This window comes from Peromyscus maniculatus, chromosome 7 (assembly GCF_049852395.1).
Source record: "Peromyscus maniculatus bairdii isolate BWxNUB_F1_BW_parent chromosome 7, HU_Pman_BW_mat_3.1, whole genome shotgun sequence".
Taxonomy (NCBI): Eukaryota; Metazoa; Chordata; class Mammalia; order Rodentia; family Cricetidae; genus Peromyscus; species Peromyscus maniculatus.
Genome location: NC_134858.1, coordinates 70,441,870 through 70,586,048, shown reverse-complemented (window position 1 = coordinate 70,586,048; position 144,179 = coordinate 70,441,870). Strand labels below are relative to the sequence as shown.

Sequence of the window (144,179 nt, the reverse complement as noted above, 5' to 3'; positions counted from 1 at the left end):
ACCAGGCTGGCCTCAAATTTGCAGAGATCCGCCTTCCTGTTTCCCAGTGTTGAGATAAAAGGTTTGTGCCATCACGCCCGGCCCTGAACACTTTATTAATTCATAGTAGTACTTCATTAAAACTCTGATTTAAATAGAAATAGAAAAAGACTATTTGTCAAATGTTAGACCAAAATAAACTAAGATGTGGTACTAAACTTTTTAACACACAAAAAATAGACCTATGAAAATATGGACACTCACATGAGATAGAATGGAATCCTGGCACCGTGTAGTGTCTTTGAGACTGGATAAGTTATTGCTGTACAATAAAAAATACAGGATATACCATGACCAGCATACCAAGCTCTGATGCAGCCTCAGAAGCATGAACACAACCTGGGTACACACTCACTTGGAAAAATATTCACTGGTATAGGAAATTCTTTCTCCATCAGAGCAGTTCTGATTGATAAAGTCTAAACATGAAATTTTAGAAAGATATATAACTTAAGCACACATCAGCATTTGTTTTTACTTTAAGCATATAATTTAAAATATGCAAATTTGCAATGTCCAAATATTACTTACTACAACCTCTTTGGGTACTAATTTTAATGTTAAAGACTTTAAAATGTTTATTTATTTATGTTGTGTCTCTTTGTGTGTGTGCAGATGTCTGCAGAGGGCGGAAGGGGTTTGGATCCCTGGAACTGGAATTACAGGAGCTTGGGAGCTGCCTGACTTGGGTGCTGGGAACGGAACTTGAGTTCCCTGCAAAGAGCAGCAAGCGTTCTCAAGGACTGAGCCATCACTCCAGTCCCAGCCAAGAATGTTTCGAAACTAGTGTTCTTAAATAAGCACCTTGAAAATAAAAAGTGAAAACGTGCTTTCCTGGTTAAATATTTTTAAAATCATGATTATGCCTTTCATTATCAAATTCTATCATCAGACAGTTACAAACTAAGTAACATCCATGTTCTTGAACATGGTCACAAAGTCTAAGCAAATGTGAGGAGTTTTGCTATCTTAATAATTGTCTTAATTGCCTCAGTAAGTTTTTAATTAATAAAGATTGGTGCCATTGATTTGATTTTAGTACAGTTGTGAGTCATCAGTGGATGTCAGCTAAGAGAATTCCTCAGACGTCCTCCCTGCAGGTAGATGGACTCTTTCTTCTTGACACAGTCTTGCTACCTAGCTGGGAGTGGTCTCTAACTCCAGAGTCTCCAGCCTCAGGTTCTAAGCACTGGGGTTATGAGTTTACACTACCACGCTGAACAGGTCCAAACTTTAAGATGTATTTATTGTATTATAAATGCCATGAGCTGCTACCACCAAACTTCACTCCTCCCACACCTCAAAGACTGCAGAGCCTTTACTAACTAAACCATAAACACTGATGTTTCACTTACCTCATACAGTAGCTTAAAACATACCAGCATTTGGCATAATTAGAATTACATAGTAATTTTCTTTGCCATAGAAATAAAGGTTGGACAAAGTCTGAAAACCTTTTATTTTCCAATTTGAATTACAGTAATTTTGCCACAGACCACAGCACTGGTGTATGTATGACTTAAGACACACACTAAGAACAAAAGGACAACCTACTGCCAGAACACATGTCACCAATGTGGAACACACTTGAGTTTGTATAAAAGTACTGAACTGATATCCCCAAAAGAGGCACATGTCAACAGTACACAGGGAAGAGAGAGTTTTAATATGAAACAATTGTTCAAGTCACGTACATCATGATAAGAAGCAGGACTCTTTTATAAAAGATAACATTTTAACTAACAGGCAATACCACCTACCACGGAACAAGAAAGGTACAGGTACTCAGAGACGTGTTGTGAAAACTGCAAGTAACGTGTTGGTGGGAAAGAGGACACGGGTGAGGTCTCCCACCCACAGTTTGTATTGAGTTTTGAATTACACACAGGCCAATGCCCCACGTCTCGAGGCTTTGGCTTCTACGTGGCCACCTTCTGTCCGCCTTGACCATTTGACCTGGAGATGGAGGGCTCTCCCCAGCCTCCGTGCTCCAGTGCCTCCCGACTCCCATCCCAGAATTTACCAAGAATCGGTAAATGCAGACATGATTTTGTACTGTTCTCCCGAGTAAGTGGAGAAGACAGGAAGAGGAGATTGTTGAAATTTGAGGATGAGAAGGGAACCTCTGAGCTCAGCAAAGCTGCGAAAGTCCAGACTTTCCGAAGGAAGTAGTCCAAAGACACGGGCAGCTGATTTGCAAAAAGCACTGCTTCCTGGGATTCGGCCAGTCGGAAATGTCAGAGGTCCTTCTGTTCTGAAGATGCTTCACAAAAGCCAATGCCATGTCACATTCTCCACTCCCTCCATCTAGCTCAGGAAGAAATGATCTTCTCTTAAAATCGGGCCACCCAACACCACACAACCAAGTCATTTCTGTTTCTTTTGAGATAGTCTTATGTGCCCCAGGCTGGTTGCTAGTGCTGAGGATGACCTTGAGTCTCTGATCCTCTTGCCTCCACCTCCCAGTGCTGGGATTTCAGGTGGGTACTACCATGTCCTGTTTTTGTGTGGTCCTGGGAAGGGAACCTGGATTTCATGAATGCTAGACAAGCACACTACTAACTGCGCCATATCTCCAGCTAAAAGAGCAACTTCTGGTCAAGGAAAGATGGGCAAATTGGAGCCTCCTGGAGGTAAAAAGACAAACCTGCTCTACAACAGGTGCTAAGACGGCAACTGAGAACCAGCCACTCCGGTGAACTTAGCCTTCCCTAACCACGTGAGAAGGACGGAAGGCCACTGCTTCTCCCTCTCTCCCGGACGTGATCACAAGCTTCCCTAGGAATCAAACTATCTTCTACTGACTTCCCAACTATTATTTACAAATGAGCTCTGTGATTCTGGTTGATTTTCAATTTTTTGAATTAGTAAAGCCTAAGACAACACAAATGTCCATGCACACAAAACCTCTCTACATTACAAAAAAGAAGTTCTACACACTTTAGCAGCCCCCTTTAAAAAAAACGGCTGCTTGCACATCCGCTTAGAGTTCTAACAGCCCAAGTGTGGGAGAAATGCTGGCATGCTAATTTGCTCAAGTAAGTTTGAAAGAGTATTAGATGAAGATGCTTGGTACTGTTTTAGGATGATGTCATCAGATTGCATGGTAACCAATATTATTAGGAGTTTTTCCTATCACTAGGCACAGTTGGATGTCTGAAAAACAAAAGAAGGCAAAACTCAAAACCGGACTGTCACTGTATTCTGCTTACTTCCATAGACTAGACACCCGTGCAGGAAAGGCTCGTTTCCTGTCTGTATGCCGCCTTCCAGCTGGGGTAACAAGGACCACAAGAGCAGTACTGTGCCACCCCAGAGGCATACACTGGCCACAGATCTTATGCTAAGCACTCTATTTGAAGCCAAGTTTATTTTCTTTGATAAGCTAAGTTGCTTCAGTTTTTGTGTACCCTGGGATATCTGAAGCATGTGGACCAGAAATAATCTAGTGGACAAGCAAGGAAACCTGTCAGAAAAGAGCTAACGCCTTTTTTTTTAAAGGTTTATCATTATTATTTGTGTGTGTGTATGCTCCATGTTTCAAAATTCACACACAGGGCTGGAGAGATGGCTTAAGAGCACTGGCTGCTCTTCCAGAGGACCCGGGTTCAAGTCCCATAATCCATATGGTGGCTCAAAAGTCTCACACACACATGCACTACCTGGCGGTGGCCAGAAGAGGGTATCAGATCCCCCATGACTGGAGTTACAGATGCTTGAGAGCTAACGTGGGTGCTGGGAACAGAAGGGGGGGTCCTCTAGAGCAGTAAGTGCTCTTGACCGCTGAGTCATACCTCCAGCCCCAGAACTGATGCTTTAAAACCTCATCCGTAACCTGGCCTTGTTGAGCGAGCCACAGTGTTAACAATGAGCTTGAAGATGTGGAACTGAGTGGTGTGTGCAGGAGAGGAAGCCTTTCAGTGAAGAAAAAGGATTATACTAGAAAACACAATTCTACCTGTACTTCTTCACTTCAGGTATATTGGGAACTCTGTATCACTTTCCTAAGAAAGCCATGTCAATCTGTGTAAGAGACATCTGTGGGTAAAATGAGACAAAATTTCTGGGTCATGTTCATAGTTCATCATTTTCTTTTTCTTTTTCTTTTCTTTTCTTTTTTTTTTTTTTTTTTTTTTTTGCTTTTTGAGACAATGTTTCTCTGTGCAGCATTTTGACTGACTATCCTGGAATTTGCTCTGAAGACCAGGCTGGCCACAAATTCAGAGATCCTCCTGCTTCTGCCTCCCCAGTACTGGGATTAAAGGTGTGCTCTACCACTCTGGGCCTAATTCATCACCAAAAGCATCTATATAAATTTTATAAATTTTGACTTAGTATTTTGTACAAATATGGAACTAGCGTAAAAATTAATTCAAATCTGTGAAGATATTCATCAGCTATGATTACAGCTTGTCCACCACTCATGGCTGAAACAATGTAGGGCTTTTCTTTTCTTTTTCTTCTCTTTTAAAATAGGATCTCAATATGTAGCACTGGCTGTCCCGGAACTCACAGAGATCCTCCTGTCTCTGCCTCTAGTTGTTTTTCTTTCCATTCTTGTTTTTCCAGACAGGGTTTCTTTGTGTAGTCCTGGCTGCCCTGGAACTCACTCTTTGGACCAGGCTGGCCTCAAACATAGAGAGATCCATCTGCCTCTGCCTCCCAAGTGTTGGAGTTATAGGCGTGCACCAGCTGGTTTTTCCTGTATTTACAGATTCTCACTATGGTGTTTGGTAAATGCAAAGCACTTGCAAGTCATCTGTGTTTTTTAAAAAGCAACAACTTAGAAATAAAGTGAAATAATCACCTTATAAATCACACGTCCCTAGACTTGATTTAGAGAGGTCATTTCATCTTCTCAAAGACAGCTAACCACTGAAACCATCAGCACTAAAGGGCCTGTAGACCTACATAAGCCATTTTTAACAATAACCAAATCAATATTACCACAATGAAGTGTGAAGTCTTAGAGCACCAGCCATCTTGTTCCATTCAGTCGTAGTCAGGACCTAATGCTAGGGATGAGCATCCAGCATGGAGTATACAATTTCTCAAAAGCCAGGCCTCAAGAGGCTAGAGGCGGCTCAGAGGTTAAGCGTGTGTACTGCTCTTGCAGAGGACCAGTTTGGTTTCCAGTACCGACCACAGGCTGCTCACAACTGCCTGTAACTCCAGAAGGGGATCTGATGCCTTCTTCTGGCCTCCATGGGTACTGCATGTATGTGCACACGTATGTGTGTGTGTGTGTGTGTGTGTGTGTGTACAGAAATATAATTAAAAAACAAGATAAATTGTTAAAAAGTCAGCACTCAAAATAACTTAAAAAAAAAACAGATCTTTAAACACTGAGAAACTTAGCTCTAACGAAAATAACAGTCTGAGAACATGGGGTCACACTGTTCTGAACACCAGCAAATGGCAGGCAGCTTCCACCCAGAACTTAGCCTCCTGGAGCTGTTCAAATTTGCACAAGAAGAGACGTTAATTACAAAACTCATTGCTATTTCATTTCCCAAGACTGTGAAGGTATACATTATAAGATCCCCCAGGGCAGAGGAGAAAACCTTGCATTGCCTTGTCCTGGACGAAACTGTCTTGTATGTCAAAATTAAAGCATTGTTTTTTTTTTTGTTTTTTTTTTTTTTTTTTTTTTTTTGGTTTTTCGAGACAGGGTTTCTTTGTGTAGCTTTGCGCCTTTCCTGGGACTCACTTGGTAGTCCAGGCTGGCCTCGAACTCACAGAGATCCGCCCGCCTCTGCCTCCCGAGTGCTGGGATTAAAGGCGTGCGCCACCACCGCCCGGCGCATTGTTTTTTTTTTAATGCATTTTTCATTTTCCCCACCCCAAAGCACTGTATGTTTAGAAAAGTTTAAGTCACTGACAATCTACATCAGAAACATCATTTTCTACCAACAGGATATTAAATGTCTAATGTTCACAAAATTCATCGTTTTGTCATCTACATAAATTATTCAAATACTATAGTCACTACTTCTTAATTGGGGAATTCTGTTTCTTAGGAAATGGGCCCAAATGATGAAAAGCTAGCCTTCCAGTAATTAGTGGTCTAGGGACGTGGATGCGTGACCAAGTTCACAGCCAACGTCAGTTAGCTGTGCTTCAATGCTTTGAGACGTGGGAGGTGCAGTCCTACTGTGTCGAGATGTGGTCTCCAGCCATTAACGCAGGATTTTTTAAAGTCAAAACATCTCTTTAATTTATTCACTCTTTATATATATGGGTGCTGCGCCTGCATGTATGTCTGTACCACATGCGTGCTTGGTGTAGAGATCAGAAAAGGGTGTGGAATGCTCTGGAACTGACTGGTGCTATAGATGGTTGTGAGCTGCTACATGGGTGCTGGGAATCCACCTTAGGTCCTTCGGAAAGGCAGCCAGTTCTCCTAACTGCTGAGCCATCTCTCCGGCCCGACGTCACAAGTCTTCACACACTTGTAAGTTTCTTGATAACATGTGGCGGCTGTCGTTGTAATTACTGCAGTAATTATCTCCTTTGAGATCAATCACCACAGTATTCCAAGTTCTGCATTTTTAAATGTTTTTATTGTATTTTTAAGATGCTTTTATTCTATGTGTATCTGTGCATGTGCATGCCTGAGTTATGGATGTGCACCCTGTGTGCAGTGCCCAGAAAGGCCAGGAGAGGGCATCAGATCCCCTGGAACTGGAGATACATGCGGTTGTGAGCTGACTAATGTGGGTTCCTGAACCTAGGTCCTCTGCAAGGACAGCAAGGGCACCTGTCTGCAGAGCCAGGCCGCCAGGCCCACATTCAGAACTTTGTGTGGTCACACTGGTTATGAATGAACGGCACAGCATTCCTGAGGATGGTTATCAATACCCCGCCATTGTCTACGCTGCTATCTACTGTCATACAGGCCATTCGCTTATTCTGGTCCCAGGTTATGATCTGCTCCTAAACTACGCGTGTGTCGTTTCAGATCTCAGAGCATCGCTCTAGAGGGAAGGTCCTCTCGGGTGCATTTTCACCTGTCCAGAGTTACAGCAGACACCACAAAGCCTGAAGTACAGCCCCAAGTAAGTTCTGGCCTTAGCTCTTCACAGGCCTTTACTTAAAATGGATTTTCAACTTCCCTTAGGTTCATTTTGCAAGGTCAGATCTCCAGAACATTCCTCCAGCCTCCACTGCTTGGCTCTCCGCCAGCAGAGCACAGAGCACTGTCGGACCACACTGGTGCCTTCTCTCTGTGCCGTCTGTCCCAGCTAAAAACACGTGGAAGAGAGAGTTCGCAAGTCCAGAGACACCGCACTATCATACGGAGAACACTAACAGAAAACCAAGGAAGTTAGAAACTGAGCGCGCAATGCCAGCATTAATTCTGAACGACACACTTGGAAACACGTTACGCCAACTTCACTAAAGTCAGTAAGCGGATGTTAGCAATGTCACGAGGCACAACCCACCAGTTAATTAGCAAGTACTACTGGGAATCGACTCTATGCTATGATCCACGTCTGTCCTGTACCTACACAGATATCCCGGAAAGACTGATTTGAACAATGAAGTTCACAGATTTCAAAGACCCTAGCAGAGGACGGATCAGGTGTCAATTCTAACATTAAAATTAAAAAAAAAACAAAAACATTAAAATCCATTATACATACACATTCCCCACCCCCAATTATCACTACACAGGTTGTATTCAGGTAACATATTAAATCAATCTACTCTTGAACTAAATGTGTACTGTCTTATGGTCAAAATTTAGCAGTGAAATAGACATTTTTTTAAATGACTGACTTTTAAAAGTTAAAACTTGCCTACCTTTGTCATATATTATTTTGAAGCTTCAAGAGGCTTTTATGTTTCTGATAAATAACAATGAACATTTATTTATAAGTGTCTCTACAGCACCCCTCCACACACACACATCCATCTCATTTAAGACAACAAACTCGACAAGATGAATCGCCATGTTAGTAAGAACTAAAATGTAATATTTTTGTATGTGCCATTTCCAAAAAAAAAATGTCAAACATGAAACTCCTATGTCACCAAATCTCTGTTCTGCACGGAGGAGGAAAGGAAGCCAGGCTGGGTGACGGCCGTGGTTAGGCATCACCGGCCACGGCGGGCGGACCAAAGGCCTCTCGGGTGCGCATCAGCTGGACATCCTTGTCGGCCATGCACGAGTCACAGCCCCACACCGCAGAGGCCTCGGCCGTCAGGAGCCCATAGGCCGTCTCCGTCATGCCGGTGCAGATGCGATGAAACCACTTCTGGCAGGAGGCCTCACACAGGATGGCGTCCTGATCGTCATTCACTTCGTTGGTACAGATCCCGCACGGGTACACGGGGTCAGAGGACGAGTGGCCGTGGCGGCCGGGGTGCAGGGCGAACTTGCGGCTTTTGTCGGGCGTGCACAGCTCGGCTGCGCCCCGGGGCTGCCGCGGCTTGTTCTGGGTCCCGTTGGCATGGCTGTTGGCGGCCTCTGCACTGCCCGAACGGCTGTTCTCTTGGACGGCATTGTTTCTGTTGACATTTTTCAATTCCACGTTACTCGGGTTGACCGTGTCCTCCATGTTTAAGTGAGGCGGGTGGGCAGAGGAATTCTGATTCGTGTTTTTGGTTGTCCCTTGAGGAAAGTCTTGTTTGGGAGGTGGCGCTTTTGCTGGACCAAACGCGTTTGGGGGCGGAATAAAAGAATGATTAGATTCTAACGGTGAGGTAAAATTTGAATTGTTTCCAGGGACAAAATTAGGTGGCAGGTCAGGGTTAGGTACCTGGCCAGCGTTCTGCGGGGGAATCGGACTGAAGTTCTCAGCAGAACTTTGTCTGAAAGGCTGACCGGGCATGTTAATGTCCTGCGTCAGCACGTTATTGTACGGTGGGTTTCCAAAACTCGGATTCTCGTGCGGCCCAAAGTTAAAAGCATGCGGCCGATTAAAGCCCATGCCCAAGGGATGCTGAGGAAATGGATGGGGTTGATTCCTGAGTGAGTAAGGACCACAGTACGGGGAAGACATTCTTGGGGGGACGTGGGGTGGCATTCTGAATGTGCTGTAGCCTCCAAAGCCAGGATAACCAGGGCTGAGATAGGGATTGGACGAAGGCAGAGGTTTGTAGGAAAGAGTGTTGTAATTGTCATCGAAGGGATTGGCAGCCACTAGATGGTCGGAGTTTGGATTTGGTGGTGGTGCATACTCAGACAACGGAGGAAAGGAAGGTCCCTGCAAAGAGAATGTAAAGGAAAAAGAGTCTTGATGCAAGAGGCCAGGGTAACAGTTGGGCTCAGCACCCAGAATCTGGTGTTGTTCAAATTTCTCTTACAGTACTAAGAAAATTCAGTATTTTCAATTGTCCTTCTAGAGGACCCAAATTTGGTGCCCAGGATGTGGTTCACAAGCATCTGTAACTCCAGCTTCAGGGGATCTGATGCCCTCTTCAGGCCTCAACCGGCACCTGAACTCAGGTGCACATACCCACAATAGTCACATGTATATATACAAAATTTAAAATCATTTTTAAAATATATGTTTCTCTCATTTAGGAATGGAAATAAGGCATACTTTTATAGCTCAAATCCATTGCTATTTCAAACTCCATTTAACTCTTAAAAAAAAAAAAACCAGCCTATCATTGGGCTGGAGAGATGGTTCATTAGTTAAGAGCCCTGGCTCTTCTTCCAGAGGACCTGGGTTCTGTTCCTAACACTCACATGGTGGCTCACAACTGTCTGTAACTCCAGATCCAGGGGATCTGACACCCTCTTCTTGTCTCAAAGGCACCAGACACACAGACATATATGCACACCATTCACTCACACATAAAATAAAAATAAACACATCATTTTTAAAAAGCCTACCACAACTTTCATGTGTATGCTTGCCTATAGCTAAAATCTCTCTTAAAACACTAAAGTATTCTAATCACAACACTTCTTATACCCCAAATAGCCATAAAGCTAGCTAATGATAAACAGATCCCAAGCTTTTTTTTTAATGTCCAGAGAGCCAGAGCTAAAGCATTCTCAAAGATCTAATCTCTACATCTCTTAATAGAAAAATAATGGTTACACTTCAGATTTAACAGACACTGACCAAATGGAAACAAACTATAACTTAGATTCTTATCAGAGTAAGTCATTATCACCAGAAGAGTGCTTCAGTGTATAGCAAATGAAACCATAAGGCAGGGCTGGAGAGACAGCTCCGTGGTAACAACACTTGCTGCTCTGGCAGAGGACTGGGGTTCAGTTCCCAGCACCCACATGGCACTCACAACCCTCCGTAACTCCAGTTCCAGGTGATCCAGTGCCCTCTTCTGGCCTCCAGGGGCACTGCATGCACATGGTGCACAGACCTACAGACAGGCAAACACTCATACACACATAAATAAAAACATGAATAAACAAATAAATCGAAAACCATAAAATTCTATGTGTATAATTTTTTATTACAATCACAAGTTACAGCAAAGGGCACTCCCACCATGATACCACACAACACTGATTGCTATAATAACAGAGCAATTACTTCAAGTTTAATTGTTGGAAAATCCTTAAATAGAACTACAGGCTAGCCTAACACATAAGCACATTGAGTTCACACCCCTGTTAGGCTCTGAAGCAGGCAGGAAGCAAAGCACAGGGCTAAATGTAACAATTCACTTAGACACGTGATCACACCAATAAGTGAAAATTGTTACTAAAAACATGGGGGCTGGAGAGGTGGCTCCTGTTGAAGAGCACTGGCTGCTCTGCCAGAGGACCTGGGTTCAGTTCCCAGCACACATTTCGGGCGGCTCACAGCTGCCTGCCACTCCACCTCTGGGAGATAGGATGCCCTCTTCTGGCCTCCCTGGGAACCTGCCCTCACATGCACATAGACGCACAATTAAAAACAAACAAAACAGATCTTAAAGAATAAATAAATAAAAATAATTTTAAAAGAAAAAAAAAGTTAATTTACCTGTGTGCTGGCCTTGCGTTTCTTCTTATCTGGGCTTCCTAGTTGTATATTTGGTCCTCCTAACCCATCCAGTCCGCTATCACCACCTAAAAAAAAAAAAATCCTGATAATATTCCTACTTGGAAGTGAAACTGTTTCATATATCTCATAGCTGTAGTGGGCAGCCATTCCAGCTTTGGTCTGGAAGTTTCAACCCCCATTGAGGCTTCGGTAACTGTCATGCCTACAAGGCGGGGACAAGAGAGGACACTGAAGACCCGAGATCCAGATGTGCCGGCTCTCTTGGTTCCTGGACCCTTGACACCGAGCAGAGTTCTCCAGAGAACACTGCCAGACTGCGCCACGCCTTTCCCAGACTCTGTAAACTATCCATTCACTTGTAAGTTACGCCACAAAATAAACCTCCCTTTTAACTATGTGGAGTGGACTTAATAATTTCACCAATACATAGTAATTTGTTTTGCTTCCTCCCCCCGCACCCTCCCCCAGACAGGGTTTCTCTGTGTAGCCTTGGCTGCCCTGGAACTTGCTTTGTAGACCAGGCTGGCCTTGAACTCATAGAGATCGGCCTGGCTCTGCCTCCCTGTGCTGTGATTAAAGGCGTGCACCACCACCGTCGGCCTATCTCATAGTAATATTATTAAGGCAGGATACAAAGACGGAAAATTAGGGGGACAGGAAGCTGGGAAGGAGCCCCTTCCCCAGCATCAACTGCTGCAGGCCGTAATCGCTCTAAACTGTAAACCTACAGCTCTCAAGCCCTTTGCTACTCTCTCGGCTCCGGGTTTCCCCTCAGCAGAGTATAATTTCATCCAAGGCAGCTCTGGAGCGTCCTGTAATTCCACTTAGAACAGAAAAGGGAGAGGGATGGCCAAAAGGGCTGCGGACAAGCCGCTAAGATGGCTCATGAAACTAGAGCAAAGCTGATGAACTGCGCTCTCTCCTGACGTGCCCACACTACCCTTGGGCTGTCATCAGTTTTTCTCCTAACTCCCACACTTCACGTCTACATTCAGGTAGCGTGAATAAAAATCTCCAACTCTAGCCAGGTGTGGTGGCGCACACCTTTGATCCCTGTCCCCCTGAAGGCAGAGGCAGGCGGATCTCTGTGCGTTTGCGGCCAGCCTTGGCTACAGAACAAGTTCCATAATAGCCTGGTCTACGTAGAGAAACCCTGTCTCAAAAAACAAACAAACAAAACAAGAACAGAGAAACAACGAAAGAGAAATCCAACTCTTCTCCATGCTGACTAACCCTGACATTCTTTTCAGCATCAAAGCCACCAATCCCAGTTTGGCCTAAGTTGAGGTCCCTGAAAGATTAAAGAGAAGGAAATGTCACTGAGACTACTGACAAGCTCTATTTTACTGATCACTTTGGTTTTGTCCTTATTACTACTTCATGTGTGTACAGGATACATTATGTCTGGAGGGTCTGAAGGCATGCCACAGGATGTGTGAGGGTCAAATGACAAGGTGAGAGAGTTGGTTCTCTCCACTGTGGAATCAGGGGACCAACCTCAGGTTGTCCGGCTGTGGCAAGCGCCTTTACCCACTGAACCATCCCACCAACAGCCAGAATCTATTACATGTAACCTGCCGTGTTATTCTCTTGTTGTGAGAAAGCACTTGCTATAACTCAGCTCACAGTTTCAGAGGCTCAGTCACAGCTGCTTGCCCAGGCACTCGGTCACCATGGTGGGCAGGGGGAGGAAATGTCAGACCTCACGGTAAACAAGATGCGGAGAGCGATTCAGAAACAGAGGCTCAGATACAGCTCTCAGAGGAGCAGCCCCTCTATGCCCCACCCCCTAACACAGCACTCCCAGCCAGGGACAAAGTTCAACACATGAGCCTAGCCGTAGAGCTCTAACTCTGAGGGTTCAACTCTACAGGGTGGTTCCCCCAACCCTCTAAGTTCCAGTGGCCCCAGCTTTTCTTTTTTTGTTCACTAAATCCTGAATGTGGATGTTGTTTCCTGCAGTTATGTCTTTATGGTCTCCACAGCTGGCTTTTTGGTTAGCACCTTTGTCTGTCTGTCTGTTTTTAATTTTAGACAGTGTCTCAGGCTGCCCTTGAACTTACAATCCTCAACCTTCCATGCGCCACCACACCTGGAGTTTCAGATCAACACTGGTTTAATCAATTCCTTACATAAAATCATATTGTAAATTAAATTATGGGTCAGGAAGGTGATACAACAGGTCAAGGATTCCCAGGACCTACATTATGGAACAAGAGAATCAGCTCCCTCCTGCAAGTTGTCCTCTGGCCTTCCCACAGGTGCCTTCATTCACACACCCCACACACATATACATCACACACATCACACACACACACACACACACACACACACACACACACACACACACACACACACCACACACACCACACACACATATACACCACACACACACACACACACACACACACACACCACACATACACACACATATACCCCTCAGATACATCACACACACACAAAACACACACACACACACACACACACACACATAAATACATGTAATAAACTAAATTATAGGTATAATGAATGTTTCCTGCCTGGAAGGTGTGAGGTGCCTGGATTTCACAACCTTTGTTCCCTTGCCATAACTAACACGTTTTTGTTTGTTTCCTGTGAATTGGAAGACAAGATGCTTATTCATATTAAGTTCCTGTTTCCACAAGTTTGTCAAACACATTGTGATCTAGTCGTCCACCGGCAGGCAAGGCATTTGTTGTTGTTGTTGTTGTTTTTTTTTTTTTTTGGTTTTTTGAGGCAGGGTTTCTCTGTGTAGCTTTGTGCCTTTCCTGGAACTCACTTGGTAGCCCAGGCTGGCCTCGAGCTCACAGAGATCCGCCTGCCTCTGCCTCCCGAGTGCTGGGATTAAATGCGTGCGCCACCACCGCCCGGCCATTTGTTGTTTTTTAAACAGCGGTGGCTGCTACCTATAGTTACCACCTCCATGAAAATGTAATATAATACTGTGGCACTTCCATTTGCCTCTGTTAAGGACTTGGTTTAAGTGAGTGGTTTCTGTCCCCAGATCAGATACCAATTGCAAAACATCTCACGTCCCACCGGCCAGACACAGCCATGAAGTTCACGTGCCTCGGATGTCTGGCTTGCTGTCAGTGGATCTGTTCCCTCCTGAGTATACACTGACACTTCAATCGAGACACTATTTTTTTAACCTTAAAAATATTCTTTTAATGATTTAGGGGGCTGGAGAGATGGCTCAGTGGTTAAGAGCACTGGCTGTTCTTCCAGAGGACCTGGGTCCAATTCCCAGCACCCACAAGGCAGCTCACAACTGTCTGTAACCTCAGTTCCAAGGGACCCGACACCCTCACTCAGACATTAATGCAGGGAAAACACCAATGCACATAAAACTATTAAAATTTTTTTTTAAATTGTGTAAGTCTTTTGCTCACATAGATGTCTGTATACCACATGTATGCAGTGCAAACAGAGGCCAAAAAAGGCATCAGATCCTTTGGAAATGGAGTCACAGGCGGCTGGAAGCCCTGATGTGGGTGCCTGGAATCCAACCCAGGTCCTTGAGAAGAGCGGCCAGTGCTCCAACTCCTCAGCATCTCTCCAGCCCACAAGGCAGGACTTTTGAAGGAACAGCATTACCATTTGAGATTTACTAGCATTTCACAAAACTAAAAGAAAGCGCCGGGCGGTGGTGGCGCACGCCTTTAATCCCAGCACTCGGGAGGCAGAGGCAGGCGGATCTCTGTGAGTTCGAGGCCAGCCTGGGCTACCAAGTGAGTTCCAGGAAAGGCGCAAAGCTACACAGAGAAACCCTGTCTCGAAAAACCAAAAAAAAAAAAAAAAAAAAAAAAAAACTAAAAGAAAGCAACCTGAAGAGTCGTGTTTTCTTCTTTAAGGGAACCTTTTTCTTTTCCCTTTTGTTTTTTACTTTCTTGTTCTTTCTTTCTGGAACATGGTTTTGTGTAGCCCAGGCTGGCCACTAACTCACATGTAGATGAGGATGACTTTGAACTCTGATCCTCTTGCCTCCACCTCCCCAGTGCCGGGCTACAGGCACCTATCACCACTCGGAAATAACGCAACACTGGGGCTGGGATCCAGGACCCCTGCGTGCTCAGCAGGGTCAACCTTTGTTAACTGAGCCACATTCCAGCACAAGAGAGTTCCTAGAAGATCCTCTAGGGCTTAAGAAAAGACACTTTAATAAACACTAAGTTGGAAAAGTTATATTTTACTTAGTTCTATTTATTTAAGTGGAGCTGGGGATTGAACTCAGGGCCTTACTGAGTTATTCCCAGTATTTTTTTTTTCATTTTTAGAAATCTGCTTTGGAAGTTGAGAATATGATTTCATAGCCCTTTCAACTTGGTCTATTTTTTTAAATTTTCATTACATTTATTTATTTATGTGCTATGTGTTGTTATTGTGTGTGTGTGTATGTGTGTGAAAGAGAGAGAGAGAGAGAGAGAGAGAGAGAGAGAGAGAGAGAGAGAGAGAGAGAGAGAGAGAGAGCGCACAAGAGCATATACAGGTGAACCATGGCAGATCTCTGTGAGTTCGAGACCAGCCTGGTCTTCATAGTGAATTCCAGGCTAATCAGGACTACATAGTGAGACCCTGTCTTAAAAGAGGATGTGGGCTGGAGAGATGGCTAAATGGTTTAGAGCACTTGTTCTTGCAGAGGACTCAGGTTCAATTACTAGCACCCACATGTTGGGTCACACCCTTGGATTTGTAATCCAAGATCTGATGCCATCTTCTGATTCTGTGGGCACGACACATCCATGTAGTTACATACATCCAGGCAAAACATTCATACCCATAAAAGTTTTAAGAGCCCCCATCAGTAATCTGCCCATTTTGCACTGAGTATATTAAGAGACACCAAGCCATGGAACGTGCCAGGCACACAGCAGGAGTCCACACGGTATTCCTCACTTTGCTGTCCTCCAGACTAAACAACACCAGAAGCCATCCCATTTTTGTGTGTATTGTATGACACATACCAAAGCCCTAGCATGGGGGACACACACCTATAACCTCAATACTTTTGAGAAGCAGAGGTAGGAAGATCATGAATTGGAGGCCAATCTAGGCTACACAGTGCTGGGAACTGAACCTGGGTCCTCTGAAAGAGCAGTAGGTGCTCTTAACCACTGAGCCATCTCTCCATCCCAGCATCAGTTTCATAAATGTAAACCGTACTGAAATCACAACTAACTGACAGACAGGGTGACTGAGGGACACAGGAGCATCCATTTAGACCGGCTGGCAGAGCACTTGGTCCTCCGTCATGGCAGGTGGCACTTTAAGAAGTGGCTGTGATACGGATGAATACGGGCAGAAAGGGAAGCCAGGGCTTTGCAACAACCAGAGAGGGAAGCGAATCTGCAGCAAGGAGTCCGTTTGGGAAGGCAAGGAAGGCAGAGGGCCCAAAGAAGGAGACTGCGACCGTACTGTGTGGGAACAGGGAGAGATTTCAGCTACCCGGAAAAAGATCACCCTGTATGGCTCGCAGATGGACACTGCTACTGTCTGAATCAGAAATAAGCCCTTTCTGGTTTTGTTTTGAGACAGGATCTCCCTATGTAGCTGAGGCTAGCCTGGGACTCAAGATTCTCCTGCCTCAGTCTTCAGATTCCAGGTCTGTGCCACTACACCCAGCTTGTGTGCTACGCTGAAGGAGGGGAGTTTGCTGGCACAAGTAGGTCACACACACACACACACACACACACACACACACACACGACTTCGTTTCTCCGTGTAGCCCTGGCTGTCCTGGAACTTGCTTTGTGGACCAGGCTGGCCTTGAACTGGGACATCCACCTGCCTCTGCCTCCCGAGTGCTGAGATTTTTGGCGTATGCCCGGGTTCATTCTTGACCCTGGTCCAGCTCTCTCTCTGTCTGCACCGGGTGACGGAGCCTCCCCCACATCTGACCACTGCTGTCCGTTCCTCACTAGGAGACCTTCCAAACCCTTGGCCGAAACGAACCTTTCATCCCATGAGGGTTCTGTCGGACACCTTGGCAACCAAGAATAAAACAGGTAACTTCCATCCAACATGTTAAAGACACAGCCCAGGGGGCTGCAGAGAGAGCTCCACAGTTGAGAGCACTAACTGCTGTCAGCACAGGAGTTCGTGAGCAATCCTCATGCCAGGGGGCTGGCAAGGCCTGGAGCTCTACCTCCAAGGCAGACAACGCTCCTTCTGGCAATGGAGGGTCCTGTGTGCACACACAGGACATGGGCAGCGGCATGGGGGGTGGGTCAGGGGGGACGACATGGACACAGAGAGAAAGAAATCTTTAAAAAATGAATGCCCCAGCTGAGCAAAATGGCACAGACATTGAATCCCAGCACTAGAGGCAGAAGGGAGGTAGATCTCCATGAGTTCCAGGCCAGCCTGATCTACATAGTGGATTCCAGGCTGGCCAAGGTTATATAGTAAGACTCTACTAGCTGGGTCACCTTTATCCCAGTACTCTGGGAGGCAGAGGCAGATGGATCTCTGTGAGTTCGAGGCCAGCCTAGTCTACAGAGTGAGTTCCAGGACAGCCAGGATTTCACAGAGAAACCCTGTCTCAAAGAACAAAACAAAACAAAGAAAGGGCATTGGCTGCTTTTCCACAGGACTTGGTTTCAGGTCCCAGCACCCACATGGTGGCTCACACCTGCCTATAACCCCAGTTCCAGGGATCCAATGTCGCCTTCTTGCCTCTACACACATGTACTGCATATAAATTTGTGCAGGTGTGCACACCTGCACATAATAATAAATAAATCTTTTGAAAACACCAAAATTCATCTATGTATCCCTCATATATCCACTCTTCTTTCTACGCATGTGACATATTCTCTTAGAGTTCCTCCTCCTCCTCCTCCTCCTCTTTCTCTCTCTCTCTCTCTCTCTCTCTCTCTCTCTCTCTCTCTCTCTCTCCCTCTCTCCCTCCCTCCCTCCCTCCCTCTCCCCCATCTATCTATCTCCCTCCCTCTGCCTTTCTGAGTCTTCCCCCATCTGTCTCCCAAATGTTAGTGTTTTTCAAGTTCGTGACCTCAAGGCTCTTCTCACTGTTCTCTCGGGTAAGCTTGTGTGTTCCCAAGACATTAATTAGCATTCACCTGTTTACCTACGACTTCCAAATTTCTATTTCTGGCTTAAATGATTGGCTTCAGTTACAAGCCACGTCAGGCACATTCACTGCACACACTGGAATACCCTGGGGGGCGGGGTACAGTCAGTAGACTTAGAGCCAAGCTCAGATTCCCGATGGTGTACTGAGCCGTACACGGTCCAATGTTAAACCTGGAAACCTTGACCTGTTCTTCCATTAGCCTTTCTACCCCTACTTCTCCAACCTCAATCCTAACCCTCCGCACATTCCTCCAGATACTGTCTATCAGTAACGTCGACAGTTAGTACATTGATGGCACTTCTTTGTTATTGTCTCCTTAACATCACCCTTGTCTCTTACATTACTGCCGAACTGCATGAATGCTCACTGTTCCTTCTTCAGTTCTGAATGTCTGTTTCTCTTCTATTCTCTTAGGGTTCCCCCCAAGATGAATCCTCCATGAGAATTGGTTTCCATGTTCTTGTTTTTGTAGAGACAGTGTCTCAAGTACTACAGGCTGACATCTAACTCACTGCGTAGCCATGGATGAGCTTGAACTTGTCCCCCACCATGGTGTTGGTTGTTGTTGTTTTTATTCTGTTTTGTTTTGGAGACAGGGTCTCTCAATTAATAGCACTGGCAAATATTGACTGTGTGTTTTTAAAAGTCATTCTTGTAGTTTGGGATTTAACTCTTAGAATATTCTGGAACTGAAAACTGAGCCAACTCCCCACTGCTTGCGGGACTGAATGCTGCTACTGTAACAATATGCAGGATTACCTGTGTTCTTACCCTCACCGTCAGATGCTGACAAATGTCACTTAGCATTACATCTGGCTAGGACAGACAGCTAAGATCAAAGGCATAAACCTGAGGGCTCTTTCCTTTCCTTTAACTCACTCTGTAGCCCAGGCTGGCCTTGAACTCACAGAGATCTGTCTGCTTCTGCCTCCTGAGTGCTGGGATAAAGACGCACACCACCACACTAGGCTTATTATGGTGCTGTGGCTCTACAGAGCATGGTGTAGTGAAGTCCTCAGTCAATAACATTTCACTTTTATCAAATATAAGTTCTACCTATATTAGTTTCTCATTCATTCATTCATTAATTCATTCATTCACTGTGTATGTAGGTGTAGACATGCCACAGCATACATGTGTCAGTCAAAGGATACATTTTTAAATCAGTTTTCTTCCTTCTACCTATTCATGGGTTCCATGAACCCAACTCAGGTCATTAGGCTTACAAAGCAATTGCCTCCACCTGCTCAGCCATCTTGGGTTTTTTTAAGATTTATTTTTAAGTATGTGTGTATGTGTAAGTGTGTTTGAATGTGAGTGCAGGTGCCCTTGGGAAGCAAGAGGCATTGGATCCCCTGGAGCTAGAATTTCAGGCCCTTGTAAGCCATCCAACGTGAGTGCTGAGAACTCAACGTGGGTCTTCTGTGAGAGCAGTGAGCACTTGAAACCACTGAGCCACCTCTCTAGCCCCTATCCTATATTCCTATATTTTATATTCCTTTCTCTCTCTCTCTCTCTCTCTCTCTCTCTCTCTCTCTCTCTCTCTCTCTCTCTCCTCATTTACAGCTGAAATCAATCATTGTTTAGAAAAAAAAAAGTGAAGGCTTCTTTAGAAACAAGGGTCTTTCTGCACAGCCCTGGCTGTCCTGGCACTCACTCTGTAGACCAGGCTGGCCTCAAACTCACAGAGATCCACCTGCCTCTGTCTCCTGAGTGATGGGATTAAAGGTGTGCACCACCAGACCCAGCATTCTATTGCTTTCTCAACAATTCACTTAAGGTTCTGGAGAGAGAGCTCAGTGGTTTAGAGCACATACTGCTCTGGCAGAGGACGAGACTCGGTTATCACCCATTATCAGGTTGCTCATAACTGTAACTCCAGCTCCAGGGCATCCATGCCCTTCTGCTTTCAAGATCACTGGTACTCATGTGCACACACACACATTCCTATATATACACATAATTTGAAATAAATCTCTTTTAAAAAAGTTCATTTTAATTGAAGTATGTGTCTATGTATGGCAGATACATACATATATGTATGCAAATCTTACTTAAGCCAGAAATTCAATGAAATCTTTGTAATACACATGAAATAAACACATGATCATTACAAAGGTCTAACAGTAAAGGACAAGTGGGCGGGACATTCTGAGAAGCCCTGCTCAAGCGTCTATGCCCTACAAAAGCCACACTTTCGAAGTCTCAGACAACTATATAATTACAACTATATAACTACAGACGTCCCAGGGCAGCTAATTTCAATAGAATTGTGCTTCAGACAAGCTCAGATAGTAGCTGGCTGTGCTCATGCATGCCTGCAGTCCTCACATTCAGGAGGCTGAGGCAGGAGGACTGCCTGGAGTTTGAACCAGCTTGAACCACATAACATGAACCTGTTTTTTTTAAACAAACAAACAAACAAAAACAACAGCAAACGAATACAAAGCATTAATGGATTATGAACCAATCCCAAAATGTCTGTTAAATTAATGTATTTGGAAATAAGTTATTATAAAAACATTCTCCACGAAGTGAAAATATTGACTGTGTGTTTTTAAAAGTCATTCCTGTAGTTTGGGATTTAACTCTTAGAATATTCTGGAGCTGAAAACTGAGCCAACTCCCTGCTGCTTGCTTGCGGGACTGAATGCTGCTACTGTAACAATATGCAGGATTACCTGTGTTCTTACCCTCACGGTCAGATGCTGACGAATGTCACTTAGCATTACATCTGGCTAGGACAGACAGCTAAGAGCAAAGGCATAAACCTGAGGGCTCTTTCCTTTCCTTTAGCCCCAAAGCAATTTATAATAATAGGCAAAATTGTACTGCAAAAATCTCAGGGGGAAAGTGCATCTCAGAAAGGTCTCAGCCTTAAAGGCTTTGGCAACTCCTAATCACAAACAAAACAGGGCTATGGTATTTCACCAGTCGGGGTACCGTGGTACACACCTTTAATCCCAGAGCTCCCTGCAAAGGCAGGAAAATCTCTGTGAGTCCCAAGCCAGTCTGATCTACATAGTCAGTTCCAGGATAGCCAGGGCTACATAGTAAGACTCTGTCTCAAAAAACAAAAAAACAAAAACAAAAACAAAACAAAACAAAACAAAAAAAACCCAAAACCAAAAAACAAACAAACAAAACCCCACAACAACAACAACAAAGTCCACCAAATGGAAGGCTGTCTGGACATCAAGCCTTTAAAAGCAATGCTCTGCTCTAAGTTAAAACTTTTCCTTAAGTGTCTAAAAAAATCCATTTCTCTTTTTCTGCATGCTTCTGTGCACATGGAGGACAGGGGCTGATTTTTTTATTTCCTGTATTTCAAGATAGCGTTTCTCTGTCTAACAGTCCTGGCTATCCTAGAACTCGCTTTGTAGACCAGGCTGGCCTCGAACTCACAGAGATCTGCCTGCCTGCCTCTGCCTCCGGAGTGCTGGGATTAAAGACCTGTGCCACCATGCCCGGCCAGGGGGGGATTCTTGATTGCTTTTCAACATATGTATTTCGGCAGGCTCTCTCACCTGAAACCAAAGCTCACCGAGTCAGCTGGTCTAGCTTGCTCTGGGGATCGCCTGTCTCCCCTTCCACCTGCCAGAATGACAGGGGAGCTGCCACACCCTCCTGGGCTTTACCTAGGTGCTGGGGACCTGGATTCAGGTCTCTGCACTTGTTGGGCATGTGCTTTGCCCACTGAGCCATGCCCCAAGCTCCAGAAAGGGGAACTCTACCCAAATATTTGAGAGACCATCTTTCGGATCCCACACATTGGTGTCACGAGGCAGTTAGGTTGTGTTCCCTCTGGAGTCACAGTAACCCGAGACACCAAAGGATGCCTTTAGTCCGTGAAGTCAAGTGGAAATTTATCTTACTAGTTATTGATTTATGTGCACGTTACCTTTGTTTGGGTGAATGGCTTATTGCAGTAGCTTCCCTGCTTCAGCCCTTCCCCTCAGGCTTACACCGAGATAAACCCTATGAGAAACTCATTCACTGTTTTGTTCGCAAAACTGTCCAGTCCTGTCTCAGAGTCAACGCTGAAGTCTTCCTTTCTTTCATCTCATTTCTTTCTTTCTTTTTTTGGACAGGGTCTCAGTATGTATCCCTAACTGGCCTGGAACTCACTATGTAGACCAGGCTAGCCTCAAACTCACATGCCTCTCCCTCCAGAGTGTTGGAAATAACAGCCTACCGACCACAGCTGACAAAAGTCAAGGTCTTCATGACTCTCAAGACACACTCCCCTACCCTTGGCCCACCACACCTGGAAGTTCTGGCTGCCCTGGCTCACCCTGCCACAGTTACCACAGCTTCCTTGACATTGCTTGGATACACAGGCTAGCCAGACTTCAGTCCGCTGCACCTTTGGTGCCTTGGAGTGCCCTTCCCCCAGGAACGACAGGGCTTGTGCTATCTTCCTGTCAGCCCATCTTCCAGGCGAACCTTTGGTCACCTTCTACATACTCCCTGCCTCCCCTCCCCAAGTAGTCTCTTCTACCCCCATCCTGGGGTTTCATATTCTGCACGGTACTTTACCGTGTGTGCTGTTTGCCGAGTGTGTGCACTCCTGCGTGAAGAACATCTACATTCTTTACTCGCTCTTTCAACCTGTGCCAAGAACAGTACCTAGCACATAGTACATGGTCAATAAATAATTGCACAATGAACAAACTTTGAGACTCTCAGACTTAGAAACCCATCCAGAGCTGGAAATAAGAGCTGGCGGACATCCACACATTCCCAGATGGCATTTGGTGGTGTGTATGTGCTTTAAACTTCCGTGCAGTGCCTTTTGTTCAGTGCATCCTTCTCTCTGATTTTTCCGAGGCAGTAAGAGGCATTAGAATTCCTCACTAGTTCCCAAGGAAGAAAACCAATGATGCAGAAAGCTGATTTTTGGATGATTTGATTCTTAATCTTATTGGTTAATAAAGAAAACGCCTTCTGAATGTATCTAGTTTCTCTCCCTAAACTAAAGGAAAATATAGTGAATATGTGTTGCCTTTTGGAGGGAGGTGCTTCCTCCAAGCGCCTCAACTCTCTAGCAGTGCAACTTAGTTTTCTTGGGGGGGTGGGTATTGTTCGCGGGTGTCTCTTTTTCACCCCGAGGTGTCTATTGTGCTGTGTGGTGGGCAGCAGGAGAGGAGCGGGGTAGGAAGGGATGCTGAACGCTGCACGTCTGCACACAAAGTGGGGACCCCGCGCGCCTGGGGCCGCGCACTTAGGCCCGGGCCGCCCCGGTGGCTTCCCGGTGGGCCCGCGCTCCCCTATTCCTCCCGACCCGGCTCGGTTACCTCGAACTCTCTTCAGCGCGATGGGCTCCTTGTCCTGTTCCGCTGACATTACCGACCGCCGCGCATGGCTCGCCCCCGGGCCGCGGGAAGCCGGCGTCTTTGATGCGGTGGCCCCTCCTCCTCCGGGTCCTCCTTCTGGTCCTCCGGGTCCTCCTCCTGGTCCCCGGGGTCCTCCCGGCCGAGCTCGGAGCCCAGGCCTGCCGGGCCGCGGGCCGACTTTGAAAAGTTTGGGAGGCGGCCGAGGCCTCGGGGCTCCGCACACTCGCGGGGCTCAGCCGGGCTCAGGGCCGCGGCCTGGGGGCGGCGCCCGCGCCCGGCCCGCAGAATACGCGCGCCCTGGGCCGCGCTGCGCTGCGTTCCGCCCGCGCGCGGGGGAGACGCGGCCTCCGCGGACACAAAAGCCCCCGGCCTGCAGCGGCCGCTCGGGGGACGTGGCGCGGCCCCGCGGCCTCCCCGCCCCGCCTGTGCTCCACAACCCAGCACGGGGCCGGGCTTCGGGGGCGGGGACCCAGGGCGCGCGGAGCCCCGCACCCTCACTCGCACCCGCACGGAGCTCCGGGGCCGCGGCCTCCCTCGCTGGCAGGCTGCGCTGCGCTCCGGGACTGTGCGCGCCAGGCCCTGCGCTCACCCCGAGCCCCTATGCGCCGGGGTCCCCGCGCCCTCCAAGGCCCATTACCCCCGGCTCTGCGACTCCCGTCCGCGCCCCGCAGCTCGGGCTCCACGTTCTCCGCTGCCCTCCAAGGCCCAAGACTCCCTGGCTCCGCGCACCCTATGAAGGGCGCAAGGGCGCAACGTCCTGCTCTGCGCTCCCCGCCGCCCTCCAAGGCCCCAAGCCCCCCAATTCTGCGTCCAGATCCTCTGCGCCCGGGGCTGCTCTCTGCCCTTCAGGCCCAAAGACCCCCGGCTCCACGCCTCTCTGCACACCCAGCCCGGCCCCAGACTCCCCGAGGAAACAGCAGCTTGCAACTTCATCCCAGCCCCAGCAGGCATCTTAGCCTCGCAGTCAGATGTCAGGAAAACTTTGTTTGAGAAAGCGGCACAGTTCTGGGTGGGTGTATGGACGCCCCACATTCTCCGTGCCCATGGTTCGAACTCGCGTTTCTGCAACGCCCCCTGCCTTGGAGATGTAATAACTGGGCTCTTCAGCACAAAGCGTATGGAATTAACACCCGAAGAGCATCGGGAAAGGGGAACTCACATAGACTAGTTGTAGGGGATTCCCCCACGCCAACCCAAGGAGACTGCGAATCAGATTCGACTAGAAGTCCACATTCTACAACTGAGGCACACGCTTTTGAGGTTCGGTTTCTGATTCACCAAGTGAGCGGGACTTCTTCTCTAAGGTGTCTTCTAGCTCTGACATTCTTTGATGAACTTTTATGAGTTTTCCCGGTTTGTTGTTAGGTTTTCTAGTTACTGTACTAAGAGAAACTAGCTGCAGACTACTCTTCCATCAGGTAGAGCACGGTTTGTTTCTACATCTCATCTTAGACAAGTACTTCTTAAGCACAGGAGGACCTGTAGCTAACCAAACGGGAGGCTCATCTTTCTGTACACAAGACTTACAGAACTCTTCCAAGTGTGCGGGCAATGACCAAGGTAAAACCCTACATTAGTGGAATCTGCTTTAGAAACAGAATAGCCTGGCCCTAGCCTGTGGTGGCACATGCCGATAATCCTAGCACTCTGAAGGCAGAGGCAGTTGGATGTCTGTGCTAGAAGCCAGCCAAAGCTACATTTTGAGACCTTGTTTCCAAAAAACAAACAAGCAAACAACCAAGAATACTGAAGATTGCCTGTCAGACAAGCTTGAGAAACTGCGTTAGGTTCCCCAGCACTCATATAAAAACTGGGCATTGATACATATCCATAATCGGGACTGGGAAGTTGGAGGATAGATCCCTGGAGGTTATTGGCTGGCCAGTCTACCCAACGCAATAACAAGGCTCACTGAGAAACCTTGTCAAAACACAAGGCCGAGGGGCTGGAGAAGTGGATCATCAGTTAAGAGCTTGCTAGCTGAGCAGTGAGTGGTGCACACCTCAGGAGGCAGAGGCAGGTGGATCTCTGTGAGTTCAAGGCCAACCTGGTCGACAGAGCTAATTTTAGGACAGCCAGGGATACCCAGAGAAACCCTGTCTTGAAAAACATCAAGACCTTGTTCCCAGTACCCACATATTGGCTCACAATCATCCATTATTCCAGGACCACGGATTCAATGTTCTCTTCTGGCCTCCCCAGGTACCAGGCACCTGGTAACCTCACACCAGAGATGGTTCACATATATACATACATACATACACTCATACATATATACATACATACACTCATACATATAAAAATAAATAAATATTTTTTAAAAAATGGCATGGTAGCCCACCATTCAGTAGCCAGAGGTAGGCAGATCTCTGAATTCAAGGCTAGCCTGGTCTACATAGTGAGTTCAGCAAAACCCTGTCTCAAAATCTAAACTAAAATAAAATGGAGAAAGAGCTAAGTTCTAAGAGGCATCCACGACTCTGTTTCCTGATTGTGGATATGATGTAACCTGCTGCTTCAAGCTCCTGATGCTTTGAACTCCCCATCATGGTGGACTGTGCCTTTCTTCCTTCCTTCCTTCCTTCCTTCCTTCCTTCCTTCCTTCCTTCCTTCCTTCCTTCCTTCCTTCCTCCCTCCCTCCCTCCCTCCCTCCCTCCCTCCCTCCCTCTCTCTCTTTCTTTCTTTCTTTCTTTTGTTTTTGCTTTTTGTGACAAAAACCTTTTCTGTGTAGTTTTGGTGCCTGTTCTGGAACTCACTTTGGAGACCAGGCTGGCCTCAAACTCACAGAGATCCACCTGGCTCTGCCTCCCGAGTGCTGGGATTAAAGGCGTGCGCCACCACCGCCCGGCCCCTTCCTTTCTTAAATTGCTTCTATCGGGGCCTTTTATCCCAGCCATAGCACTAGGACACCTAATTCGAGTTGTGCAGGAGGAATCTTTATGGTCTGATGAGCTCTTCAAGGCCTCCGATTGCTACCACAAGGGAACCTGAATTGTGAAGGAGACGCTTTCTAAACAATACCAGTTATGAAATGTTATCCAAGAAGTGAGTGAGCGCCTCGTACACGGAGATGGGGCAAAGGAGTTCAGGGGATCGTGCCAGTCGACAACTACATTGCATGAGGCTCCAGTCGTGAGTTTGCTTCCAGCCTTGTCCTTGTGAGACTGGGTGTGGGGAGAGAAGCCTGTGGTGGTGACGTGGGGTGAAGGTGAGCCCGGTTTTGGATGGCCAGGGTCTGAGGTTGGGTGACAGGGAGATCCACTTACTGAATTCATAATACCTCAGGTCATTCGCGTACCACTGCTTGGGGGTCACATCCGCATTGATGGCATGTATAAGTTAGTGTGCACCAGTGCTTGTATAATGACCCCAAACTCAGTGGTTTAAATTACCGTTTAGTTGTTTATAATTCTGTGGACAGGCCATCTGTGATGGACTCTGATAGAATGGCTTTTTGTAGTACCACAGAGGGAACCAGGAATTTGTGGTCAGTTGGTGGCCAAAGCCTCCTGCTGGTAAGGAGATGGCTTTGAGCAGGAGCAATAAGCAAGCATCATAACCCGGCTGTGGGTAGCCTCCAGCCGGCTCGTCTGTCCGAACTCTTTCAGATGATAATGCTTACAAGATTTGCAAGAGTACCAAGGGAAGGCAAACCACACTATGTGAGCAGTTTCCAAGTCTGGGCTTGTGTCTCATTGGTTAAAGAAATGTATTTGGTCAATCCTAGAATCACGGTAGGAGTGGGTTACTATATGGACACACAAAAGGCAGAGCAAACTGGGACTGTCACTCAAAGCATACATGTGTCCTCATCCTTGAGGCTCGTGGGGGTAGGAAGACAGGAAGGAATGGTGCTTTTACACAGTTATACACATACTCTTCACACTTGCATGTCTGGCATATCCTTCCGCTTTCGTTCATCTGGGAAATGCCAGACCCCAAGGAAAAGCTGTCACAATGCCTCAGCACGCCAATCCAACATTATGGATACAAACCTTTAAATGTCAAAGGAAGGCTGACATAGCATCATATTGACACAGCCATGCAGACATGGAGAAAACTGTCAGTTTGGCAGGATCTAGGATCGGCTAGGAGACACTGGTCAGGGCACATCTGTGAAGAATTAGATTACATTAACTAAGATGGAAGACCCTCCTCAACCAAGGGCAGCAGCATCCTATTTCCTGGGGTCTGGGACTGAATAAAGAGAAAGGGAGCTGAACACTAGCTTGTCTTTCTGCTTCCTGACTCAGGATGTGATGTGACTGGGTGCCTCATGCTCCAGCTTTGTGACAGGTGCACCATGATGGACTGTACTTTCAGACTGTACTTTTGCTTTGGTTAGGCATTTTGTTACAGCATAGACAAGTCCCTAATACAGGCTTTTCCCACCCAACCCTATGACTCTCATGTTCCCAATACGATAGACTTCCTCCCAAAAATGTCCCTCCACCTCGCTGTGGTCAAATCCATGAGACTCGGCTCTGAGTTCCAGAGCTGATCTTCATCGCACCTCTCACTCAGAGATGTGCAAAAAGGAAGCAGATGCCGCTGTTCAGAGCCACGATCTCAGCGCTTTGGACGGACCCAGGCTACAGACCCAAATGAAGAGTCACCCAGAACCCAGGAGGACAGCCAGGAATAGAATTCAGGCCAACACACATTTTCAAGGTTAGACGGAGAGAGAGAAAAGCTATGGAAATGAAGAGGAAATGGAAAATTGCAATCAGACTGTGAAGGGGACCAAGAGGAGATGTCAGCCCCGGTACCACCCCGTCACAGGGCACGTTGAAGTTGGGTGGCTGGGGAGATTGGGAAGTCCTGGGAGGGACTTGGGGAGAGGGGAAAGAACATACTCAAGATATATTACATGTAATGTAATATAAATGGCCGGGCGGTGGTGGCGCACGCCTTTCATCTCAGCACTCGGGAGGCAGAGGCAGGTGGATCTCTTGTGAGTTTGAGGCCAGCAAGTTCCAGGACAGGCACCAAAATTACACAGAGAAACCTTGTCTAGAAAAACCAAAAAGAAATATAACATAAATGCAAAAAGAAAAAAGAAAAGAAAAGACACCCTATAAGTGACGACATCAATATGGCAGTCAAACAGGGTTCTTGCCTTGCTTTGCTCTGGGTTGTTTTTTGTTTGTTTGTTTGTTTTTGTTTTTTTTTGAGACAGGGTTTCCCTGGAACTCACAGAGATCCTCCTGGCTCTGCCTCCCGAGTGCTGGGATTAAAGGCGTGCGCCACCACCGCCCGGCTTGCTCTGGGTTTTACAGCAATAGGAAAAGGAAGAATTTTTTTTTTTCCAGGGCATAAATACTGCCAGCATAGTCAGATTGCAGCTTGAGAAAATGTTTTAAGAATGAGTAAGCAAGATGTATGAATATTTGTGAATGAAGCACGGCAAGGCAGAACTAGGTAAGAAACGGGGCAAGTCTTGATGTAAAAACAATACTCTAAATATGGAATGACTGGCATTTTATGAAATCTTTGTTGTTTGTTTGTTAGTTTGTTTGTTTGAGAAAGGGTTTCTCTGTGTATCCCTGACTGTCCTGTAACTAGCTCTGCAGACCACGCTGGCCTCGCACTCACAGAGATCCACCTGCCTCTACCTCCCGATTACTGGGATTAAAGGCATGCGCCATCACTGTCCAGCTTATGAAATCTCTTTTAAAAGACAGGAAATGTGTCTATTTTAAGCCTTTAAAAGCCTGCTTTCATGATTTATCCATGTCATGTTGTTAAGGGGTCTTCCTGGAGCCAACACAATTCACACAAGTCAATGCAGAAAAGAAAAATTTTCTATGATCAAGCCGCTGCAGGGCCTGAGTAGGGCCACAGAACAGACTTGGGAGCTGAACTGTGACCCAGAACCAGAATGTGCGAGAGCTTTGAAGCCTGAAAATCACAAACATCTGTGTCAAGTTCAGTTACATTTTCCACCAATTGGGATTTGAAGATTAGGACTTTCCTAGGAACATCCACTAAGCCATCTCTCCAGCCCCTGTATTTCTTCCTAAGTATCTGAGTTATGTGCTAGTTTACTGTACCCACCAGTTCTTGTTCTTTCGGTTCATTTTTCCACATGCCCGGTCACTGCTCTGCTGCTATATCCCCTGGTGTTTTAGTTTCATTGAGTTCTATGTTATTCTCATCTCGATGTTTAAACTCATAGATTATTTAGAAGTGTTTAAAAACTTCAAGACATCTAGCATCTTTCTTTTCAGAATGAATGTTTCATCTCATTACCATGGGGTTAGAGAACATGGCCTGTAGGATTTTCACTCTGATACTTGCTCAGACTTCTAGCAAGGGCGATCCTGTATATTGAAAAGTGTGTGTTTGGACTGAAGAGATGACTCTGTGGTTAAGGGTGACCCAACTTTTGTTCCTTACAGAGGACCCAACTTTTGTTCCCAGCACCTACATTGGGCAGCCCACGACTTTTAACTTTAACTCTAGGCGATGATCCAACGCCTCTGACCTACGTGGGCACCTGCACATAAGAGCACATGCATGTGCGTACGTACACGTACAAACACACGCGCGCGCGTGCACACACACACACACACACACACACACACACACACACACACACACTTAAAAATAAATCGGAGCTGGAGAGACTGCTCAGTGGTTAAGAGCACTTGCTGCTTGTGCAGAGGACCCAGGTTCAGTTCCCAGCACCCACATGGTAGCTCACTACTGTCTGTATCTCAAGTTACAGATGAGGCTCTCTCTTCAGTGGACAGTAGGCACATACACACGTGCAGGCAAAATACTCATACACATAAAAATATGTATCCTTAAAAATTAAAGTAATAGCCGGGCGGTGGTGGCGCACGCCTTTAATCCCAGCACTCGGGAGGCAGAGCCAGGCGGATCTCTGTGAGTTCGAGGCCAGCCTGGGCTACCAAGTGAGTCCCAGGAAAGGCGCAAAGCTACACAGAGAAACCCTGTCTCGAAAAACCAAAAAAAAAAAAAAAAAAAAAAAAAAAAAAAAAAAAAAAAAAAATTAAAGTAATAAAGGTTATATTTTCTTTTTACTTCAGGGCTTTGTGTTAATTAATTCAAGCTTGTTAAATTTCTATATACTTAGATTTAAAAAATCAAAAATTTGCTGGGCAGTTGGTGGTGCATGCCTTTAATTCCACTTGGGAGGCAAAGGCCGGTGTATCTCTGAGTTCAAGGTCAGCCTAGTCTATAGAGAGAGTTCCAGGACAGCCAGGGCTACAAAGAAAAGCCCTGTCTTAAAAAACAATAAAAAATTATTATTGTGTGTGTAAGACGTGTGAGTATAGTGCCGTCACACCCGTGGAGGTGAGAGAAGAATTTTGTACAGTCACCTCTCCCCTTTCATCTTTACACGGGTTCCAGTATGAAACTCAGGTCACCTGGCTGGCATACTTTGAACCACTGAGCATCCCTGCAGCTCCATCTCTAGATGACCTTCCTGAGAAGATGCTCAGGCTTTTTTGCCATTCCAAACTCTCACAGTAGCATCTTCTTCATCTGGAGTCAAAGCTTTGTGTGTCTGAAGGTGCCCACAGCCTTGGGTCACATAATCTTCACTTCTTCAATGTGCATCAATCATCAAGAATGGGAAAGGTGTGTGTTCTTGCTGTTATTCAGTAAATGCCACGTGGCTACAATTCTTAGAGGAAGGCCTTAAGCAGGAGTACACCTAAAAAATCATTCCATACAACCATTCTATAAACCACAGATATCTAGTCTCTAGTCCCCAAAGAAGGAAAACACGTGCCTCTGTTGTTTTTTTTTAACCAAGGAAAATTTTTATTTAAACTGTGCAATCAATCAGTATGTAGACAGCAGTTTTCATAAACATTTTGGCATTTAAACTTTTATTCATTTTTTGGCATGACCTGTGGGGTAGAATATAAACTACCCGGGGTGGGGTAGGGATACTAAGAAATATTTGCTATCATGCTAGGAAAAGAAAACAAACCCACATCATTAAACAAAAAAATATGTTTTAAGAAGACATCTTAAGAAGTACATTCAAAAATCAAGGCAGACATTCACTTTCTTCATACGATGGAGTCTGCAGAGCTGGTCCCCTGAGTCAAGTAGAAATCGAATGTACTCAGCTCCACAGTCCACGAGGAAGCCAGCAAATGCTGCCCTTATAAGGAAGCAGAGAGTGGCAGGACCCAGAACACCCACGACATAAAATAACTTAACTGGCTCCCACACTTCATTAAATTCACATCTTTGAAATAGAAAAAAAAATTCCTACACATACAGACATAAACTTTTGTCCAACGACAGTAACAGACAGACAGATTTTCTTAATACCTGTCCTAAACTCTACCAAGTGGCTAAGGCAATGTCTGTGTTCAGGCTTCCCACCAGGAAAGGGTTTTAGTTTGGGAATGGAATGGAGGATGTAGAATGTGGCAAATAAGAAACTCTGTAACACCGGGCAACCAAGAGTGGCTTTTGGTTTTTGAAGGGAGTTCAATAGGAAAAGTAATTAACACTCTTTCTAAAGGTTTAAGTCAAGATGTGTTTCTCAATTATAAAATATGGCTGAAATAGAAACATAAGGGAATCTGTATAACCTTGCAGATAATCGAAGGAGCGAAGCTGGCCGACGCAAGAAAAGAGTTCCTTTGTTAAAAATGAAAGATGAGGCTGGGGGCAGGGGGATGTAACCCCTTTAATCTCACACTCAGAGGCTGAGTTCAAGGACAGTTAACTTCCCCATATTCCACATCTCACCCTGGCTATCATCCTATGATCGGAAACTGCTTTCCCTCTGCTGAAGAAATGCTGAACGTTAGGGTGGAATTAGAAGTCGTTCTTCAAAATTGAAACAAGGCCAGTCTTGATCCAGAAATCAGAACAAACTAGAGCTTTGGGGTCTAAACCATCGAGGAAAAGAATTAGAAGATGAAGCAGGCAAAAAGGTTGGAGTATTCTAGGAGATACCCAGGCTGATGAAGAGAGGCAAGGTCGACGGGAAGCTTCCGAGTTGTCCAATCAGAAGGCTGCATATCCATCACTGCTTAAGTGAAGGCAGAAACCAGGCGGCAAGGCTGTATATGCCAATGTGCTCTGGAAAGAAAACTAAGGATGAGTCTGCTCGGTCTTGTTCATCTATCCAGGATCCCTCATGTGTGGAGACCCTTCCCTCAACCCTTCTCCAGCAGCATGATCAACGAGGAGAGAAAAATGGTTTTCAAAACTTTCTGATGAGGTCCAACACAGTTGGAGGCAAACATTTAAGATACTTTCCCTTTGAAAACATAGAGAAGCCTGGAGTTAGGAGCCAGGCAGTGGTGGCGCACGCCTTAAATCCCAGCACTTGGGAGGCAACGGCAGGTGGATCTCTGCGTTAAGGCCAGCCTGGTCTACAGACTGAGTTCCAGGATGGTCAGGGCTACACTAAGAAACCCTGTCTCAACAACCCTCCACCCCCGGAAAAAAAGACAGGAGTTAGTAAGTGCATGAAGCTCACTTCCAAAAATGCTTCAAGTTGAATTGTTTTTGAAGGGTTTTGGAGACAGATTTTAACGTGCTTTCAACAAACTACAGGGTCTATTTTTTTCCAGTCTTTGGAATTTTAAAGGTCTCCCAGCGGCAAGGGAACATGAGATTTGCTATCTCTAGAAGACCTAGTACCATGCTACTGAGATGAATTCCACAGAAGTCTACAGAGAAATCTCCAGAACCTGTGAGAATCTTACAATACATGACGAGAGAAACTTAGCAGACATGGTTGTCAAGGACATCATCTTGGATGGTGAAGGCCAAAACAGTCTAACCAAATGAATACTTAGAACTGAAGAACCTTTCTTTTTGGGGGTCGGAAAAAGGGGAGAAGAGGGGCTATGTTGCTGGTTCTGAAGAAAAGGGGGTTCACAGCCATTAGAAGCTGAAGAAGGTAAGGGAACAGCTTCTTCCCTGGACCTCAGAGGGATGCAGCCTCATCAGCAACTTCACTTTATCCTAGAGCTGGGGTGGTGGCCCACACCTTTCATCTCAGGAGTGTGCGGCAGGGGGATTGACACCAGTTCAAAGTCAGCTGGGTTTACACAGCAAGTTCCAGGATGGCAGAATTTCCAGGCAAAAAAAATTTCCTCAAAAAGAAAAAAAAAAAAAAAAAAGAGTTTGGACCTACAGAATTCTAAAATAGTTACATGTTGCTGTTTACAGACACCAGATTAGGGATAGTTTGTTAGAGGTAATTGCAAGAAAATCAACATGGTACCTGCCTGCTAGGAAAGCCTGCAACACACACATTACATTAGCCTGTGAACCTATATCCTGAGCATAAACAACCCAGCACAGACCCTACGGTTGGCTGCCTTCGACATCGACACATCACTAAAACTCACAATCGGAGGAGCGGCTGGGCACGGCAGTCTCCAGAACCCACTGCTCTGTGCGCACAGATCACGGGAGTGATTTTTGACTTCTACCAAAGCAATGTTATCAGAGACACACGCAGTCCATTTTCAGGCAGAAAAATCTGCAAAACACATGGTTGGCCCCCAAAATAGTGACAGCTCTTTACAATACAGTTCCAACTTTTTTTTTCCACATCTGGCATGCAAAATGGACATCTGATGATGTGCAAATGTACAGAAGCGAATCATGAATCACAACAGTCCCTGACCCACCCATGTATGGTAACATTTCCTAAAATAACAACCCCTCCTTATTTTGCTATGTAGAGCAGGCAGGCCTGGAACTCACCGCGATCTGCCTATCCTTCCTGACTGTTGATTAAAGGAGTGTTCCATGTCAGCTTTTGATGACATGAAGAACTGCTTCCAACGGTGTCTTACTGAGGACTTGAACAGTGCTCCTGAGTCATCGTCGGAGCCTTTTTAATTTTTTTGCAGAAGCCCTCCAGAAAGCACAGACGTGATCTCACCCCAGTCACTGCCGCATTGCTGGTGTGCTTATGTTTGAGGTAATGGTAAGAAAGCCTGTAGCATGTCAGCAGCGTCTAATTCCCTTGCTACTTTCCAAAAAAATCATTTAATGGATAAATCTGTCTTTTTTTAAAATCTCCAGGCTCTGTAAAAAAAGCCCTTCTTCTCAAACCCAGGTTTCCATTTGAGATGGAAAGCCCAGCTTCTCTGATGTAATGAAAACCTTACAATTTAGGGACCACATTTTAACTCAGAGCACTGCCCACCCAAACAGTGGCTTGTTTCATTGCCTTCCTCAGCTTCCTGAATAACCAGAGAATGACTTTACACAGGAATGCACACTATACAGGCAGATTTAGGGGTTCCCATAGTACCCAGTAACGGAGGAGCCTGATGCTATTGAATCTGTTGACTCATCACACTCACGGCGCCTTATGGAAGTATCACATCATTTAGCAAAAATATCCCTGTGGTTGAACCAGCAGATTTCACTGAAAATCCTTGGGATGCCCTGTGGACACAGAGGTGAGGTTCTGGAGAGACGTTTCATTAACATAAAAACAACAAACAACAGTTCAATGTACAGCTAAATTTCCCTATATTCGGAGGTAACCTTAAATATCTTTGGCTTTTAATTTCTTTTTAATTTGCTGATATAAAGTACTCGAATAAAAACACTGATAAATACCACTCTAACTGTATTGCCTTTAACTATGTAAACTTAGCCTTTCGGTCTTTTCTTTTTGCCACTAAGGCTAGATATCCTATCTGCTTCTTCTAAATAAATTTATTTTAAATCTGCTCATCTTTACTTACAGGCTAAATTATATATTTTAATGGTCTTTGGTATGAAAATAATGATGAGCAGTATATTGTAATATTTGACATTAAAAATGACAGCCAGGTTATCAGTACTTCTAACAAGTATGTCTTTGGAAAATGAAACAGTTACCAATTTGCATATCAGCTTATTTGGAGTTGAAATATGATGAAGAAATAATACCATGAGAAAGAAATGATAACCTTCACACTTTAGTTAGAATTTCATACTTCAGACTTCAAAGAAGCTTGCTTTCGCCAAGCTGAGAGCCTCTGTTGAACATTAAATATCTTATTCCATGAGATCAAAATATTTATTTTTAGTGATAAGATTTGTTTTTTTTCCTCTCCAACAAGTAATTTCAAAAATTTGAAATACATTAATACTATAGAGTTAAAGATTTTTTTACTTGCTGAAGAAAAAAAAAAGCCCTACAGTTGAAATACTTTGTAACATCTGCTGGTGAGGAAATTATAATGTATTTTAAACATTCTGGTGACAGCAAGGTAGTTAATGTCACTAGTCTAATTAATTAACTGTAACTATCAATATTAACCCTACAGTTTAGGGTTAGAAATTACTTGTAATTGAGTCTATTCATAGCTGTTATTAGTGAACTCAATTTAGGGTAATTATAATAGACATTTCATTTTCTACTAGAAATTCTTTGGTAAGAGAATTATGAATTATGACTGCATAAGAATAGAATGGGAGGTTAAAATAATGAACTAGCAAATACTTATAAGCTAAAGGTCTACTGTAACTAAGGGCCTATTCATCAACAAACAGCACTTTCTTAGGGACAGTGTCCCCTCACACCCTTTTGGACGACCCAGGCAGGGAACACACAGTTCACGTGTGTGTGGCCCTAAGCCTGAAGTCTCACCTTTCTGTTCTGTTTGCTTTTGAAGATTGAGAACAGCCGATCCCCTTGGACCTCTCCGTTTCAGATACTGATAGAAGTTGGCCCACAGACTTCTACTGAACCAAACAACACCATACCCTGTCAATGCACCCGCCCATGCGTCATGAGCTCAAGAGAAACAAAACAAACAACAACAAAACAAAACAAAACAAAAAAACAACAACAGAAAAATTCCCTGAGTACAGGAAAGAACAATAACACTCGAATAACTTTTAAGAGGAGGTAGTATAAACAGGAGCACGCAGGCAGGGGAAGCCGGTTTTCTTGCCTCCCATTGTTCACCTAAAGCTCTGTTTTTTCTTTTCTTTTCTTTTCTTTCTTTCTTTCCCCCCAAGTTGCCAAAAAGCCCACCACACAAGGAGAGGGACAGAACTGTGCTCAGAAGCGGCAGTTGGCACATCCTGTGGGTCAGGTTCTAAGCGCGTCCAATTTGGCACAAAACTTAGAATCACAATGGAAAAAGCGTGGCAGGGTCATCCAGACAGAAGACCCCAGGATGATTATCCAGCCGCTCCCTTGACTTTAGGACCCCATTGGGCAGGACCTGTCCCATCTACAGAGGGGAGGTTTCAAGGGAAAAACCCACAGAGGGCAACTCAAAAGCCATTTCCAAAAAAACTGGGGGGAGGGCCAAACCCACGGTTTTGAAAGGCTGAGGACGGGCCTCTTCCTCGGCTCTCATTTTCTGTCTCTCCCATGCCACTCGGCCCCCAGGCTGTTGCCTCGGGACTGAGAAGGCCCTGCTCTAAGGGGCTGAGTCGACAACTTGCTGATTTCAAACCAGGCAGAGGATGAACTCACTCCTGGAGTTAGTGGGACAGGAAGCCACAGTAAGCTCAGCCGCTGGGGTGGTGGGGTACACCGTCCCCAGGGCAATCCTGCGCGCTTCGAAAAGAGAACATCACCAACAAGGTGCCAGGTAGCAAAAGAGCTATCTATCGGTAAGACCCAAGCTTTGTTAAGGCAAATTTTTGGTACCCTTTTTCCTAAACATCTTCATGAATATTAAAAAGGTATAAGGCAAAAATTTTCACAATATATACTGGAAGGCACTGCTGTTATGAAACCCGCAAGTTCATCTTATAGTCTACCGCTTCGTGGATCTTCGTTCTTGAGACTTCATGACACGTCTTCACCATTTGAAGCCAAACTGGGATTTTAAAATCTGAACCATTTAAAAAAAAAAAAAAAATCCACTTTTCTACATTGTGTTTCGCAGCTAGCTCGGAAACTCTGAAGATGTTCCACCAAAGAGACAGCGCAGCCCTTGGCGGACTGTGGGGCCACGCGGAGGTGGCTTTTGTAGGCTGAAGGCAGGCCGGTTTGGGCTGGGGCACAGTACTCCTGCCCTGGTGCGCCAATCCCAAGAGCCTGGCAAGGCTGTGTTCCCCTATATGCTATGGAATGGTTCTCTTTCTCCAAAGAGACCTATTTGTTTCATCCATTCAAATAAATATAGTCCCGTATTTTCTCCTCACAGCCAGAGGTCTTAACATTATCCAAATCACGCAGATGTCACAGTTGGGGGAAAAAAAAAAAAAAAAAACAGAGCTTCAGATCAACCATCTTCCTCATCTACCCATCGGGCTCCTCAGGCACACACATCACACACACAATGGACACACGGCGGCGTCACCAGGAAGTCCTGCTGGCTAAGCCGCCCAGAGAAACCAGCACTGAAGGAGGCTCAGAGCTCTTCAGAGTCCGCCCACAGCAAACTGAGGTAGCTATTCGGCAGAGGGCTCGGGCAGTCTCCCCTCCGCTCCAGTGATGTATCTTAGAACACAGTCAAGCATCCTGACTGCCCTTTTTCACATTGTTGACAGTTGAAACATTCAAAATTCGTGCGCTTAAAAATAATTAAAAAAAAAAATTTTTTTTTAAAGATTAAAAAAAAAAACAAAAACCAATAAACAGTTAAGACATCAAGATTTTCACAGGCTTTGGCTCCCCGTTCATTGTCCTTCGAACAGATGCTTGTGAATCCCTGAGCATGGCTGTCTAGATGGGAAACCCCTCGGCCGCACAGCGCAGCCCCGCAGACGGTGCCTCTGGGGCTGAGGAGGACGTCTGCTCATCTGGCGAGGGCCCCGCAGGGTCTCCGTGCCTCTTGAGCACACCATCTCCATCAGCATCACCACCGGCGGCGGCGGCGGCGAGGGGATTCGAGGTGGGGGGTGTGCCGCTGATGACCGAGGACAGGTGTATCTCATCATTGGACTCGTGGGAGAACCGTCCAGAATCCCCTGTCTCGTGGCTGCCTTCACTGTTTGCTGAATGCTCAGTGTCGAGGGTAGCCCCAAAGGGTCTTGGGAAGCTGGCGGTCTGGCCTGGGGGGCTGGGGGAGTCCTCATCGCTGATGAGCACGGTGGTACCTGGCTGGTAAAAGCAGACGGGCTGAGCAAATCTTCTTTGAGTCTAGGCAGAAACAGACAAGGGAGCCATGAAACACCAGGCCACGGGCATGGACCAGAGGACTCCACTGTGAATGGACTGTTGGGGTCAGTGGTTCCCACGGGCAGCTGGGAGCGTTTCTGAGCTGCTCCACCAACCGGAATGCCAAAGCCTTCCTTGGTGGGCCTGGAGGACGGCTAAGGGGTTTAGACCACATACTGCCCTGGCAAAGAACCTGAGGTTAGCCCCTACCACCCACATCAGGTGACTCACAGTCATCTCTAACTCCAGTTCCAGGTGATCCAACACCCTCTCCTGGCCTCCAAGGGTGGGACTCATGTACATATATCCACTCAGGCACACACACATAATTAAAAGTTAAAAATCTTTAAAACCAAATACCCAGAACTTATGGTTATTTTGATATGAGCTCACGCCCCCCTCTTATTTTACGGTCCTCACGGCCCACTGAAAACCACATCTCTGAGTACTGTCCCCGGGTCTTCCTGGCTGTCGTTCACTGCTGCTCGTCACAGGCTAGAATCAGGACAACCTCAACTGACCCTCTGGCAGTCATTTAACACAGCTCTCCACTGCCGGAACGGAACCTGGCCGGCCCAAGACTATTCACTTACATTCTCCCACGTTCCTATTCTTTCCAATCATCATTTCTTATGTCACGGACAGAAAAGGATTCTACCATGGGTGGATTACCTGTTCAACTTTCATCTTCTTGGTGTCTTGGAAAAAAAGCCACTTTTTCTTGGTGTTGTTTTTAATTATAGGGCCATAGCTATTGATGATCAGATCAGTCCCTCCCTGAGGAGATACAAAGGGAAAACACCCCAGAATTAGAGATCTGAGTTCATCGCAAGAAGTACACAAAGGTTTTTAATGTCTAAAGAAGACAAAGGTCTCCGGGCGGTGGTGGCGCACGCCTTTCATCTCAGGACTCAGGAGACAGAGGCAGGTGGATCTCTCTGTGAGTTTGAGACAGTCTGGTCTACAGATTGAGTTCTAGGACAGTCAGGGCTACACAAAGAAGCCACAAGCCTTGACAAAGACACGAAGTAGCACCCTCTGGAGACGCTTCCTTGTAATATTCTGCTTCCTCAGACCATTAAGAGAAGGCTCTTTAGGTATCTACGTGGATATTTATTTATTTGTTTGTTGTTTATATTTTATGTGTACAAGTGTTTTGCCTGTGTGTACTATATACACCATGTGCCTGAGGAGGTCAGAAGAGGGGGTCAGATCCCTAGGAAGTGGAATTACAGGTGGTCGTGAGTCACCACGTGGGTGCTGGGAATGGAACCTGGGTCCTCTAGAAGAACAGAAAATGCTTTTAACTTCTGAGTCATATCTCCAGCCCATATTTTTCTTATTTAAAAAAAAATGTTCTTTGGAGGCAACAGAGATGGCTCAATGCTTAAGAGCACAGGCTGTTCTTTCAGAGAACCAGGGACAAGTTCCCAGGACCCACGTGTCAGCTCACAACATCTGTAACTCCAGTTCCAGAGGATCTCATGCTCTCTTCTGCCCTTCTTGGACACCGGGCACACACATGATGCGGAGATATTATATGCAGGCAAAACACTCGTACATATAAAAGATTTCTATAAAAGTGAATCTTAAAAAAATCTCCTTTGTATGTGGTGTCCTCTCAGGGTCAATTCAGGCAACCATGAGACTCAATGTAAAATAATTTAATAAGAGTGTTGATGCCATCAGTGCAGGGAAGCCCAAATTATACTAAACAACAGCTAATGATGGTGTATCCCAGCTCCCCATAATCCTGTCTAATGTCTGTCTGTCCCCACCTCTTCCTGTACCTTCTATCCTTTGTTCTTTCACGTGTCCTCAACTTCTCCCCCAAACCGTGGGTGGATGGATCATATAATTTTAATTGACAGGGGTATGTATACAACACATTCAACACACTTTCCTGGCTAGTTAATGTCACACAAGGAGAGCAGCATCATGGAACGAACCTTCGCATCGATGAAGCTGCTGGGCATCATGGGTACCAAGGACTCTTCATTCTCTGTCGCCCTCTCCAGGTTCTTCCCCATGTCACTCCCCACGGCCACAGAAGCACTGGCTCGGGATAACGGCTGGGTTCCGTTCGGTGCCGTCTTGGAGGCAGACGACTTCCTGAAATATTGGTAAGAAAAGAAAGCCTGCTCACCTGATAGAAGATATGGGCAAATGTACCAAATTTGCCATTTAATCAGAACTTTTTTTTTTGACGCAGTAACTTGTGTATCCCAGACTGGCCTCAAGCTTATAGAAGAGAATGACTTTGAATTTACTTTTTTGCTTTCAAAATTTTTACATTGATTTATTTACTGAGTGTGTGTGTGTGTGTGTGTGTGTGTGTGTGTGTGTACACATGCATAAGTACATGTGGAGGTAAGGGATCAACTTGCAAGACTCAGTTCGCTCCTACCACGTGGGTTTTCAGGACTGAACTCTGGTAGTCAGGCCTGTGAGCAAGCACCTGTATCCACTGAGCCACCCAGAACCATCCTGAAGGCCCCTTGACCTTGAACTTGGTCCTTCTGTGCTACCCTGAGAGGTGTGTCACCACACCCGGCTTTCTGTAGTGCTGGGGAAGGAACCCGGGGCTTGAGGACACAGCTGAGCACTCACGAACTGAGCTAGCTCCTCGGCCCACAGCTTTCCAAACATGGACTTCTGTGATGCCTATGTCTCAGATATCTTTGGCATATAAATACCAGATCTTTAGCTTTATTCACTTATGTGGTGTTTGTCATTTGCCTGACAGCTGAGGGTAACACATCTATATTTACTTCATTAACCTGTGGTTCCGGCCACTTGTCCTATACCTCTCCTGGTGACTAATGCATGTCTGGTGTCACTACTTCGACATGAGATCACAAGGAATCCTCTGGGGAAGGGACGCGCTGGATCAAGTGTGCCATTAAAATAGACACAAAAGCAAAAGCCAGTCTCTCAAATATACTTCTCATTTTCTCAAAATGATATAGCAATGTAGAAACCAAATCCTCATTTAGGGATTTTTATTGGCACAGCAGTTTTTTTGTTGTTTTTTTTTCCCCCCCAAATGGCAGGAAAATGATCTTGGTATGAATTCAGCACATTCCGGGCTGTGAAAACCCCATAACATAACACTCCTTTTAAGGAGGAAAACAAGCCAGTTGATTCTACAAGGCACTTGATTTCAATTCATTTCCCTGCAGCTGCTGTCAGTGAACTGTTCTAAGCATTACAGCATCTCTCTCTTTGCATACATACAGACGTACATTTTACATGTGTGTGCATGTGGAGAGCTGCGGTGGACCCAGGCGTCAATCACCTCCCACCTTACATTTGAGGCTGAATCTCTCACTGAACCTGGAGCTCGCCATTTCCCCTAGACTGGCTGTAGGGTTTTTCCTGCCTTTGCCTCTCCAAGGCTGGGGTGATAGGCAGGTACCACCTCCGTCTGGCATCTCTGTGAGTCCTGGGATCTTTGGTTCTCACACTTGGCACCTTACCTGTGAGGCATTCACTCCACGCCCTACACCAGCATCTCTAGCAAGAGAAACACACGCACCTGGCTTTGCCTCGGTATATCAAGATGAGAACACAGATGAGGATGCACGTCAAGGCTATGCCAACGCCTACGGCGATACCGGTCATTGACTTCTGGTCCAGATGGTAATAGCCTGAATAAACTAGAGAGGGGAGCACGTTTACACAATCAGAAACAACCACATCCCACACATCACAGTTCAGACAGCCGCTTTTCTGTAATTTGCCTTTATCTCATAGGGAAGCTGTTGACATTACATCTAAGCAGAAAAGTCATGAATTGATTTTTGCCAGTGATTACAGAAGTCAATTTACCTTCTAGTATTGAAGATCAAGACCATATTTAGACAGCATACTATTATATCAAACAATGAACGCCAATCTCGAATTTTATTTATTTGGGTTTTTTTTTGGGGGGGGGGGAGGGGGACAGGGTTTCTCTATGTAATAGTCCTGGCTGTTTAGGAACTAGATTTGTGGACCACGCTGGGCCTTGAACTCACATAGATCCGCCTGCCTCCGCCTCTGGAGCTCTGGGACTAAAGGTGGGCGCCACCACACCTGGCCCCTTTCTGTTCTTAATTCTGACTGTCTGCTCTTCTGACCTTCTCCCGCACCAACCACCGAGTGACTGCCCTGTAGCTCCAGAGTTCCTAATGTGTATCCAGTAGGTAGCTTCTCTATTTAAAGCTGCTCTCTTATTTCTCCACAGAAAAGCAGAGTGAGGTGTCCAGTCCTGGACCCCAGGGGGCACTGGCTCCCTTTAGACAGGTGGACATTGAGAGTCCTGTGTGGGGGTGGCTGCCGAGTCACATTCCCCCCCCCACCCCCCCCACCCCCCGCCCCAACTGTTTTTCTGGGTAAAAACTGTCTGGGAGAGCTGTTTTCCTTAACGAAAGCCAGGTTCCTCCCAGCCTTGCCTCCACAACCACCTCTGCTGTGGTTTCCTTAGGACGCTCACACCCACCAGCATGCGGCTCATCCAGCCCAGCACAGCTGGGGCCACAACTGGGAGCTGAAAGTTCATTCTGAGGTGATTTTCCCTCTGCCTTCTAGGACCACAGAAGAGAGCCAGGCAGCCCAGAAAACCCGGAACCCCACCGGCAACAATTCAGCAAACCAAGCCTGGAGTCCGGGGTGTGGCAACTGTGAGAGCTGAAGTATTAGGGGGTGAAAACCCGTGACTGTGGCAGCACCCAGACCTTTGGCATCAGAAGAATCCAAACGCTTGGGTCTCTGATTTGACTCCGAAGTGTCCTTGGGCAGGACAACCAGCTCCACGGAATTGGAAAAGGGCCCTTCTCCCACCTCGTTGGATGCAGATATCTTGACGATGTACACGTTCCCCGCCACCAGGTTTTCCAGGAGAGCCATGGTGATTGCCCCTAAAACATACAAATTAAGTAAACTTTTACAGCCATACAAACATGGACCTGCGTTTAAAAAGTATTTTTCTGAGGATAAATTTTTAAAACAATGTTCTTTTTCCCCCCTAGGGGTCTGGAGAGATGATGGCTCAGCCATTAAGAATGTTTGCTGCTCTTGCAGAAGACCTGAGTTCAATTCCCAGCATCCACCTCATGCAGCTTACAACCACCTGTAACTCCAGCTCCAAGGGGTCTAACGCCCTCTTCTAGACTCCACAGTCACCCACAGACACGTGGCAGGCACACAAACATAAATAAAAGAAGTAATTCTTTAAAAATACATCTTTTTACTAATTGGAAAACAGATTTAAATATGGATACATCGATAATTCCACTGTTGACATTTTAATTATGTGTACATGTGTACAAATGTATGAACACAGATTTTTCTGTTTGTTTGCTTTTTCAAAAACACTGTTTTTTTTTTTTTTTTGTTTTTTTGGTTTGGTATGGTGCTGGGATTGAACCAAGGTCCTTGTGCATGCTAGGCAAGCACCCTACTACTGAGCTACATCCGAACCCCAAATACATATTCACCTCATGCACTTTCATAGCTTAATATTTTCACCTAACATTGTACTATGCATATATAGACACCTCATAAAGACCTCTGGAATGGTATTTTATGTGGAGGTTTTTGTTTGTTTGCTTTTTTAATTTGTTCTATCTATCTATCTATCTATCTATCTATCTATCTATCTATCTATCTATCTATCTATCTATCATTCTATCCATCCATCCATCCATCCATCCATCCATCCATCCATCCATCCATCCATCCATCCATCCATCCCAAGACAGGGTTTCTTCTTGTGTAGCTTTGGAGCCTGTCCTAGAACTCACTATGTAGACCATGCTGGCCTGGAACTCACAGAGATCCACTTGCCTTTGCCTCCCAAGTGCTGGGATTAAAGGATTGTTTTATTTTTAATGATGTGTAAGTGCATTTGAATGTGGTACCCACAGATGCCAGAAGGGTCATCAGATTACATCTCGCTAGAGTTGTGAGGAGCCCTAATTCAGGTTCTGGACACAGAACTTGGGTCTTCTGAAGAGCAGTGTATTTTCTTAACCACTCTCTAGCTTCTTATAAGGAATTCTTTAAACACAGCATATAGTTTTGTTTGAGTTAATATGAATATTTAAAATGTAGGTAAGTTTATTTTATACTGTTTATTTATATTATATATGCCTATATGATGCTTTACTCCTTATATACACATGACATTTAGAACATTCAATTATGGCCATTTCAACGCATACAGAAAGAACAGTACAAGTAATGAGCCGGGGTCATCAGTTATAATTAGACTTTAAACCAGCCAGTGTAAGAAAGAAATTCCAATGTAAGACCAATCTTTCTTTCTTAATTGTATTTGTTTAACTACCTAGGGGTAACGGCTGTTTTAGACGACCCTGTTCTTCCTTCTTAAACAAGAACAGGGGCTGGAGAAACAGCTCAGCAGTTAAGAGTGTGTACTGCTCCTGCAGAGGATGCAAGTTCAATCCCCAGCACCCACGTTAAGTGGCTCATAACCGCTTAGAACTCCAGCTCCGCGGGACCAGGGCCTCGTCTCTGCAGGCACCTGCACTCATAAGCACATATCCCACAAAGACACATGTATACACACATAATTAAAAATAATTTTAGCTAGGCAGAGTGGTGCAGGCCTCTAGTCCCAGCACCCTGGAGGCAGAGGCAGGCAGACCTATGTGAGTTCGAGGCCAGCCTGATCTATAATACCAGTGCTGGGACAGCCAGGGTTACACAGAGAAACCATCTCAAAAACCAAAAGCAAACAAACAAAACTTAAAAAAAAAAAATGGAGCTGGAGAGATGGCTCAGTGATTAAGAGCACTGGCTGCTCTGCCAGAGGATTTGGGTTCAATTCCCAGCACCCACATGGCAGCTCACAACTGTCTGTAACTCCAATTCCAAGGGATCCAATGCCTTTTTGGCCTCTACAGACAGGCACCAGGCATGCAAGTGGTGTTCAAACATACGTGCAGGCAAAATACCCACACACATAAAAACAAAATTAAAAGTAAAAAAAAAAATTAAATAATAAAAAATAAATATTTAAATGAGAAAGAACACAAATATCTTCCAAATGTTGAATGAATCTTTCAGCAGCTGATTATCATATTTCTTTTCTTTCTTTTTTTTTTTTTTTTTGGTTTTTCGAGACAGGGTTTCTCTGTGTAGCTTTGCGCCTTTCCTGGAACTCACTCTGTAGACCGGGCTGGCCTCGAACTCACAGAGATCCGCCTGCCTCCACCTCCCGAGTGCTGGGATTAAAGGCGTGTGCCACCACCGCCTAGTCGATCATCATATTTCTAAAACAAAAAACCCCACAGGTTTCCATGGGAACCACAGAGGCTGACGACCCCTCACAGGTTAACTCTTCTTGGAACATTTTATCACATTTCTGCTGCGTGTGCGCTGGTGTATGTGGTTGTGTGCGCACTGGCATGCACGCGGAGCTCTGAGGGCAGCTAGCGGCCGTCAGTTCACTTTTCCACCAGGTGGGTCCCAGGGACTGAACTCAGGTCTTCCAGCTGCTGGCAAGGGCTTTTACCCACTGAGCCACCTCCTCAAACCCATGTTAACTTGCAAGGTGACCAGGCCATGGCCGGCAAGATGGCTCAGTGGTTAGAAACGCTTGCCACGGAGGCTGAGAGGCTGACTTTGATTCCTGGGACCCACAGGATAGAAGAACTGACTCCCTACAGGTTGTCCCCCTGATATCCACTGCGGCAAGGACACACCCCACCCCTACCCCATGCACACACACAAAATAAATAAAAATGCTTTAAAAAGATGCCCATGCTTATCTGTCTGAGATCTGCTTCTCTCCAAAGGCAATCATCACTGGAATTCACAGATGTTTAGCATCTCTAGGTATTTTTTTCCTGTGATGGCCACTGAGGACTCCTGTTTGAACCTTTCTGTTTATCTCTGCATGTAGAGCATTTCTCTTTAGGAAAGTCAGGCACAAAGCTGTCACCACACCACCCAGGACCAGGGACACCTAGCTTTCCTGGTGTGGGGAGGGAGCGTTCTCCTTTTTCCCTGGTATAAAGGGACCTACAAGAGCTTCAGAAAGCTCACAAGGGCTTACTACAGTCAATTGCAAAGCCAGGGCCGGCTTTTCCGGAGGGAGCATGTACTAGGGAGCACGTACCTCCTAAGGGAGGGAAGTGTGGGCAATCCTATAACTGAAGCCCTGATACAGCGGCCACTCTGCAGGTCACACACTGTGAGGTGGCCCGGCCATTAGCAGCAGTGTCAGGAGCCCAGCAGGACTTGTTTTCATGTTCTCTGGTTTCAACTTGGCCTGAAGAGAGTGTGAGTTACTTGAATAACCCAACTGCTAAGTAAACACAAGAAACCCTATTTAGAAGCAGGAAGAGTCTGTACTGTGTACCTTGGATGCAGGCAGAGGCACTACAAAACAAAGATGTACCCTCACAAGTTAAAATTAGCTGGAGGGCCATTCCAATTTCTTCGCAAGTCGAGATGAAAGTTATGCTCCTGCTCTATCATTAAATACGTTTAATTTTTCAAAATGCTTGGCAAAAACTTACCACTAGCAAAGCAAATTTTTCATTTAATTTAAAAAAAAAATGTTTTGGCCAGGCGGTGGTGGCGCACGCCTTTAATCCCAACACTCAGGAGGCAGAGAAAGGTGGTTCTCTGTGAGTTCAAATCCAGCCTAGTCTATAGAGCAAATTCCAGGATAACCAGGGCTATGCACAGATAAACCCTGTCCCAAAAAAGTTTTATTTTATGAGACAAAGTCTCATGTACCCCAGGTTAGCTTCAAACTCACTATGTAGGCAAGGATGACCTTCAGCTGATCCTCCTGCCGCCCCATCCCAAGTCCTGAGATACAGGCATGCACTATCACGACCAGTTTTATCCAGGCTGGGGATTAAACCCAGGGCTCCATACATGCTAGGCAAGCAACCTAGAGGCTGAGCTATACCCCCAGCCCAATTAATTTAAGTTTTGTAAGTGAATCAGCACTATATGTAAACACATTCTTTCCGTTCATCAAAAATGATTTTAGTTAAAAAAATAATAATAAAATGGTATAACATTCTGTTTCCCTATGAGCACATGAGACTTGTGTATGGAGGTCAGAGGTCAATTTGCAGGTATCTGTTCTCTCTTTCCACCACATGGGGTCCAGGAATCAAACCCAGGAGGTCAGCCTTAATGATAAGCACCTTCACCTGATGGTCCCTCCTGCCAGCCCACTACCACAAATATTTTGATTCTCAAAAAAAAAAAAATTAAATTCTTGATCTATTTGGTATTAAATATGAACATAAATATGTATAAATTTACACATATTAAAGATCATCACAAGCCGGGCAGTGGTGGCGCACGCTTTTTTTTTTTGTTTTTTTTTTTGTTTTTTTTTTTTTGTTTTTCGAGACAGGGTTTCTCTGTGTAGCTTTGCGCCTTTCCTGGGGCTCACTTGGTAGCCCAGGCTGGCCTCGAACTCACAGAGATCCGCCTGCCTCTGCCTCCCGAGTGCTGGGATTAAAGGCGTGCGCCACCAACGCCCGGCTTGGCGCACGCTTTTAATCCCAGCACTCGGGAGGCAGAGCCAGGCAGATCTCTGTGAGTTCGAGGTCAGCCTGGTGTACAGAGCAAGATCCAGGACAGGCTCCAAAGCTACACAGAGAAACTCTATTTCGAAAGATCAGAAAAAGAAAAAAAGAAAGATCATCAGCTAGGCAGTGGTGGTGCACACCAATACCAGGGAGGAGAGGAGGCAGGCAGATCTCCAATTTTAAGGCCAGCTCGGTCTACAGAGCAAGTTCCAGGACAGCCATGGCTACACAGAGAAACCCTGTTTCAAAAAATGGAGAGAAAAAAAACAGCCTCTCAGATATGACAAAATGCTTACTTCCCCATCTTTTCCTACATTCTTACTTTTCTAAGACTGTTGTGTTCAGATACAAAAGAGTTTTCCATTTTAACTTTTCCTCTATTCCGAGCTGAGCTCCTTGCTTCTTAAGACTTTTTCTATTTTCTCTCTCAAAACCAGGACTCCATTGCTTTCTCTTGTACTATTTACTTGTTCTTTCTGAGCCGCAGCATTAACTATAAAGAAAGCTCTCTACATTTAACAAGCGACAAAAGCTTTTCACAAGACTGTTCCTGAAGATCTCACCAAACGGAGCGCGGATCATGTTTTCCTGCACACAATTATGTAGTTAGGAAGGGTGGTGGAGATGTAAAAGCCTGCAATTATTGCCCGCGTCTCCACGGAGCCAGAAATGAGGTAAGATATTCATGTCTGAGCTCTTTCCAGAACTCCCAAATGGGTCAATTTGAAAACAGGCAGAGGAAATGATCGTTTCCTTTTAGGAAGGTAAGAACGAAGTAGTCAAAGCTTCGTGCTTATTAATATTTATGGCGCCTTATTAAATCAGATTTGTCATTTGGTCAAGTGTTGTGTCAATAAACCATCTTGGAAATGAGGGACGGAGACTGAACCGCGGTAGGGGGTGGGGAGAGGGTTAAAAACGCTGCTCTTCCGGAGACCCAAGCCGAGCTCCCAGCACCCACATCCGGCAGCTCACAACCGCCTGTCACTCCGGGGACTCAGCATTCTCCTCCGGCCTCTGCAGGCACCGCACACATGTGGTGCAGACCAATAAAGGCAAAAATAAATCTAAAACAAGACACATGTGGGGCCCCAAAAAGGGCAAAGAGGTTAAAGGCGCTTGCCGCCAAGTATGACGAACCAAGTCCAATCCCCAATACCCCACCTAGTGGAGAGAACCAAGCCCTCCACGTTGTCCTCTGGCCTCCCTAACCACCCCTGCTGCCACCCCCCACCCCACAAATGTTTATTTTTATTTTCAAAGAACATAAGCTTGACTGCTGATACTAAAGAGCCCTCTGGGTTTCCACCTATTCACACCCCCAGGCAGCCCTAAATGTCGCATGCTCCAGGCTTGGCCATGTCATTAACTGTTATCTAATGGGACATCAGTAAATGTGACTCGGCCAAGGTTGGTGTCCCATTGTTTCCAAAGGTTTATCTTTCCCTCCAGACTTTAAACGGCCCTCCCCACTGTTCCTAGACTCCTCACCCCTCTCAGAATTGAGATGCATGGAATCAATAAGAAAATACAACAAATGCTTGAAGTTCTAGAAGGGTCTGTGAAACTGCCAGACATGGACAATCATAATGACACCTAACTGCCAAGTGTGCGGTACCGTCAATGCTCCTCAGAAGCCGGTCACCACTTTGTGGGCTTGTGAGAACAGACAACATGATCTACAACTTCAGCTTACAGGGCCGGAGAAAGGGCTCCGCAGTTAAGAGCACAAGCTGCCCGCCCTTGCAGAGGACCCAGGTTCACTTCCCGCCCCTACATGGCGGCTCACAAGGCCTATCCTGAGAAACGTGATGCCCTCTTCTGGCCTATGTGAGGAATTGCATTCATATGCACAAACTCACAGTCACACATAATTAAAAACAAATTTTAAATCTTTAAAAAGGAAAATTCTCCAGCCGGTGGTGATGCATAACTTTAATCCCAGCACTCAGGAGGCAGAGGCAGGTGGACCTCTGTGAGTTCGAGGCCAGCCTGGGCTACAGAGTTACTTCCAGGACAGCCAGGGCTACACAGAGAAACCCTGTCTTGAAAAACCAAAACCCAAAAACCAAAACAAACAAACAAACAAAACACAAAAAAGGGAAAAAAATGTATTACAATCCTTAAGTTTTTTGTTTTTTCTTTTTCTTCCAGGAGATAGGCTCGGGCTTGCTATAAGATTGGAATTTTTTTTTTTTTTTTTTTTTTTTTTTTTCGAGACAGGGTTTCTCTGTGTAGCTTTGCGCCTTTCCTGGAACTCACTTGGTAGCCCAGGCTGGCCTCGAACTCACAGAGATCCGCCTGGCTCTGCCTCCCGAGTGCTGGGATTAAAGGCGTGCGCCACCAACGCCCGGCAAGATTGGAATTTTTTTCATCTCAAAAGTGCCAGGATTACAGATGTGGACCACCACTCCGGACTCCTTAAACTTGTAATTGCTCAACAAAGCCACCTTTTCCCAGCATGTGTGGATTAAAGACATACCAGAATAACACTTCAGATTCCCCACCTAAACTCTGCCACATGGAACATGTCCAAATGGGAGCCGGAAGATTTTAAAAAGAACGTTAATGTTAAACGCACACAGTGAGAATATTAAGAATCTGGTAATTTAGTATTCCTCAGCTAAAAACAGACTAACGTTTAAGAATTTTATTTTTTTTTAATTTATTTATTTATTATGTATACAGTGCACGTATCCCTGCAGGCCAGAAGAGGGCACCAGATCTCATTACAGATGGTAGTGAGCCACCATGTGGGTGTTGGGAATTGAACTCAGGACCTTTGGAAGAGCAAGCAGTGCTCTCAACCTCTGAGCCATCTCTCCAGCCCCCTGTTTAAGATTCTTAAACAGGGGGCTGGAGAGATGGCTTGCAGTCATAAATGCTGTATACATAATAAATAAATAAATCTTTTAAAAAATCTTAAAAGAAAAAGAATCTTAAACAGTGTTCTCAAGTCCTAATCAGGTTTTCTCTGTACTTTAAAAAAAAAACAAAATGAAACAAAAACAAAAAAACCAACCAAACAAACAAACAAAACCCGGGGCCAGCAGGCTCAGAAGGCAAAGGGCTTACTGAGAACCCCTGACAACCCAAGTCCGATCCCTGGAACCTATGCCAAAGGCTGGACTTGGCAGCACACATCTGTAACCCCAGCACTCCTATGGTGAGATGCGGGGGAGAGAAGTGACCAGAAGCTCTTGGGTCAGCGATCCGGGAGCACGCAGACGCAGACAAGTGAGAGAGATCCTACCTGAACAAGGCGGAAGGCAAGGACCAAGCCTGAACGCTGTTCTCTGACCGCCCCATGTGCACTGAGACACGCGCATGCTCACATATATCAATTAATTAATTAATTGATTGATGGATTGCCAATGCTCTTTGAACAAAACCCAAAAGCTTCAGTAATTTGCTACTTTCTACGTAAGAACGTGAACTCAAGGCGAGCTCCGTATCGCTTCCCTTGGTGTCCGTCCCTGTGACACTGGTAACTTCCTGTCACCATCCTTGACCATCCGCTCCTCACACTCACCTTCTCGGTGGAGGACCTGCCACTCGCCCGCAATCCAGGCCTTCCTGGAAGCGTATAAGATGGTGTAGCGGGTCACAACTGTCTCTGGGCCGTCTGGGGGTTTCCAGGAAACAAGGGCAGTGTCGTCCTCGATCAGGGTCACCTTCACGCCCACCGGGGGGCCTGTGGGTGCTGTGGGGACATGAGAGTGACACTGTATGAGCGGATCAGAGGGGTTATGAGCACGCCTGTGCTGGCTGACAGACGGAGAACCAAGGATGAGTCCGCACAACCAGGGATGCCTGTAAGAAATCTGAACATTGGGGCTGGAGAGATGGCTCAGCGGTTAAGAGCATTGGCTGTTCTTCCAGAGGTCCTGAGTTCAATTCCCAGCAACCACATGGTGGCTCAGAACCATCCATAATGAGATATGGTGACCTCTTCTGACCCGTAAGCATAAATGTAGGCAGAATACTGTATACATAATAAATAAATAAATCTTTAAAAAAAAAAAAAAAAGAAATCTGAACATCATCGCTTTTGAGGTTCTTTGTAATAACAGGAAATAGCTGAGGCTGGCCTTCAACACCTGTTTCCACCTCCCGAGAGCTGGAACAGGAAGACACCACCATGTCTGGTTTGCGTGGTGCTGGTTTACCTGAGGGCTTTGTGTATGCAAGGTGATTCACCCAGCGCTCTACCCACTGAGCTCCTTCCCCAATCTTAATTTCACTTTCCCGTTTAAACCAGTTTTGAAAAACCATAAAGAAGAGGGTAGGGCTGGAGAGATGGCTCAGAGGTTAAGAGCACTGGCTGCTTGTCCAGAGGTCCTGAGTTCAATTCCCAACACCCACATGGTGGCTCAACACCCACATGGTGGCTCACAACCATCTGTAATGAGATCTGGTGCCCTCTTCTGGCATGCAGGCAGAACACTGTGTAAATAAATAAATATTTAAAAAAAAAAAAAAGGGGGTAGACTCTAGATGGAAATGTCTGACATCTAAAGGACAGGATTTTCAGGACTTGTGAAATATTATTGTTAAAGTACCAGTTAGAATGGCTATGGCAGTAGGTACTTGCCGAGCGTGAGGCCACAGCAACACTTCCTACCTAGCACAGGGAGGGGAGGGGCGGGGGAGTACAGTGTATTATGTCATCTGTTCAGAAAGTCGGTACTGACTCCAAATTGTAGCTCCTTCTGAAGTGTTTAGAACAGTAACCAGATCCAGAAGGCTTGAAGCAAAGGCTCCCGAGATCAAAGCGTTCAGCTGTTTCCCAAGACACCAAGAACCAGCGTGTTTACAGAGCAGACTCAAATACGAATTTCTGTGTGTGAACGTCAGTGAAATCATGGAACATCAGCTGACTCCATGTTTAACAAGAGCTCAGAGTATGAAGAGGTGGGCTTTGGTGCTGTTTTTATGGGATAGCATCAAAACCAGCAGGGACACAAAACACTGGCTAGAGCCACAGGTGTCACAGCTGGAGCACAGCCAGCTAGTCACATGACCAGCTAGTCACATGACCAGCTATTCACAGGACCAGCTATTCACAGGGCACCGGGAACAGCACCAGGCTGCCACTGATAGGAAAATGGGGTCTGAGGCGGGCTCCTAAGAGCATTAATAAGCTTCTTCTGTTTTCAGCAAGCTGAGACTAAGGTTTGAACATCATGACTGACTGGGAAAAAAAAATTAAAGAGGAGTCCTCAAAGGAACAGAAATTAAAGCTCACTGGCTTGTAATTTTTCATAGAAGAAAAAAAAAACCCTCTTAAATATAATAGAGAAAAATTCAAAAGGTAAGAAAATGAAGAAGCACATTTCAACTGGTAGGTGTTAGAGGTCATTTTGCTCTCACAGTGGCATACATACTTCCGTTCTTCTAATCTCGGCTTGCCCTGAACTCACTGTGTAGATGAGGATAACCTTCAATGTCTAAGCCCCCCGACTCTACTGTCTTAGTGGTGGTGCTCGCCTTTAATCCCAGCACTCGGGAGGCAGAGGCTGCCTAGGCAATCTCTGTAAGATCGAAGTCAGCCTGGTCTACAGAGTGAGTCCCAGGACAGCCAGGCCTACACAGAGAAACCCTGCCTCAAAAAACCAAAAACCAAAAACCAAAAAAAAAAAAAAAGTCCTAATAATTTTGTTTTGTTTTTTAAAGAGAGGCATGATGGTATATGCCTTTAATCCCAGCACTTAGGATCAGAGGCAGGCAGATCTCTCTGAATTCGAGGTCAGTCTCGTCTACAGACTGAGTTCTATAACAGCCATTTGACCCTGTCTCAAAAAAACAAACAACAACAATAAAAAACATTTCAAAACAAAACAAAAAACATATATAGGCAGAGGCAGGCGGATCTCTGTGAGTTCCAGGCCAGCCTGGGCTACAAAGCGAGTTCCAGGGCATCTAGGACTGTTACACAGAGAAACCTTGCCTTGAAAAACAAACAAACAAACAAAACCCCTATATATAAAAATCCATGGTGGGACTAGACAGATGGCTCAGTGATTAAGAGCACCAGCTGCTATTCTAGAGGACCAGAGTTCGAGTCCCAGCACCTATATGGTGGTTCACAACTCTCTGTACTCCAGTCCCAGAGGATCTAATGCTCTCTTCTGGCTTCTGCAGACACTGTATGTATGTGCCGCACAGACACAATGCAGCCAAAAGACCCAATCACATAATAAAGAAAGAATGAATGAACGTGAATACATAAAATTTGAGAGATCAACTCCACAAGGAAGCTGCAGTTTCTACCTTCTGGGAGTGTGGAATGGTAGACCACGGGGCTCCAGGGACTGGAGAGCTGATCCACATGCAGCCGGACGGCAAATTCATACTTGGTGTTTGGTTCTAGTCCTTGAACCAACATGTGGGTCTCCGACCTGTATTAAAGAGGAAGGGGTTTGTTAGTGCCAGGAACAATTTCCGATAGTCAGTGTATCAATTCATGTCAAGGAAGTATAGTTTTCAGAACTGAATGAACAGCGGGAACCGAAACTTCCAGCCGATTTAGATTACCAGCTCTGAGATGAGTGTGGTCTCAGACGAAGCCCAAGCTGAGCCCCAGGCCGTAGCAGGAAGCGTGAGCAGCCAGGAAGACAAAGGAAACAACCAGGAAGACGACAAGCTACATACGTTTGCAGGTAGAGAACCAGAGAGGCGTTCTGCAGGCCGACAGGGTTACAGCGGATGGTGTAGTTAATGACTTGGGCCGTGGTAAATGCAGGCCTCCTCCAGTGCAGGAAGATGGAAGAGGAGGTGTTAGCCTTCGCATAGAGATGGTGGGGCGGCGGTGGCGGAGGGACCATGCGATCGCGAACAGCTATTGAGAAATGCGACAGGACTTTACCGCAAAGCGCTGGTGCTGTAGGAGCAGTACAATGAAAAATGAGCTAACTCCCCTGTCGGTGGATCTGAGGTCTTTCCTCCACCAGTCTCATGGTCTACCCCTGACTCACTCGGCTACCAAACTCTTCTGTGAGTGAGATACGGAGTCAAAGGCTTAACTGTTTGAAAAGCAACAGCTCCAGACAGTTGTAGTAGCGCACGCTTTTAACCCCAGCATTCGGAGGCAGGAGGTTCTCTGTGAGTGAGCTCGAGGCCAGCCTGGTCTACAGAGTGAGTTCCAGAAAAGCCAGAGCTACATAGTGAGGGCCTGTCTTGGAAAAAAAAAAAAAAAAAAAAAAACTAAACAAACAACCACCCCCTCAAAAAAAAAAAAAAAAAAAAGAGCAAAGAAAGAAACAGAGAAAAAATACTTCAGTGTGGTAGCAGATGCCTTTATTGTTAGGCGGAAAAGGCAGATTCTCTGTGAGTTTGAGGCCAGCCTGGTCTACATAAGCAAGTTCGAGGACAGCCAGGGCTACACAGTGAGACCTTGTCTCAAAAAAAAAAAAAAAAAAAAAAAAATCCCCAATAACAACAAACCAGATGTTAAAGCAAGATACTAAGGTACTAGTCAAAGGCAGAGCAAGCCAGAGCTGGAAGAACACCACACAGAAGCAATTACAGAAACAACCGGCCTCTAGGCAAAAGCAGACACAAGGAATTCAGTGTGTAGGTAACCGTGCGGTTTCCCCGGTTAATGCCTAGTGGTTTCCTGCTTGCAAAATTAAAATAGGTACTTTGAATTTAAACACCCACTTTTCCTGAGTATCCACTTATTCAAGATGTGCCCTGCAGCTTGGAGAATATAAAGAAATTACCCCCCCCCCCAGTCTTCCAAGTAGTAGTGAAACTGGATTTCAAACAAGGGGTGGGGTGGGGGGTATGTCTGAGGCACAACACAGAGCTGTGTGTCTGTCACTCACACACGCATCCCGGAGTACTGACGGTTTGGTCAGCCTGGTAGCCGTCTTCCATGTGGTTGTACGCCAGCAGCCTCACGTGGTATTTTCTTCTGGGGTCTAGAAAGGAAACCAGCAACGCTTACTCAGACCAGCTTCCCCTCCGGCCATGGGCAGAAGCTATGGGCAGAAGCCGGGACATGGGCAGGCTTGGTGTGAGCCTTTCCATACATACGACAGTTCTCAGAACAGTGAACCTTTCTTTTCCCTATCCTCTCTCTTCCTGTGACACCACCACCCCGACTACTAGTTATCCTTAAGTTAGCGCATTTAACCCAATTTCAAACCGCCACAGGCGCTCCTCTTCAAATGACCAAATTTTCATTAAAAAGTTTTGTCTTTACTTTTATTATAAATTACATTTTATTCCTTCCTTTTGCGTGTTCGTGTGTCCATGCCACCATCCCCAGGTGGCGGCGAGAGGACCACTTTGAGTCAGGTTTTCTCTTCCCACTCTGAGTTCTGGAAATCGGTTTCATCAGGCTTGGTGGGAAGCAACTTCACCCGCTGAGGCATCTCACTGGCTTTAGTTATTCACGTTTTTAAGGATAGGGTCTTGCCCAGGCTGTCTTCAAATTCATTATGTACCAACCCCCCCCCCCCATACACACACACACATAGTCCAGGCTGGCTTGGAATTCTACCCCCTCCTGACTCAGCCTCCCCGCCATGATGGGTCCCCAAAGGTTATTTTATACAGATGCGTTTTGCTAAGGCAATTAAACTCAAGAGTAGTGTTTTCTCCCTCTGAGGTAGGGAGAATGAGGACAAACACCTTCCAGTAGAATCTCTGAGTATTCGAAGTGGGTCTCTTACAAGAAAACTCCATTTTCAAGCCCTTACATAAATCAAGAGAGGTGAGCTGGAGCGCCCTCTACTGGTGTCCGTTAACTATCACAACAGTAAAATGAAACCCATCCCATACAGTTTTTTTCAATGTACATGAGTATTTATCTAAGTCATTTTTCCTTAATCAAATAAAACACATTCTCATTCATAGCACAGTTGAGGAATTCATAGTTGTCCTAAGGGCACATACACATATTAAAGAATAATAAAACAACTCTTAAAAATAACTCCACAGTGAATTCATTTAAAACTTGAAAAATAAACACATTTGTGAAATTCTCCAAAGTAATTTTTAAGATTTTTACATATCTACTTTAGAAATTTATAAATAAATTTATTTTTTATTTTACATGCATTGGTGTTTTGCCATGAGTGTCCAGTCCCCTGGAACCGCAGTTACAGACAGTTGTGAGCTGCCATGTGGGTGCTGGGAATTGAACCCAGGTCCTCTGGGAGAGCAGTCTTAACCACTGAGCCACTGAGCCATCTCTCCAGCCCAATAAATTTTAATATAAAGTATTAAATATATTTTAAAAGATGTCCTGGGCAGGCAAAAAGGCCCAGTGGGTGAGGGTACCTGCTGCCATGTCGGACTACCTGACTTCAATGCCCAGGACCCACACAGTAGGACAGAAAACACCGTCTCAAAAAACAAAATGTCTCTGTGAGATTGAGGCCAGTCTGATCTACACAGGGAGTTCCAGGACAGCCAGGGCTACATAGAAAGACCTTGTCTCAAGAAATCAGGCCAGCCGGGCGGCGGCGGCGGCGGCGGCGGCGGCGGCGGCGGCGGCGCACGCCTTTAATCCCAGGACTCGGGAGGCAGAGTCAGGCGGATCTCTGTGAGTTAGAGGCCAGCCTGGTCTACAGAGTGAGATCCAGGACAGGCACCAAAACTACACATAGAAACCCTGTCTCAAAAAACCAAACAAAAAGTTTTCATTTTTCTTTCCAATCCTTCCACTGGATCTACCAGCCGAGTGAACTCCAGGCTCCGGCCTGCAGATACGCTGTGTTGCTACTCGTGGAATGCGGTGCTAGGTCCCCATGAATTCAGAGTGCAATGTTGGCACATTTTTCTGTCTTCAGTTAGAGGCTGGGTCTTTGGGAACGTCTGCTGATGGTAAAATGCCGTGCCAGGGAGGGGGAGACACAGAAAAGAGAAGACGAGACGAGACAGGCCTGCCCCAGAGCGCAACATGGTACAGCCCTCCTCAGAGAACACTGACTGAGGAGGGCTGTTAGAACGAGTGGAGAGCTCATTTCTCTGTTCTCTGGGGTGGTGTGTGTGTGTGTGTGTGTGTGTGTGTGTGTGTACACATTCAAGTGTGCAGGTGATGTGCACAAACGTGTGTCTGCATGCAGTCATGTGGCCAGTGGTTGACACTGGGGGTCTTCCTGAGTTACCTCTCCATGTGGTTCTTTGAGGCAGGGTCTCTCACAGAACCTAGAGCTTACTGATTCAGCTAGGATGGCTGGCCAGCAAGCTTCAGGGATCCACTTGAATTAGTCCACTCCTGGCTTCTGTGTGGGTGTTGGGGTCTCAACTCAGGTCATCGTGCTTGCATGGTAAACATTTTACCAACTGAGCTTCGTGGCACATTCCTGTAATCCCAGCACCAAGAAGGCAGACACAGGATCCCTGAGGTTTGCTGGTCAGCCAGTCTACCCACACAGTGAGTTCTAGGTTCAGCAAGAGACCCTGTCTCAAAACACAAAGTGGAAAGCAATAGAGGAACAGCCTCTGCGCGCGCACACACACACACACACACACACACACACACACACACACACACACACACCCCTGAGAGTTACTAGGCAATGAGATTTATCAGTTGAAAGAGGGAAACATAAAGCTTCATCATTAACAGAAGGAAGGGTACAAACTAATCAATTGAGCACAGAGAACTAACATTCGAAACAAGACACAAAATCACAGAGACTAAACTGGACAGACCAGTGCAAGTTCTAAACCTGAGTTCTGCAGTCTCCCTGCTCAGGTGGCAAGGCAGAGAATGGGGTCCGCACTAGAACGCTGCTTGGAAAGGGTCCTCAGGGTGTCCCAGCCACGCTGGAGTTAAGTATTGCCATACGCGCAGTGTGTGGTCTCATGACGCTCAGTAAACTTAGGCGATGTGGTCTGAGGGAAAACAGCAGAGCAAGGGAAGCAGCCCCAGAGCGCAGTGTGGGCCTCCTCAGGAAGGGAGGAGAAGAGGAGGCAGGTCAGAAAGAATAATGCCAGCTCCCCAAACCCAGTGCAAGGGGCAGACATTCACCACTCAGGTCTCTTTATTTTTTTTAATTTTATTTTGCGATGGGTCTCCTTATGTGGGTCAGGCCGACCTCGCCATTCTTCTACCTCAGTCTCCCAAGTAGCTGCAATTACAGGCATGAGTCACCACAACGGTGCAAAGAGGTAACATTTGAACTTTGGGTTAAATGTGCTTTAAAGGGGTCTGGAGAGATGGCTCCCTGGTTAAGCAAGCTTCCTGCTCTTGCAGAGAAGTTCAGTTCCTAGCACCCACATCAGGTGGCTCATACCCACCTTTCTAGAACTTCAGCCCCGATGGGGTGATGCACACCTTCAGTCCCAGCACTAGGGAGGCAGAGGATCTCTTGAGTTTGAAGCCATCCCTGTACAAAGCAAGTTTCAGGACAGCCAAGGCTACACAGAGAAACCCTGTCTCAGAAAGAAAACAAACAAACACAAACAAATAAACCTTCCATGGGATCTGACACCCTCTTCTGGCTTCCATAGGTACCTGCACACATACACATGGCATACACTCACACAGACACACACAAAAGGAAAAATAAAATTAAATACCCTTTAAAAAATGCTTTAAGTGCCGGGCGGTGGTGGCGCATGCCTTTAATCCCAGCACTCGGGAGGCAGAGGCAGGTGGATCTTTGTGAGTTCGAGGCCAGCCTGGTCTACAGAGCGAGATCCAGGAAAGGCGCAAAGCTACACAGAGAAACCCTGTCTCGAAAAATAAAAAAAAAAATAAATAAATTAAAAAAAATGCTTTAAAAGTCAGAAATGGCCAGGCGGTGGTGGCGCACGCCTTTAATCCCAGCACTCGGGAGGCAGAGCCAGGCGGATCTCTGTGAGTTCAAGGCCAGCCTGGGCTACCAAGTGAGCTCCAGGAAAGGCGCAAAGCTACACAGAGAAACCCTGTCTCGAAAAAAGAAAAAAGAAAAAAAAAAAAAAGTCAGAAATGTATAAAAATATTGGGTCAAGGGTGAAAAGCTCAAAAAAATTCCATTTAATATAAATTTAATCTTAAATGGTTTTAATTAAAAAATAAAGGTGTGTGTGCCCTAGCATGCTTTCATATGGGCATGCACATGTGCACCACAAAACCACAAAATGCACGTGGAGGCCAGAGAACCTCTGTGGGATTAGTGCTATCCATCTCTGTGGGATTCTGGAGCTCGAACTCTGGTCTCCAGAGCTGGACAGCAAGCACCTTTGAGCCATGTTGCTGGCCCCCTAAATGTTTTGGTTAGTAACAATTCAGGGCTGGAGTACCAGCTTGCATGAAGGTGACTGTGGTCTGCAGCCAAATGAATGTGCCTCATCTTCTCTAAGGAGTCCACTTCTAGTCCAAAAGGTAGGTCCTGGCACACGGCTGAGGTGGAGCCAGTGTCTTCCCTCTGCTGGCTCTGGGACTGGCTGGCCTTCCTTCCTGATTCACTCTCTCCCACAAGCTCATCCAGTAGGACTACTAGTCACAAGAGGCCCAGTGATGACCACGAATCTGGCCAAGAAAAGACTCCCAGGTGTCAGGTGAACATTTACAGTGTCTATCCAAGGTCAGGGGCTGTCTGAGACTCAAGGATTAAAAAGACACAATTCTTGCTTTTATTTTGATTTTGTTTTTTTAATCATGTGTACGTGTGTATCTCTGTGTGTGTATGTCAGGTGCCCTTGGCGGCCTGAAGGGGTATCAGTTCTCCCAGAACTAGAGTTACAGGCATTTGTGAGCCTCCTGACGTGGTTGTCTGGAACCAAACTTGAGTTCTCTGGAAGCACAGTAAGCACTTTTTCAAGCCCTAAGTATTTTTCCAGCCCCTGCTTTTCTTTAAAACACATGTGTTACATCTTACTTTTTATTTTGTGTGCACCTGTGTGTATGTATGCGGGTGCACACATGCCGTGGAGAGCAGGCGACAAAGAGCAGCGGTTCTCTTCTACCACGTGTGTCCCGGGGATCAGACTCAGGTTGTTAGCTTTCCCATCGGGTGCCTTTAACCACTGAGCCATCCTGCTAGCCTCTGCTTTTACTCCGAATGCACCAAAGGAAATACAATAAAAACGCTCTGCTGGGTGTGGTGGTGCACGCTTTCAATCTTAGCGCTCGGGAGACAGAGGCAGGTGGATCTCTGTGAGCTGGAGAGCCTGGTCTACACAGCACGGTCCAGGCCAGCCAGGGCCATATAGTGAGACCTTGTCTCAAAACAAAACAGAACATCCATTCTTAGTGTCACCTTCTAACTATATCGATCTAAGCAAGCTCCTCTTCTTCTAAGCCTTGTTTGCACATGGAAGCCGGAGACGCAAGGGGACCTTGTCAATAGAGGTTTTAAGAGTGTTAAGTAAATTAGCCTAACAGGCATTCTGCACTGTCCCAGGGCTGGTAAAACACCCAGGCCTGCCGGCGGTGGTGGCGCACGCCTTTAATCCCAGCACTCGGGAGGCAGAGTCAGGCGGATCTCTGTGAGTTAGAGGCCAGCCTGGGCTACAGAGCGAGATCCAGGAAAGGCGCAAAGCTACACAGAGAAACCCTGTCTCGAAAAACAAAAACAAAACAAAACAAAAACAAAACACCCAAGCCTGCTGCGGCAGCTAGGCAACCTGAGAGAGAGAAGGCGGTCCCTGAACTGTAGACTCAACAGTGAAGGCACGAAAACCCCTACTCAGTGTAATAAATTCACACGTCATCTTGGGGAGGTGTTTATAGACGAAAGACATCTGCTTATACAAAGCAGGTCTAGAGCCCAGGAGGCCGGGAAATTAGCAACCAGCAAATCCTCAAGCTGAGCTCAATTCACGGTCCTCATTAGCATTCCCTGGCGTGCAGGGAAGGTAAGGGTTCCCAGGTGTGTGTCTGACATGCATATGACACTGAAGGGTCGTCAGGAAGGTTCGCTGCCCTCCCAGGCATGGCATCGAATCCTCTCAAAGGGGCAAACCCACCTTCGCCCGAGTCTCCCATATGAATCTAGGAAGCGCTCCTCGAACACCCCTAGAGACAATAAATGCTTTGGAAAAGAAGTCAATAAATGTCCTGCCTGACTACAAAACAGTAAAGCGTTCCATGCATGAAATATGGAAGCGCTTGAGGGCCAGCACTAGAAACAGGCAGCAGATGGGCCCTGAGATTAACCCAATCTGTGGGCTGTATCCGGGTCTGAGAATGAGTTACTACCCTTAATAATAGCTTCAAGTCACAACAAGAAAAGCAGAGGCCAAAAAAGTGACAGTCTCTGCAACGCCAAAATCTTTATAAGGCACGCTCAGCGGAAATCATTCCTATTCCACTGGAGCGGTATATGGCTTAACAATAATGGATTGCCAACCGCATCTTTTTTTCCCTTAATTTTTATTTTACTTTTATCCATGTGTCCAAATATAAGTAAAATAACTACAACTAAAATCCTGGCCTTTCCTGTTTTTTTACTAGAAAAACCTGCATTTTCCCTTTTTGCCACTAGATGGCATCTGTGTATGAGTAGGCAAGGAGTGTTATGACCCCGTAGAGGGCGGGAGTGACTCAAGACTCCCAACACAGGAACAGGCCCATGAAAGAAGGTCCAAACGGAATTCGGCTACTGAGTAAGTTCCATCAAACCATAGCCAGGATTAATTCTCAAGCAATAAAAGGAAAGGCTGGGGGCTCAGTGGTCATGAGTGCTCGCCGCTCTCTCAGAGGACCCGAGTTTTGTACCCAACACCCACACTGGCAGCCCACAATCACCGGTAACTTCAGCTCCAGGGGATCGAATCCCATTTTTTTTTTTTTTTTTGAGAGGGAGGGGTTTCTGCAGGCATCTGTGCATTCATGTATGTACACACACACACACACACACACACACACACACACACACACACGAGTCCAGTAGACTCTGGGATAAGACCATTGAAGTTTGTATTAGGGTTCCTCGCCTGTAAGGTAGGGATTAAAGGAGTTTATACTTGTAAAGTGTTCGGAAGAACACTTGGTACTTACGTTTACTGCTAGACAACAAAATAACATGCAGGGAAGAAAAACAGTTTGGGCACTGGGGGATGATTCAGGTTTGAGATTATCAGTCTGACCTTGGTTTAGATACCAGATATTAAGGAATCATGACGACGGTATAAATAGGTAGGCAGGATAGGAGTAACTGGCACACAGTAATCTGTCAAAGCTCTAACAGTATTCACAAGTGGGAACAGTTAGCTCTAATTCAGCGTGACACAGCACCAGAGGCAGCAGCATTTGAGAAGCCAGGGGAAGCTGAGATGCAGCCCAGGAGATGAGCGCAGGCCAAAGGACCAGGGAGGGAGGCGGGAGCCCAGGGCTGCAGCCGTGAAGTGACATGAGAGGTAGTCACATGCAACAGTCAGGCTGGGAGAGCGGAAAGCGGCCAGGCGGGGCCCTGCAAACTGTACTGGAAATACACATGTGGTGGGTGAGTAAATGGGGTTGTGGAGAAGAGGCACTGGAAAGCAGCAAGAACGCTCCCCATCTCACCCCGGGGTGACCAAGTGCAAGAGGCCCCACGTGGCCAAGGGCTGCTGGCCTTCAGCTCTCACGCTCTGGCCCATTTTATAAACCCAGTGGCGAAGGGCTGCGCACGTCTGAAAGGTCGGATGGTAAAATGGCTGGGAGTGTGCAGGTAAGGGAAATGCAGGAGTCCCGAGAATGAACCCCCTTCTCTCTCTTTCCGGGTTTTAGATTAGGTTATCTCTGAAAAGGGCCATCTGCTCTGCCTAAGTCATGTTAGTGTGAGTCTTTGGGACAAGCCAGTATGTACTGGAAAAGCAGGACAAGTCAGAAACGGGACTAGCGCCGAGTCCGCTTTCCGTCGCTGGGATAAAACTGGTCAGAAGCAACCTGGAGAGGAAAGGGTTTTTAACAGTTTCCAGTCCGTCATGAAGGGAACTCAAGGCAGGAACTGACAGAGGCCACGGAGGAGTGCTGCTTACGGGCTTGTTCCCAATGGCTTGCCCGGTCTGCTTCCTCATACTATCCAGGACCGCCAGCCCAGGGGTGGTACTGCCCACAGTGGGCCGTGCCCTCCCGTATCAACCATCAAAGAGTGCCCCAGAGCCCTGCCTACAGGCCAATCTGGTGGGCATTTTCTCAGCTGAGGGTTTCTCTTCCCTGATGACTCTGGCTTGGTCAAGTTAAAAAACAAACAGCTGGGTGGGGGCGCACACCTTTAATCCCAGGCAGAGGCAGCCGGATCTCTGTGAGTTCGAGGCCAGCCTGGTCTACAGAGCAAGATCCAGGACACCAAAGCGACACAGAGAAACCCTGTCTTGAACCACCCCCCTAAAAAAAAAAACAAACAAAAAACCCAAACAACAACAACAAACAAACAAAACCCAAAAAACTAAAAACTAACTAGCACAAATAGTAAGGAATAAATTACGTTAAGGAGAAAACATCTGAGTCGGGTATGCACAAGACTGTATTTCCAGCACTTAGGAGGTACAGGCAGGGGATGGTGGTTCCAGGCCCCTCTGGATACACAACTGATACCTCCTTGTCTCAAAAGTAAAACAAAAAACAGTTTTTTTTTTTTTTAAAGCAATTCCAGTTCTCTAGCATTCTGATCATTGTTCTGTTTTTACACTTTTTTTAAACCTATAAAACACAAAGTGTAAAAGGCTCACTTAGTAGGGAATTTCCATACTTCTCCCACACGCCGTCAACTGCTCCCGAGGGATGGACTGAGGCTGTAACACTGACGGGCACGGAGCTCAGACCATATGAACAATGCTGCCCTACGAACCCTTTGGCCCGAGTCCTGGAAATCCCACACCAGAAAACAATTATTTACAAAGCCTGGGCTGTGGACCAACGGTACAGATAAGGCAGGGTTATGAAGACCAGCCTTTGTTTCCCTCGGTTGCTGCTTGTTCATGAGGCCCCGGGATCCTCCAGGAGAGCCAGGCCAGAGCCAGAGGTCAGGGTTTGATAAAATTAGGAGAAAACCTGAGGTCAAGACCATGAGAAAACTTCACAGGAGCAGAGTAATCCACCCTTCCAGCCATTTCTCCAATTCAGCTCTAAAGTGCGGAGAGTTTTAATTGCCTATTTTTCTATGGAAAACTCCCAGGTGGTGGGAAAAGTAATCCTCCGGCATCAAAGGAACAGGAAGTAATCCGCTAGACTTTAGCCTAGTCCTCTGCCTCTTCTTCAAGGGACAAACCGGAGCACACTGGAGTGGCCCAATTAAGCACCCTCAAGGAAACAGGGTTGAGTGTTGTTTTAAAAATCACTATGTACTGCGGTAAGTCATTTGGTTCTAACTCTGTCATGGATTTTTCATTTCTGGTGGTGGATGAGTATGCAAACGGATTTGAAAGTTAAAGTATAAAACGCAATGTGAAGCTCCACAGCTTTAGAATGGTCGTTTTAACCATACAGAAGTTCACTGAAATAAATATATAGTTCTGGGGTCTGATTAACTTCAGTGTGTGGCTTTTTTTAAATAAGGGCTCTTTATTTAAAGTGTGTGTGTGTGTGTGTGTGTGTGTGTGTGTGTGTGTGTGTGTGTGTGTGCAAGGTTTTTAAAAAGAAAATAAAGAGTGCTGTTTTAAGAATCACCACGTATTGCTTTACACTGTTTACTCAAAGGGCAGCCGGAGCAAGCTTCGCTGATAGCAAGCCCAATATGCCTCAATTAAGACAGCTTCAAAGCCCAAGCGAGTCAAGCCGGAATATGTTTTCAAAGGTAAAGGGCACTCTCACACTTTTGCTGGCCTGAGGTCAGCGCACGTAAAGATACTAAAAGGGGACACGGGAAACCAGTTAGGAAGGTGAGGGGCTCTGCAGGGGAAGCCCAGCACCCCACCGCATGTCCACTTTTCATTTCATCTTTTGTGCGGCCAGGTTTTGTGCAAGGCTGCTCGGGGGCCATTGTTCGCCAGCAACCCCGGCCAGAGCTCTCCTTGGTCTGCCCAGCCAGGGTGACTGCACTGCCCTGGAGCCTGGCCCTTCCGAACAATACCGCCCATATAATTATTCAGAGAGAAGGCCGGCGGTGGGGGGCTGCTGTGACACCTGGGTCGTGGCCTCTGACACAGAATCTGAGGCCAGCCCAAGTCTGGTCCAGCAGGCGGAGAGACAGGAAAACTGCTAAGGGGGATGGGTGGGAAAGGCGGGCCGAGCCGCGCGGGGCTCTAAGGCACCACCACACTTGAGCAGGGCACAGGAAGCCCAACTTGCATTTCAACAGTGGGGCGGTTTCCCAAGTGGCTGCAGTTTCTCCACGGTCCGGACATTACTGGAGGAGCAGGTCCCTTGTTTTTTTGTTTCTAAGAAATTTTTAGGGGGCATGCAAATATAATGGGTTTCATTATTTTTACACACACCTGTATCAACGTTCTAAGTTCCCATGCATATCACCACGTAGCAGGTCCTTTCAGGACCCATTCTTATGTGATCAGCACGCCTATTATTAGAATAGGGAAAAGAAAATTCAGAGCCTCAAATGTTTTTACTCAAATGTGTTAGTGTGCTGAATTAAAGTCCGGTTTTAGCGGAGAATGCCGATTTTGCTTTAATTTGCTTCGATTAAAAATTCTTCCCCTTTTATTTCCAAGTTGATTTTCTGCATGCCTGTTGACCACGGATGTTTTTTTACTCTGTTTGAGTTATAAACAGGCTTCACATTTACTCCGACGACTGTACCAAAATGTTACAAAATTGTTCTATTGAGTATGTGAACTGCAAAGTTCCCCACACACAGCTTTCCCGCAAGCCAAAGGGAGGGTATTTGTCTGAACCTGAAATGACTGGAGCCTTTTGTTTGGCTTCCTGAAGGGTCTTAAGACAAACAACACCTCTCCCGGCAGTGACAACATCCCCTCTCTCCGACTGAATGGAGGATAATTGAAGGGAAAGTCCTTTCCATGTGACATTTCAGAATCCATTTCCTACCAAAATAAGCACACACTACTGGCAATCTCTAACAGAAAAACCTCTCTATCACAGCTGGAACGGTTCGAGACCCGGAGAGAGACAAAAGGCTCTCCCAATTACTGCATGCGCAATATTTTGATCATGTTCTTTCTTTTAGGATCATGTGTTTTTACTTTTCTATGTCAGATGCCAAGACGTCTTCTTTTTTAAACAGTTATTTTTAGAAGATGTGGTTGAAGACGTGGTTTCCCACAGCACGATTAATCAAAGTTTAGGTGGAAAGCTCTCGACGTGAACACTGCCGGAAGAGAACCTGAATTATTGGCACACTGAACAACTAATCTAAACCCGCCCCCCACCCCACCCCCCCACTGCCACTGAAGGGGTCAAATAGTCCACTTTTGTCTAGGGAGACACCTTTCCTTGTGGGTCAGCATGGAAGAAAGGCAGCCCAGGGGTCCCATTTTCTAAGCTCAGACTCCCACCACACCATCGACAAATAGAGAGAAGCTGATGACAAGTATGTCCTGTGGGTAAGGAGGGAAAAAAGAAGATTCCAAGAGACCAGCAGTTTAGGGGCTAGCGACATGGCTCAGCAGCTAAGAGACATGTCTGTTTTCTAGTGGACCCGGGTTTGATTCCCAGCACAAACACAACGACACAACTCCAGTGTCTGGGGAGCTGACACCCTCTTCTGACCTCTGGGTACCAGGCACACACATGGTCACAGACGGACACGCAGGCAAAACACTCATACACAGAAGATAAAATAAACTGATAATTCAAAACCAGAACAGTTTAACTGTCCCCAAATTTGAAACAGTAGCACATGAACAGTATTAATAAGGCTGTGTTCACATATAAGCACCCAAATAATTTAAGAGTAAAATGGGCCAGATGTGGTGGGGCAGCCCTTCAATCCGAGCACTCCGGAGGCAGAGAGAGGCAGAACTCCCCGAGTTTGAGGCCAGCCTGTTTTACACCGTGAGTTCTAGATGAAGAACTACACCGTGAGACCCTGCCTAAAAACAAACAGATGGAAGCAAAGTGAATGGACTGCTTATTATGAATAAATTTCAATTTTAACAAAATAAAGAGCGTCAGCGTATCTCGTAAGTCAACTGGAGGCTATCATAATTACAAGTGAGGTTTACTTAAAATGAAGAAAATGAAGAAGGTCCTTTCTTCAGGCATGCTAGGATTTTCACCAAGAGCAGAGCTTGCCCAGAAGCCCCCAGAGGAAGCCTGTGAGCCTCACACACTACTGTACCTACCTCACATTGTTTAAGTAGCTGCCCTGTCCGCCCCACATACATCAGTGCCTTACAAACAATATTTTTATAGACTGGCAGAGGAAGCCCATTCATGACAGCCGAACTTCCCCTGAAGCCATGAAATAAATTTCCTTCCAGGACTAACACTTCTCCACCTCCCAGTCACGGACTCACCATGGCATTTTGACCCTTTTGTGAAGCAACGTGAAAATATCATCCATCATTCTCTGAGCCACAGGGACTTGGGTGGAGGGGCACATTGCAAAAACATCTGTAGCTTGATAACCATCCCTCAAACATGCAAGCCTTGGTGGTTCAAAGCATGCTTACAGGATGGGAGAGATGTAGGAAGACGGCCTGAACCGGCTCTTCGATTTCTTCCCAAGTGGGAAGCACGCTGTTGAAAGAACAGCCTCATCAATCACGGTTCCCTCACTGCTTATTTATGCCTCCTCAGAAGTTACAAGGCACACTGTTACAACTTACTTAAAAGCACTGAGCACATCACTGGGAAATCTAGTTTAATGTTAGCGCTTAACAAGAGGATCCTTGGACGCAAGCAAACATTTTAATTGGCTACTAAGTAGCAGATGCAAATTCTAATCAAATCATCAATCTTTCAGATACCTAAGGACAATGAAGCCCTTTGGGATAGTGGAAGGTTTCCTCTGTGTGTGTGTGTGTGTGTGTGTGCATATGTGTATTTTAATTTTCAAATTAATGTATTTATTTTGTGAGTGCAAGTATCAGGGTGAATATGCCGTAGTGTACGTGTGGACATCAGAGGACAACATTTAGGAATCATTTCTCTCCTTGTACCACATGGGTCCCAGGGATCAAACTCAGGTCGTCTTCAGGCAAGCATCTTTACTCAGGAAGCCATCTCCCAGTCTTGGGTCACGTTTTATTTAAGATGGAAATGCAGGGGCTAGAGATATGGCTAAGTGAGTAGGAGCACTTGTCTGAGGACCTGAACTCGGGCCTCACATGAAAAGCGTGGCCATGTGCTCCTGGAACCCCGGAGCTGTGGGAAGTGGAGCCAGAAGGGTCCTGGGGTGCTGGCTCCAGGTTCAGTGAGAGATCCTGTCTCAAAGGAAAAAGGTGGGGAGTGGCAGAAGCAGATACCCAACATCCTCTGACACATGTGTACACAAGCACATGCACCCCACATGACATCCTCTGACACGTGTGTACACAAGCACATACACCCCACATGACATCCTCTGACACGTGTGTACACAAGCACATACACCCCACATGACATCCTTTGACATGTGTGTACACAAGCACATACACCCCCCATGAATTACACTCACACATTCTCACACATGCACACACACTCACACTAGTACACACCCCCATTCACACACATTAATTCTCACTGAGTCCCACTGAAGACCTGTACGTAAAATGTACGTAGACGGGACCGTGGGAACCAAGCGCTGAGCCAGACAACAGGGTGACAGAGTCAACCCACGGCCAAGTGAAAGAGGCAAAAGCCATCGCCACAGCCTCCCAGAGAGTCCCTCTTCACTGCTGGAAGTTCTCAGAGTCCAAATGCAGTTTCTACAGCGGTGCCCGGTCAGACTGGAAGCCACAGGCCACGGGTTTTCTTCTTAGACAAAAGGTCACTTTCTGAAGAGGGGGGTCGTAACTATTCAACAGAAGAAACCAAGCTAAAAGATCATCCCGCCTGCCTATCCAGACGGGATGTGAACATCAAGAAAACAGCTATGTGACTATGTGAGGGCTGGAGAGGTGGCTCGGCGGTTAAGAGCACTGCCACAGGTCCTGGGTTTTGTTGCCAGCATCCACCTGGTGGCTCACAGTGGTCCGTAACTTCAGTCTTGAGGGATCTGATGCCCTCTTCTGGCCTCTGTGGGCATCAGGCACACACAAGCTGCACATACATACATACATACATACATACACACATGCATGCATGCAGGCAAAACATCCACACACATAAAACACTCTTTAAAAAAGAAAAAATGATTTTGAGCATTTCATCTGTGATTATCTGGAAGTCACCCCAAATCTTGCACCCAGTTGAATGACCCTGGAGACCACGGGAGTCTCCGTTCTCACCAGTATCCACCATTATCAAGTGTCAGGTAGGGATTTAATAGATGTGAGAGGATCTCCAACAATTTCATGTACAGTAAAATTTTTCCAGGACACTGTATTTTAATAATTTAATTAATCTATCCTGGCCCTTTCCTAATAATTAAAATACCCCGGGCCTCCTAGCTAACAACGCTTGTAGCTTCAGAAAAGCTCTGAAACTGAGTTTCTGAAAACTGTGCAGAACTTTTCAGTGGCCACAAAACAGTCAGATCCGGGTTTCAGTAACTTTCCAACCTTTATTTATCTTTACCCCAATTCATTCATCTCGGTATATTATTCAACTGAAAAGCAATTTATAGACTAGTGAGATGCCTCAGTGGGTAAAGACACTTGCCATCAAGGCTGATGACCTCAGTTTGACCTTTGGGACCCACCCGGTAGAAAAGGAGAACCAACTCATTCAAGTTGTCTACACACACACACACACACACACACACACACACACACACACACACACAGTAGCACATCTCCCCCACCCCAATACACTCTCACACACATACACACACACACAAATCAATTTCATAAATATGAAATGTGACACAGATGTCTCACATTTATTTATGTGTACGAGTGTGTCTGTGTGTGTTCATGTACATGGGTGCCCTTGGAGGTCAGAATCGGGGCATGGAACTCTTGGAGCTGGAGTTACAGGGGGGAGTGAGATGCCGGATATGAGTGCTGGGAACTGGACCCAGGCCTCTAGAGGACCAGAAAGCATTCTTAACCACTCAACCATCTTCTCTGGCCCCCATATTTATCATTTTAAAACTTGAAACATGTTTGTTATTGTGTTCTTTTAATTTTTGTGTGTGTGCTTGTGTGTTTATGTGTACCACATGCGGAGACAAGCAGCGGGCATCAGATCCCCTGGACCTGCAGTTACAGACAGCTGCGAACAGCCACGTGGGTGCTGGGAACAGAACCCGGGCCTCAACGAGAGCAAGTGCTCTTAACTTCTGGGCCATCTCTCCATCTGTTAAAACAGATTTTTGTGGGTCTGGGTAGAGCTCAGTGGAGAGTGCTTGCCCGGCAGACACAAGGCCCTGAATTTGTCCCAGGACCCCCCCCCCAACTTCCCTACAAATTTAGTATTTTCTCCTTATGATCAAATGTGGGTTTATTATATAATTTTTATAAAATTCATATAAACAAAGAAAAAAAGATTTTGATACCAGCATCTAAAGCACTGTTAATTAATTCTACTTACTATTTATTCTTTCCTGTGAGAAAAACTGAAATGGCTCCATATAGAAACAGAAAATACAATCAAATAAAAGGCAAATGGGCGTGTTGAGGACGAGGAAGCGGTGAGCATTCAGACACCCACAGTAAAGGTGGGAGTAGACAGTGAACGCACAGCTTTTTCAGGGACCAGCTGGCTAACACAGAAAAGGGAGGGCCGTCTGACATGCCCACTTCCACCCAGGCCTTCCATTAGTGGGGACCATTCCTGGAAAGTGGAACTGTGGGCAAGAACAGCCACCGTGTTGTTCAGGGGTGTTTATCATGGTGCAAAGCTGAAGTAAACCCCAAATAAACCACGGTCAGGCTAGTAACATGGCTCAGCGGGTCAGGTGCTGCTGCCAAGCCGGGCCACCTACATTTCATCCCTGGCATCCACGTGGCAGAAGAGGAGAACCGACTCTCTCAGGTGGTCACCTGATCGCGGCACATACACACACATGCATAAAAAAGAAATTAAACGGTAAACTGTAGTGTATGAGGCAATGTGAGAAAGTATGGACACTGCGAGGAATGCTTTAGAAAAATATTTAACGTGTGTGTGTGTGTGTGTGTGTGTGTGTGTGTGTGTGAAAAGATGGCTCAGCAGTTAAGAGCACTGGCCATTCTTCCAGAGGGCCTGGGTTCAGTTCCTGACACCCACAGGTAACTCAGAACTGCCTGTAAGTCCAGTTCCTGGGGATCCGACTCCCTCTTCTGGCATCTGTAGGCAGTGAGTGTGGGTAGTACACAAACATACCTGCTGTGGGCAAAACACCCATACACATAAAAAAATTTTTCTTGAAATTTAATTTATTTATTTTACATCCCAACCACAGCCTCCCCTTCCTCCTCTCCACTCCCTCTCCCACCTCCCCTACACATAAAAATTTAAACTCTTTAAAAATAAAACAGTAACATTTAATTGGCCTGTTAGTTCACAGGATTTGGTGAGTACAAAAAACAGATTATAAAATGCAACTTTTAAAATCCTAAATATAGTGCATGCATGCACACGCGTGCACACACACACAAACACACACAATGACAGAGGGTGAGGGTGGCAGCGTGATATATAAATGTGAAGTAATGATTATGGTAAGACAGATTTACACCCCCTTCCCTAGGAAGCTGTACAAGCCAGGATAAGTAGGTGAGATACGCTGCCTACATTTTGCACAGCTTCAAACGGCATCACCATCCAAGCTTGCTGAGAAAGCAAGCCGCCACCACCAAGTTCAGTCAAGGGACCTCCCCACCCCTACGGCCCGGGTACCAACTACTATGGCTAATTCAAGAGGCAAGCACCCCGTGCGCCCTCTGCCTTTGCAAAGTCTTGGAAGACACTAAGCCTCTCAATTGAAATTGAAAAACACATTTCAGCCATTCACGGCGGAAGGACAGTGAAGAACTCTTCTGAATATTACAGGTGTGTATTCAAGTCAACGGATGGGTGGAACTGCCCAGGTAAGGCAGTGCAGGCCACTGACCCCAGCACTCAGGAGGCTGAGGCAGGAGGATCATGGGAAGGTTGAGTTCAGCCTGGGCTACACAGTGAGACCCCATCTCAAAACTGCCTTTTCTCCACCCTCGAATCTCACATTTTTTAGACAGGGGCCTTCACCAGGGTTAGCCTGTGTCCATGACTGCTGTGACCGTGGCCTGCTTCTGACCTTATTTAATTCCTCCGCTGTTCCCTCAGGGTCCCTCACCCAGTTAACTACCGCAGATCTTCAGGTCAGTTTGGTGTCACCCTCTCAGAGAAAAGCACCCAACCCCATCCTCAGATTGTCCACTGCCCATTATTATACAAGCCCTTGTCTCTTTACACCCTTCCAACACAATACTCACTACACTTTGTAATTATAATCTATGGGGCAACGTGATGAATGTCCTTGTCTTTCTCTAGACTACAAAGCTAGAGTATGGTCTAGCTATGCCTGAAATATTAGATGCAGAATTTTTGAACAGTAGTCTTCAATTTTTAAAATTTTGCTTCCCACTAATAATTTTATTTGAATTAGTGTGTGTGTGTTTGTGTGCGTGTGTGCACACGCAGGTATGTGTGCATATATGTATGCATGATCACTGGTCCTCAGGTGTCGCTCACCTCGGGTTTCTTGTTGGCCTCAGGCTCACATACCAGACTAAACTAGACGATCCTCAAGCCCCAGAGGTCCTTACGCCTCGGCCTCCCAGCATGGGGATCCAAGTGTACACCACCACGGGCAGCCTTCTACATGGGTTCTGGGGACAGAACTCGGCTCTTCACATTTATACAGCAAGCATTGTACAAATGATGGATCTTCCCAGCGGCAATAATTTTACCGACATTTTTTCTTCTGTAGTACTGAGGAGAGAACCAGACCCTTGCACTAAGTGTCCTGCCGCTTGGCTGCACCCCAGCCCCAGTAATATTGTTACTACCATTCGTGCTTATTATACAGGCCTTTATTTACTTACATGGTGACACACATTTTATTTTATCAAAAAAATAAACATTCATAACTCTCTTTAAAAGCTAAGGCAAAAAGACTTGCCATTAAGGGCCTCACAGCATTCCCCCCTCACAGCGTCCCCCCCTCACTCACAGCGTCCCCCCCACTCACAGCGTCCCCCCCACTCACAGCGTCCCCTCACTCACAGCATCCCCCCCACTCACAGTGTCCCCCCACTCACAGCGTCCCCCCACTCACAGCGTCCCCCCCACTCACAGCGTCCCCCCCACTCACAGTGTCCCCCCCACTCACAGTGTCCCCCCTCACTCACAGCGTCCCCCCACTCACAGCGTCCCCCCACTCACAGCATCCCCCCCACTCACAGTGTCCCCCCACTCACAGTGTCCCCCCACTCACAGCATCCCCTCACTCACAGCGTCCCCTCACTCACAGCGTCCCCCCACTCACAGCATCCCCCCCACTCACAGTGTCCCCCCACTCACAGTGTCCCCCCACTCACAGCATCCCCTCACTCACAGCGTCCCCCCCACTCAGTGTCCCCCCACTCACAGCGTCCCCCCTCACTCACAGAAAGGATAATGAGATCAAAGCTTACAATTCATTTGCAGTAAGTTTTTAAAAAACAAAGTTCAAAATAAAATCCACAAGGGTAATTACTGCTGTACAGCTAACTCCCCCCCCATCCGCCCAGAAGTTTCTTTCATGTGTTAATGGTGGCATTAAAAAAATTTCTTTTCCTCTTTTTTAACTTAGCTCTTTAAGGACCTCACACATCTAAGAATTCCTTACATTCACCAGAACCTTCCAGAGCGGTCTGAGGGTCAACACTGGGACAGCAGCAATGATTTAATTTCCTACAAGGCCTCTTCCTTCTTGAAGAGACGACAAGCACGAACTGTGATTACAGCCTTAAAAAAATGGGAGACACAAAGTTTAGCAAGGACCTCCATTCCTAAAAACAATGACTGGAAATTGTGGCCCATGAAACAGTGAGGAACCCTTCGTACCCCAACCAGCAGCTAGTGTGTGTGTGGGGGGGGGGGGAGGAGCCTTGCATGTGGGTATACATAAGGGGAGGAGAAGTACAATTGTAAATTTAGTTAATGCACTTCCAAACACAGACTCGGCAGACAATAGTTGAGAAGAGAGAGAAAGAAATTCAAGAGGCTATGAAGCTATCAGTTAAATAATTATTACACGGATCTAATATCATCAGATGGAAAACATGGCACTTTTTTAAGTATCTTGAAGTATCCCATGCAATGACGCTGAAACCCCCCCACCCACCCCCACCCACCCCTGGCAAATAGGGGAAATCGTGTGTTTTGTTTTGTATGTGATTCCCAGTCTCCTTTCTCTTTCTTTCAATTATGGCCATTTTCTGAGAATGTTTCCTGTTGCTTTGCTTTTTCTTAAACAAATAAGCAAAGAAACCAAAAAACCAAGTGAACTAAGGCTGATTTCAGAGGCAGGTTTTTGCCGGGCACAGGCAAGGCCCTGGCTCGATCGGGTGCCCCGAAACTAAAGCTGAAGCAGACAGTGAAACTATCCAGGTAATTCTAACAGGAACTTAACTTGCTAGAGCGGCAAGGTGAGGGGACGTGTCCGGGGCCAGGCAGTAGATGGTACAACCATGCCCCGCCCCACCCCCCATGATATCAGACCCTAGAGTTAACGGGCACATCGCAATCACAACTGGTATTGCACTCCACAGACTGGAGGGAAAACCAAACAAAACATCCCAGCTATTTCAGAGAAGGGCACTTCCTCACCCAGCCTATGTTCTCCGCGGGAGCCTGGTTTTATTCAGGACTCCTTTCAGGCCAGTGTGTGAAGTGACTACTGTAAACCTTTGCCCAGCGCCAGAGGTCAAAGGGCTCTCGGCCGGCCGGTACCTGTGCTGGGGGCTGCTGAGAAGGGCACACTGGCTTCTCCCTTCCTCCTTTTCCTTTGTTTCCCCCCTAAGCGTGAAGGCAAGCTCGTGAATCACACCGAGCTGATTTAGATCCTAGAAAAAAAAAAAAAAGCTTCGAGCCTAGGGACAGACGGCTTTCCTGAGAAAAACGGACCAACATCGGCTCCTCCATCCTCCACCAGGAGACCAGAAGCAGCTGAGCTCATCTCCCACCACACAGCTGCTGAAACAGGAAAACTTCAAACCACCAAAGGGCAGGCCACTTAGGCCAATGCCCCAGTTTCGTTCTAGGGAGGGAGGGAGGGAGGAAAACTTTTGCTTTACTGGTTTTTGGTTTTTTTGTTTTAAATAGCTAGGTCGCCGGCTTCGGCTTACATGCTGCAGCTCTTTTAATTAACCGGACAGATGTTTTTCGGGGAGCACTACCCCTACTCCAGATTTTCAAAGGGGGGGGGGACTGCTCAAGGCAGAGCTTTAAAGCTGGGGGGGGCAGCAAATTCTTCTCAAAGAGTTAGTTGTGTTTGACATGGAAAAAATAACTTTATTTTTAAAAGATGGTGATAACTCGAAGAAATGTGGGAGCACGCTATTTCTTTTCTCTCTCCTGAATATTTTTTTAATGGAATAAAGCCACACACGGCACCCCACTGCCTTGAGCTCAGTCTCATACCCCAGGATGCACAGCAGAAGCCAGGGTGCTGCTGGGGTCACCTTCGCCGTCCCGGCATGCAAGAGGAAGAGCCTCACTCAGTACTGCATCACAGGAAAAGTCACAGGAGCACTTTGGAACAGGAGCACTTTGGAACAGGAGCACTTTCAAACAGGAGCACTTTCGAACAGGAGCACTTTCAAACAGGAGCACTTTCAAACACCACAGGACTCCCAGCCATCATCTGCAATGAGCTAGGAAGTCTGATGTCGGTCGCTACATTTCTGCCACAATAGGGCTGAGTCCAATCCCTTTATTTCTTTTTTCTTTCCCATAAAATGGATGTTTTTTTTTTAATTCTTTGAAAATGTTCATAAATATATATGCTATATCTCTATCATATCCACCCTTCACTCTTATCTCCGCCCACCTCCAACTTCCTGTCCTCCATATGTGCATATGTAAGCATGCATGCATTTTTAACTCACTAGAGTCCCCTAGGTGTAAGGATTATGTCATTATGTCACCAGCCTGCGATGGCGTCCCAGCCTAAAAAGCGGTCGTGCCCACTCTGTCCTGCCTCTTATCTTTGTCTCTGTCTCTCTCTCTCTCTCCTAATAAAGCTCTAGAAAGGTAACCATGGCTCATGATTCTTCCACCACCACAGCATCCAGTGCTCTCTGCCGTCAGCATGGCCGCCTTAACCAGCTTAGGCTGGGTGGTCCAAGGGGATCATAACCTCAAAGGGAAGTGTCTCTCCCTCCCCTAGCAGTCACAAATAGCCACCCTGTACTTCCTAGGTAAAGTCCCTGTATCTTTCATGGCAACAGATAGAGACCCGGTGTATAAGATTGCATCATACTGCCGCCATATCAATTCAGAAAGAATTTCCATTTCCGGAGGTCTTAGGAATCCCCCGCCCCCCCCCCCCCCAAACAGGAATCCACTGGAAGGTGTAACTCAGAAAATAACACCTGAAGTTTCACTTGTCTATCACAGGAAGGAAAATGGCAGTGAGGTTTGTCTGAGTGCCCGCCCACCCCATCCCACCCCACCACCCCACAAGAAAGTGACTTAACTTTCTTTCTAACAAGCTCATTGATGGGTCTCTTCTACTCAAGCCTTTGTGTTTGTTTTTTTTTTCTCTCAAGACAGCCCAGCCAGAAATACTGAGTCCCAGCTATGGTGGCGCACACCTTTAATGCCATCACTCAGGAGGCAGAGGCAGGTGGATTTCTGAGTTCAAGACCAGCTGGTCTTCAGAGGGAGTTCCAGGGCAGCCAGGGCTGCACAGAGAAACCGTGTAAGCCAGAATAAATCCTTCCCCCTCTTAAAAGTCTTCTTTTCAAGTATTTGTCAGAGCCATGAGAAAAATAACTACTATCCACAGAACACTAACCTGCTGGGGACACTTCCACTGAGGAGTCATGATTAAAACCAAACTCGGTGTTTCCTTCTCCGGAACCTGGCTGTTCTCCTGAAGACCTCCTCACAATGCAATAGTACCCACTCTACTGTCTTCCTCAGGACCATCACATTTAAATACTGCTAATGCCCACTGAGAACGTGCTACCCACTGCGTGGAAGGCTCCACATTTCAGAGCATGGAGGCTGGGATGCAAAACCCATCTGATCTCAGAACCGAGTCTTCTGACTTAACAATGGCCACAACTAGGACACACCATTCTGTCACTGTCTAGAAGTTTCCACGCTACCCCTGGGCGGGCAAGACCTGCCCCTACCCACATCGGTGGCAATCACTAAGCTGTAGTTCCCCCTTCTGTACAGATCGGACTCTGAGAATGCCCCCTGAAAGCAGTCATCTGGGATGTTACCTTTGGTCAATGGCCCATCACTGTGCAGTGTCCTTGAGATTCATCGTGGTTGTTTTTTTTTTTTTTTTCTTGCCAATGCCGACACAGCTTGCTTATTTTATTGCTGAGTGCTTTTATATGGGTATGCCGGACATATGGATTGTTTCAGACGACTCTGGACTGAACTAGCCATACATTGTGTACACATTCTTGTGTGACTCTAAGGTTTATTTTGTGTGGTGCCTGAATACATGCCTGCAGAGGAGGCTATCAGGTGGTCTTATTTCACCATTCTCCATTGTATTCCCCTGAGACAGGGTCTCTCATGGAGCCTGGAGCACTCAGGCTTGCTGTGGGATGTTCCGTATGCTCTGAATGTGCTGCTCTGATTGGTTAATAAATAAAGTGCTGAGTGGCCAGTAGCCAGGCAGGAAGTCTAGGCGGGACAAAGAGAGAGGAGAGGTCTGGGAAGTGGAAGGCTGAGTCAGGAGACACTGCCAGCCACCGCCATGAGTAGCAACATGTATGATACTGGTAAGCCACGAGCCATGTGGCCAGGTATAGATTTATAGAAATGGGTTAATTTAAGATGGAAGAACTACATAGCAGGAAGCCTGGGCTACACGGCCATACAGTTTATAAATAATACAAGCATCTGAGCAGCTGCTGGATTGGCGGGTGAGAGAGATTTGTCCTGACTGTGGGCCAGGCAGGACCAGGAGATAACCCCAGCTACACAGGCTAGGTTTCCGGGCCGGGCTGGCCAGCCAGCCAGCAAGCTTAGATCCCCCTGTCCCCTGGATGTGGGTGATTTAATTCTCATGCTGGCAATTTTTGGGTTGCCACATTAACTCGGTAAAGATCAATAAAGTCTGGTTCTCTTGGAAAAAAAAAATTAGAAATTTTGCTTTTTTGGACTCTACAGAGCTGTTTCAGGGGTTGAGTGTACTGATCTTGCAGAGAACTGGAGTTTGGTTCCCAACACTCTCTCCAGGCAGCTCCTAACTGCCTGTAACTCCAGGTCTAGGGGATCCGATGCCCTCTTCTGGCCTCTTCGGGCAACAGCACTCACACATGCACATACCTACACACACATACACGAAATTTTTTAAAAAATCCTTTAAAAAAGAAAAGAAAATAAGCCGGGCGGTGGTGGCGCATGCCTTTAATCCCAGCACTCGGGAGGCAGAGGCAGGCGGATCTCTGTGAGTTCGAGGCCAGCCTGGTCTACAGAGTGAAATCCAGGAAAGGCGCAAAGCTACACAGAGAAACCCTGTCTTGAAAAACCAAAAAAAAAAAAAAAAGAAAGAAAGAAAGAAAGAAAGAAAGAAAGAAAGAAAGAAAGAAAGAAAGAAAAAAGAAAAAGAAGGAAAGAGAGAAAGAAAAGAAAAGAAAACTTCGATTTTCTAGTGGTCTTCCTCTCCTAGGCAGTATCTTCACAAAGAGTCAAGCACAGGGACCAAAGAACCATGTGGGGACAGTTCTGATTTACGGGTTCACTGTCAGTGGCCACTGAAGCTCATTATCAGAGATTTCTAGATTTAGGTCATTTTCTGATTTGTAAGACGAAGCTTCGTCTGTGACGAAATTCTAGCAGTAGCCAATGAGAACCGAGAACTACTGGCCCCTGCAAGGCAGACCTTGAGTTCCACTGAACACTGTGCCCACTGTATTCCACAGAGCCATGGAAATCTTTGAAAACAGAACTCTAGTGCCAAGAGCCCGTCACATGGCTGAGTGGGCTGACAAATACCCTCTTTTTGAAGGACTGCTAAAGGCTCCCAGGTTCACCTAGGGAGTTTAGAAGACATCATTATGAATTGAGTCTGTGGCTGTTTGTTTCCCTGTTCATCCCACAACACAAAATCAAATTAATTTGACAGTCTCATACTTCCTAATAGGAGTCACACCAAGTCTAGAGTAATTCATCCTTCTCAGGGGACAGAATGCGCTTTCAGACTTGGCATTGGGAACCTCCTGAGAGCTAACCCAAGCAAAGGGAATACTAAATTAAAATGCCTGGACAGTCACAGACTTGGCTGTAAAGCTGGTTAACCGAAGTGTCAATGCTCTTATACATGAAAAGTGTACAATACTCTTATACATGAAGTCACAGGTATGGAGGAGCCCGAAGTTCAGTACTTCAGGGAACTTCCAGGCATACTGCTGGTCTTGGGATGGAATTTTGAAAAGAAACTATATAAAGTCTGCACTTGAAGCCTGGTGGTGGTGGTGGTGGTGGTGGTGGTGCATGCCTTTAATCCCCAGCACTTGGGAGGCAACAGCAGGCGGATCTCTGTGAGTTCAAGGCCATCCTGGTCAATAGAGCAAGGTCCAGGGCAGCCAAGACTACACACAAAGAAACCCTGTCTCGAAAAACAACAACAACAAAAGGCCTGCACTGGAAACTGACAAAGTATGCCTGGGACCCAGCCTATGACATCAGGTGGTCCAGTCTTCTGACATTGCGTTGTTTTCCTTTACAAATACTCAGGTTTCCTTCACAGCTATGCTGGCCTTTGAGTCACGGGTTGGACAGATACAACTGGTTAGAAAATTGAGAGAATACTATTTGGGGCTGGGTGTGGGAGTATATAACCTATAACCTTAGCATTTGGGAGACTAAGGTAGGAAGACCACAAGTTCAAGTCCAGCCTGGACTACAAAGTAAGAGATTAAAAAAAAAAAAGGGGGTGGGTGGGCTAGAGATATGGGGGTGTAGCTCAGTGGCAGAGCACTTATTTACCTAGCACATGCAAAACCCTAGACTCAATTCTTACGAAAAAAAACAAAAACAAAACAACAACAAAAAAACAAAAACCTATTTTATGGCATGTCAAAATTCCATCAAATTCCTTCCTCAGTGTCCACAAATAAAGTGGTATTGGAAGACAATCACAAACGGATTCATGGGGTTTGGTTGCTTGGTTTTGTTTTCTGAGACAGTGTCTCTCTGTGTCCCCATGCAGCCTCAATCACATGATGCCCCCACTTGAGCCTCCAGAGTGCTGGGAAGGCAGATCTGTGTTTTTCCAAAGCAGCCTCAGTGTGGCAGCAGCAAGCTGAATTCCTGTGGAAGTTTTAGACTGCCATAAAGAGTACAGACTGTTCTCCCAGAGGATCTGAGTTCAGGTCTCAGCAGCCAGGCTGGACAGCTCAGAACCACCTAGACCTCTTCCAGGGACTCTAATGCCTCCGGCTTCTACAGACACTTACTTGCACTCACCTGGACATGTCTTCTCACTTTCTACATACACATAATGAAAAGAAAATCTTTTAAAAAAAAATTTAAAAACCTAGGTGGTTTACACAATGGGGGTCTCATTCTGTAGCCCAGATGGACCTCAAATTCTCTGCCAACCCTGCCTTAAGCTCTCGAGGGCTGGGATTACAGGTGGGAGTCCACACTGTCAGAAAGATCTGGTTTTTTTTTTGTTTTTGTTTGTTTGTTTGTTTTCTTTTTCTGTAGTCTGATTTTTCTTTGGGCCAAAAGCTCACAATAACGACACAGAGACTTATTAATTATGAACGCTCGGCCTTAGCTTAGCTTGTTTTTAACTGGCTCTTATAACTTGAATTAACCCATTTCTATTCGTCTATGTTCTGCCATGTACCACCCATCCCGCTTCCTCCATGTCTCCTGGAGTCTCTCTCAAGCGCCAAGATTCCTCCTCCTCCTTCCTCTTTCTGCCCCAAAGTCCTGCCTATATCTCCTGCCTAGCTATTGGTCATTCAGCTTTTTATTACACCAATCACAGTAATACACCTTCACATGGTGTACAAACATCCCACACCATTTTAATTATTTTTATTTTATGTGTATGGGTGTTTTGTCTGCCTGACATGCATGTCTGGTGTCCAAGGAGTCCAGAAGAGAGCATCAGATCCCCTGGAATTCAGTTACAGTTTTGAGTTGCTATATGGGTGTTAGGAACTAAAACCAGGTCTCCTGGAAGAGCATCCAGTGCTATTAACCACTGAGCCATCTCTCCAGCACCAGGACCATTTCTTAATGAGATCCTTGCCAAGCATAACACTGCTGTTTGAACGTCAAGTCTATTTAATTGTAATCCTTAAGAAGAAAAAAAGCCATCTCTGTAGCCTGTCTATAACCAGGAAAGGAAAAATTCTTACGCTGCTGCAAGAAACGTAAGTCAAAGTGTAACTCTTCTCCCTGATAGAAACCAAGGCATGGCCGGGCGGTGGTGGCGCACACCTTTAATCCCAGCACTCAGGAGGCAGAGGCAGGCGGATCTCTGTGAGTTCGAGGCCAGCCTGGGCTACCAAGTGAGTTCCAGGAAAAGGCGCAAAGCTACACAGAGAAACCCTGTCTCGAAAAAACAAAAAAAGAAAGAAAGAAAGAAACAAGAAACCAAGGCACTGTGAGAAATCCTCAGTTAGGGGAGAGGGGCAGGAAAGGGAGAATGGGAAAGTCCCGGCCTGTCTGACATCCCCTACCCCGATTCCTTCTCTTTCCAGAACTTCACGAGACTAAACCACCTTAGGCTCTGGTGGCCCCATATCTGGGCTGTTTAGTTCATGATTGAATCTTTTCTTTCTAGATACTTAACTAGACTTCCCATCTTCTAATTATTTTGTAATCCATGCCTTCCCTCTTTCCTTGGGAAAATAAAAAGCCGATTAGGACCCCATCCTCATGACCTCACTTCACCCTCATTGTGCTCACACAGGTCCTATTTCTAAACACGGAACGTTGGGGCTTCAACACGGGGCTTTTGTGAAGGCCAAAGAATTCAGGCCACAACACACACAAAAGCAAGAGGATTTACTCTCCAGCTCATCAGGAGAAAATTTTGCTGACCCCTGGCTTGGATTCTCAAAAGTAGGAAGAAATGTGAAACCTTTAGGCTGCATCTAAACTCACTGAATAAAATCTGTGGCTTAACAAGATTTATGGTTAATTTACACACACACACACACACACACACACACACACACACACACACACACACACACACGTGAGGAGAAGCAGGAAGACCAGGAGTTCAAGACCAACCTTGGGCAAATTCCAGATCAACTATGGAACCCTGTCTCAAAAACCCAAACATACATCATCACCACCACCACCAAAATACGGGAAAAACTTTTTTTGAATACCAGCTCCACCCTGGGAGATCAATTTTTCCCTAGGCTGGGATCCAATCCCAGGCTTCATTTGTGCTAAGCAAATGCTGTGCCACTAAACTCCATTCTCAGCTCTGGGGAAAGCAATTCACACACGGAACAGCTGGCATCTCTTGTGGCTTCGGAAGCTGTTTGCAGGGTGCTGCACCAACCTCCGTCTGCGTCATCTCACTCCGTCCTCCTCACGTTCTAAAAGAGGTGTGATGAGTACCATCTCCATCTAGAAGATTAAGCCAAGAGCCGGGCTTTGCCATCGAGGTACAGGATTTGAAGTCAATCCTAGGCAAGAGAGATGCTGCTGCCTTAGCTGGTACTTGGGTCTGATCTGTCAGCATGCGGGAAATGATGGATTGGGAGGGAGCAGTGGTGGGCACCTGTGGATTCCCAAGGTAACCACCTGACATTGGGCAGGATTCTTTCCAGATTGAAAGAATAAATCTGAAGATATGCCTCGAGCTACAACTGGCTTGTGAAAACAGTCCTACTTCAGTCAGACACAGTCATGTCAGAATTTTCTTATTTTGTTTTGTTTGTTTGAGACAGGGTTTCTCTGTTTACATTACAGCTCTGTAGATCAGGCTGGCCTCGAACTCACAGAGATCCTCTTGCTTCTGCTTCCCCAGTGCTGGGATTTAAGGCGTGCGCCACCGCCACCTGTCCACTAATATCAGGATCTAAAGCCGCTTTTTTTTGGGGGGGGGGGGGAGATGCTGAGATGGCTCAGCAGATAAAGGCACTTGCTGCCAAGACTGACAAAGCTAAGTTTGATCCCCAGGACCTACAGGGTGCAAGACAAGAACTGACTTTGTCCTCTGGTCTCCACAGGCACACTGTGACATGTGCATACTCTCATACACATTCAAAATAAAAACAAATAAATGTAAAATTCATTTTTTAAAGAAAGAAATAATTAAGAGAAAATTTTTCCAATCTACTATCAGGGGACATAGATGTCTTATTAATTTTTTCTTTATTGTGTGATAAGTATTGCAAACATTTATCTTGTAACTCAGGTGAACGCTCAAAGAGGCAAGGGAAAAATATGAGCCAATCCTGAAGGGCCCTAAACACAACACTCACAACAGGTCCCACCAACGACTTAGTCACAAGCTGATGCTGATGCTTCTTCTCCCCACAAAGCAAGCGAGATCCCAGGAAACTGCATTTTAAAGTCAAACCTGAACAAACTAGAAACAATTAATTATTTCTTCCACTCTATAGAAATTTATATCATACTTTATTACTAAATGCTGGGGATTGGACCCCAGGCCTTGGACATATAAAACTATTATACATTACATTAAACTATTATATATTATAGGCTATTATACATTATATATTTTATATATTATGTGTACTATTATACATACACACACACAAAAAAAAACCCACATTATTTTACTATTAAAGGCATGAAAATTTCTTCAACTCACAAAGTACTCCACATCTTAAGGAACTGAGTTTTGAGGTAGATGTTAGAGTAAAATGATCTAAAATACCTCCCACTAATAATACCAATTACATTTAGTTAACTGGGCATGTGCAGGACCATGGGGCAAGCCGGCCAATTAAATGTCACTTGGCTTCATCCTTCCTGCTTTAAGTGGAAATCGGACCCCTCAAATCTTTTCGTCAGTCTTTTTTTTTTTTTTTTTTTTTTTTTTTTTTTTGGTTTTTTTTTTCGAGACAGGGTTTCTCTGTGTAGCTTTGCGCCTTTCCTGGAACTCACTTGGTAGCCCAGGCTGGCCTCGAACTCACAGAGATCCGCCTGGCTCTGCCTCCCGAGTGCTGGGATTAAAGGCGTGCGCCACCACCGCCCGGCTTCGTCAGTCTTTTTTTTAAAAAAAAAAAAAAAAAAAAAACTTAAATTAACTTAAAGATATAAATTCATTTGCTTTTCTGTCTTTCAGAACAAAGAATTGTGCGTATTTCTAGGGAGATCATGTCCCAATAACATACTTTTTAAATTGAAAACTTAATTACCAGGAATGAAAGCGGCGGTGACCGCAGGGGGGAGGTGTTTCTAAAGGCGTCAGAACGGGTTAGTGTGAAAATGAAATTTCGAGAAAGCAGTTCGTCATGTAAAACTGACACTCGATCGGCCAGCAGAGGCGTGTGCATTCATTTCCAAGCCCACTTAAGCAAAGCTGGCCCCACTCCGAGCACCTTCCCAAGCCAAGGCTCTGTGAAAGCCGGCATTCACCAGGCCAGGCACAAACAGGGTTCCCTTAACCTACTGCCCTCTGGACACATCACTCTCTGTTAAACAGGCAGCCACTGCCAGATGCTCTGGTTAAAAATGGTCCCAGATGGTCGGCTGTCCCCTTCACAGAACACCCTGCCCCTTCCCACATCTTAACATGTGCCTGCCGAAAGCCTGGCCAGGCCCTGGTGGGAACTGAATAAAAACGATGAGAATCGGGGAGGTCTCAGGTTAGAAGGCACCTTGAAGACAGTCTGCTCAACAGCTGAACAGTACTTGAACCCACACAACTGCCTCCCTGCCAGCCACTCGGGTGGCTACTAGCAGATGCAGAGGTCCTGAACCTGCTGCCTAGAGAGGAAGCACCTACGGCCACAGAGGCCTTGTTACCTTGAACTCAAGCAATCCAGTCACTCAGGCTAATTCCACAGTCAGGAAACTCGGAGCTACTTAAATTGATATGTCGTGTCCACCACCCCAAAATCATGTTCTAGTTGACGCATTTCAAGTGATTTGACGGGCCTGGAGAGATGGTCATTGACATGCTTGCCTCACAAGCATGACGATCTCTGGATCCAGTAGTACATGCAGAAAAATACAACCTATGTAATCCCAGCACTGGGAAGGCAGAGGCAGGGGGTCCTGCCCCTGGTGCTTGCTGGTTAGTTTATGTAGCCGATGGGTGAGCTCCAAGTTCAGTGAGGGAACTTGTCTCCAAAAAGGAAGGGGGGATCAAAAGGAAAACAACAGACATTGACCTCCAGCTTCCACACATATGTGTATACAGGTACATAAGTGCACGGGGAAATGGGCACTTCCCCACACACAAGTGATTTTTTAAATGGAGCTACCTCAGATGGCATGTATAACAGATGTTACAGAAAAAAAAAAAATGACAAAAGCAGCCAGGTGGTGGTGGCACACGCCTTTAATCCCAGCACTGGGAGGCAGAGCCAGGCGGATCTCCGTGAGTTCGAGGCCAGCCTGGGCTACAGAGCGAGATCCAGGACAGACACCAAAACTACACAGAGAAACCCTATCTCGAGAAAAAAAACAAATAAATAAAAAAACAAACCCATAATAGTTTACAGTTTGGAAAGCTATTATTTGGACAGCATCACGGTTCTAAATAAATAAATAATAAAAATAAAAACCAGAGGGCCTACCTCCCTTCCTCTGTCTCCCCCCAAATGGATGAATCGAGGACCACTTCTGTATATGTGCGTCACTTCCTTATGTCGTCCATCCACAGACGCATGTATGCATACACATCTCTAGAGAAAGCTTAACTGGTAACTTAGCTGGGGCTGGAGAGGTGGCTCCGGAGTCAAGAGCACACACGGCTTTTCCAGAGGACCTGAGCTCTCACCACCTACCCCGGGCAGCTCACACCCACTTCCAGGAGCTCTGACCCGCCCTTCCAGCCCCAGGGCACCTGCAGTCCCATACACATACCCCCGTCCCGCCCCCCACAGATACATACACAGGGTAAAATAAATAACTCCTAACGAGATGTTAAAGAACTGCTTTTAACCACCGGGGATTTTGTTTTTCTGAGACTGGCTGCCCTTGAACTTGCTACGCAGCTGAAGGTGGTCTTCAAGTCCTCACCCTCTCCACCTCCTCTGGAGCGCAGGGATTGCAGTGTGAGCCACCATTGCCCAGCTTGAGACTGCCAAAGTCTCAATGCACCATTTCTGAGTTTCGTGCAAAAGCAGAGCTTAGTTTATTTCATTTTCTAACCCATTATTCAACTTTTAAGATCAGCTAGCTGGAATGTATGCCCAAGAAGCATGTTGAGGAACGGGTTTCTGTTTCTCCTACATACTTCAACGTCTTTAACAATGAGAACAATCCAAGTACTGAGTTTGAGCTATAGATTCTTTCTTGTATATTTTCTGAACATTTACTCATTTTATCCATATGAGTGTTTTGCCGGCATATATATGTCTGCGTACTTATGTGTGTGCCTGGTGCCCTAGGGGGCCAGAAGAGGTTGTCAGATCCCCTGGGACTGGAGTTACAGATGGTTATGAGTGGCCACGTGAGTGCTTGTGTCCTCTGGACCAGTGGCAAGTGCTCTTAACTGCTGAGCCATCCCTCTAGGCCCCCCAAATTATCTTGATTTATGTGTCTGCAGGAGTATCTACGTGTGAAAGCAAACGATGCCCTGAAGTGGTAGTTACAGGTGGGTGTGAGCTGCCATATTCTGGTGCGGGGCAATAGCAGCTGCGAACCACTGGGCCACCCCCAGCCCAGATCTGCAGCTTTTCATCAATTGCCTCACAGCCCGTTTCCCACTGGATACAAGCAACAAGTCCCCTCTCATCAATAGTGAACTCACGGAAAGGGAGGGCACACTGAGAAGCCACCGGGAGACATACATGGAAGGCTCGGGGCACTCGAGGCTGGGCTAATATCATCGTAACCAGTAGATTAAGGACGCTCAACCTGGACCATATGTCACTGCTCATCATTTATAAGCTTCTTGACAGAGATCGACAGTAAATTTATTTAACCGAGTGCAGATTAAATTAAAAACCAAATAATAAGATTACAAGCAAAACACCATCTGGAAAACCATGGCAAGGGACCATGGGATGGATTTCTGTGCTCCTGCATCCGAGGACAGGTTCACAGCATGTCCTGTTGACCCAGGGATGGAAATGGTGATGCCCCACACTAGGACCACTGGGCCTCTCCCCTTCCATCATCTCCAAAGGCTAATCTAGAAGGAAAAGCCACAGTGCTTCCTAAGCTCCGACTGTGTGCATAGGATGCCTCAACAACCCAGTGAGTCTCTGCTGATCTCCCAGTGTGTCTCTCTGTCTCAGTGTTCCTCTCTCCCCGCTTCCCTCTTTCTCTCCTTACAGAGCTGGGGATTGAACCTAGGGCTTCATGCATGTTAGGCAAGCACTCCACCACTGAGTCATATCCCCAGGCCCAACTTCATAATTTGTTAAACACGATTATATCACACAGTTCTTTTCCCACATAAAGAAAATAAAACAAGGACAAGCCATTTTCTCTGAGAACACAGACGAAGCCATAAACAGGGATTGAGTGTCTTATCTCTAGTGTGTCTGAGACCATGGAGTAAATATTTACAGTCATGTGGGACAGAGGTGAGAGCATTATTATACACCATTTATGTAAAGAGCATTATTATACACCATTTATGTAAACTGTTTGATACCAATCAACCAAATTCTAAGTTAAACGTATTTACTATTATTCAATCATTTTACAAAACCTTCACTCTACAGTCTTATTATTGTGTGTGTGTGTGTGTGTGTGTGTGTGTGTGTGTGTGTGTGTGTACAGACATGTGTATAATGTGAGTGCAGGCACCCACATGTCAGCATGCATGTGGAAGACAGAGGATAATTTTCAGGCATCAGTTCCCTCCCTCCCCGCTGACATTGGGTCACGGAGCTCAGGCCATCAGACTTGCGCAGAGAGAGCTTTTGCCCACTAAGCCATCTTGCCGGCCCCTACAATCCTCTTCTACATCCACCGGATACCCATAACAACAGGATCTCCCTGTACCAACAGTGGTCTTTAAAAAGAAAAACAGACTCCCAGAGCGGGAGGCCAGGAGAACTGTGTAAGGACACAGAGACACCGGTTCTTTGTAATCGAGTCAATTCTCTTCCATCCAATAACCCCTTCCCCAGTCGGCCGCAGCAGGAGGAGAAAGGATCTGTACAATACAGACACACTCACCCAAGCCACTCAGCGTATACAGCAGGTCCCCGGGGTCTAGGAAAATAGGTCCATTCTCCTGCTGCCCCTCCTCTTTATAAAACAGCTTGTAGCCCTGAATGGCGGCTGGGTCCTCGGTGTCTTGCAGCCACCTCACGGAGATGGTCGTACAGTTCAGGGGTTCCAAATGCAGTTCGGGAGACTTAGGGGCTGGAAGAGACAGCGCTGTGTCAGCACCCCACAGTCCACAGGAAGCCAGGGGGCAGCACACACCTCTCAGCGTCAAGCCGATGTTGCCAAGTCCAAGCGTCACACTCTGACCTAACGTTCAAACTTCCACAGTGACAAGCCAGCAGGATGGCTCAGGGGGGAGAGGAGCTTGCTGCCAAATCTGACGACCTGAGTTCAATCCCCAGGGCCAACAAAGTGGAAGAGGAGACTAAGTCCCACATGGTCTCTGCTTTCCACACATGACTTGGTATGCACACACACACACACACACACACACACACACGTGCGCGTACGCAAAAAAAAAAACCAACACATTTACAAACTTCACAATGATGTTTAGTATAGAAATAGGATTTAAAATATACTACCTAAAAAACTAAGACATGTACATAACAAGAGAGCATCTATGTTCGTATATGTAATTATTTTAAAACAGTCAATTGTGTGTTCTAATTTTTACTGTAGAGTATTTCCCGTCAAATGACAGAGACCAGTCACATTAGACTCCACATAAGTAACAGTCTATGTTCCCCCTGTCTTTTGAAGCTGATGACTTAAGAACACACGACACTATGCAGTTGGTCTTAGTTTCTATGGCCCCCCTGGCAGCCAGTCTGACTGGGATCTTGAAGGTTTTGCTGCGCAAACTAACGGAGCGATCAGCAGCTTTACCCACAAATGGGCAAACAGAAGACTTGAATCAAATGCTTGATTTGTTCATGAACCCAGGACCTTGCACATGGCAAGCGCTGTTCTAACCACACTACAGCCCACTCCTCTTTTCACGCTTTCTCTCCGATAGGTTTTCATATCCCACGCTGGCTTCAAACTCAAAAACCACAGCCAGCCATGAACTTCCAACCCTCCTGCCTCGACTCCTCTCTAGTGCTGGGATTACGGGACAGCAAGTGTGAGCCACTAGACCTGGTGTGCTCAGTCCTAGGTGCTGCAGCCTGGACTTTGTGCACGTTAGGAAAACGCCCTACCAACTGAGCTATGGCACCAGATCCAAGGAAAGGCTTAGGGTTTTTCAATTAAGTTCATAAACTGTGTAATATCTGCAAACATGACACAAAAATTTAAAATATGGGATGAAAAAAAATATGGAATGGAGAGATGACTCAACAGTTAAGAACATGGGCTGCCCTTCCAGAGGACCAGGGTTCAATTCCCAGCACCCACATGGCGGCTCACAACCATCTGTTACCCAGTTCAAGGGATCTGATGCCCTCTTCTGGCCTCTGTGGGCACTGCCCACAAGTGATGCACAGACATGCATGTAGGCAAAACACTCATACACATAAAATAGAAAATAAGAATTTAAAAAATAAGATAGAGCTATATTACGTGTAACTAGGAGTGGAAAATTCTAACTCAAACGTAAAACACTATTTCTCTTTCTGAGAAGTCCTCGGGAGGTGTTACCTTTCACGCTCGTGACTTTGGGCGTCCTGTGTGAGGTCCACACCGATGCCTCTCCCAGCCCCACGCGGGTGGCAGCAGTCATCCGGACCAGATAGACACTATCAGGCTTCAGGCCTTCCAGGAGGTGCTCGTGCACAGTCCCCGGGAGCTCCACAACCTGGATGGAATTCTCAGTGCTCAGGCGGAAGGACAGCCGATACAGCACCACTTGGCCCCGCCGGTACTTGGCCGGGATGGGCAGCCAGGAGACGAGAATGTCGGTGGGACTTCGGCTCGTCAAGCTAATTTCGGGAGGTCTCAGGGGCACTAGTGAAATGAGAAAATGCATTGTTCATAAAGACTTACAATCAAGATGCTACTCAGCACCGTCACATTTGTGGGATCCTCTAAACGGCAATACACAACGTGGTTACTGTGAAGACGCTTCGGGCTGGAGCAGAGGTTCTCAGCGAAGCCAACTTCCGGCCAGAAGAAAGGAAATACAGTGAGGTGCCATCAGAGCATGGCCATCAGTCTGCCATGATGGTTAGGTGATTGCCCAAGATGAAAATCATTATTTGCTAACCACACAATGTGAGACAAATTCACAAATAAGTCTACCAAAGTCCCTCAGAAGCAAGGGAGAGTATGTCACAGTGTAGCCAGGGAGAGTATGTCACAGGGTAGCAAGGGGGCCCGGGCTTCCAGAATTACAACCGAGAAGTTTTCAATGTGTGAGAGTCTCGTATTGAAAAATAAATGTGAGCCGGGCGGTGGTGGCGCACGCCTTTAATCCCAGCACTTGGGAGGCAGAGGCAGGCGATCTCTGTGAGTTCGAGGCCAGCCTGGGCTACCAAGTGAGTTCCAGGACAGCCAGGACTGTTACACAGAGAAATCCTATCTTGAAAAACCAAAAAAAGAAAAAAAAAATTTAAAATGTGAATTTTATTTTAAATTATTACATTTATTTATGTGTTTGTGTGTGAGCCCGAACGTGCTCTGATGTTGTAGGGCAGCATCCTCTGAATTGAAGTATTCCCTACAGGAGCTCATGAGACTCCCGGGGTACACCAAGTGTCAAGCGTGGCAGATTCTGAAGGCCCCTTTACAGAAGGACACGATGGCCTGGGGAGGGACACTGACCAGCCTGTGCAGAGGGGGGTTCTTGCCTACAAAACCTCATCTTATTTTTAAAAACCATCCACTACCTTCTTGAAAGAGTTATTTTCTGAGTATGAGTGTTTGCCCGTATTTCAGTTTGTGTACTACACACATGCAGTGCCCACAGAGCAGGCGTGGGCACCGGATGCCCTGGAGCTAAACTGACAGCCAATCTTGAAAAATAAAATCCGTTTTTTAAGTGTCCTTTGTCATGTTACGACAAAAAGGTAAGGCTGAGACCCGAGAGAGCAACTGGCCTGGGGCGGCTTAATCAAACTGTTTCGTTAACCAAACAGACTTACTCACTGAAAGTGACCAAGTCTACGAATGTCTGCACTTGAGAACCCAGAACTGTGCTTTCTTACCATCCTCTAGCGTGTTCTGGGTCACGTGGTCCGACATCTGGCTGGCTCCCATGGGCATGTACGCCACGATGTAGAAAGTGTAGTTGCTGGCCGGTTCTAAGTCATCGATGATGTAATGAGTTGTGTCGTTTCCAAGGACCACCTGATACTCCTCATTATTTAAGCCTAGACCAAAGGATCCATGTTTAAAAATGACAAATATTCAGCCAGGCAGTGGTGGCCCATACCTTTAGCCCCAGCACGTGGGAGTCAGAGGCAGACGGATCTCTGTGAGTTCGAGACCAGCCTGGGTCTACAAGCAAGTTCCAGGACAGAGCTACACAGAGAAACCCTGTTTCAAAACAAACAAGACCAATATTCAAAATAAAATTAGCAAGGTCTTTCTTTTCTCCTCGTGGCTATATCTGTTGCCTTCTATGACCCGGCACGCAACGCCCTTCAGTGCACAGAAAGCTCTTTATTTCCTAAAAGCAGCGAAGCTCTTTGTCTAAAAATTACTGGTTGGAACATTTCCTAAAAAGAATCCACCTTCCCTAAGGTCGTCTACCACCTAGTCAAAACAGGAGTGGCCAGGCAGGAGAGGGCAGCACAACGGACCACTGTACCCCAGCAAGCAAATGTCCTTGCTTAAACTCAGGCTTTCTGTTGAACATAAACAGAGAGGCGGCGGCGGGGAATACAGATTCTGCTTTTTGCAAAAACAAACCGAATGAAAAGCTGGCCTGCCAAGGATCTCATTCTGCCCCGAGAGAACATACCTCACAGGTTAACACAGGTCTTTCTGTTCTTAATACTCAAAGTGAAACGGAAGAGGGTCCCACGGTGAGCGTTCAGGTTTTTAAAGAGGGAGACAAATTCTGGGGGCTGCTTAGTCTAAAACGCATGAGGCAAGGGTACAGAAGGGGTTCTGTCTGTGTGGGCTTAATTCCTGCGGGCAGACCCGGAGGACCAGGCAGGGCACCGCCAGCCACCGCGCGCGCGCCTGCGCACAACGCTATCACCCCCGTTCTCAGCACCCGCCCCTCCTCCCTGCCCCGGATTGATAAACAAAACAGAAGGCACATTCCAGCACCGAGTTTTCCCACATTTCTGAATTAACTTCATAGCATTTTAATTAGACGAGATTAGAGGCGTTTCACAACACACTGGCTAATGGCTCGTTAATTAGGAACCGCACTGTACAATTCCTGACCCACTACACAAAGTCCTGGAGTTCAAATGAAAAAGCCTTGTTCTGGCCCTGAATAGAGTGCTGAGCGGCCTGCAGGGGCTCTAATGAAGCCAGCACAATGGTGAACAAGAGTGGGGCCCCCAAAGCCAGCCTTCCTTTCACCTTCCCGAGCCAGCAGAGAGAAGGAACACACTCCAGCATGCTCTCACCAGAACGTTCTTCTTGCTACCGGGACCCCTGATTTACATTCAGAACATCCCTTTTCAAAACGCTGCCTCCGAGTGTAAAAACCAAAGAGCAAACCACCTGTCTCTGCAGACAGCGTGAGCCCAGGACCATTCTTGAGGGTTCACCCTGGTCCTGACGCAAGCTGCCAGACGGCTCCTGTAGAAAACTAGCGCGTGTAAACCCGAGTCAATGGAGAAACCACGAGGGTTTAGGAACAGCTCTTCTGCTTCTGCAACAATTTGGTCCAAAAGTCAGATTTAAAAAAAGGGTGTTTTTCTTAATCCTCCGAACCAGTTCTTGTTCAGAACAACAAGAACTAAAAGAGATTTGATATTTAACTTTTTAAGACTTAGGTGTGTATGTGGATTTGTGTAGGTGAGTGCCTACATTTTTGTACGTGCCTGGGCCAAAGGATGCCAGAAGAGAGGGTTGGATCCCGAGAGCTAGAGGTACGGGCAATAGGAAGCACCTGATGGGGGTCTGAGAACCGAACCCAGGTCCCCAGCAAAAGCGGCTAGTGCCTGAGCCACTGAACTGTTCTCAGCTCTGATATTTAATCTGATATGAGATACCACAAAAATGTCTTGTTAACTTTTTAACATTTTTTTTCCTTTTGGTGGTACTGCGGATTGAACCCAGGGCCTTACACATGCTATCTCAGGGTCTTCCACTGAGCTATATCCCCACCTCTCATGTTTTATTTCCTTTCAAAATGAAAATATTCAACATACATAGAATTGAAAGTAGCACAATTTCTGGGTGGTGGTGGCAACTCCTTTTAATTCCAGCAATCAGGAGGCAGAGGCAGGCAAATCAGTATGAGTTCAAGGCCAGCCTGGTCTACAGAGTGAGTTCCAGGACCGCCAGGGCTACACAGAGAAACGCTGTCTCAGAAAACAAAAAACAAACAAACAGAAAAGACTCTTCGGTATGGCTGCGTTGGGTCATGCTCCTGACAGTAACTCCTCACCCACGTTCTCTAAGTCACCCCAATAACATTATTGGTGGAACAGAGCTTTGATTTGTCACTGGGATCTTAGACGGAGACAGGAGTTGATGTGAGACAGTCCCCTTGGGTGAAATTCTCTCAGCTGTTATTCATTCTGAAGACAAATATTTTGTTTTGGTTTGGATAAGATACAAACTTACGTAGCCCAAGTTGGCCTCAAATTTGCTATGCAGTCAAGGATGTCCTTGAACTTCTGATTTGCCTGCCTCTACCTCCCAAGTGTTCAGATCACAGGCATGAGTCACCACATCGGGTTCCTGTAGTTCTAGGGATCAAACCCAGGGCCTCATGCATGCCAGGTAAGCACTTTCCCTACTGAGGCTTGTCTCTGGCGGCTGAGAACAAACCCTCGATAGCAAACAGTGCTTAGGAGAAGCTCCCGGGTTGGGGACCTAGCTCAGTGGTAGAGCGCTTGCCTAGCAAGCACAAGGCCCTGGGTTCGGTCCTCAGCTCAGGGGTGGAGGGGTGGGGGTGGGGGGGAAGGAAAGGCTCCCAAGTCGCCCACCTTCTGCTCTCATGTAGTGCACAGAGTAGGCGATGACCTTGTCTGAGTTGTACAGTGGCCGCTCCCAAGCGAGAAGGATGGCAGAGCTCGACATGGTTTCGGCATGAACATTGTATGGAGCGCTGGGTCTGTCTTCCGACATGACCACGGTCAGTCTGGCTCGAGACAGAGCAGAGCCTTGGCTGTTTTCGGCCATGCACTGATAAAAAGCATCATCTTCAGGGATAATCTGGTTAATTACCAATTTGCTGAGGAAAGAAAAAAAATATTTATATCCATAAAAAAATTCCAGTGATGACATTAAAAAGCTATTGCTAAATGTACTCTCCCTTTATACGAAAACACACTGAGAACAACCAGTTCTAATAAAAAATAATCTGCATTAATTACTTAAAATTATTCTGATTTATATCCTCAGTCTTCAGCAGTATTTACGGTAGCTGAATTTTCTTTGCTTTAATTACTTTCTTTTTTTTTTAAATGGTGTTTAGTAGGAAAGCGTATTACTCTATTCCACTGTCTAAACTTAACTCATATTGCAATGCACACATGAAGTTCAGGCCAACAAAAAACCTTAAAGTTTTGTTCAAATAATGTTACAAGAATAAAAATTGTGTGTGTGTGTGTGTGTGTGTGTGTGTGTGTGTGTGTGTTGTGGGATGTTTGTACACTCTGTGAAGATGTATTGCTGTGATTGGTAGAATAAAAAGCTGAACAGCCAATAGCTAGGCAGGAGACTATAGGCGGGAATTCTGGCCAGAGAAAGAATTCTGAGAAGCAGAAAGGCAGAGTTGCCAGCCAGACGCAGAGGAAGCAGGATGGGCAGTACAGACCTGAGGTCACAAGGAAGAATGTAGATTAAAAACTCTGGGTAAACTTAAGTTATAAGAACTAGTCAGGAAAAAGCCTAAGCTAAGGCTGAGCTTTCATAATTAATAAGTCTCCATGTCATTATTTGCGGTTGGCAGTCCCAATGAGAAAGTACTACTACATATATATGTATAATATATATTATATATATGAGAAAGTACTACAATGTGTGTGTGTGTGTGTGTGTGTGTGTGTGTGTGTGTGTGTGTGTGTGTGTGTGTGTATAAATTTCTTTTCAAGACAGGTTCTCATAATGTAGCTCTGGCTGTTCTGGAACTCTCTATGTAGATCAGGCTGGCCTCAAATTCACAGAGATCCACCTGCCTCTGTCTCCCGAGTGCCGGTATTAAAGGTGTGCACCACCATGACCAGGCAAGTTTCACTCTTTTTTTTAAATTTATTTTTATTTTGTGTGCATTGATGTTCTGCCTGCATGTATGTCGGTGTGAGGCTGTCAGGTCCCCTGGAACTGGAGTTACAGACAGTTATGAGCTGCCATGTGGGTGCTGGGAATTGAACCCGGGTCCTCTGGAAGAGCAGTCAATGCTCTTAACCACTGAGCCATCTCTCCAGCCCCTCAAGTTGCATTCTTAAAGTCATTAAGTTTGAACCCTTGAGGGACTATTAGGAAGTAACTTACTTCATTCTTGTTTTTTTCATTTGATGGGAGAAGGAGCAAAGACCCCCAGAGTCCATGTATGCTGGGGTCACTTAGCTAGTGCCCTACCAGGGCTAGAACTGCCATCCAGGGGACTGTTTGGCATGTGCTCCATTATAACACATCACTTTAGATCCACACATAAAATACAAAATGATAGACGGCACACTAATGCTATAAACGTTAACTTCTTACATTTAGTGTTAACTGACAAGATTATGTGGTGATTGATGCTACTATAACCAATTCATGTAAACACTAATAAAGGCATTGTTTTATTTAGAAGTAGCATGGCTTACCTGTTGTACATTTTTATCCTGCCGTTTGAATGTATCCTCCTCCCATTTTTCAACCAGGACATTTTGGGTGAGGGAATTCCCTCCGCCTGACACACAAACCGTGCAGTGCCAGCTCGTGGTCTTGTTAAACTTTCAGGCCATTCGACAAATGAAGGAGGAGCTATTTCAAATGGAAAAAAATTATACATATATATATATATATATGTAATATATATATTATATATATGTCCCATAGTTTCAATAGGAACGACAAAAAGAAGAATACATGAGACAAGCCCCATGTGTGACGATGTCAGAGAGTCTGAATCTTCTACAACCAGCTAGGTTTGTGTGCGGGGAGCTTTCCCTGTCAACTAGACACAACCTAGAGTCATCGGGGGAGGGACTGTCTACACTGGGTTGCCCTGTGGACGTGTCTGTGGAGGGCTGTCTTTCTGGTACTGGTAAGACACAGTCCACTGTAGGGGGCACCACTCCCTAGGCAGGGAACCCTGACCCATATGGAGTGGGGAAATCAAGCCAAACACAAGCCAGCAAGCGAGCATGTGTGCATCCATTTCACCCTCCTCCTGACTATGGATGTGAGTAGCTATCTGAAGCCCCTTTGACTTCCCACGATGATGGACAATAATCTGGAAGTAACTGCAAGCTAACATTTACCCTTTCTCCTCTACATGGTTTTGGTGGAGGTGAGGTATTTCATCACAACAACAGAAACAGAACTAGGAGAGTGCCTCTCTGATGCTCAGCACCTACTCTCCTCCACCGAGACCACCTGTGAACACACACTCACACCCACAACCCATCTTAACTAAACCCAATGAGAGGACACTTGTGAACACAGTCACCAAGAGATTGAGTGTAGACTGTTAGATGTGTAGACACGTAGACGGATGAGAAGGAGAAGGGAAACGTAAATAAGAAGGCGCTTGAAGCTGTGCACACAAACATGATGGCTTCACAACATGATTGTAGAGCTGTATTTTAACACAGGGATTTAATTTTTTATTTCCCCAAAAACTTACTGCTGGCTTTTACAGTACTTACTATCAACCTCCCTATCACTGCTGGCAAACTCAGAGTTAAAAGAAAGCCATGTAGGGCTAGAGGATGCCTCAAGGGTTAAGAGCATTTGTTGCTCTTGCAGAGAACTCAAGTTCATTTCCCAGCACCCACATTGGGCAGCTCACAACCTCCTGTAAATCCAGCTCCAGGGAATATGGTGCCCTCTTCTGGCATCTTTGGGTACTGCACTCACATGCATATACCTATACACATACATACACATAATTAAAAACAAAACCTTAAAAAAGAAAACCGTGAAAGGAATTAAAATGGCAAACATTGAAACATAAGCATCTCCTGAGTAGAGAAAGAATGCATACCTAATACGGTCAAAGTTGCCATGGCAACCGTGAAGTTGCGAGTGCCAGGGGTGGTGGCCCGACAAACATACACTCCAGTGTGCTGTAGCTTGACATCTGATATTATGAGATTGCCATTTCCAAGTACCCGAGTGTTAAAGACATCAATGGATTTGTGATCTATTTCAAAGAGAACATGTAAATTGAAACAACGCACTTCATCTGAAATTATGCCAAATGATCACTATTCGTGAAATCAATCATTAAAAAGTAGCAATTTCTCGGGAGCATAAGCTTTCCTTACATCGCAAAGCTAAAAAGAAATCATTCAGGTTTAACTGCCAAATGTGTCTTATCTATAAAACACACATCTTATCCGTTTCACTAAAAAGAATGACGTTCCGAGGAAGGACTCCCTTGCATCCCACCCCCAGTGAGGAGGACAAATTACCAAGACGGCTCCAGGAAATGATGGGTTTGGGATATCCTGTGGCCATGCATTCTAGAACGACGGTCTGATGCAGAGACACAGTTACATTCTGTGGACCGGCTATAATGGTCGGCATGTAGAAGGGTCTGGTCTCGTTAGCTTTGGGCAGGGAAAGACAGAATACATAAATCGTAAGAAACATTAAAACGCCAAATCTTCCTCATGTTTTCATTTATTCTTTCATTGTTTTGAGGCAGGATCTCACATAGCCTAGGTCAGCTTCCAGTTCCCTATACACTCAAGGATGGCCTTCCGCGCCTGGTCTCTACCCCATGGGTCCTGGGATTACAGGTGGGTGCCGTCCCACCCAGCTTACCTTTGCCTCCCCTTCATTTCCTCCGACTCTCAGTTCCTGCCTGCCTATCTTTGTGTGGGTGTGTTACGTGGTGTGTTTGTGTGTGGTGTGTGTGCACAGGGACCCTGTTTGTCATCTCCCCTTCACTCCTGTGAGGCAGGGTCTCTCTCTGAACCTGGGGTTAGGCTGGCAGCCAGCAGGCTACCATGATCTTCTTGTCTCTGCAGGCTGGGAGTGCTCCAGATTCCCAACTTTGTGAGCTGCCACCCATGCTGGGTGGGCTTTGGTGACGCAGCTGTCTCTGAGTCATTTCTGACTAACCCTTCCCCCACATTCCTGTAAGTAACCCCAATAAAACTCATCGGTTTACTTTGGTGGTGTCTGCACTTTGGTCTGTAATGGAATTCCTAACTTGGATGGCATGTGTCTGTCTGTCTCCCCAGAAAAGGTCTGTCACGTGACACCCCCAAAATGCATATCCATTAGTGGTTAGTGCTTACGCTGAAGAATATCATATTAGAAACAAACATCTTTATTGGCAATGGACAGTCTCTTTCTGTCCCTGTCTGTATTTTATGCTTTTAAAAACAAAAGTGAAAAATTTATAAAGCAATCATTGCACATTTCTCAAGGAGGTTGACACAGAAAACACACTTTGCCTGGGAAAGATTTGCTTAGTAAAAGTCTTTGTTCCAAATAGATTGCAATCCAGGCATGATGGCACACACCTGTAATCCCAGCCTTGGGGGAGGCAGAAGCAGAAGGGTTACAAGTTCAAGGCTAAGATGGAGCACAGAGAAAGTCTCTGAAAATAAGAAACTCAAACCAACTCTAGGACAAGAATTTAAATGCCATCAAAATTCTGACGGACAGAACACAACCAAGAGAAAAGAAGGCGGGACAGCCGAAAATCTCCTAAGAATGTGAGAAAATAACCGAACAAAAACCACGTTAGCATGGTACCCGGAATTATGGTGAGAGAGGCCTCCATGCTTTTACGCTTATGAGCTACAGTCGCCGCAACACAGCGGTAATTCCCAGCATCCTCTGGGCCCGCATCGTAGATCTGCAGTACTCCGGATGGCAGGGCAGTCACCCTGTTGAGACAAGAAGTGTAAGTGAACTTTCTGCAGATCTTTACACTGTACTAAATTTTCTACTGACAGAAATGAACACATTCAATCCTTTTAGCCATGGCAGAAACAATACTGTGAAGACCTTTTAACGTAGGAGCCTTGGCTGGGGTATGGAAGAGAACCAGATTCCCAACCCTGAAAAACAACACCAGCGAACACATCAGCTTGATTCTATTATTTCCACTTGAGTCAGGACAGGTCTCTGAGATGTAAATAATTCTACAGTACACCGTTTGTAAAATCTAGCACTCTCGTTTTACAGATCAGATCTTGTTAACATTCTTGTGCTGATTGAGCTGATAATGGCTCAGATCTTAGTATGATTTTATTCTCAAAATCCTGACTTTTTTTTTGGAGGGGTGTGATCCCACTAAGAGCTATTTATTCTGCACGACCCAGTTTCTAAAGGAGGGTCACCACGCCATGTAGGACCACAAAACTTGAATGTGGGGCAGTCATTAAAAAATGGGCAATAGTAAAAGGTGTGCAACAATAAAAATCAATTCAACATAAAATACGGGATGTATCTGAGCTGTTTCTGGTGAGCGGGCCCATGTGGCAGCATGTGACTTCACTCCTGAACACAGCACATTCGCACTCCACACTGTGGAAGCTGTCACGCCACACGCCACCCATGAATGCTACCTGAAACAGCCAGGCTCAGATTCAAGACTACTATGTGCTAGGAAATGAAGTGTCTTCACTGAATATACAAAGTTTTCTGTCCTTAATGAAATATAATGGCCTAATTATAGAAAACTAATACTTTTAGCAATTTCACAGCTGTAAATATAAAATTTAGATTGAGAAGTATTAGGGTGTTTAATCTTATTAATACTGTTTGAGTTGTTGACTTAAGTTCAATAAACATTGTTAAATGAAGCAGAGCAGTGGTGGCGCACGCCTTTAATGCCAGCACTCTGGAGGCAGAGGCAGGCGGATCTCTGTGAGTTTGAGGCCAGCCTGATGTACAGAGTATGATCCAGGACAGCCAGGGTTACACAGCAAAACCTTGCCTCAAAACAAATAAACAAACAAAAAAGATGTTAAATGAATTTTGGCTCTAAATTAAGGTAGAATCCTAACAATTTCTAAAGTATCCCTGAACACACTTCTGCTATTTCTTACGGTGTATTTATTTCTTACAGTGTATTTATTTGAAGCAGTGTTCTTAGTATTGAGAAATATAATGGAGCAGGAGAGATGGGTCAGTGGTTAAGAGCACTGGCTGCTCTGCCAGAGGACCAGGATTCAATTTCCAGCCCCCATGATTGCCCACAACTGTCTATAGCTCTAGTTCCAGGGGATCTGACACCCCCTCTGGCTTCTGCAGGCACTGCATACAAGTGACACACAGACATACATGCAGGTAAAACACTCATACACATAAAGTATAAAACAACGGATGAGCTGAAAACCATTGTGAATGTGTTACATTTCCTGTAGCATCAAATACTCCACTGAGACTTAGTTCTTTATGTAAAAATAGACAAGTATATCCACCTCACTTCTGGGAACAAATTTGCTTTCATCTTTAATAGCAAAATTATATGTCTACCAAACATTGTTTTAAAATAAATATCATTTCATTTCAACAAATGTTTGCTTTTTATACCTATTTTATATACCTAGGATCATGTAAAAAAAAATTTCTCAGGAGCTGCTGGGAGTAGAAAAGGTTTAAGATGCAGACGGTGGTGGCGGCGGTGCACGCCTTTAATCCCAGCACACAAGAGACAGAGGCAGGTGAATCTCTGAGTTCAAGGCCAGCCAGGTCTACAGAGTGAGTTCCAGGACAGTCAGGACTATACAGAGAAACCCTGTCTCAAAAAATAAAAACAAACAAACAACAACAACAACAACAAAAAAAGGTTTAAGATATTCTTTTTTTGTTTGTTTGGTTGTTTGTTTTTTGAGACAAGGTTTCTCTGTGTATCCTTGGCTGTCTTGGAACTCCTCTGTTGCCCAGGCTGGCCTTGAGCTCACAGAGATCCTCCTGCCTCTGCCTCCCGGGAGCTGGGATTAAAGACGTGTGCCACCACCACCTGGCCTAAGATATTCTTGAATTAGAGTTTTTCTTTTTCTTCAATGAAACACTTCACAATTTTCCCCCATCTTAGTGTTCTAGCATTTTAGCAAATGATTTTTGTATATTTCAGAGCAGAGCAGGAATCAAACTTCTTTTTTAATGTTGATTTATGGTGTGTGTGTGTGTGTGTGTGTGTGTGTGTGTGCGCGCGCGCGCGCGCGCGCGCGCGCGCGCGCATGTCTGAGCATCTGTTCATGGACCACATGTCTGCGCTGCTGGGAGCAGATCAGAAAGTACAGAATCCTCTGAAACTAGTTACAGGTGGCTGTGAGCTTCAGTGCGGGTGCTAGGACCAAATCTCCAAAAGAGCAGAGCTTTTAACCACTGATCCATCTCTCCAGTCCTGATGATGGGATTCCTTTTTTTTTTTTTTTTTAATTTATTTAATTCTATTTTATGTGCATTGGTATGAAGGTGTCAGATCCCCTGGAACTGAAGTTACAGACAATTGTGAGCCGCCATGTAGGTGCTGGGAATTGAACCGTGGTCCTCTGGAAGAGCGGCCATTGCTCTTAAATAATGAGCCATCTCTCAAGGCCCGAGATGGAATTCTTTTTTTCTTTCTTTCTCTCTTTTTTTGTTTTTTTCCAAGACAGGGTTTCTCTGTGTAGTTTTGGTGCCTGTTTAGATCTCACTCTGTAGCCCAGCTGGCCAGAATTCACAGAGATCCGCCTGGCTCTGCCTCCCGAGTGCTGAGATTAAAGGCGTGCACCACCACCACCCAGCATTGATGCAATTCTTAATCTGAGTTTGAAATGTCTTAGGAAATCAATTATTGCCACCCCAAATGAAAGTGAACTCCATGATATTTTCCCCCTCAGAAGCTTTGTGTGAAGCCGTATGTGCCATATCCAAATAAGCATTGCTACATTTACCTGTCCATGGTTATAGGCAGGGTTGTCCTATTAAACTCCCATGTTATGACTGCAGGGGGGTTTGATGAAATCTTGCAAGAAAATCTAGCAACGCCCCCTTCCTGGACTTCAGTAGAAACTGGATGGACTTCGAACGCAGAAATAGCTGTGACAAGATTGGACAAGTTTAGAATCAGCACATAGCGGCGCAGTCAGCAACAGCATTACACAGCACAGTTCACCAGATCTGAACTCCTGCTCAGGTCAACAAAGATGATTTCATGAACACTTGGAGAAAAAGCGGGGGACACACACACACACACACACACACACACACACACACACACACACGACAACGACACGGGACTTGGCGAGTCTGTCTTTCCTAGTATTTAAAATTCTAAATACAGTCTTAGGAAACCATCTATTAGAGAGAAAACATAGACGTAACTGAAGGAAAAATAAGGGCTCAAAATGGTTATATAGTTATACACCCAAAGGTAAAGTACAAGCCAAATTCTACTGGTTATCAGAGGGAAGGGAAGAAAAGATGAACTAGGGCTGGAGAGATGAGCAAGCACTGCTCTTGCAGAGGCGCTGAGTTCGATTCCCAGAACCCATAGTAGGCAGCTTACAACAGCTTGTAACCCTAGCTCTGGCATGAGTGTGTGCACGCATGCACACATACACACACACACACACACAAAACTAAAAATTAGATTTTTTTCAACTGTAATAAAGACAAACTATCCAGGTCAAAACTATTTCTGTGAACTGGCTTTTGAAGAATCCAATGAATTCTGGAGAAAATGGAGAATATATAATTTGAGGCAGGAGAGGCAACCTAACAGCAGCGCAGATTGAAAGGATGGCAGCCTGTGTTCGCAGGATGGAGGAAACCAGAAGACATCTATCGTAGGACTTTTCACATGAACCCGCAATGCCTCAGGATGAACTGAGGAGTCCCAAGAGTCCCGCGGGCTTTAAAGAGGAACGGAGAACCAAAAGACTCTGGAGTGCCACACACCAGCGCCGCCTCTCTGGGGTTGCTCGGGTGACGGCAGGACAGGGAACTGTTTGTGCGGGAACCCAGGGCCTCCCAGAAGCACAAAGGCTGTCTTCTGGCTCATGCATTTCCAAAGAGGAGATAAATCCTGAAGTGCTGAGGTTTCTGGAGTCCATTCTTGGTCCCTATCCTAAGAGGCCTCCAAGGAGCCATGGCCAGGGTCTACAGTGCTGCATGCTGAAGGAGTGCAGACATCACGAAGAGCCCGGTGTCTCTTCCCTCAGCTAACCTTCCAAGACACAAGACGGATCTGAGCATGCGCGAGCTCCCTTCCTGAGACTCCAGTAAAAATGCCTTCGGTGTATCGATAGAGACAGAAAGTAGAAGGAAAAGTATGAAAAAGTGGGGCCTAGACTGATTCTCCATGACACTGGAAAGGGCAAAAGGTCACAGAAGGCTGCCAAATTCCACCTTGGGCTCGGCTTTAGTTTGCTGTAGATAGTTTATTGGCCTTTAGAGGTACCGGGCTATAGAAGTCAAAATATTCTCAGAAGGATTTACTTTCAAAACACTGGCCAGAGGTAAAGTCATTCTTCATTTGTGTCAGTAACGAATATCTCCATTCCTGCAGAACAGCAGTCTTCAGCCTACAGATACCAGTAGATCCTCAGAGTAGAAACTATTTCCAAAATAATCACCATTTGCTGTTTTGGTTTTCATGTCTCTTGAGTGTAAAGAGTTTTCTGAAAGCTACAAGCTGGGAAGTATTGCCAACAGACCCAATCAACGCAGAAGCAAAGGACCACTGTGCACACTCCTGTTAAGCAAAGTGAAGGGATTTATATAACTACAAAACAATACCAGGGCTGGAGAGATGGCTCAGAGGTTAAGAGCACTGACTGCCCTTCCAGAGGTCCTGAGTTCAATCCCCAGCAACCACATGGTGGCTCACAACCATCTGTAATGAGATCTGGTGCCCTCTTCTGACATGCAGGCAGAACACTGTATACATAATAAATAATTTTTTTTAAATGTATCATCACAGAATTCCTCCTTTTCATTTTTTCAGTTAGGGGCTGGAAAGATGGCTCAGTGGTTTAAAGCACAATGCACTGCCCTCAACGAGGATCTTAGCTCAGTTCCCAGCATCCATGTCAGGTGGCTCACAACTGACTCTGAGAGACCTGCAAGCATGCGCGCGCGCGCACACACACACACACACACACCCCAAATTCTGCCTTTACTCCCAGTACTGGGGAGGCAGAGGCAGGCAGTTCTGAGTTCAAGGTTACCCTGGTGTACACAGTGAGTTCTAGGCCAGCCAGGGCTATATAGTAAGACCCTGTCTCAAAGCAAAAAGTAAGTGTGGGCCTGGGGGAGATAGCTCAGCTGTTAAAAGTGCTGGCTGCTTTTCCACAGGACCTGGATTCAACGCCTAGCACCCACATGACAGCTCACTGCTGTATGTAACTCACACATATAGGCAGGCAAAATACCAATGTACATTAAATAAAAATAAGTAGTTATTTTAAAAATAAAAAAATTAAAGATAAATATTTAAGTCAAATCTTTCAATTGGTAAGCTTAATTACTGGACGGATGGAATGCATGTATCCTTGGTACAGCAAAAGAAAAGGATGTAATGGTTAATGCCAAATGTGTATATATTCTTCTTGACGGGGTACCGTCAACAGGCTAGGTGGGAAAAGCAGTTTGGCATCAATTACTTCAAAACCAAACTCTATTTAAGCAGTCACTTTTAAATTATACAAAGGCACATTTAGCAGCCCTGGACACTGAAGCCAGGGATCTCGCACACTAAGAGAGAATGTCACCACTGAGACATGACTCAGCCTCTAACGCTTCCCATAAATTGCTATGGTTTGGCTATAAAATGCCCCTCCAACCAGAAAAAAAAAAATGTATCTCTGTTCTTAAAGATATTCTATAAAATTAGCGTACAAAGGAGCCAATTTCCATGAATCACACATTAACATCAACCCTACTGTTCACATGATTACGTGACTCATCTTTCCAGTGCCCAGCCATGTGGACTGGCTCTGAATTATACAATAACAGGCCACATTAACTGACTCTTAACTGGAAAAATATTTTAATCCTATTCATTTCAGAAAACTTTTAGACAAAAGTGATCCCTCCTAAGTTTTACCATTCAACAAATATTTGTCTGGTGTCTGGCGCACCCTAGGTGGCCATAATCCAGTGAAGGACAAAGCCAGGAGTGTTACATTCAGGAATCTAAGGGGAGACAGAGGTATTTAACCAAACCGCGTGTAAGTTGGTAGCTCAAACTTCAGTAAACGCTGGAAAGGTAAATCCGTATAGAATGGGACAACACAGGTTTCCAGCCTTTTCTGACATCATAGTTTAACATACGTTTTGTTGCTAGGTCCTGTTCTGTGAGTAGTATATATTACAGTTTATTTAATTCCCCAAGCTGTGTCATCAAAATATCCAGCTGAAAAAAACTGAGGTACGGGGAAAGGAAGCGTCTCACTCAAGGGCTTCCAGCCAGCTAAGCGGTTGGCACTGAGATCCCAAGCCTGGTAGTTACCAAGACTCTGAATTCTCTTGTAAGCCTGAGACACTCAGTTTTTAGGCAAGATGAGAACCAGAGACTCTCTGCCTCAGACTGGCTGTCTAGCTGGCTGAGAGCGTGTGTCAAATCCCTGAATTTCTGACCAGAGAGATCCCTTTAGAACTTCTGCGTAGAGTGCTTACCCAGCGTGGACAAAGCTTGCAGTTCCCAGCCCCATGGCAAACACTGAACAACTAAAACCTTGTGCGCACTGACATTGACTAAGGCTATTATTTCATCTTTGCGTAGGAAAGTATGTAAACTAAGTTATAAAGTTTATTTAAGGAGCCATATATCTTTAAAAAAAAAAATATCGAGTCAGGTATGGTGGCACACACTCCAGACCGCAGATGGAGGGTTACAAGCTTGAAGGCAGCCTGGTTCCAAGCATGGCTTCTATTTTGATTATTCTTTTTCCATTTTTCTTGTGTGTATGGTGTGTACATTTTTTCATGCACGTGGACACACATATGTGCACATGCAGGCCGGAGGTGGCTGTCTGGAATCATTCTCACTCTCCCACCTCAGTCCCTGAGGCAGGGTCTCTCAAACAGAATCAGAGCTTGAAACTGTGGCTAGTCTCCCTCGGCACTTCTGGGGATCCCACTTCCTCCTCTGAGGGCTGGAATTCCAGGAAGGTTGCCGCCCCGACCCGGCAGTGACTTGGGCTTCTGAGAATCTGAACTCTGGTCTCATGTCTGCATGGTAAAGACTTCAGCCTCTGGGATGGCTCAAGGAGCCATCTCCCAAGCCCTGGTTATTATTTTTTTTTTAAGAGGGCATTAAGCTGAATAAGTGAATGCTGGGGTAAGTGCTGAAGCCTTCTAAGACTTCATTGTGGGATCTTTTCGTTGTCCACATTTTTTTTTTGCTCTTTATTTAAGTGACAAATTTAAGTATCCTCTCGAAAATCTCAGCTTCCTTCCTGATGTGGACTTTGTTTCTTCAAGAAAGGTACGCTTTTACAAGCCCACAGCCTCCTCGTGAAACCTGACCTCCCTCCACAGTCAGAGCTAAACAAGCCAAGAGCTTCACAAGGAGCCCTTCAAGGAGTGCTGTTAAGAGGCCAGAGCTCTATAAAACAGCCCGGACACAAGGTCCCCCCAAAACATGCGCTGTCCTCAAAAACAACCTTGCAAACACAATAAATGTAAGTGCCTATTTGATTTGTGATTTCCTCTTCTTCCTCTGCCCACTTAATCATTTTTCATGATTTACAGCCAGGGCTGTTAACACTGCTCAGACAAAAATGGTCTCCAAACTTGTACGGGATCAGAAAGCAACTTATAAAAGATTCTATACCAGAAATGATGTTCCACTAATTAAGTGGACATACCAACATTGGCTTGCATATTAAGTCAGCAGGACATTCATGCATCTTAAAAGCCAGGCATGGTGGCAGAGTGCTTTAATCCCAGCACTCGGGGAGGCAGAGGCAGGTGGATTCTCTCGGAATTCCAGGCCAGTCAAGGATACAGAAGGAGTTTGTCTCAAAAAACAAGCAAAACAAACAAACAAACAAAAACCAAGCAAACAAATAAAAAAGCCAGAATAAATAAAATACTTAATATACATTGTTTTAGAAAAATGGAAAAAGTATAGACACATTATTTGTAATAATAGCTCATTTGGTAACTTAAAACAACTTTATAGGCTCTTCTCAGTGTAAGAAAACGTTACTTTTAAAAGCTACCAATAAAATGTGCACATAAAGGGTTTTAACACTAACATAAGTCAGAATGTTGATGTTCAGTTTAAACAGCCAGTCCCAGCACCGCAGGTCGGCACTGGGTTCCAGGTCTCAGCACCGCAGGTCCGGCACTGGGCTCCAGGTCCCAGCACCGCAGGTCGGCACTGGGCTCCAGGTCCAGCACCGCAGGTCGGCACTGGGCTCCAGGTCTAGCACCGCAGGTCGGCACTGGGCTCCAGGTCTAGCACCGCAGGTCGGCACTGGGCTCCAGGTCCCTGCACCGCAGGTCGGCACTGGGCTCCAGGTCCCTGCACCGCAGGTCGGCACTGGGCTCCAGGTCCAGCACCGCAGGTCGGCACTGGGCTCCAGGTCCAGCACCGCAGGTCGGCACTGGGCTCCAGGTCTCAGCACCGCAGGTCGGCACTGGGCTCCAGGTCCCAGCACCGCAGGTCGGCACTGGGCTCCAGGTCCCAGCACCGCAGGTCGGCACTGGGCTCCAGGTCCAGCACCGCAGGTCGGCACTGGGCTCCAGGTCCAGCACCGCAGGTCGGCACTGGGCTCCAGGTCCAGCACCGCAGGTCCAGCACCACAGGTCGGCACTGAGCTCCAAGTCTAGGTTCATGAAGGACGGCGCCAATTGCCACTCCCCCACTCTTCCCAGGGGGATACCATAGGCAGGGGAACACAGCCAACAGTCAACAGTCACTTCCCAGAGCTCCCAGCTTCCATGTCTTTAAGGCACCCATCAGCAGCTTTGGAGGAAATCTGTCAGCAGCTCCTCAAGAACACGGGGTGACTTCTGACTCTTGACTCTCCAACAACCACAGCTTCAGAGATTTGTCCCTGAGTTTTATACCTATTAACTTAAAGTTTTATTCCTACGTCACTGGTGTTTCAGGTCAACAATGCAGGCTTCACTAACCAAAACACAGTACTAACTGCCTCATCAGATCTCGCTTCCTTGTACTCGGAGACCGCCTGTCAGGCACAGAGATCTGGGCATCCCTTAGTCACAGTGTGAATGTGAAGGTATCAGCAGGTAGAAACCAACCAAGGAATAAGCTTCAAACTTACTACAGCTTTAAGACTGGGCAAGACAGGGAAGGAGAGACGGCTTGGCAGCGGTTAAGAACACTATGGCTCTTGCAGAAGACCTGCCTTCGATTTCCAGCACCCAGGTCGGACAGCTCACAACCATCTGTAACTCCAGCTCTGGGGGTTCCTACAGAAATGGCCTTATGGCCTCCCTAGAAATCAGCCCTCAAGTGCGCATGCGCGCATACACACACTCCCAATGTAGTTAAAATAATAAAAAAAAATTATAACTTCTTCATTTAACTTAAGTCCTGGTCTCTTTTATCAAGATTACAAATTTTCCTAGTTCGGATAATGTACCTTCCCTGTCTGTCGGTGGCCAGGAGTAAGCAGTGTAGCCAACAAAGGCGTCCTGAATTAACTCACCGCGCTCCATCACCACCAGTCTCGAACTCAGGGAGTTCTCCCCTCTCCTCCCTGAGAACAATACAGCTTGCACACATCCTACCACACAACTCTGAGCAAATCACTGTGTCCCAAAAAGTCAGGTTCTTAAAGGGGTTATAACGGGGTATCATAGAATACAATAGTTACTTCATAGAGATGACTGTTCTAGATACGGCTATTGTAGCCATTCAAAAACAAAGACAAAAACCCAAGCTGGAGAATGGTTCACTGGATAAAGGTGCTTGCTACCAAGCCTGATGACCTGCACTGGATCTCTGGAACCCACCCAGTAGGAGAGACCCTATTCCCTCAGGCTACCTTCTAATAGCCACACATATACCAGGTCACACACGTGTTTCCCCAACACACAAAATAAATGTCACAAAAAAAAATGTAAAAGCACTCTTAATCCTCAACATATTCTAAACACGTAAGGATGCATAAGGAAGGGATGTGGGTAGGCTCTCTGGGGCCTCTGCTGGCATGTCCCTCGCCTTCCCACCTCCTGGCACCCTTCCAATGCATACTCCACAAAAGAACAAGCGTCATTGTTCCAACATCTGTCCCCTAAAACTGCAAAGAGCCTAAGAACAAGGCAAGGGCAGTGACTTCTATGGGCCTAAAGTCAGAGTGCTTTAAATACGACAACCATGCGCCGTCCAAAGTCCACTTGAAGGAGCCAGCTCACAGCTCAGGATGGCAGCCAGGGAGGGTGCCTAGGGGGCACAGACGACCTACAGGTGGTGGGAATTTTTTCACACCGAATACTTTCGGCACCATTACTTCGTGAGTTCTAGCACAGGCAGAGGCAGAGAAATGTTAGGACCTGTATGTACATAAACTCATGGACAACAGAACATACCGGGACACCTGAGAGAAAAGATGCAGACCGTGGGACGGTCTGAAGGACTCTGGACCGGCACACAGCAGAGGACTCTTGGGGGGCGGGGGCAGGATGAACAAAGTACACAGATTTATAGAGGAATCACCAGGCCCCTCCCCTCCCTGCTGGGCTGATGGATTCCGGGGGAGGGGCGGCCATTGTCTTCAGCTGTGAGCCCTGTAGGCTCCAAGGACAGCTCCAAACCCATTAAATTCAGTGGGTCACAGAACAAAACAGAATGACATGGATGTGGGAAGACTTCTGGGGGAGGGCTGACAGAGAGGGGGAGGGGAGGGTAACCACATGTAGTATATACACACAAAACTGTCAAAAAAAGAACAAATTTAATGGAAGTTATAAAACAATATATGGTAACTGTAAAAAAAAATTCGGGGGGGGGGTGCTGGGAAAACTATTCAGTGGGTAAAGTACTTGCTATACAAGTATTCAGAGCCGCGTCTGGATCCCCAGCATCCTTTTAAAAATCTAGACATGGCTACCTGCAAAGACCTGTAACCCTAATGCTGGGATGTGAAGACGGAGGTTTCTGGAGGCCCGCTGGCCGGCCAATCTAAACAAAATAGTCAGTTCTAGTTCAGTGTGAGACTCTGTCTCAACAAATAAGATAGACTCATGAAGATATTTGAAGTCAATCTCTGGCCTCCAAATGCACTGGCATCCGCAGGCGTGCGCGCACGCACACGCGCACACACACACACACACACACACACACACACACACGAACATGTACTTATACCACGTATGCCAAAAAACTCACATATAACTGAAGCCCAAAAAGTTTTACAGTATATTAATTGAAAGCAAATCTCAAAAAGGTCCTTGTCCTTTCTATGAAACAGATTTTTGTTTTATTTAAGACCATTTAAAATTTTTTGAGGTTTTATTTTTATGTGTACAAGTGTTTGCCTGAATGTATGTCTGTGCACCATGTGTGTGTAGTACCTGCCGAGGCCAGAAGACATTGGATCCCCCTGGGACTGGAGTTAATAAACAGTTGTGAGCTGCCATGTGGGTGCTGGGAATTGAACCCAGGTCCTCTGGAAGAGCAGCCAGTGCTCTTAATCACTCCATTATCTCTCCAATCTCTCAACATAGTTTTTAAGAATAAAAGTCATATAGTAAGCAGGATAACAACACACAGATTTTATTTTGTTTTTATTTGTTTCAAGATAAGGTATGTAGCCTTGGTTGGCCTGGAATCTGCTCTGTAGACCAGGATGGTCTTGAACTCAGAGATCCACCTGCACTTTCCCCCTAAATTCTAGGATCAAAGGTGTGTGCTACCACACCCAGCACATACAGATTTTAAAAGCTGACTCCTGGGCCAGCAAGAAAACTCAGTGGGTAAAGGAGCTTGTGTCCAAGACTGACGACCTGAGTTCGATCTCTGGGACTCGCACGGTAGAGGAAGAAAAGTGACTTCAAGTTGTCCTCTGACGTACACACACAACATACACATGTTACAGTGATGGGTGGATGGGTGCACAGACGGACGGATGGACGGACAGGTGGATGGATGGATGGGTGGATGGATGATGGGTGGATGGATGGGTAGATGGGTGAATGGATGATGGGTGGGTGGATGGATGGATGGATGGGTGGATGGGTGAATGGATGATGGGTGGATGGATGGATGGATGGATGGGTGGATGGGTGGATGGATGGATGATGGATGGATGGACGGACGGACGGGTGAATGGATGATGGATAGATGGATGGATGGATAGATGGATGGATGAATGATGGATGGATGGATGGGTGGATGGATGGGTGGATGGGTGGATGGATGGATGGATGGATGGGTGGATGGATGGGTGGATGGATGGATGGGTGGATGGATGCATGGATGGATGGATAAATATAAAAGCTGAGTCCTGAAGACCACCCTCCCTGTTTTATGAAATTATCCTCACTTCCAATGTAGAACTAGAGATACCTCGCATATCCCCAAGATCACGGACGCTTTTCTTTGCTTCTCTGTTTTCTCAGCTTACAACATGGATACGAACAGCACTCTAAAGATACGTGGCAAACACACTCAACACAGCCTAGGATATGATGCCTTCAGTTCTGTATTCTCCCATATAGACTCATCTACTGACCAGTCACTCTACCATCTATCCTGTATCTCTATGTAGATAGAGAATCTACATAGGGATCTATCTACAGATTACATATAGGAAGTAGCGTAACGTACACATAATAATTATCTGGAGGCATATCAGAGGCTAAATTATAAATTGTCTCTGTAGTAACATACACAAATAGCATCCATTAAACAAAATTTATCTTGCCTGCCAGGAATGCATGTATGGTCCTGAGGGCAGAGTGAGAATTTCAATCCCTACTTGTGGAAATGGTGACGGGGCAAGCCACCACTGCTGAGAAGCCAGGAGTTGGTCACATACAGTTTGTCAATGCACCTGAAGACACGACCCACCACAGCCCTCCATAAAGACACGCTGTAGGCGGCAGTTCTGGTGAAGCCATTTTTAGAGGCTGCCAACCCAGAGCTTCCTGCAGACTAAAGTTAGTGGCTGGAATTCCACACCAACCTCCAGTCTCCTATACTCAACCTCAGTCAGGTTCCACCAGGCCAGACTTAGCACTGCTGAAACTCTGGTTCTAGAACCAACTGATACAATACACGGACTCTAAGGCAAGAAATAAATTGTGTGTGTGTGCATCTGCTATGGAGGCCAGAGACAACCTTGAGTAGCATTCCTCGGGAGCCATCTACCTTAGGTTTTTGCTTTTGTTTGTTTTGTTTATTTATTTGTTTTGTTTTCTTGAGACAGGTTCTCTGGCTAGCCTGGCCTCGCCAAATAAGTTGACCAAGCCCCAGGGATCCACCGTTCTCTCCCCGTTCTCTCCTCCTCAGCGCCACATCCAGCTTTTTATGTGGGTTCTGGGGAGTCAAACTCAAGTCTCCTTTACAAACTGTTCCATCCTCCCAGCCTAAGACATGGAGCTTAAAAACACAGAGACAGGTTTTTGGAACCCATGTTTGGCCAAGACTGTTGAGCATTCAAGCGTTGCCGGCAGCCCTCCTCAGCTGACGTACAGTCTCCTCAGCTGGCACATGTTGCATTCACCCTCAAGAGATCACCAGAAACCAGAGAACAGACCATGAGGGGCACCAGAGACAGAGCCGGAATTCTGACCCTCCATGAGGAAGTTTGTCTTAATTAAAATTTGAGGAACGATTTGAGGACAAGACAAACCACACAACTCAGTAAAACGAGGGATAAATCAGAAGAATATAGGGAGCGGCTGGTGGGACGGCTCAGTGCACAGAAGTCACTTCCTCAAAAACCAGACGGCCTGAGTTCCGTCCCTGGAAGCCAGGTAAAGGGGGAAAGGAAAAATCCAACTCCACAAAGCTGTCCTCTGACCTTCATGAACATGCTCTAGTACATGCATGTGCGTGTATTTTTGTAGGGAATGGACAGGGAGGTATGACGTGTGGTGATGATTCAGTAGATAAAGATGTTGCTGATCAATCCTGAGGAGCAGAGTTCAGATGGCTAGCATCCACATCAACGCCGGGTGGGCATGGTGGTACACCTGTAAGTACACATGAGGACCTCCAGCGCTCAGGAGGCAGAGAGGAAATCCTCAGATAACCAGCCCTTGTCAGTGAGTTCTAGGTTCAATTCAGAGAGCCTGCCTCAAGGAATAAGGTGGACCAGCAGAAGAAGAAAGCCCCGACACTAGCCTTGGGCCTCTAGACTACACACACACACACACACACACACACACACACACACACACACACACATGCAACATGTGAACATACATACACACCTGCACACATACCACACGCATAAGCATTTTCAATGACGACGACAGGTAAGCCGTTCAATAAGTCTTCTATAATGATGAAACTGTCATAACATTATTACTGGTGTTCCTAGTTTGCTTCCTAGAGCTGGTAATCTGCTCACTTTGCCTTCCATTTTTTCCCAACCACTATTTGTTCGGAGCTTTAAAAAAAAAAATCACTAAAAAAACCCACCTCACATAATCAGTCTCCATATGGCACTCCCATAATCCAGACAGAGTCCGGTTAGTTGGGCAGTAAAATCTGATCTCTCTTTGAAAGGCATCCCCAAGTGGGATTTCCCTCCTCTCAGATGATCTGTCTCCCAGCAGCCGTGTGTGGTCACAGAGTGTAGGGCACATGCTAACGCATTTATCAAGTGATTTTTCCTGGCCCCTCTGCTGGCAAAAACAAGCAGGAAACCGTAGAGAGAAAAAAAAAAAAAAACATGCACAGTAAGCCACAGTAACGGGCTTCAAAGCTGTTCGACTTGTGTGGCTCCCGTGAATTCCAGGAGAAGAGAAAAAGGCCTCTTTGCTTTGTCTTTCCCAGACCACTGCCCTTCAGCAGTTTGCCAAGTGACCGCCTTATATTGCCCGATCGCAGAGATGCCTTTCTTAGGCCTTGTTGTTATTCCATAAAGAATTAGTTCTGCTTAATAGCTCAACTGTGCAGGAAGAACATTCCAAACAGTTTTACACCGTGCACCCGTCACAGGAGGAAGACTCAAGAATGCATTAAAGAGTGCGCCTTTGTAACCGAATCTGTCACTTAGCAACCTTGCCCATGTGGAAATTCAAAATAAGAAAAATCTCAAGCTCACAACAGAAGTATTTCCGGTTCGGACTGTTTTTGCTTTCAGAAATGGCTATTCTCAAAGACTTTACATACCTACTCGGGAGCTGCAGTACATCAAATTCCTTCTTGATAAATTTCACGGTGTTGTTCTCTATTGTTTAGATAGATGGGTAATGGAAAGATGGATGATTAATGGATGGATGGGTGAGTAGATTGACAGATGATGGATGGAACAATGAATGGATGGATAATGGGTAGGTAGGATGATGGGTAAATGGACAGAAGGAATGGGTGGGTGGATGAATGGGTAGATAGATATTAAATGGACGGGTAGATAGTTAATAACTAATAGTGGATAGATAGATGGACAGATGGATAGATAGATGGATGATGGATGGTTGATAGATTATAGATGAGTAGATGGATGGATGGATGGATGGATAGATGGATGGATGGATGGATGGATGATAATAGATGGATATGATAGTTGAACAGAATCCTGCCATTTCACTTTATATAATACAGCTTCCTCAGAATATAAAAGACCTGGTCTTCTTTTCCATATAACTAGATACCTGTTCTACAATATAACTTTAAAATGTATTACATAAATTAAAAATTGAGACCAGGTATGATGGTGTCTATCCTTAATCCCAGGGCACTGAAGGCAGAGGCCTAGTTCTGTGAGTTGCAGGCCAGGTAGAACTACATAGGAAGACCCTGTCATATACATACATACATACACACACACACACACACAGACACACACACACACACACACACACACACACACACACACGACAAATTCACAAGGCAACGATTAAAAACCAGCTCTTCTAGCTCTTCTTCATGGCACCTCCTAGGTGACAGGCTGCATCAAGATGAAGCTGAGTATCTCCCTCCCAGCCACCAGCTGTCAGAAACTCGTTGACATGGACGATGAACACAAACGTCATACAAACGTCCATGAGAAGCATGGCCACAGAAGCAGCTGCTGATGCTCTAGGTGAAGAGAGGAAGGGCTGTGTGGTCCAGATCCACAGTGGGAACTAAAAACAAGGTTTTCCCATGAAGCAAGCTGTCTTGACCCACACAGCAGAGGGAGTCTGATGTGGAGTAAGGGGGCCTTCTTGTTCTAGAACAAGGAAAACTAGAGAGAGCAAGCCAAGTCTGTTTGGGGACGCACCTTAGATGTCAAACTGAAGGTTCTCAACTCGATTTTTGTTAGGACAAAACGACACAAGGGCAGGTAGGCCTGGACTGGCAGATACAACTGTGCCTCCACAGGTGGGAACCAGAAGAGCCAGCAGAACCTACAGACTCTTCAGCCTTTCTTAAGATGATGCCCACCGATATGTTGTAGTGCACTGGCTGCTCTTCCAGAGGACCCCGGTTCAATTCCCAGAACCACATGGTAGCTCACACCTGTCTGTGACCCCAGTTCCAGGGGACCTGGTATCCTCCCACAGACATACACGCAGGCAAAACACCAATGCACATAAAATGAAAATAAATAAATTCTTAAAGAAAGAAAGCCCTTAAACAAGAAGGTAAGAGGCCCAAGACCAAAGCACCTGAGACCAAGGGAATCGTCACTTCACATGTCCTGCAACACAAATGCCAATGCATTGTTCTGAAGCAACACACACAGTAAGAAAACAAGAAGGAAACTGAAAAATGCGCCAAACTTTTGGCCAAGGAAGGAAGCCAAAGAAAAATTGCAAGAGCACATGGCCAAGAGACACAGGCCGCCCTCACTGAGAGCTTGCCTTAGTTAGAGTTTCTATTGCTGTGATAAAACACCCTCTTATGGCATGCAGGCAGAACACTGTCTACAGAATAGATAAATCTTTTAAAAAAAAAAAAAAGCATGGAGGAAGGGGTTTATTTCAGTTTACACTTTCAGGTATCAGTCCATCACTGAGGGAAGTCAGGACAGGAACCTGGAGGCAGGAACTGAAGCAGAAGCCCTGGGGGTGGGCTACTTACTAGACTATCAGGGCTTGCTCGGCCTGCTTTCTTTTTAAAGATTTATTTGTTTACTATGTATACAGAAGAGGGCACCAGATCTCATTACAGATGGTTGTTAGCCACCATGTGGTTGCTGGGAATTGAACTCAGGACCTCTGGAAGAGCAGTGAGTGCTCTTAACCTCTGAGCCATCTCTCCAGCCCCCTCAGCCTGCTTTCTTACAGCACCAAGGACCACCAGCCCAGGGGTGGCAGCACCCACAGTGGACTGGGCCTTCCCGTATCAACCATTATTAGTCAAGAAAATGTACCACAGACTGGTTTCGCAGGCCAATCCTATGGAAGCATTTCCTTGATCAAGATTCTTTCTGCCTAGATGACCCTGGCTTGTGTCAAGTCGGCATAAAAACTAGTCAGCGTAGAGCTTCTACTTCTGAGTCCAATCAAAAATGAGCCTTTTAAGAGTAACAAATAAGTTATCAGACCTTGAAAAAAATAATACCCAGGCTTACATCTCTATTCTCTCTTTTTAATAAACCTTCTAATAGCTGTTAAAGACAGAGGCAGTGTATGTGTGTTACTGGACACAGAACTAGGACCACTGAGCTGTACCCCAAATACTTTTTTTTCTGAAACAGGGTCTCGATAAATTGCCTAGTCTGTGACCTTCTTCCTTAAGACTCCTGAGCAGCTGGGGTTATAGACATTCATGCTCAGCTAGAAGCAAGCCAATTTAACTCAAACAGAAAAAGTTATATACATATACAGAGAGAGAGAGACAGACAGACAGATACACACACAAACACACACACACACACACACACACACACACACACACACACACACACCAGATGACCTGTTAAAGTGAATTGACATTGACTTCTAAACTTGTCACAACATGACAAATTCATTTAATAATATCATAGCTCCCTTTGTGAGAACATGTATGTGTATATATGTGTAGTATTTGTACGTACATTTGCATGCACACATATGGAGGTCCAAGGTTGACACCGGGTGTATCCCTCTACTGTTTTCCACCTGCCGAACCTGGAGCTTACTGTTTTTGCAAGCTTGCCAGCCGGCGCGCTCAAAAGATCCCACTTCTATCTCCTGTGTGCCCGACTCACAGGCCGGCGGCCTCTGGGCCCACCTCGCATTCCCATGGGTCCTGGGGACCGAACTCGGCTCCTCAGGCTTGCCCAGCAAGCACTTTATCAGCTGGGTCATCGCTCCAGCCCTCCCGTTTAGAATTTTCTCTGCTACAGTAGAAGCAGTCTTTTGCTCAGAGACATCAAAGCCGAGAACTGTGGGCCACAGGCACAGAGAAAGCGCTGATATGTTTAATACACCAAATCCAACAGTGCGTAGTGTACAGGGGTGGAGTCAAGGAGACTCGAGGCTCCCACTTCGCCTGCCACTGAGGGTCACATTCACCTGCGAAGGGGAGGGTGAACTGGTCAGCGGACTAACTCACCAAACAGCTTGACTGTTTCTTTGATGGCTTATAATTAAAACCATACAAAAGATTTTATATTCAATGGAAGATGGAGGCTAAAAAGACCATAAAACCGATCTCCCTGATTAATAGCAAAACTACTCACACCGCACAGAGACATGCCGGTATCGTTCAAATTACAATACTGGTTCCGTCCTCACAGCCCAGTCAGTGCACCAGGACTGGTGTCCAAATGATTACGATTTTGATACAGACAAAATGGCATTCAGGACCAGTTGTGTGTATAGCTGGGTTACCCGGCTCGGTGCCACGGACTTTTCATGGCTTCGTGTAAACTGTCCATATGGCTTAATGAGACCTTCTTCTGTTAAGGAAACGATGGACAATGGGGCCTGGCTATTTAAAGACATCTGGAAATACACCACCACTTTGGAGGCGAGTACAACGTGGTTTTCAACTGTTCTGTGATGGGTACTGAGTTAAGAGGGCTGGAGGACTGGGAAGCCTAACTTCCCATGGCCACGTGCCGGTGGTAGACAGTCTCTAGTCTTGGGAAAGCATGGAGGGCATCGCTCAAGAGGACAGAAGCAGAAGAATCAAAAGAAGAGGAGGTGGTGAGACACCCAGTCGTCCAAGAGCTCACTGCACAAATAGAAGGACCTGAGTTCGGATCCCCAGGCCCCACGTAGAAGCCAGGCATGGCCATGTCCCAAGCGAGGGAAGAGGACACAGGAAAGCCCCAGGGGCTCACGAGCCAGTCGGTCTAGCTGAGTTAGGGCACTCCAGGCTCAGGAAAAGACTTCGTCTCAAAAAATGTGGAAAGTGACTGAGGAAGACCTCCGGCTCTATCTCTAGCCTTCACACACACACACACACACACACACACACACACACACACACACACACCTCTGCCCTGAAATAAAAAGTGTTAAGCAAACAGACGAAAATTCTCAGTGAATGGTACACAGAAGGGGGGGTGGCGCGGCGGTCCAAGGAAAGAAGAGACATAACGTATTGGCGTGGTTTTACAAGGCCCAGTGACAGGCTACACACAGAATCGAAATTTCACCTAGAGATCTCGGTGTTGACCCTTAGTCTGTGTTCTGCTTGATGACTTAGTGCCTACCTTGAGTGGTGTAAACCCCGAAGAAAGGCAACCTGAATTTCCAGGTTAACAGGGGTAGTTTGCATTTGCCTTCAAAGACAAGGACATTTCCCTGAGATAATCCCCACTGTAAGCTGACTGATTCACTTACTTTATCAGCAGAGGTATTAAACTCTCAGGAACCCTGTTAATGGAAAGCTGCTAGCTCCCCACCCCCTTCCTAAAAGCAAGAGTTCTGAGTTGACAGGGGACCCGAGGGCATCTGAAGCCTTTATAAGTGACCTCAGGCCCACACCAGGCCCCACACAGGCCCTTCAGTGTTTGAAAAGGCAACAGGAAGTTCTTAATCCCCCTTCCCTTAGGAGGAGATAAAGGCCTTTGATTTGGGATCACAACATCCAGGGTCCAAGGGAGGATGGAGGATCCCATCCGCACAGCCCTGAGCATGGAAGGTCAGCGCGGAACAAACAGAACGCCAGCTCCAACACGCAAGGGCTAACCCTGAAGCCAAAGGAACAGGGAGAGGCTCATCCGGGAACTCAGCCTCTCCTCCCTGCTCTGTGGCTAATCACTAACTCCACGTGCAGGAGAGCAGAGAGCCTTGGTGATGAGACACGCAGATAACCACTCACTTCTCAGCTCACGCCAGTTGGAACAGCCAAGCCAGCCAGGCTCCTAAAACCTGTTCACAGTCATTTACACACACCCCTGCATAAACGTACAAAAGCCATCATGTAGACAGAGTGTGCAGTAGCATTCTCTTTGGAACTCAGTTGCCACCAATGTGTAACGGTACTGAAAAATCAACAGATTCTCCAGATAAAATTTTATATTAATTGGGGCTGGAAAGATGGTTCAGCAATTAAGAGCTTTTATTGCTTTCGTAGGGAACCTGAGTTCAGTTCACCGCATTCACTATTGGCACCACACAACTGCCTGTAACTCCAGCTCCAGGGGATCTGACGCCCTCTTCTGGACTCTGTGGGGACCTACACTCACACATGCACATACCCACACAAACAGATATACACATAATTAAAAAATAAAAGTCAAGCAGGCGGTGGTGGTGCACGCCTTTAATCCCAGCACTCAGGAGGCAGAGCCAGGCGGATCTCTGTGAGTTCGAGGTCAGCCTAGGCTACCAAGTGAGCTCCAGGAAAGGTGCAAAGCTACGCAGAGAAACCCTGTCTCGAAAAACAAACAAACAAACAAAAAAAAAATTTGTGCTATTATAAAAAATATATATTATAAAAAAAAACATAAAACAAAAACTGGTGAACTCAAGATGACCTTGCAAAAATTTCTGTCCAGGTCGGAGAGAAATCTTGTCCCCTAGCGACTGGTCCAATAGAGAGCCTGCTGTGACTGGTACACAGGGGACAATACTGTGATTGGTGTAAACACAAACCCTCATTTGCATAAGAGGTTGGCGATGACGGGCCCAACCCCTCCTTTGGCGGCTCAAGCAGGAAGTTTGGCTCTCCGGGGTTTGCACACCAGGCCCAATGAAAGGCCTCTCTCAGCTGGTCTCCTCTTGCATATTTTGGGAGAGTGGGCTGGGCTAGGAGTTTGAAGGAAACAGTGGCAGTGACCGAGAGTGCGCGGCTGGAGGTGGCCGCTGCAGGTGGCCGCCACAGAGGCAAAGCTGTGGGATGCTGCCGGGGCACTGGGTGGCATGAGTGGGAGAGACCAGAGTCACCAAAGCCTTGACCAGTGGCAGAGTCAGCGCTCAGCTGAAAAGATGGAGAAAGAGCCACAGACTGCCCGCCAGCAGCACCAGAAGGGAATCCTGACTTCCTACACAAGAGCTGAGACGCCTGAGAACTAAGTAACGGCTTGGGAGGAAGAAAGACCATGAAAGAAGGAGGAAGAGGAAGGAACAGGAAAGGGAGAAGAGAGGGAGGGGAGAAAGAAAGAAGGGCGGTGGAGGCATGGAAGAGGAGGAAGTAGAAAAATCCCAATGAACCTTGGGTCAGAGGAAGATGATGATGGTGATGATGACGATGACAGGTCTCCGCCTTTCTCTTCTATGTGCGCTAGCTTCTTAGACAGTTCTCACCATGCTGACCACCCTGACCCTGAACTCACAACCTCCTCAGGGCTTGGATTCCAGGTGTTCACATTACAACTAGCTAGCAGTCACACTTTAGTTATGAAAAATTCTTAAGAGTCACCAGAGAGTACAAAAGCATCATTTTACAGAAAGACACATAACAAAAGTAGGTACACAGCCGGGCGGTGGTGGCGCACGCCTTTAATGCCAGCACTCGGGAGGCAGAGCCAGGTAGGTCTCTGTGAGTTCCAGGCCAGCCTGGGCTACCAAGTGAGATCCAGGACAGGCTCCAAAACTACACAGAGAAACCCTGTCTCAAAAAAAAGAAAAAAGCCAGGAAAGGCGCAAAGCTACACAGAGAAACCCTGTCTCGAAAAACCAAAAAAAAAAAAAAAAAAAGAAAAAAGTATATACACACATGTACATATGCGGGGCATGGACATGACCTGTGGCCACAACACTCAATGACAACTAAAACTCAAGGTGCCATGAGGAAATTCAAAGGATTTGCTCACATCTGTGGGGACACACACACACACACACACACACACACACACACACACACACACACACACACACACACGGCAAACACAAATGCTCACTATCCGATGGAATCATCATTACTGGATACAAACCGGTATAGTGGCTGTGGTAAAAACTCAAGCAAAGTCAAACCAGTGGCTGTAGCTGCTGGATAGCAAAATATTTTGAAAAGCAACAAAATCTCGGGGTGGTGGGGGCCACGGGTGGTGGTGGTGGCCAGTAAGGGGAGCTGCCACCTCATCCAGTGACCTCAGTTCTCAGAACTCACATGGTAGAAACAGAAAACTGGGTCCTGAAAGTTGTCTCCTGACTTCCACACTCTCTCTCTCTCTCTCTCTCTCTCTCTCTCTCTCTCTCTCTCTCTCTCTCTCTCTCTCTCTCTCACACACACACACACACACACACACACACACACACACACACACACACACACACACAATTTTTTAATCCTTTTGTTTTTAAAGCAGAAAACCCAGCCACTGAAACACATAAATTTCATGATATGCAGGCAGCAACATCCAACTTCCCACCCTTTCCCGTTCCGGCCCATGCCACAGACATTTGGCTTTTATAGAAGAGCAGGAAAACAATTGTGTATGTTTAATGTAGGTTACATGTTCTAATTTATTTTAAGCAGGCTGTTTTAAATAAAATATGACAATATAGATAAAAATCACATTTGACACAGGCTGACGCATTCTAATGGACCATTTCCCATTCCAAGTTTTTTTGGGTTTTTTTTCCCCCCCAAATCCAAGAAAAGCAAAGCATTAGCTCTTCCTGGATTCTGCTGGTCCTCAAGCACCCTGAGGAATCTTAGAAGAAAAGGCTCTCTCCTGCTGATTTATGAGATGTTCCTTTCAACCATCACTCCTTAGCAATTCTACACAAGACAGAAGAAGCAAAGGTCCAGGGCGCAGTGGCCGGGATCAGCATCTGAAAGCTCTCGTTCTCCCAAAGAAAGAAAGTGACGACCTTTGACATCCTGCTAAGGTGTCAGAGCAAACGCTCATAAACGTGCGTCAAGAACGAAGCAGAAATCAATCACTTCATTTAATCTCGTCAATTACCATGGAGTGGGACACAATGCGCCCCCAGAGCCACACACAGTTCAGCCACTTCGGGGCACCCATGCTATTTCGTTAAGTTCGCTTTTCCCTGTATTACGTTGTTTAAAAATGCATAACTATCACAGATGAAAAGCATCCAACCCTTTAAAGTTAATGTATCTTCCCATTTTTTTCCTCTCCTAAATAAAACTTGAAAAAAAAATCTATGCAAATTTTTAACAAACTGTTTCACTGGATCTTCTTACACATAATGAGGCAACTGTAACAATAGTCCCTCATGACTAAAACTTCTTCTCATAAGCAACTTCACAAACAGGAAACTGGCTTTATAAACTAACACTTTCATACTCAAATCTTTGGGGTGGATGCTTTTGTTTTTCAAAATTTTATGATTTTATGTATATGTGCACTTTGCCAGTCTGGAAGTCTGTGCCCACAGAAGCCAGAAGGGGGCACTGGATGTCTGGAATTGAATTTACAGATTGGTGTGAACTGCCATGCTGGTGCTGGGAACCCACCAGATCTTTGGAAGGAGAAGCCAATGCTCTTAACCACTGAGCCATCCATCCATCTCTAGAGCCCTTGGGGTAGTCTTTCCAACAATGGCCTCTTGCCTACAGACAAATGCCCTACCACAGCTTCACCTAGGCTCAGCCTCTGCTCTTTACTGGAACAAAGTAACTGAACGGCTGGAAAACAACAGGACCCAAATCAGGAGTTGAGAGCCTTTGACTGTGCCCTTTGATTTTACTGAACTATTCCAAATGTTTAGGTGTAACAGAGAAACTGTTGCGGCTGTTGCCTGGGAATACTCTTCTGAGCCTGTTACCAGCACACAAAGTGCGTGCAGGGCTTGAAATTCAAAGGCCCAATATTTGCCTATCAGGCATGCCACCCCGGGTTCCCCCAGCACACAAAAAGCAAGACAAAAAAGAAAAAAGAAAAGAGTGTGTTTTAAATCTAGCTTTCCCTCCCAAGCTGACAGGCTAAAGTTCTAAAAATGTACTCAGAAGATCAGTTTAATGGGGGACGGCAAAGAAGACGTCAATGAACCAATAATGGAGCTTGCCAATGGCTTCACACACCCCGTCGGCATTCATTTTAAGTAGCGTGTTCCCCAGGCAGAACTGTATGACGTTCATGCACATAAACTGTATCGGCAGTTTAACCATGTACCTGACATCACCTAAGCTTCTGATCATTATTCTGACACTGTTGGAATGGTCAAGAAACATCAAATGTGGGGCGGTACTGTGGTTACTGCCCAGCCCACTGCCCCCTTTGTGTACAGCCCATAAAGGATTTGTCTACAAAAACTCTAAGATATTATTTTACTAAATCATAGCTTAGTAGTATGATTTTGCTTTTTAAAACAGTATCAAGATGGGGTGGGGAATTGCTTGCCACACCAGCGTAGGGACCAGAATTCAAATCCTCAGAACCCACGAAGAAGCCAGCTGTGGCCATAAGCACCTGTAATTCCAGTGCCAGTCGGGGTGGACAGAGAGAAGGATCTCTGTAGCTTGCGGGCCACATGCCTGCACATCTCGCTTGACTCCCGAATGTTTTTCAGGACAACCCATGCCAGACACCTAAAACTACCATTTCATGACCTTGCCCCTGTATTCTCCATCTCAGCTGATGGCTACACCACTTACCAGGTCACTCGGATCAAGAACACCAGCATCGGGGCTGGGTCCCAGTTTGCTTTCTGTTAACTGTGAGAAAACACTGACAAAAAAAAACAACTTGAGCCCAGCAGCAGTGGTGGTGGCACACACCTTTAATCCCAGCACTCAGGAGGCAGAGGCAGGCAGATCTCTGTGAGTTCGAGGCCAGCCTGGGCTACAGAGCGAGTTCCAGGGCACCCAGCACTACACAGAGAAACCCTGTCTCAAAAACCGTAAGTAAATAAATATAACTTGAGGAGGAAAAGGTTTACTTTATCTTTCAACTCTCAGGTTTGTATCACGGAGGGAAGTCAGGGAAGGAACTCAAGGTAGGAACCAAAGGGGGGGGGGAGCTGCTTAGACGTTCGCTCCTCCTGGTTTGCTCAGCCCGCTTTCTTACAGAACCCAGGACCACCTGCCTAGGGATGGCGGCACCCTGGGTGGGCAGGGCCCTCCCACATCAGTCATTAATCAGGAAAATGTCCTACATGGGGCTGGAGAGATGGCTCAGAGGTTAAGAAAACTGGCTGCTCTTCTAGACGACCTGGGTTCAGTTCCCAGCACCCACATGGCAGCTCACAACTGCCTGTAACTTTTATTCCAGGGGACTCGAGACCATCACACAGACAAAACACCAATGCACATAAAATAAAAGAGAGAGAAAAAAAGAAACTTGGGAGGAAAAAAGAAACTTAAAAAAAGAAAAGAAAAGAAAATGTCCTAGAAGACTTGCCTACAGGCAATCGGAAGGAGCCAAATCCCTCTCTGGAGGCTCCCTCTTTCCCTGCGACGACGCTAACTTGTATCAAATCGACAAAAACTAGTTAACCTGCACACTCTGCAGGAGTGAGGTCCAGAGTTCAGATCCTCAGCACCACAAGAACGCTGGGCAAGGGTGGCCACCCACCTGTAATCCCAGCACCTGGGAGGCAAAGATCCCCAATGTACCTCGCTGGCTACGCTATCTGCATCACAAAAGCTCAGGCTTCAGTGAGAGACCCTACCGATGAAGAAAAACACGCAATACCTTCTTGTTGTTGCTGTTTGTTTTTCCAGGCAAACGAAAGCTGAGGAAGCTTGTCACTACTGTTCTACAGGAAAGGCTACGGGAGTCTGACAGATTGAAAGGGAAGGACACAGGGCAGTTCTCAAATCCACCCAAACACGAAAGCGTCACCGATTTTTTTCTTACTTATGTGAATATATGTGTCTGTGTACATGTATGCACATGTGTGTGGGACCCGGCGGAGGCCAGATGGGGGTGTCACAATACTCTGGGGCTGGGTTTACAGGTGGTTGTGAGCTACCTGACGCCAGTGCTGGGAATAAAACTGGGGTCCTTGAAAGAGCGGGAGTGGCTAACCACTGAGCCATCTCTCCGGCCCAGCAGTTTCCATCTAAACCTCCCTGTTTCATCCTATGTATTATAAATAATCAATTACTTTATTTAGGATGTGTGTATGACCTTATCTCAATTTATAAGTTGGAGAATGATCAGAAATACCCAACATTAACCTCTGGCCTCACATCTCGTGGCGCGCACGCACACACGCGCGCATACACACACACACACACACACACACACACACACACACACACACACACACGCATACACACACCACAAATACAACATAAAAGAGAAACATCTTCAATCTCAGTGTCAATTCTGTTAGTTTCCCTTTTCTATAGTGTGGATTTGATAATAACTACTTGAATATGAAAGACCTATCTCCACACAAGGAGACCCGAATGCAGGCAAAACATTTGTACACATAAAATAAAAATTAAAACTCAAAGCCGGGCACAGCCTTTAATCCTAACACTTGGGAGACAGAAATAGGTAGATCTCTGTGAGTTTGAGACCAGCCTGGTTTACAGAGAAACCCTGTCTTAAAAACAAAACAAAACAAAACAAAAAACATTTAAGAACTCATATCCTGTCACTTAGATCCTCCTCACACAGCTTCAAAACAGCCTTTGGCAATCACACAGCTTTAGTGAACATAGTCCTTCAACTAAAATTATGTTAAAGACATCACTGCCTGGGTTGGTGAGATGGGGCGGCCAAGCCTGAAGATCTGAGTTCAAACCCCAGGACCCACAAGTTGAACCAAGAGAGCCAACTCCTGCAAGATGTCATGTGGCCTCTACCATGACATACACACGCCTCCACACACACAAACACAGCAATAACGAATAAATGTAACCAAAGGTGGATTTTTTTAATTGCTAAGTTAGAACATGAATGGGAATTTCTGGGAACACAGAAAACTCAGTGGGTAAATGCACCTGCCGCCAAGCCTGGCAACCTGACTTCCAGTGAGGACCCCCTAAGGTAGAAGGAGAGAACTGACTCCTACAAGGTGTCTGTGGACCTCCACAGGTGCACTGTGGCACACACACACATAAGCACAGTTTTGTTTGTTTGCTTTGGTTTTGGTTTTTGGAGACAGGGTTTCTCTGTGTAGTCCTGGCTGTCCTGGAATTCACTCTGTAGACCAGGCTGGCCTCAAACTCAGAGATCCACCTGCCTCTGCCTCCCAAGTGCTAAGATTAATGGCTCGGCGCCGCCACCACCCGGCTAACAACTTTTTACCATTCTACTTATTCAGAAAACAGTAACTGGTTAAAAAAAAAAAAAAAAAAAAAACTTCTTAAGAAAAGTTGTGCAACACACACCCTTTTTTGAGATAGAGTTGCTCTGTGTAACAGCCCCAGCTGTGACTTTATAGACCAGGCTGGCCTCGAACTCACAGAGATCCACCTGCCTCTGCCTCCTGAGTGCTGGGATTGAAAGTATGCACCACCAAGCTCAGCTTTTTTTTTTTTAAATACTGACATCAAAACATGTTTTTCCTGTTCTAAATCCACTTTGAGGTCAATATTTTAATCTAAATTACTTTAAACCCCATCAAAGGAACTCACACTAATTTAGACGGAAGGCTGAGGTAAATTACACCTTACCATACTAATGGAAAGTGAGGGCAGCGGTATAGCCTGTTCTACACAAAGCTCTCAAGAGAAAGGCTTAACTATATTTTTTAAAATGCTGAATCGGTACACATCAGAATTTAGCATTAATTTTTATAAAATTGTGCTCCACATGTGCAAACTTTTGGAGAAGCATAGCCATATAGAATTGAACACTTCTGGAGTCTTAAGAATTGGGGTTGGAGAGGCTGGAGACGTGACTCACGAAGAGCACTCCAGGACCTGGGCAACTCACAGCTGCCCACAGCTACAGTTCCAGAGGGTCTAACCCCTTCAGCCAGCCTCCATGGGAGCTGCATGCATGCATACACACAGGCAAACACCCATGCACATAAATAAAATTAAGTCATTAAAAAAAAAAGACAGTAGCCGGGCGTTGGTGGCGCACGCCTTTAATCCCAGCACTCGGGAGGCAGAGCCAGGTGGATCTCTGTGAGTTCGAGGCCAGCCTGGGCTACCAAGTGAGCTCCAGGAAAGGCGCAAAGCTACACAGAGAAACCCTGTCTCGAAAAACCAAAAAAAAAAAAAAAAAAAAAAAAAAAAAAAGACAGTCCTAGTCATGCTGGGACTAACCAGATGTTGGCAAAGTGAGTTCTTGCTATGGAGAAGGTCCAGGGTTTAATCCCTAGTACTGCAAAAAGAAACATAAAAAAAAGTATCTAAATTATCTAGATTTGGCTTTAAACTTCCCATGATTAAATACTAGCCAAGTTACTTTAATTTTCTTCTCAGGGACTTAAATGGTTCTGGTATAATGGGGCCGAACAAACTCACATCGAGTAAATATTCAGGGCTGAAGAGATGGCTCAGAGAGTCAAGTGTCTGTCACACAAGTGTGAGGACCCAAGTTCAGATCTCACACACACACATAGACACCAGGTAGAAGAGCGCACACTGTAACCCCAGAGCCAGAGAGACAGAGACAGGCGCGTCTCCAGGGCTCATTGGCTAGCCAGACTACCGAGTTAATGAGGTTTGGGTTCAGTGAGTCTCCACGTCTCAAAACAGGTGAGAAGAGGCTAAAGAACACACTAGATACTGACCTCTGGCCTCTGCAAGCACATGTAAACACATGTATCCACAGGCATACACATGGAACACACACACACACCACCTTGAGAAAGATGAAAACTGAAATCTACCAGATTCCTGCTGCTAGTAAGTAATCTAAAACAAATATTTTAGAAACAATCACTTGCATTTTGTCTGCAAACTTCCCTGGGTGGTAAACACCAGTCAAGCCCAGTGCCTTCCCCTTCACTTGACCCTGGGGCCCTCTCAAGATGCTACCATTCCTGCCGGGCAGTCATGGCACACGCCTTTAATCCCAGCACTCGGGAGGCAGAGGCAGGTGGATCTCTGAGTCTTTGGCCAGCCTGGTCTACAGAGTGAGTTCCAGGACAGACAGAGCTACAGAGAGAAACCCTGCCTTGGAAAAAATACAATAAAGACAGAAAAAAAGATGCTACCATGCTGGCATCATTATGAGCAGAAGTTAAAAGGCTTCCGCTCAAAACAAGAGGAGGGTACTGCTGATTCCCATGAAGGAAGAGACTCGTGTTGTGTTTCCCATTCACCCACATGCTACCACACAGCCAACGTTCTGGGGCCTGTCAATGCCACAACGTGCAGAACACCCCAAGACACTCTTCTTCCACCCACAGAAGTGTCAGTGCCCCTCCAGCAGAAGTGTCTGGGCTTTTCTGGTTGTCACAGACGGACGGGGAGGGACTGAAAGGCCAGGGATGCTGGAACACAGCATGGAAAGCATCAGATAACACCACCATGAGCCACTATCCGGCCAAAATTTCGAATTATGCCAAAGCTTAGGAACTCTGAGAAGGTTACCCACAAGCAGAAATACCTCTATAGACACTTACTGAGGCCTGGGGGTTGTCGGTAGCACAGCAGACATGTCCCTGGGTTTTACTAGGGTCTGAGGACCACTAAAAATCGCAAAACAAATGCCAGTAAGATGGCTCAGCAGACTAAAGGGCCTGCCACCAAGCCTGAGGGCCTGAGTTCAATCCCTGGTACCCACAGAATGGAAGAGACAACAACTGAGGCCCCTGGTCCCCCGACTCTCATCTCTACGTGCATGATAGCTCAGATACGCACACACACACACACAAAACTAAATAAAGCTATCATAATTTTTCATTAAAAATTATAAAACAGGGCCGGGTGGTGGTAGCGCATGCCTTTAATCCCAGCACTTGGGAGGCAGAGGCAGGCGGATCTCTGTGAGTTCGAGGCCAGCCTGGGCTACAGAGTGAGATCCAGGAAAGGCGCTAAAGCTACACAGAGAAACTCTGTCTCGAAAAACCAAAAAACAAAAAAAACAAAACAAAACAAAAAAAATACTATAAAACAGTAAGAAGGCTTATACTGAGGAGGATTATTGCCAAAGAATATGACTTATCTCAAGTAGTCCTCATAGAGCTGGGAAGAACACACAACCAGTCAAGTGTGAGATCATGAGTTTGAACCCCAACTCTACAAAAAAAAAAGAAAAAAAAAGCCACAGAGACACACACTTGTGAAACCAGAACCAAGAGGCAGAGAGGCAGATCCCTGGGTCTCACTGATCAGCCAGCCCAGCCTTGTCCCTGCAAACTCCAGGACAATGAGACACCTTGTCCCCAAAAGAAGCAGACAGCACCTGAGAAAGACACTTCTGGCCTACACAGGCACACTAATACATTCACACACACACACACACACACACACACACACACACACACACACACACGGTATAAAGCAGTACCACAATAGAAAATTTTTAAATAACTGCGATAGGGGCTGGAGAGATGGCTCAGTGGTTAAGAGCACTGACTGCTCTTGCAGAGGACCTGGGTTCAATTCCCAGCACCCACACGGCAGCTCACAACTGCCTGTAACATCAATTCCAGAAGATCCAATGCCTTCTTCAAGACTTACAGACACCAGGCATACACATGGTATACCGAAATACATTAAGACAAAAACACTCATACACATGAAATAAACAAATAAATACTAAAAATAAAAATGACTGCCAGACAGCCAGCACAGGCCTTTAATCACAGCACTCAGGAGGCAGAGGCAGGTGGATCTCTGTGAGTTCGAGGCCAGACTGGGCTACACAGCAAGTTCCAGGACAGTCAGGGCTACATAGAGAAACCCTATCTTGAAAAACAATCAATCAATCAATCAATCAATCAATCAATCAATGTCTGTAGTTTCCTAAAGGATTTTAAAAGATTCTCTTTTCCACAGTTCCCAGCACCAACCCGAGTGAGAGCATCAGTGTGAAACGGTGCCCACATTCCCCACAGTCTCTTGGTTAATCTAACCGCGGCCTACACTGTCCAACGTACATCTATAAACATTCCAGAAAGGGCGAGCCCTCCAGAAACCAAGAAAACAACATCTTAAATTCATGCCTTCGGCTTAGTCTGTAAGAATTTGGCTTTTTAAGGTTCATCAAAAGCAGTTTCTAAGAATCTGAGGTTCTTTGTTTTTGTTGTTTTTTTCTTAATGAAAAAAGGGAGCGGGGCTGGAGAGATGGCTCAGAGGTTAACAGCAATGGCTACTCTTCCTGAGGTCCTGAGTTCAATTCCCAGCAACCACAGGGTGGCTCATAACCATCTGTAATGAGATCTGGTCCTCTTCTGGCCTGCAGGGATATATGCAGGCAGAACATTGTATACATAATAAATAAATAAAATTCTTAAAAAAAAAAAAAAAAAGGAATGTAAAAGTCAGAAAAGAATTCCTAAGGTCAGTGTGAGCGATCTGTGCCAGGGTGCCGCCTCCTCCCTCTGCACGCACAGCCCGCCAGCATCCCAGCACCGCAGAGGCTGTGGTACCTCTTGTCCGGTTTTACCCAGCATCTCCATCAACTACTTCCCTCTTCGAGCTGTGTCTGCCTGCTGCCAGGACCAGGAACAGCAAACAGTGTGCCAGCAACTGCCTCGCTAGCTGCTTCCTTTCTTTTCTTTTGCAGGGGGAGGGGGGGGTTGAGACAGGGTTTCTCTGTGTAGCTTTGGTGCTTGTCCTGGAACTCACTCTGTAGACCAGGCTGGCCTCGAACTCACAGAGATCTGCCTGGCTCTGACTCCCAAGTGCTGGGATTAAAGGAGTGCGCCACCACACATGCCTTTTTCTTTCCTTTTTCTTTTTAAGTTTTTTTCTTTTCTTTTTTTTTTTTTCAATATGATCATTGGTGTTCTGCATGTGTGTCTGTGTGAGGATGTCAGAAGCCAGGTGTGAGCTGCAATACCCGGATCCCCTGGAAGGGCAGCCAGTGCTCTTAACCCCTGAGCCGTCTCTCCAGCCCCACTTGCTGCTCTTATAGGGGACCAGAGTTCAGTTCCCAACACCCACCTCAAGATGCTGACAACCGTCTGAAACACCCTCCGGTCTCAGGGGATCTGGCAGCATCCATGGGTACCAGGCATGTATGCAGTGCACAGACTGGCGGGCAGGCATTCACCCACAGACATAAAATAAAAATAAATGTATCTTCTTTTTTTTAAAGAGATCAAGCATAACTCAACATGGCTGATTATTCTGCAAGTAAGTCTTCATCAGTTTACTAGCTGAATCCTAGCTAGTTTACCAGCAATGACCCTGGCTGAACAACTCTGGCTCTAAGATAAGGCCTTGTCTTCTACCCACAGTTAAAAATACGGCTTTCCCAGAGGTAACCGCAAAGGCATCTGGTTTATTAGCTGAAATATGAATTAAACTTAAAGCCTTGCTTCAAAGATTAGTTTTCTGCTGGTCTCTTGAATTGCTGGGGGCTTCCTCGACAGGCCCAGCTGTTAAATTTGAGAGCACAGATGCCCAGGGGTTGTACAAACAAGCCCTTGGCTGTGAAGATCTTTCTTCAGAATCATCAGAGACAGCTGACCGAAAGTGTATAGACGCAGGCCCCTTTTGAGATTTCACTTTACAAATGGGGAGAAATAAAACAAACACATTTGCAGGGTGTGTGTGTGTGTGTGTGTGTGTGTGTGTGTGTGTGTCTTCAAGAAACATAGAACTCTACCCTCTTGCTGGATCATGCTTTGCTTCAAAAAAAGAAAAAAAAAAAAATGGACCCACTTTGAAAAGAGGTAGCTAGCGTTACCAGTGGCAGGAAATGAGAGGAGAATCACACATCAGGTGGGTCGGAAAAACTGGTTCCCTGCCCCAGATTATCAGGCCCCTGATAAGCAGGCCTTAAGTAGAGAGATCTTCAGAGGGCAGCGTGGCTGCGGAGAAGCCTGCAGGACCAGGTGTGTGCAGCTTTTACTGAGCTGACGTCACGTATCCAGGACAACTGACAGGAATTCAGACAGATCGTTCAGCCCACATGCTCTCTAGGATATCGGGAAGCAGTAACTTAGCCTTATTTTTACAGGGTTGGCAGACTGGTCTCTCAAAATACGACTTTGAGATCCATGTAAGAACTGCTGAATTAGGGCAGGTGACTGCTAAGAGCTTGTGTGTGTCATAGACAGGACACCACCCCTAAAAGTCTACTAACTCACCTGGGACAGGGATATTGCAGAAAAATTTTGCCAGTTTTGGGTCCAGGATCTCTAATAAAATCCAAATATCCAAGCTACATTTTTATATTCTTATTCTCTTTCCATATGCCACACCATCCCCTTTTCCAAACATTATTTTAAATGTTTTTATTGTTGTTTTGTTTTGTTCCCTCCCCTCCCCCCACCCAGGCAGGGCTTCTCTGTGTAACAGTCCTGGAACTCTTGTAGCCCAGGCTGGCCTCAGACTCACTGAGATTCACGTGCCTCTGCCTCCCAAGTGCTGGGGTTAAAGGCGTGCACCACCACCGCCCCCCACCCCCACCCACCCCCACCCCCGGCTATTTTAAATGCTTTTAATGTTCTTTACATTTCAAATTAAACTTTAGATAATAATTGATAAATTACACCCACAAAATAAAAATCTTAAACTGAAGCAGCTGCATTTTATTCATGAAAAGCATGTCCTACTAAAGGCAATGATTTTTTGCCACTTAAAAGTCATAGAAATGGCCGGGCGGTGGTGGCGCACGCCTTTAATCCCAGCACTCGGGAGGCAGAGCCAGGCGGATCTCTGTGAGTTGGAGGCCAGCCTGGTCTCCAAAGAGAGTTCCAGGAAAGGCGCAAAGCTACACAGAGAAACCCTGTCTCGAAAAACCAAAAAAAAAGTCATAGAAATGGTTCGCCTGGACAACTTCAGTGGGTCTAAAATTAACCTCAATTTTTTAAAGAGCACTATGAAGTTAAGAGAATTCCTATGTGCTCTCATCCTCTCCAGAGGCTTCAATCTCCACCTTTTATGGAAAGGCAACAAACAGCCAGCTTCCTGTTCAGGCCTCGAGGCTGGCCAGACTTTTACACATCACAGCATACGCCCGGCCGCCGCCTCCTCTACTTGCCTTATCTTAATTTAAACTTGTTGAAATATGAGACTGTTTAAAGCACACTAATGTTTCCCTATGAGATTTATCTTACGCCAGCATTAAGGACTCCAGGATCAAGACAGCTCTCTAGTCATTTGGTATTCCTAAAATATTTTAATTGCGGTGTTTATAGAAGAAAGACTTAGCACTCAAGTAGGTGAGATTTCGATGTACTAAAACTTAACCTATTTACATTTCTAGGCCCTATTTTCATGTTCTGATTAGCATTATATGCAACTGGAAAAGGGCTCCCCACATCCTCCCCCTCTCTTTCCTAATTACCTGAAAAATGTAAAAAGGGGACAAGAAAATGGCTATCGACACAAAGGATTACTTAAAAAAAATAGCTATATATTACTTTAACCCTATGTTTTCCTTTCAAAAAACGGGATGCCTTGGCCAAAGTAAGCTAGACACATTCTTTTGTGCTTGGGTGCACAACCGGAAAGCCAAGCCTCCAGGCCTTGGGGAAGAGCCCTGCGCCGATGTGCTGCGAGATAAGGCCCCACAGTGACACTTAAGGAAGGGCCTGCTCGCATTCGGATTCTGCATTCCTCAAGAACAATTCATGGCAATAAGCAACTTTGCAGAAGAGCCACATGAAAGCTGGGGCCAATGAATGAGGGTCATCTGCTCTTTATCACAGGGTAAACCTCACCCCGGCCAGCGCCTAACCTTTTAACCTTGCCGATTCCTAATTTACACATGAATAATGGAATTCTGGCCCAGAGTGCAACTTTCCGCTTCTAGCTGCTAAATTCAGAAACTAAGACTCGGCCAGTGTGTTAAAAAAGCCCAGAGTGGCACAGATTAAAGTGTTAGATTACAGGTAGCTGCTACCACCGCTAAACCAAAAGATGCATTCGCTCATAAAATCCCTAAGAAAACAAAAAGCACACACTCGTACCCTGCTGCTATCGGTAAGTGGAAGAACTAGCTTTGAAAACACAGAGACAACAGAATGCCCACTTAATGCTCCTCTCTTCCTGCTCACTTCGGATAACATCTGCACAGGAAGAGCGATTAAAGCCCCTGTCACAAGACGCGGCCTCTTAAACGACAAAACTGTTTGACTCCAGGATCGCTGAGAGCCTTCTTATTTCTAAAGAAAAAAAAAATCTAAATTTAAATCCGCTGTGCATTTCTTGTTTTAAAATCCATAATCGTGACTGGATGAAAGTGCCCATCTAAGCAGTTCATCTGGGAAGTTTTGTTTGTTTCTGAGGGTCTGTGAGATGGCTGGGGGGGGGGGGGGGCAGGTAAATAAACGTTTCTAAGACAGGGCCTTGATATATAGTCCGAACTGGCCTAGAACTCGCCATCCTCCTGCCTCAGCCATCCACATGATGGGATCACAGCTATGTGCCACACCAGATTTTTGAATCCAAAGTTTTATATTTATAACATGAAGATTATTAAGTCATCCCCTTTCCACAATACTTTGCAAAGTGATTAATATGCAAATAGGTACTATTAAAAATAATTTTAAAGATACAAAAATGTGAAGATACTCAAAATGTTCAATGTTTTTTGAATGATTGGTTGGGGTTTTTGTTTGTTTGTTTGTTTGTTTGTTTTGGGGGGGTTAGGAGGTTAGAACTGAACCCAGACACTCATGCATGTCAAACACATGCTCCAACACTTCATCACTAACCCAGCCCCTGGTCCTAATATTTGCGTCATTTCAGATTTTATTTATGGAGTCAGAAAGCTGGGTGAGCTATGGGATTCTGCCAGGCTTCTCAGGAGGTCCTGGAAGCAAGTGTGGTCCTGATAAATGTTTGTCTTTTAAACCCTGTCCACTCCCCTCCACCACCCACTTCCCACAAAGGCAACACAAACTATAGTTCCTTGGCATGGAAAAAAAAATGAATCCACAAATCTGGAAAGATGGGAAAAGAAGACTTTGCAGAGTACATTACACAAGACTCAAGTGAACAGAGCGTAAGGCTAAAATGCACATTCTCCTCAAAGTGATACTGTACAGCGAAACTAGTACTCCATGAAAGAAAGATTTCAATGGCCAAAGATCAAAGCCAAAGAAAACAGTAGGGGGTCTTGGGGGTGGAGTTTATCAGAAATCTTTTTGGGGTTATGCTCTGCTTTGGCAGGGGTGGGGGTGGGGCAAGGCTTGGAAGCGTCTCTAATTTGCCAACATCGTTGAACACAAATATCACTCTGCTTGCGGTTATTTTCTACGATTCATCATCGCCACACAATTACATCAATTACCCTCTCAGTGCAGCAGGAACATGCCCCTGAGCTGCAGTTAAGTCACCTGGGAAACTCCAGGCCATCTCCCAAGCTCGACCGGTGGAGTGGAGATCTTGGATAACGCACTCCCTAGAGGCTATGTGGTTATCTCCAGAACGTGCTCGGCCCGTTGTACACTTTGTGAACCGGTCAGTGTGTGTAGGGTGCAAAGCTCTGCCCTTTGGAGGCCAACAGCACAGCCAGAGCTGTGAAACTCTTTCCAGCATCCCACTTCGTGCAGTGGTGCCTGGTCACATGAAGAGGTGGTGACCTGAAAGAGTTCCCTTACCTGTCCTAGGCCGGTCCTGACCCCTAGCAGTTACGGAGGTCAACCACCACCCAATGGATCATAAGGCTGACAGTTGCTTGGATGGTGTTAATACAAAGGAAATCCTTAGGCAACGGACTTTATGAAAACTGGAGAAAATAAATGAGCAGATCTGGTTTAATTCCATTAGGCCTACTACAGAAAGGGCCTTGAGCTCCTTCCCTGCCCGCTGGAAAAGACGCGACATACTTCAAAGGCCGGAGAGTTACTGACCAATGCCCTCCCTCTCCTACAACCAGAAAGCAACATGGGTGATCTAAGAACCGCCTGAGAGATGGAAGGCTGGGCTGTAAGAAAGATTTAGCACTCAAGAGCCAGCCACCCGGCGGAAAGACTTGCTTGGGGTTGTTTCCATTCAGTGAATTCCCAAAGATTGAAATTTTACAACAGCTTTGCTTGTACTGGCCAAACGGCTTCCTGTAATCCCTACAGTATGCAACATTTGAAATGAAGATAGTCACCTGGCGTTTTCAAAGTCTAATTTGCATTTAGTTCCCAACAACTCAAGCTTGTTGCAGATTTCTCTGCACGTCTTCATCAGTGCCAGCTGTATCATCTCTGGTAAAATTCCTAACGCATGTATGATTTTAGTGCTACTCATAAGCCAGTAAAAAATACCTTCTAACCATGAAAACTGTTACCAAAAGAAGAACTTAAACACTTACTTGACAATGTCAGATGAGCTTTCTGACTAAGAATGGCTCCGTATTTGTTGACTGCCAAGCACTGATAAAATCCTTCATCCGACTGCTCTCCTCGCCTGCCTTCCACCTCACTCACGTATAAAGAGCCATTAGAGAGAACCTGGATCCGTTTATTTTCGGACAATTTTGCTCCATTTTTTAACCACGTGACCTTAATGGGACCTTCTCCATGAGCCTGGCAATCTAAAAGGACCGAGTCTTTCCTTGTGACAGTCACATCCTGTGGTTCTCTCATGAAAAACAGTTCACTAAAGCTCCACACTCCTGCAAAGAAAAAAGGGAGAAAGGGGTATATCCAGAATTACAGGTATAAAGTCATTTAGCACACAACTGTAAAAACGCATATTTGTGGTATAAGGCACTTTCTCCAGCCACGACGGTTAACTTCCAAGGACCTTAGTAACTGCAAACCCTTTCAACACGTCGGAGAGGTCGCCTTTTACAATGTCTACACTCAAAACATGGGAAGATTCGGATACCTTCTCTGAAGCCTAAGAATTTGGTTCTCAGGTTTCTGGCTGGAGACCCAAAATCATCAGAACTCACTAGCACAAGCCATATGCTACTTTTACAAGCTTGTCAAAAAGATCTTGAACAGGGTTAAGTCATAAAAGTCTAATTTTACAAGAAATCATTAGCAAAACTCCAACTCTGTGAACAAGCCAGTTTATTTCCTTGTCTCCTGAAGTGTTTTTGGAAAACCCGGCACCTACTCCTTCGGGAAGTACGTTTATCTTTTGTGACAAATTACAAGTTTCCTTTTTTTTTATTTTCCCTATCTGCCCTTTTACGGCAGGGGATGCTGTCTCCTCTCCTTAAAAGAAATCCATTTACTTCATTTCTGCCAAGCCAGCTAGGTATTTAAAGGACACACAATAGACTTTGAAAAGTTGGTAACTCTGGCTGCTTGTGCTCAGTGGGTGATCGGATTAGGAAACCTTTATTTCACTTTTTTCGAGCTACCAACTGTTGGAAAAAAATGCGTGACTAATTGGTCCTTACTGTCTAATAGGGATGGGAGATTGCTTAATCAACCAATACACATTTTTATCAGAGCAGAGGAAATGCTTTATCCAAGCACACCCAAGGCCCTGGTCCCCCAGAATACAGCATGTGTTGCCTCTTACATTTAGAGCAAAAGCACGTTGACCTGGGCCAACATAAAGTTAGGGGTCTTGGTGGGAGACTTTATCTTTTTTTAAACACTTCTCCTGCTCGGTTTGAAGCCCAGATTACAAATACACAACAATGATTTATCTGTTTCTGATCAAGACAGATCCTGAAAAACCCCCGAGTCTGGAGCTGCGGACTTCCACTAAGGTCTGCCCAGGGCAGCTACGCCAACAGCCCCATGCAGCCAGCAACCACTCCGGAAGACGCCCATTGTGTTTCTGAGCTGCCTCCTACTTTGATCCTTTCTCTTGCTAACTGAAACTAACTCTTCCAGAAAAAAAGAAAGAAAAAGCAGTGCTTGTAACTTATAAAAAGCCAAGCCCCTTAACACCTTTTCAAATCCCCTCCTTCCCCTAACATGCACTTAACACGTTTCCGTCTTTGAAGAAACCAAGATTGAAGAAAGGGAGATAAATAAATTTATGCAAGTTTGTGCAAGGCTAATCTGAAAGTTTCAGGAACCTCCAGCCGAGCCCCCAAAGACCTACATGCAGCAAGTAAATTCTATCCAGACACCTTCCTCTCTGCCTCTCTGGGGGCACACATGGGCCACGCAACTTTCAAGCTCCTTCTCGTTGCAATTCCACCCTCCCATCTCCTTGCTCAGTTTCGAGCTGCGGAAGCGGTGGGGGGGGGGGGCCGGCTCGGCCACCCCGAGACCTGAGGGACCCATTGCAAACCCTAGAAACGGCGCGCAATCGCGGCGCCCCCCTGCGCGGCGAGGCTGCCACTCAGGAAACAATATAAATAAAACCACGTGCGGCCGCGGCCCCGGACGCTACGCGGAACCCCCGGGCTGGCCTCAGCGCGGACAATGGCGTGAGCAGGGCGAGTGGACAGCGGCCCTGGGGAGACTCGGCCTCGGCCTCGGAGCGCTCGGAGCGCGCATCCCGAGGGAACCCGGCCGGCCGCACCACCCGGGGCATCCCGGCCCGTCCCCCTCCCCGCGCACGGTCGCGCACACTCGCTCTGGGAGCGCGCCCACCTGGAACGGAGCCGAGCGGCGGCAGCAGCAGCAGCAACAGCAGCAGCAGCAGGGGCGGCATCCCCGGGCGCACGGGAGGCGCCATTCAGCGGGGCTGCGCGGGCATGCTCCCGGGCCGTGCGCCCGCGCCCGCTGCTCCCGCTGCTCTCCTGGACCCGCAGCTCCGGCTGCACCCGCTGCTCCGGCGTGGCGAGGCGACGCGCCGCTTGCAGGCGCACGGACCCCCGCGCGCGCGTGCGCCAGGCCGCGGGGACCACGCGCGTCGCGTCCAGCCCGGGGCGGAGGGAGGCTGCAGAGGGCGGCGCAGTGGACAGCCTGGCCGGCCGGGGACTACTTTCTACATCTGGCCCCTGGGCCCCGCACGGCGAGGTCGGCGCTGCTGGCGGAGGGACACGCTGCGATCGCTCGGGCGACCCCGGGGACAGGGGGAGGGCCCCGCCGGACAATGCACCTGGGGGTCAGGCCCCCGCCCCTCAGCCTGCGCGCCACGGCCGGCCACCGGGCCACAAAGGCCAATCCTCCTGGCCGCGGCCAGCCCCCCGGGGCCCTTCTCCCTCCTGCCGGCCAGTTGAGGATTCTGCACGGAGGAGGGGGGTGGGGTGGAGGGATGGTGTTGAGAGATGTGGAAAGGCCGGAGACTTCTCCCCTGATGGCCCCCTGCCCATCCCCCTGCTTTGCTCAGCCGCCCAGGCCCTGTTCAGGGAAGTCCAGTTCCCACTTCTGAGGCTTGTCAGCGCCCCTGGAGGCATCCTATGGCGACACCCCCCCCCCACCTCTACCACCCACATTTGGAGACTTCTTATCATCCCTGGTCCCATCAGATACAGCCGTCCGTGGCTTCAAAATCATCTAAGAGAGCCCTAAAATTAGCAGTTACCTTTGGGGGAGAATTTTTAACTCTGCTTCAAGTTAATTAAGTTTTTAATGTGTGAGAACTAAGTGCATAAAGGCCCTTCCTTGTCCTGGGAGCAGAGGCGAGATCAGAGGATATCCAGAGCTTGATGTGCCAGGCCAGACTTTGGTGGGTTACCTGCTTAAAATTTAGGCTGATGAAAGGAGACACCAACGATGGGAATTTGTTCACAGCTCTTGAAATTAATTAAGGCTAACCAGAGGAGTCGAAACGTACATTTAAAGAGTGTGAACAGGGGGGCTACCCCTTCGCCTTTACACGTGGATTAGCGTTTGCTAATCCCGATCTAAATCTTTGGCACATGACGAGGGCACAGGCTAAAAGCTAACTTTAATTAAAGCCGCTGACGGAAATCTAGCTTTTGTCGCTAACTGCCTTTAGCAAGTTTCAGGAATCCCTCTGGTGGCGCGGGAGAGGGTGGAAGCAGGAGGGGAGGAGAGTGGTTTTGGAAATCCATTAGGACCCCCGCACTTCTTACCCTCAAACTCACTGAAAGTCAGTCTGCTTTGCAGTTCATTTTAACCCCATGTAAAACAGCAGTACCCTTGGCTCTGGTGCCTCCAGATCCGTATTATAATACAGATGCGTTTGAACAATTTCTAAACCTCAGAATAAACATTCGTGGAAAAGGAAAAAATTGTTTTACGGGGTACTAAAATGCAGTACTGCAGAAATCTTTTAAATATCCGGTCATTGAAATTTTCAGAAAATGAGGTGCTTAACTATTGGCTTTTAAACTACATTCCTGTTTGGATTGTTTTGAGTCAGGGTCTCACTTTGTAGTCCAGACTAACCTGGACATCACTTGTATGTGGTCCGGGCTGGCACGGAACAGTCTGGCTAGGTTTTCCTTTATTGTATGATTATTTCCTTCCCCCTCTTGATTTGGTATTCTTGGTCCCAAGCCACGGAAAGTGCTCCTGTTTCCTGGATACGAACTGCTAATAAGATGGTTTCTTTCAGTTACACCCGGGAACCTTATGACTCGAACCTGGTATTAGCCTTGAGGAAGGCTATTTGCAGTGAGTCCAAATGGAAGGGGAGGATGTAATACATTAAACAACCTGTTGAATCAAGTCTAGCGTGTATTAACCATACCATACTGGACAGGAGTAGAGTTCCTCCGACCATATATGTTATGCCGTGTTGTAAGACTTGTGGTCTGTGCAGCAGTTTTCATAAACATTCATTGGCCTCGCGTGGTAAACCTAGGAGGTAAATAAATAGAGGTGTTGGGAGGAAAAGGGTTTATCACCTCACAGATAACAGTACATCACTGAGGGAAGTCAGGACCGGAAACTGGAGGCAGGATGCAGAGCCTATTGAGGGGTACTACTTCCTGGCTTGTGTGTATATAATGTATATTGGTATTATATATGTATATATAATGTATATTGATATGATATATGTATATAATCTCCCAGAACCACCAGCCCAGTGAGCTGGCCCCTACCACATCAATCCTCAGTTAAGAAAATGCACAAAGGTTTGCCCACAGGCCAATATGATGTGGGCGTTTTCTCAGTTGAGTTTCCCTCTCCCAAATGACTCTAGCTTGTTCCAGATTGACATAAATTAGCCATTGCAGATGTTCATATTAGTAGTATTTCCTGTTTAATTTAAAGAAATGGATTTAGCCAAGGTCACCCATTAAGAGGTGATTACTAGGGGCCAGGGTTCATGTTTTCTAATTTCCAAGTTTTACCTGTTTTTTGTTTGTTTGTTTGTTTGTTTGTTTTATAGAATCCTCTCTGCCTTTAAACTTGTCTTTTTAAGTAGTTCTTCTCGTACTAAAGTCTGAACCTCAGGTCCCCGTTTTGCTGGGCAAACACTCTACCATTGAGCTACGTGCCCCCCATCCCCCATCTCCCCCCCACACCGCCTTTTGTCTTTTCTATTTGTATCATTTTTAATACTTTATTTTTAAGTATGTATGGGTGTCTTTGTGTGGTTGTGGGCTCAAGAGTGCAGGTGCCCATGGAGGCCAGAAAAAGGGATTAGATCCCCTAGAGCTGGATTTACTTTGGTTGTGAGCCTCCTGTTGTGGGTCATGTGAAGCGAACTCAGGTCCTCCCGAAAAGCTGTATGTGGTTTTAACTGTTGAGCTATCTCTCGTTTTATTTTTGGGACAGGGTCTTATGTAGCAGAGACCAGCCTTGAACTCTAGAACTTCCTGCGTTCACCTCCCAAGGGCTAGGATTACAGGTGTGTACCGGTTTATTCTGTGGTTGGGGATCAAACCCAGGGCCTGGAGCATGGAGGCAAGTCTCCACCAATTGACCTCTGTCCCCAGTCTCCTTTGCCTACTTAAAAACAAAACAAACAAGCCAGGAGGTTGGTGGCGCACGCCTTTAATCCCAGCACTCAGGAGGCAGAGCCAGGTGGATCTCTGTGAGTTCGAGGACAGCCTGGTCTACAGAACTTGTTCCTCCAGGACAGGCAGGGCTACACAGAAACCCTGTCTCCGGGAACCAAAAACCAAACCAAACAAACAGAAAACCTATTCCGATGAGAACGTACAGCGTATTTCTTTGAATAACACAGCACGTTATTCAAAGAAATTGCTCTCACATATCACTACTCTTGCGTCATGTGCTGAGACCCA

General features: G+C 46.1%; 2 protein-coding genes across 2 annotated transcripts; both read right to left on the bottom strand.

The window, feature by feature from the left end:
* Window positions 1-7,879: 7,879 nt before the first annotated feature.
* On the bottom strand, window positions 7,880-23,714 carry Pygo1 (pygopus family PHD finger 1). Its single transcript, XM_006973773.4, has 3 exons — window positions 23,424-23,714; window positions 10,992-11,077; window positions 7,880-9,251 (listed from the first exon to the last, which is right to left on the bottom strand). The coding sequence occupies exons 1-3, from the start codon at window positions 23,470-23,472 to the stop codon at window positions 8,133-8,135; spliced, it is 1,254 nt and encodes a 417-aa protein (XP_006973835.3). The 5' UTR covers window positions 23,473-23,714; the 3' UTR covers window positions 7,880-8,132.
* Window positions 23,715-36,440: 12,726 nt separating this feature from the next.
* On the bottom strand, window positions 36,441-140,854 carry Prtg (protogenin). The gene is made up of 20 exons (XM_042281253.2): window positions 140,662-140,854; window positions 138,465-138,767; window positions 103,638-103,782; window positions 100,501-100,634; window positions 99,204-99,341; window positions 98,774-98,932; window positions 97,389-97,548; window positions 95,562-95,809; window positions 92,649-92,813; window positions 91,144-91,449; window positions 89,509-89,697; window positions 55,949-56,044; window positions 54,774-54,960; window positions 54,393-54,520; window positions 51,652-51,822; window positions 43,269-43,451; window positions 42,089-42,209; window positions 40,500-40,662; window positions 39,223-39,327; window positions 36,441-38,532 (listed from the first exon to the last, which is right to left on the bottom strand). Exons 1-20 carry the CDS (start codon window positions 140,744-140,746, stop codon window positions 38,116-38,118), a joined length of 3,603 nt encoding a protein of 1,200 aa, XP_042137187.2. The 5' UTR covers window positions 140,747-140,854; the 3' UTR covers window positions 36,441-38,115.
* Between the last annotated feature and the right edge of the window lie 3,325 nt (window positions 140,855-144,179).

Excerpts from the sequence above, each read along its gene's own strand:
- Pygo1 (XM_006973773.4), bottom strand. The coding sequence starts at position 23,472 with ATGTCAGCGGAACAGGACAAGGAGCCCATCGCGCTGAAGAGAGTTCGA. Across the intron at positions 11,078-23,423 it reads CGCGCTGAAGAGAGTTCGAG|GTGGTGATAGCGGACTGGAT; the intron begins GTAACCGAGCCG and ends TTTTTTTTTTAG. Across the intron at positions 9,252-10,991 it reads AACGCAAGGCCAGCACACAG|GGACCTTCCTTTCCTCCGTT; the intron begins GTAAATTAACTT and ends TTCTCTTTGCAG.
- Prtg (XM_042281253.2), bottom strand. The coding sequence starts at position 140,746 with ATGGCGCCTCCCGTGCGCCCGGGGATGCCGCCCCTGCTGCTGCTGCTG. Across the intron at positions 91,450-92,648 it reads CCAGAACACGCTAGAGGATG|TGCCCCTGAGACCTCCCGAA; the intron begins GTAAGAAAGCAC and ends TCATTTCACTAG. Across the intron at positions 54,521-54,773 it reads CTGGTTCTCTACCTGCAAAC|GTCGGAGACCCACATGTTGG; the intron begins GTATGTAGCTTG and ends TCTTTAATACAG.